The sequence below is a fragment of the Hibiscus syriacus genome, unplaced genomic scaffold, assembly GCF_006381635.1.
Source record: "Hibiscus syriacus cultivar Baekdansim isolate YM2019G1 unplaced genomic scaffold, ASM638163v2 tig00002511_pilon, whole genome shotgun sequence".
Lineage (NCBI taxonomy): Eukaryota > Viridiplantae > Streptophyta > Magnoliopsida > Malvales > Malvaceae > Hibiscus > Hibiscus syriacus.
Genome location: NW_024061932.1, coordinates 6084815 through 6228993, shown reverse-complemented (window position 1 = coordinate 6228993; position 144179 = coordinate 6084815). Strand labels below are relative to the sequence as shown.

Here is a 144179-nt window from a genome sequence, read left to right as displayed (position 1 = left end):
ACTCTTTATTATGATCCAACAACATCGACATTAACTTAAGCTCAGCAATTAAGGCACCATCATCTTTTATTGACATATGTACATCCAAGGCCCGTAAAGAGGCAAAAATCTTTCGGCTTAGTGCATCTACTACTACATTCACCTTTTCGGGATGATAATAGATAATCATATCGTAATCTTTTAGAAGCTCAATCCATCTTCTGTGCCTCAAGTTCAATTCTCTCTGAGTCAATAAATACTTTAGACTCTTGTGATCTGTGTAAATAAGGCACCGCTCACCATACATATAATGACGCCAAATTTTCAGTGCAAAAACAACGGTTGCCAATTCTAAATCATGCGTTGGATAATTTCTCTTATGATTCTTTAACTGTCTTGAAGCATAAGCCATCATCTTTCCATATTGCATCAGAACACACCCAGTCCATTATGGGATACATCACTAAACACAACATAGTCTTTTCTCGACTCAGATTGTACAAGTACAAGGGCCTCTGTTACTATTCTCTTGTGCCATTCAAATCTTTCTTGACATTTCTCCGACCAGAAACATGGCATATCCTTTCGTAACAATTTAGTTAATGGCAAAGCTAACATTGAGAATTTCTTCACAAACCACCTATAATCACCGGTAAGTCCCAAGAAACTCCGAACCTCAGAAACATTCTTTGGAGGTTGCCAATCCACTATAGCTTGTATCTTTCTTGGATCTACTCTTATGCCTTCTGTAGAGACTATGTGACCCAGGAAAACAACTTCGACTAACCAAAATTCGTACTTTGACAATTTGACATACAACTTATTTTCGCGGAGTGTATGAAGAACTACTTGAAGACGAGCATCATGTTCTTCTCTTGATTTGGAATATACCAAGATATCATCTATAAATATCACCACGAATTAATCTAGATACAGTTGGAATACTCGGTTCATCAAGTTCATAAATACCGCCAGTGCATTAGTCAAACCAAATGGCATCAATACAAATTCATAGTGCCCATACCGAGTTCGAAAAGCTGTCTTTGAGATATCATCCTCTTTAATCTTTAGTTGATGATACCCTGGCCTTAGATCTATCTTAGAAAACATCGCTGCTCCTTTCAATTGATCGAACAAATCATCAATCCTCGGAAGAAGGTACTTTTTCTTTATTGTGACTTTATTTAACTGACGGTAATCGATACATAGTCACTAGACTCATCCTTCTTTTTCACAAACAAAACAGGTGCTCCCCAAGGAGAAACACTAGGTCTTATAAATCCTTTATCGAGTAATTCTTGCAGTTGGACTTTTAATTCTCTCAATTCAGTCGGAGCCATCGAAATAGGTTCGGTACCCGGGTAAATCTCAATCTTGAAATCTACCTCACAATCTGGAGGCAATCATGGTAACTCCTAAGGAAAAACGTCCAAAAATTCTCTAACCGTGGGAATATCATTTACTTTAACTTCTAGAATTCGAGTATCTATCACATTGGATAGAAAAGCTATACATCCCTTCGACATCATCTTCCTAGCAATCATTGCTGATATCACATTTGATGGTAATTTCATTCTTTCGCCGATCACTACGACTTCTGAACCTTCAGCATCCTTTAAAAACAAACGTTTATTTCGACAATCAACCCATCCATAATGTGAAGACAACCAATCCATGCCTAAAATAATTTCAAATTCATCGAAGGGCAACTCCATCAAGTTTGTAGGAAATATAATCTCTTGGATCTTTATAGGGCATTTTCTACATATTCTAGTGACTCTCGCACGGTGACCCATGGGGTTTACCACTATCATCTCACTCACAATTGGTTCTAATGAGTGCGTAGAACCAAGATCAACTAAAACTAATACACACTCATTAAAAAATAGAAAATACATGTTATAATTTCAAGGTCATCCCGATCCTCATTAGTCTTAATATTGTAAATTCTAGCGACTCTCCGAGTCTCTTGTATCTGCACTAAATCCGTTTGTCCCATGGATTTACCCCTTCCTCTGCTTTTATTTGAGGTTGCTACTGACCTTTCAGATTGCACCGAATTATGCCCAGATTTCTTAGGACAATTTCGAGCGAAGTGACCAATCTCGTCACATTGGAAACAAGCTCCACTGAGTAGTCTGCATGCTCCACTGTGCAACTTGCCACATGTCTGACATAGAATTCTCTCCCTGGCTACTCTACCTGAGCTCACAGCAAAAGATTGAGATTGTCTATTTTTCTGTGAAGCTGCTACAAAACTATCTCTATATGAAAATCTAGAACTCGAGCCCTTGCCTCTTTTAACATGATGGGGAGTGGAAGGCATTCCCACTCTTTTCCCCATCTGAACACTCTGCTCTGTAGCTAACATCTCATCCTGAGCTCTTTCAATAGCTTTGGCTCTGTTTATGAATTATTTTAGACTCGACAAGTTCAAGCTCAACATCATCTCTTTCAACTTTGTCCTCAAATCCTCTATGAACCAATCACGTCTTGCCTTGTCATTTGGAATGACTTCAGTGGAAAATGGCTCAACTTGTTGTACTCAGCCTCGAATTCATGTACAGCTCAATCACCCTACTTCAGATTAAGGAACTTTAGCAACATTGCCCTTTTGAATTATTCACCCACGTATTTGTTCTTGAATTCCTCAAGGAAAAATTGCCAGGTCACTTGCTCTGGTGGTGCATACATCGTAGTATTTGACCACCATACTCGAGCTGATCCTCTAAGTAAAGATATAGCTCCTTGTAATTTTTCTAGATCAGTGCATTGAAGACTCTCGAGCATTAGTATAACATCATTTAACTACAAGTCGGCCTCCATGAGACCCTCCTTCTCTTCTCCCTGAAACTCTGGAGCTCCCAAGCTCTTCAACTCTTTTGGGATTAACATTCTAGGTGCTGGAGGAGCAGGGGGAGGTTGAAACCGAGTCAGTATGACATCAAGGGCTTGCATGAATGTTCCAAACTCAGTCACCGGAATCCCTTGAGATGCATGTGCACTAGCATTTTCAGAGGGGATAAGTTGTTCACTATTTGCCCCATAGCTCTCACTATCACTTCCCTCTTGCATCTCTTGTCCCCTAGCTCTTCGTGAATTCAAAGATTTCGACATCTATAATAACATACATAATAATAATAATTCAATTAATAAGGAGTGTCATCAATTTCGCTAAAATGACACCATACTAGTAACATTAACAATCTTTAAGGCATGTAATCTCCTTTTCTACTTTAAAATTAAAACTGGTTTCGACCAAGAATCGGCTAAACCTGTAGTTCTGATACCAATAAATGTAACACACATCTTCCGTATACCCTTCCATACACGAGCTATAGATGTCACATTATTCTTAAAATCGTTATTCCTTTGAAAATTCCAAAAATATTTTCTTTTTTTTCTTTTTTTTTCTTCTGAAAATATAACATTTTAATATAAAACAATCATTGAATAAAATAGTTATAAGTTCTACTTAATTAAAGTTGAAATCATTTCAATATTGTGATTACAATCCAACTCAATTTTTACATAATAAACTAGATTGTCTTGTGTCACGGATAAGCCCACCTTAGTTGATGATCAACACAGCTACATAAGCAATCCTTACTCAGTTAATCTTTTCTTTTACCTACGCGTGAGAAACAACACACATTAAACATTTATTTAGTGACATATAATATAGTAAAGAAAATTAAAAGATACATAAGTATCTCATAGTTATTTAACTTCAAACGAAGTTATATCATCCATAAGAATTTGTTAAGTCATTCGCATTATAACCACACCTTGGTCATATTATCCTCAGTATCATCTTTAGTATGTCCAACATACTTCTCTTTAGCTCATTAACTTCAATTATGTCTATTTTCACGTATTAACACATCCATTTATGCATTTTAACTTATGACATCCTTTCATGCCTTAATGCATCCTTTCATGCATTTTCAATTATGACATCCTTTCATGCCTTAATGCATCATTTCATGCATTTTAAATTATGGCATCATTTCATGTCGTAATGCACCCTTTCATGCATTTTAAATTATGACATCCTTTCATGCCTTTATGTATCCTTTCATGCATTTTCAATTATGACATCTTTTCATGCCTTAATGCATCCTTTCATGGATTTTCAATTATGGCATCCTTTCATGCATTTTCAATTATGACATCCTTTCATGCCTTAATGCATCCTTTCATGCATTTTAAATTATGAATTCGATTTAGAGCAGTTCATACTCTAAAACTCATTCATAATATTCTTTCGATACATATAAAAATATCATAATCAATATTATAAAACATATATAAAATTTAAGCATTCTAAATTGAATATTCTTCATCTCGCATACTTATAATAAAGTACTCACCTGGCTTGCCTAGATTTGGTATCCAATATGTAAATTTGATTACTCCGGAACTTAGCATTTGTCTTTTTCTTTACTTGATTCAGGAGATTGATTTCGATCTACACAAGTATCCATTAAGTATACATAACATACCAATGTTAGTATACTCCTTAACCTTGTACTTTAAGAATATTCAAAATATCATTATCTCAATTTCTATAACAATTTCAACATAATTGGTAGTTCCAATGTCAATGGTATTGATACTACTACCCTGATACCGATACTTCTATACTATGGTACCGATACCCCCTTCCGCTATCGATACTAATTTTAGATTCGATGTTTCCTGGTATCGATACCCTTACCATGGTATCGATACTACCATACTATGGTACTGATACCCTATCATGGTATCGATATCATTTTTACATTCTATCTTGGAATGGTATCGATACCTTTCCTTCAATATCGATAATCCCTCGTCAGTATCGATATTGGTTGAATCAGTATCGATACTACCCAACTAATTCATCACATTTTAGTCTATAATCAGTACAATACCCTTGCCTAGATTTTCTAGTTTTTCAACCCGATTATCACCCAAATGGGGTCAAATTTCGTTATACTTACACCATATAATACTATTAAACTCTTATTTAACTATCCATACTAATATTCCTTCATCTAACCTCTTAAAACATCTAAAATCTTTCAAGAACTTTGAATTCTAAGAATCACACCACTTTTCCTACTATGTTCTTAATCCTATTCAGCACTTCTAATCTCTTATTTACCTCTTTGACAGGTCAAATCTACCAGAAAACCTCAATAAACACTCATATTTTAACATATCATTTCAAATCTTATTTTCTAAAATCTCCATTATTTCCTCCATTTCATAGTTTTAATCTCATTTAATCCTTCCTTAAGTTTCTATAATACTCAAATCTTTAATAACCAACCTAAAACAAAAGGATAAATCATCAAATGAAATCTCACCTTTAGCTTAGAATGAAAGCTTCTCACGTGAAAGAGGAAGAAGGGAAGAGTTGACCTTGCTTTTACCCTTTTTCTCTTTACTTTAATATAATATATAGAATGAATTTTAAATTCATTTTATTCCAAATAACCAGAATGCCCTTTTTAATCCTTCATTACTACAATTTAGTCTAAAATACTATTCCCAACTCATTCTCATCATTATCAATTAATCAAAAGAGATTCTCAAATTGTAAATCCTTTCAATCAAGTCATAAATTATATTTTTGGGGCATTACACCTAAGCTGTTGAAAACACTCAAGGCTCATTCAAGTGTTAGCTTTTTCTTTCCCTTGCACTTGGAGCTTTCTCCAATCTCTCTCACTTGACAAGAATAAGCATATGGATTACTAACGTGTTTGAGAGCTTAGAAATAAGTTAAAAACACTTCTTAAGGTTGAGTTCCTAAAAAATGACCTGATTTACTATAAGTTTCTAAACCCCCACTAAACCCTTTCAAGGCTACCATGGCCAAAACTTGCAAATAAGGGCTTTAATGACAGCTTGGGGGAGGAAATTAAGGTTCTTACCATGATGTTGCTGGTAAGGTTTGAAATGAAGTAATGCTTCCACCTTTCTTGATATGTTAGGGAGCAAAGAGAGTTTTAAATGGTGATGAAGAAGACAAAAGAGTTGGGAAAAATGAGACATGAGCATTTTTCCCTCGTTGACATCATCCTTCATTAAAAGGATTCAATCTTTGGGAGAGTTTAGGGATAAATTGCTTCCTTGGTTCTTCTAACTTTTATCACCACTAAAAATACCCCTTTTTCATCAACTATTGGGCCCAAGCAAACCAAAACCCATTTTGGTCAAGCTTTCTTACAAGGCTAGAGAACTTGTCCAAAACACTTTTAGTTCAACCCGAAGCTACTAGCACGGGATTTAGGGCGTTACATAAGTATTATAAAAGTATATTATAAGACAATCTTTTTAACTTAATTTACTATATTTACAGTATAAATATTCAAAATTTTGAGCTTATTTAATGAATATATCATCTTATTTCACTAAGATAACTAATAATTAATAATTTATTCAAATGAATTAATAATAATTATTAATATAATATTAATTATTAAACATATTCAATGTTATGTCATTTTATATATTTATCGATGTCATTTATGTACTAAAATAAGATTAATTTTTATTAGTACGAGGTGATTACAAGATATTATATATTCAAAAGACTTTAAATTATTTGACAATAAACACTCAAACACTCTTGCAGATGTCGTGCTCGAACTCAAGACCTCTAAAGATAACAATCATCTATTTTCCATTAAGGCCCCGTTTGATAATGTTGTCTAAAAGCACATTTAGTTTAAAAAACTCATTTTGGCGCAAAACTAATGCCAAACAGATAAAAATAAAAAAACGGTGGAAACGGTAGTTTCAAACCAACCGAAAAGGCTAGAATTTCTATTTTTTTCATTCCAACTTTGCGTTTAGAAGTAAATTTATATTTTTTTACCCTTACTAATGTATGAGCTCTACTCAATTTATAATACATTTATATTAATAATTTAATACTAACATCTTTAAAAAATAATTTATTACTTTTAATAATTTACTTTAATTGATTTTTATCTGTATTTTTTATAATTTTATTATAATTTAAATTGATATAGTTTATATATAATAATAATTGTTTTTTAATTTTATTATAGTTTAAATTGATATAATTCATATATAAGTGTAAATATAATTTAAATGATATATTTTTAGTTTATAACATAATGTTTGTAATATATATTTTATCTTTTCAAATTCACTTTCCAACTGCAATCATAAATAGTTAAAGTTTAAAATGTATTTTTAAACAACACTTTTAAAAGTTTCTTACTATCGAACTTTTAAAAAACAATTTAAAAAACAATGCCAAACTGACCTTAAGGTCATTTTGTTCATGAAATAAAATATTAAATTAGAAATTAGAAACAAATATAATTAAAATGAAAAATAGCAAATTAAACTTAAGAAGATGAAGCCCATAGGGAGAGGGCCCAATATGACAGCTCATAAGGCAAAGCCCTTCTCTCTCTCTCTCATTGTCGCCTCCACCTTCTGACCATTTTAAATCTTTTCGTTTTGATTCCCTTTCTCTGGGGTTTCAAAAATGGAAAAACAGGGGAAAATCGATGCTAACATCGATGGAACCCTAATTGAACCTCTGAAACACCACCAAACCCACAACCAACAGCAACAGCAAGCGGAATCCACCCATCATATTCCCTCTGAGGAATTCCTCGACGAGTTCAAGTGTTGCGTTTGCCTGTCAGTTTTCTTCTTCCTTTTCTTTTTCGAAATTCCCCCAATAAACCCTAATTTACCCTCTTTATAATCGTCTGTACGTTATCTATTTCGATTTTTTCATGAAGATTCTAATCCGGAGGATTTTCTTTTAGCAACTTTTAGGGACTACTTCCAATTTCTGTTAGGCGTTGTAGGCGATTCCGTAGATTCGATATTACCGAATTGTTATTGAGATTTGAGACTCTAGACGTTTCCATTTTGGTATCTTTGAACTTTTATTAGGTTGCTTTTTGTCTCTTTTTGTTTCTATATAAATTTAGATGGATTAAGATATTTTTAGATGAAGCTTCTTTTTTTTCGACAAGCTTGGGTATAATTGGTGGCTGTAATTTTGACCTCAGCTCATTGTATTTGTCTGAGTAATTTGTTCTTTGGAAATTAGAAATGAGCTTATTCTTATTGAGGTTCATCTCAATATAGAGATAAACTTGGAAAAGGCTACCTCCGGAGTTCCGCGATCGACTGTTTTTGAACAGATTATAGGACCCTTTAAATTTGGTATTTAGCAGTAACTTCATGGTTGTCTAGTGGCTAGAAGAAAGTGTACTTTTTTCAGAACTTTTGCAATTTGAATGAAAGTGTGGTATTATTAATTTCTTTAAAAACTTGTTTACTTTATTTCTGTGTTCATCTATTTACTGCCATGGTAACACATAGATCATACTTTTCATTATGCTTTCGTGTTTTTTTCAAACATTTTTTTGTGAATTATTATGGGAAAAAATCATATATCTATCAATGTGCAGAAGTGGATTGTTTAGTCACCAATCTTTTATAGTTTACTACTTACGAGTTATGACGATTTGAGTGTATTTGGTAGTAATTGGTTTATTAAAGCTCTTAGATTCATTTTAAAGGTCATTTTCTTGTGCAGGGAACTACTTTTCAAGCCTGTTGTATTAGGTAAGCGAGCAATGCTTAACTAAGTTTTTACATGTGAATTTACCTGTAAGTTGCCTTTATGTTCCATTTTTTGCAGCCTGTGGCCATATGTCATGCTTCTGGTGTGTCTACAGTGCAATGAATCATGTTCATGAGTCCCATTGCCCCATTTGTTGGTGCCCATACAATCATTTCCCAGGTGTCTGTCAGTTGCTTCACTTTTTGCTCCTGAAGTTGTATCCTATAGCCTATAATAGAAGGGAAAGACAAGTGAGAGGTATCTTTCTTCTTTCTCTCTTTTTTAAGTGCTAAGTATTTGTTAATAAATTATACGTTTTGGCTAGAAAAAATTATCATTTTTCTTAAAGCCCTACTGAAGTTTTTAAATAACAATAGCGGCACGTCGAAGTTCAACCTTACTTGTAAATACTGCAGATACTTGTATGCTTGGATGATGTGAATTACTAACTATTTGCCAGTACTAACCTGCTCCTGTAAAATCAGAGTTTCCTTTTTTTTTTATAAGAATAGGAGACCTCATTAAAAAACCCCTTCATGATTAATGGAGCTCGTAAAAAGCTCCTTAATCAGTGGAAGGAGGAAAAGAGTGCCTTAGATTTTCATTAAAATCATAATAAGTACATAGGAATTACAACACCTTGAAACTCCCTTAAGGAAATAGAGTACCAAAAAAACATCCCTAAACAACAACACATAAATCAACCAATACCAGCCTTAGCTAGGGCATCTGCCTCTAGATTAGTTATCCTATTAACCCATCTAATAACACCTTCAAAAACTCTAAGCTTTTCAACAATATCTTTAACAGTATAAGCATAAACATTTGGACATAATTCAACATCCTTAATCCAGTCTACTGCCACCCTGCTGTCACTCTCAATAATCAAACGATCCTTAATCATCTCGCAAAAAGAGATAAAGAACGATAAACCCTTTTGAATAGCTTTTAATTCCATCAAGGTAGGAGGCCCCAGACCAGCAGATTCCTTAAAAGAGCCTAAGATCGAACCAGAAACATCTTTTAAAACACCTCCTAACCCACTTCTCTTCCAATAACTGGTAGTAGCAGCATCAACATTTAATTTGATAAAGCCCTTGGGAGGAGGAGACCAAGGGAACTTAGATATAATCGGGTTAGAGTAGAAAGAACAAGAATCCCCTAAGGAAGGATCAAATATAAGTGAATCCTTAGAGATAGAAACCTCTTTATACTTTGCTAAAAACCATGAAGCAAGCCTAAACCTTGCTAAGAAGAAGAATTCAGCTTGATCTAACTTCCCCCATTCAAACACAATAGAGTTCTTGATTTCCAAGTGGTTCAAAGGACAACCCCTAGAATAAATGACCATATAATTGAATTAGTCTTCAAAGCATCCCTGGCTAGGAGAAAGCTTTTGGCATTAGCATAAAAAATAGAATTAATCTTCCAAAACTTCATAAATTTATTCCATAAAGACCAAACCACCGAACAAGTAAAAATAAACGAGAGGGAGACTCTTCCACCAACTTGCAAAGAGGACATAACACATCTTCAATACCCTGTACTCCTCTTTTAACTAGTTCTATCTTCACTGCTAGCTTCTGAAGAACCAATTGCCACAGAAATGACCACTCTTGGAGTCAACAAACCCCTCCAAATTAAATTCTTCCAGAAATGGACCTCCTCTGAACTCGAAGAACTCGAATAACAGAGATTAGCACAAGATTTAATAGAATACACCCCATCTCCAATGCCTTTCCAAACCAGCCCATCAGAATATTCAATAATATTAGGAGAGTTTTGAGGGTGTTTAGCTTAATATCAGGACTCCACCTTAATCTGTCTAAGAGTAAGCTGTTTGGAGTTAATTTGGAAGAGGACATTGTAAATGAATGGGCATCCGAAGCAGGTTGTGGGGTGGGTTCTCTTCCTATGACTTATCTCGGTTTACCGATAGACGTAATAAAAAATTCAGAGTTGTTGTGGGAGCCAGTTTTGCAGAAAGTTTACAACAGATTAGCAGGTTGGAAAGTTTCCTCTTTATCGATGGCTGGAAGATTGGTGTTGGTGAAATTGGTGCTGTCTTCCTTACCTATTTTCTACCTTTCTATTTTCAAATTACCGCTTAAGGTAAACCAGAAACTTAATTCTTTAATGGCTAAATTCCTTTGGGGTGAAGGAACAACCAAGAAACGGATTCATTGGGTAAATTGGATTCTGGTGTGTCAACCTTATGACGAGGGTGGCTTGGGAATCTTGGACTTGAGTTTGGTTAACAGAGTTTTGCTTGGGAAATGGGATTGGAAGTATGCAAATGAGAAAGAATCTCAGTGGAAAAAAATTACTGTGTTGTAAGCATAATGTCAGTAATTTATCTTTATCAATATGTAAAGTCGTTTCTCCTCTAGATTCATGGATATGGAGAGGTATTGTGAACAGTTATGAGAAAAACGACCAGATAGGGGAGTGCTTGAGGTCCAATTCGAAGATTCAAGTGGGGAATGGTAGATCAATTGAATTTTAGAATGGTGTTTGGGTCAATGGCTCTGCCGTAAAGAATCAGTTTCCTAGGATATTTGCTCTATCGACTAATAAAGGGGGAAAAGTGGCGGATTTCGGTTGCTTTGAAAATAATGGTTGGGTTTGGAATATTCAGTTAAGGAGGAACTTATGTGATTGGGAATTGGATCAATGAATTTCTTTAATGCTTTGGATTGATAATATAGGCATGGCTAAATCAGTGGATGATTTCCTTGGGTGGTCGGGGAAAGGTAACGGTTTGTTCTCGGTTAAGTCCTGCAGAATGACTCTTTCCTGTAGAAATGGAGATACTTTTTAGTGGAAGAAGTGGGTGTGGTTTGGCTTGGCTCCTCCTAGAGTGGAAACATTCATATGGCAGATTACTCATCGAAGATTGGCTGTTAGAGTGGAATTAAATAAAAGAGGGGTTAATCTGGAAGATGTTCTGTGTCCATTATGTAATAACTATGACGAAACAATTCAACATCTTTTATCTCTTGCTCGGCTGCGGTGGAGATGTGGAATAGATTCTTAAGGTTTTGGGATATTTCTTTAGTTATGCCCCAAGACCCTTCTTCCCTACTTTGTTCTTGGTCTTATCTTAGGGAGTATTCGACCATCTGGAAGTTTATCTCGGGAGTGGTTTTATGGTCTCTATGGAAAGCTAGGAATTCAGTGGTGTTTGAAAAATGGAAATTTGACAGTTCATCTCTGGTCTTCATTTCGAGATTTAGACTGGCTAAATGGTATTTAGCCAAATCCCCTCATGCTAATATTCATGCTGATATACTAATAGGGGATCCATCGCTTGTAGGCAGAATCTCTACTAATTTGTCTAAGAAAAAGAAGGTTAATTGTTAGTCTCCGCCCCCTCATGATTTTTTTAAATTCAATGTTGATGGAGCTGTGAGAGCTGATGGGCTGCAGGGTGGAATTGGAGGAGTTTTGAAAGGTTCAGATTGCTCTACTTTAACCACTTTCTCCACAGCTGTGGGACCTGATCCTCCTATGTTTGCTGAGCTAAAAGCTATTAAACAAGGAATAAATATATTTCTTTCATCGGATTGGGCTTTGAAGGGAAGTCTAATACTTGAGAGTGATTGTAAACAAGCAGTGGATTGGATTTTGATGCCTTTTTCTGCCTCGATGTTTTTTAGTTCTTTGGTTGAGGAAATTGGGGCCTTAGTATCTGCTAGGGGTATTATTGTTAATTGGATTCCTAGGAGCTGTAATTGGGAAGCAGACAAGCTAGCTAAGGAGGGGATTGGTTGATGTGTAGAGTTTTATTGTTGTATTGTTCTGTATTTTATTTCGAGATGTTTATTATGTAAGTTGTATCTTATGTAATTATGGTTTATCAATATGATGAGACACTCTTTTCCTCCGTCCGCTAGTTGCCTCTTTCACAAGAGTTAACTAAGAGGGAGGTTTTTAATGAGGCCTCCTATTCCTATCAAAAAAAATTTCGAAATGACAACCATCAAATTAGATCACTGCTCAAATTCCCAATCATTCAAATCCCTTCTCAATTGAACATCCCAAAACCAGCCCATTGAGCTATATTCGCCAAACACAAATAATTTACCAGTCTTGTTTAAGGAAATAGAAAACATTCTACGGAAAATGACCAATAGTGGATGATCCATAGCCCAAACATCTTGCCAAAACCGAATAATTTTACCATCACCAACTTGAAAACTGTACATGCTTCTAAACTTAGAACCAATAAAGTCTTCTTTGAAATGGTTATTCACCACGGATCTCCAAATCCAAGAAGCTTTAGGTGGAACCTTACTGTCAAACAATAATAAGGATGAATCCGTATTATATTTAGTTCAAATAATTTTCCTCCAAACAACATCCCTGTCATTGGCAAACCTCCAAGACCATTTCCCTAAAAGTGCTATGTTCATCATGTTGATATTCGGAACTCCTAAACCACCCTCGTTCTTTGGTTTGCACATAGTGGACCAACTCACCCAATGAATCTTATTTTTACCATTTCCCCCTCCCCATAAAAAATTAGATATAATTGAGTTGAGGGTTTTGTACACCGAGGTTGGAACCTTAAACAAGGACAAGAAATATGTAGGAAGCGAACATAGAACTAACTTAATCAATACCAATCTCCCTTCCAATGAAAGAGAGGATGCCTTCCAACCCGATAACTTTTGTTGAAATTATGAACCACTAGATCCCACAAAACTGAAGAATTTCTATTAGCTCCAAGTGGAAGTCCCAAGTAATCTGAAGGAAAGCAACCAACTAAACATCCAATAGCCTTTGCCCACTCCTGAACTTCCTCTTCATTCGAATTAACCCCAAACAATTTACACTTCTTTAGATTCAACTGTAGACCAGACATAACTTCAAACACTCGAAGTACCCTCTTGACTTTCAAAATCTGCGTCTTCGAAGCACCACAAAAGATGATAAGATCATCAACAAATTGTAAATGAGATAAATTAAAAGTCCCCTCCTCCCTACTAATAACCATACCAGAAAATAACCCCTCTGAAACAACCTTAAAGATCATAATTAAGTTCCCCTACTAAATTGAACAACAAAGGAGATAAAGAACAGCCCTGGCGAAGACCCTTTGCCATTGGGAATTCCTCTGAAGGAACCCTATTAACTAAAACTAAAACAGAGGTGTTGTGACACATTTCGTGATCCAACCACTCTTTCTGGAACCAAAACCCATTTTCTCCATTACTTTGAACAAAATAGGCCAGTCAACTGTATCATATGCCTTCTTAAAATTAACCTTGAAAACACAACCCTTTAGTCCATTTTTCCTCCAAAAATCTATCCCCTCATTAGCAATTAGGGAACAATCCAAAATTTGACGACCGGGGATGAATGCAAATTGAGTTGAACTAATGATGTCTGAAATACAGCTCCTTAACCTCCTCGAAAGACACTTAGACAGGATCTTATATAACCCACCTACTAAGCTTATAGGTCTATAGTCATCTAGGCCACCAATATTTGAGCTCTTTGGAATGAGAGTAATAAAAGTATGATTGATACCATGTTCCCATTCTTTCCCCAAGTAGAAATTGTGAAAGAAATTCATAATGTCTTCCTTAAGGACATACCAAAACCTTTTAAAAAAACCCAAATTTAAACCATATGGCCCCGGAGCTTTATTACTATCACAAGACTTCAAAGTTTCCCATATTTCCTTAGAAAATTCTTTTTCTAAAAACAGACTCTGCTCCAAAGAAATTCTGGAAAAATTCAACCTTATGTCATCAACTTCCAATGTAGACCGATCATTAAAAGTTTTAAAGAAATGATCCCTGACAGTGGCCTTAAAAATTCTTTTTCTAAAAACAGACTCTGCTCCAAAGAAATTCTGGAAAAATTCAACCTTATGTCATCAACTTCCAATGTAGACCGATCATTAAAAGTTTTAAAGAAATGATCCCTGACAGTAGCCTTAATTACAGACGGGTCTTGAATTATCTTTCCCCTAATATTTAGAGCATTCAAGGCATTCCTCTTTTTCCTTACTGTAGCAGAAGTATGGAAAAATCTAGTGTTATGATCCCCATCTTCTACCCTCTTCGATCTGGAGTACTGGAATCAAATCTGCTCCTCTATCTTGTAAAGTCTCCACAATTATGTTCTATTAGTGTTCAATTCTGCTGCTATTTCACTGTCAATTACACCTTGCTGCTGCTGAACATCAAACTACTTGTGAATCTTCTTTTCTAATTCGGTAATCAATGCTCCTGGAAATTGATCTCTCTTCCCAGCCCAATTTTTTATTGCAAATTTGGTTTTCTTCAAAAGACTGACAATTCCAGCTTTCCTTTGGTTTTTCTTACAATCTTGAATAGAAGACTTAACCAATTCCTCAAAACCATCCTCCTCCATCAAATAATTAAATAGTCTAAAAGGTTTTTTACCCCAATTAACTACTCCATTCTCAAGTGTTATAGCGTTGTGATCTGACACTGACCTTGGAAGAAGTGACTGAACGATATCCAGAAAAGCAGCCAGAAATTGACCATCAACAAAAAAACGATCCAATCTTACAAAAGTGGGATTATCTTGGTTATTACTCCAAGTAAACCTACCCCCATTCAAAGGTAGATCAATAAGACCGGATTGAAGAATAAACTAACTAAAGATTCCCATTGAATTCCTGTTCTGACCTCTGCCAACCTTCTCTTCTTCATATAAGTAAGCATTAAAATCCCCTCCTACACAAACAGGAAGATTCTGTCCACTTTAGTATATGCTTAGATCTTCAAAAAAAACCAGCTTTCTCCTCCTCCACTAAAGGACCATAAACATTGATAAATCCACATCTAAAATTATTAGCTCGAAATTTACCTAAAATAACTATAAATCTCCTGCTAACGTACTGAGTTTCCAGCTCAAAAATATTTTCATCCCAACAACACAATAAACCCCCTAATGATCCAACCGATGGAGATTCAATAACACCTTTAAGATTATTTAGCCCACTTCTTTTAAGAAAAGATCTCTGAATCTTCTCTGTTTTGGTTTCTTGCAGCCAAAGAAAAGAAGGATAGGTCTTAGAAACTAAATTCTAAACAACCCTCTGTTTTTCTTTTTTTCCCAAACCCCTAACATCCCATGAACAAATGATTAACTTTACCTTCATCATTATAAACAAAACAAACTAATCACCCCCTTCAAATTCACCTTGATTAACCACATTCGTTCTTTTCTCTAAATTAATGATTTTTTCTAAAAAGGCTGCTTTCCCCTGCTTAAAAGACACCCCATAAGCTTACTTACTTCCCAAGTAGCTAAATCTTCCTCCAAGAAATCCGAGAAGGCTGAAGAGGAAGTTGTTGCAATACTCTCTTGTTCAAGGGCTTTCCTTAACAGAATTCTTTTGGCTCTTCTGATAAAAAAACCAGATTTGAAACTTGAACATTCTCTTTCTGAAAACCAACCTTCAAACTCCCTATCCACATTCCTATCCTCTGAACATCTATCAATAGTAGGATCCTCACACCCATAAACATTCATATCTGCTGTTAAACAAATCTGTTGACTAGCACTTAGTCTTTTCCTTCCTGATTGGCTATGGCTTCCTCTGGTTCAGGCATGAACTTCAGTACATTCCCAAACCAATATTTCCTGTCCCTATACCTCTTATAAACCCTTTATAACTGCTCATACTTCTGCTTTCTACCGGATCACTCATTTGTTGAAGACGGTCTTTTAGATCGGTAAAGTTGTCTGCCCCTTGAATTATTTCCTGAATTACTAGTGATGGACTATACCAGTCTTAAATCAGCATCCTGGACCTCTATTCCAGCACTATTTGGCAGCTCTGCATTTGAACTCTTTTCCATAACTTCTTTCCCTTTACTACCAGTCACAACCGAATCAAGGTTCTGAATCATTTCCCCAAACTTGTTAATTTTAAATGATGGCCCAGAAGGAATTACCTTTAAACCTTTAAACCCAGACTACCCATAATCTTCAGATTGGGCCTGTGACCCATCAGTCGAAAATTTGAATTTCTAATTCCCAAACCGGCAAACTCCCCCACTTTTATACTCCCAACATTCTGACTTTCTGACAGCCCACATTTAATGCATTTCCTATCTATGGAAAGCCTTGGAAAGTGTTGTTCCCTACCAACTCCACCAGACCCAAGAGAAGCTTCCTGGTCAATCCATTTGTCAACTCTCAGCCGATTTTCTTCTGCTGAACATACTAAACCTTTCCACTTTCTGACAGCACTCTGTCTTCTTCCTCTACAGACATCATCTCTCCAAAATGTCCCCCACCGGAACCTTCACTGGAGGATCATTGGAAAAAGAACTTGAAGACTCGCACGCCGATCCAACCTTAATACACACTTTAAAGGATCTTCCTTATGATCCAAGAGTGATCACCTCCGGAACATCAAAAGGACTTGCCACCCTCTGTAGAATTCTCGTCGTTGTGAGATCTTTGTTTCTAGTGGCATCATGTATGTCAACTACCGTACCCCATCTCCCTGCTATCTGTTCGAAGAATGGATCATTCCAGCATAATGGAGGGACTCCAATTAATTCCACCAAACAGAAGGCCATTGGGACTCCCTCTTCATTCAATAATGGTGCCAATTGATCAAACCAGAGTTATAATTCTTCTTTCCTCTTCATCCATACATCCAACATCTCTTCGGATGATTTAAAACCTATTGTGCAAGAATTCCATACATAGCCCCATCTAGCAATTTGGACATCATAACCTTCATTAACTAAAGACTTCTGAACTAAATCTGAAATGAATGTTTAATAATCCCCATTAATGACCTTTTAACCCAGCTGGAGCTTTCAGAGGGAATATGCATTTCTAAAATTTTTCTTAACTTTCACCCTGTGAAGATCATCAGATGAAAACTCCCTGTTCCCCATTGCACTTCTGTTCGACATCAGAGCATCTTTATAAGTTTTATCGTCCCTTATGCTTCTGTTAAAGTCTTCTACCTCTTTTGAGTTTGATGTTTCTGCGATATTCTGACTAGAAACCTTCTTTGAAGAACTATTCTTCCCCACTATCCTTGAACAAACTTCCTTATATCTTGTAGCACCAACTGTAATCTTCCTCCCGTCTATCAGTGCACCATTTAATTTATCAACAACCCTCTTTAAACCTGCCTCACTCTTAAACTGAACAAAAGCAAAGGTGGAGAATTTTTATTTTGGATTTCTTGTTTCTTTGGGAATGAAAACTCTCTCAACAGGACCATGAACTAAGAATATTTCCCTTAAAGCACGTCGACACACCCTCCTAAGATTGTCCACGAACATGTCCAAATCTCATCGGAAATCGACTTTTCTTTCAGCTTTTCTCTCTCTACATTTTTCTCTCATTTTTCCTCCTTTTTCAATCAGAGTTTCCTTTGATAAATTAGTATGAAATAGTCTGCAAGGAAATGCTTAAGATGATGGAACTTTTAACCAAAGCCCTCTTTGGTCGTTTGGAAGAATAAAATACACAGTGAGATGATATAAGCTCACTGACTAAGATATTCTTCTTATCCGGCGGGGAAGATTTTTTGTTCCAATGACTCCCCCTCCCCCTGCCCTGCCACTTCAAGAGTTGGAAAATGATTTATTTTATTTTTTCCTTGTTCAGAGGAAGAGAAGGCAGCCAGCCGCTTCTCTCTTCAATTTGATCAAAATTTACTTGAACCAAAGCTTTGTGGGAAGTCATATATTTTGGGGAATAACAACATCCATTCTCATCTTCAAATGGATGAACATTCAAAAAGTGGTTATATGGATTCAGAATCATCCTCATTCATAGATGCACCAAAAACAATTATGCAGGCTGAAAATGGTGTACCAATTAAACCGATGCCATTTTCAGAGAGCCCTGATGCTGATGCTTCAAATCAAGAAAAGACTTCGCTAAGCTATGATTCCGAACATAAAGATCAAAAGGTGGTTTCTGTTCCAGATTTACTCTGTGCTGCATGCAATAGGCTTCTTGTCCGACCAGTTGTTCTCAATTGTGGTCATGGTAGTTGACATTTCGTTTAACCTGTTATGTCAAAAGTCAAAGGATTAGAAAATATTATTGTTGACTACATGCTTTGGTCTCTTCTTTGGTGCAGTATATTGTGAATCTTGTTTTGTTATTCCAAATGATGAAATGCCTAGGTGTCAAGTATGTAAAAGCTCGCAACCAAATGGATTTCCTGGTGTTTGTTTAATTCTACACCATTTCTTGGAGAATCAGTTTCCTGAGGAATATTCGGAAAGACTCGAGGAACAAAATTGTCGGTATCCTGTTTTCAGAATCATTTATGATTTTTATATCATTTATTTTCAATATCAGATACCTTAGGGTGCTCTGATCATTTTATTGTTCTGTCATGCCTTACAAAATGATTTCATTTGAGCTGTAAAAAGAAAATGGGAATTTTATAAATATCTATTAACTTACTAGAGGCTAAGGATTTTATTTGTATTTTAGCTTGTAGACTTCGTTTTTTTCCCCTTGAGGAAGACTTCTAACATAGTATAAGCATACTAAAACATATTTAAAATACAAATTTTCTGTATTCTATAACTTGTCCTGCTCATCAAACCAGATGTATGACATATCTTGTGCAGTCATTATATTCATCAACTTGACTCGGTTGTGTTCAACTTTTTCTTGATGCTAACGATAACTCTCCAAAACTGTTCTATAACTATTCCATTACTTTGTTTTTCTATTTTCCTTGTTCTTAATTGCAACCTCTTTAATGGGTTACAAAAGCCACCAGCACATACAGCCACATTTTTATATGCATGTCTTAATGAGAACATCATTGATCTTATGGTCAATCCACGGTGCATCTCCCAAAACTGCAGCTAAGCGTATTATGCCACACAAATGCAATAATCATACAGGAGTGGAAGAGCAAAACAGTTACTTAACACCTTCAGGCTGTAGCTTTTTGTGCTGGTCTTGACTCTGTTTCTCAAATACACGTGCAAATTTGCATGCACGAAAATTTCTTTTTTAGTTTGACTTTTTCTTAGGAAGGAAATCTAGATGTTTGTCTTTCTTTGTTTTTTGTAGTTAGTATAACTCATTTCTGCTGTTTGAGCTTAGGTTCAACACTAGCTCAGCGACATACAAACCGGGGTACATCAGTTTCTAGTGATGTCTACTCATCGTTGTTTTTTGGAAATGGGCCAAAAGTTCATGTTGCAGTGGGTTGTGATTACTGTGGGGTAAGTTCGAATTAAAATTCAGTAATTTACAGCATGGTGGATTAACTTAATAGGTTTCCGGAAGAAACATTAATTAGACTTATAATATTCCTTTAATTTATTTAATTGGTTGTATGAAAAGAGCAACTCTGTTATGAGACATGATAATTTCGTTTTGTTATCAGAAGATTTGAAACAACCATTTGATGTCATCTACTATCAGCTGATTTTTTGAAAGGAAAAAAATGTCTCAACCCCAATAAGTACGTTTTCGATAATTTAACTACTCGTATCACTTAGATTGAGATCTACAATTATTCATTTTTTATCATTCTAGATATGTGTCATGTTTACCAATTTAAACATAAAAGTTATTCTAGGTTTAGTTTTCATTTACTTGTATCCTTGCACTTTTAGGACACTAGTGTTGTTATATGCCTTTACTGAAAGAAAGTAGATCAACTTGTTTATCATAGACTGATTCTCTTGTTACTAAGAAGCTCAATTCCTTACATTGATAATCTTCTTGTTATTTATATTTCTCAACATGAATTTGGACTAGGATTACAAGAATTTGTAAGAGTAAGCGATTACTGATGTCCAGAAATTGAGGAAATTTTACTAGTTTCTAAAACACTTAGTAATATATTAAATGAACCTAAAGAACTGAGGGTATAGGCTGAAAGAGGATTTCCTGAATTTAGGGATATAAGAAAGATGTATTGGAACAATATGCTCACGGATCGAAAAGTGTTAAAACACTAGTCTGTATTAGTACATACACCGGGTTCCAAATAACATAGGTTGTAACATGCCAAGTCTCGTTACGTTCGAAGCATTTCAGAAAATCTCTCATATTTGATGCCACCCTAGAATAGATATGGGTTGGTATGCCGTTTTGCTATTGCAAGCTTTATGGTTGTTTATTGATATAGTGAGAAAAACCCATTTGACGAATGCCTATATTGTATTTTTCTGTTTCAGATGTCTCCGATAATCGGGGAGAGATACAAATGCAAAGACTGTGTGGAGAAAATAGGATTTGACCTTTGCGAATCATGCTACAAATGTCCGGCTAAGATACCGGGCCGATTTAATCAGCAGCATAAACCAGACCATCAATTTGAAGTTATGCAGCCATTAAGCATACACGACCTTATGCTAAAATTGAACTCGGAGCAATCCGATGATGATGACGATGGGGCCTCAGATGCTACGGAACATATGGATGGTGCTTTGACATTGTTGGCTGGTGTTCGACTGGACGAAGGTAATGATGGTTCAGAAGAGCCTGAAGATATTTCTCCATTGATATTTTCAGTTGATGTGTCATTGGATCAGGAGGGTGAGGCTGATGATCCAAGTGGTAATATATCTTCAGGTTTGACTTAAAAACTAGAGACAAAATTGTGAAGGTTTTAATGGATATTTCCATTATGATAATAAATTATCATAACCTTAAATGCCTTTCACCTCAATCCTACCGATTGCTTTAGGCTCAGTTATGGTTTTAGATATTAATGGAATATAGGCTTCATTTGGTCAGTTTACAAGTAAAATTGAATGTGGTTATTTGAATTTTCTATTTATTCTTAATTATTTTTTAAAAGATTTTATAATATAAAATTAAAGATTTTATTTTTTTTTAAATTATTGGGAAACAACACTAGAAGTACTATATGAGAGAACTTTTTCAAAATTAAAAAAAATCGATGTATTAATTAATTTCAAGTTTGATTTTTATAATATTTGGTCTGGCTTTTAAAAGGAAATCAGTTCATTAATGCAACCAAAAAAAAAATCGCCTTATAGAGGCATGTAAGATGCCACCCTAATTTAGTCGTAAAAATTATGTTTTTCTGAATTATAACACGATATAGCTAACTTTATTGGACTTTTATTTTTATTAATTATAGTATTAAATTGTAGTTTTATATTTAATTATGTGATTTCGTTGTTAAATGTCACACCTCAAATTATGAATTAATTTTTTCTTAATTTTAGTCTCAATGATTAAAATGAATTTCAATTAAATTAGACGATTAAAATGAATTTTAATTAAATTTGAGTCCAAATTAGGAAGTTTTAAAACTTGGAGGACTTATGGTGCAATTACACTAATTTTTTTTGCTATAAAACCCTTTTTCATGAAAGTTTCTATTTCTCGAAATCCAAAATCATCTCTTCCTCTCTCCTTCCCTTTTTAGCAAGTTTTAGCCAAAAACTTCAACCATCGATTCATCGTCGATCACTGCTCCATCTTTGACACCATCCCCACCTTTGTGTTCATTGTGTTGTCCTGAGTCCAACGGTAGTCGTTGTGCTGTCATCGTTGTTGGCGTGTGGAGGGGTGAGCGATAGTAAGTTTTCGATGAAGCGTAATTGGGCTCTTCACCGTTCATCTTTGTGAATCGAGGTATGTAAGTGCTTTAAAACACTTAAAATTAGTTTTAGAACTTTTTTTTGAGATTTTCCCGACCAAACACGCAACCGCACGAGCCACCACGCGCCATCGCTAGCGTGGGGATCGTCCACCGCCTGGTGGACCGCCTTGAAGCTTGTAAACCTGACCCGCTGACCCGATTTGATCCGTACTCGTATCCGACTCGACTTGTACACTCGTATGGCCCAAACCCAAAGCCAATCGAATCGACCCCACCAGACTAGTCTATTTTTGAATCGGACCGAACCAATCAAACCGAATTGAACTAAATCGAGTTGAGCTGAGCAGCGTCGAGTTGAGTCGAGTCAAACCGTCGTTAATTGTTGATCGGTGTTGACTTTGACTGTTGACCAACGTTGATCTTTTTGAAAAACCTCCCTCTTGGCATTTTTCGACGTCCGAGTTTGATTTTGCAGTCCGTTTTGCCAAATTCTGACACGAAAGTCCTGAATCAAGCCCGTTAAACTGAAAATGTTTAGTATTTTTAGCATTTCTGCTTATTTATATGGGATTTGATTATAGAATTGATTCGGTTTTATATTTTCATGAAGTTTCTCGTGAGTCCCCTGTTTGAGGGTAGACTAGGTCTGGTGATTTCCGTTCGATAGATCAGTATGGTCCACGTACTTCGAGAGCTGCTCGTATGTTTTCGTAAATTTGTTCGAATAAAGTTTGTTACTTATTTTTTAGGATTCTGGTTTTCGTTATTCCAATTCGTAGGATCTAGCATCGCCGCTGACCGTGATAGGAAGACCTGAGAGTAGGCTACTGTCCTAGACTTCTCAGATCGGTATAGGTGTGTTACTATTGGTGTTATTGTACTGTTTTGAACTATCCATTGTTTAAAAAATTATGATTTTATATTTCGACCGCATGATTTTTGAATTATCGAATGCTTCTAGCATGATCTTTGGTTACCATATTTCTGTATCTGATTATGATATATGTCATGTTTTGATATTTAATAAATTAAATTATTGTTTTTACTTAAATACATGCACATTTACTATTATTAGGGGGTATGATTGGGAAGTATCTCAGGGTTAGTTTATGACTTATAAGACCTTACCGCAGGCTCCTCTTGCTTTGTGTACATAGTAAGTCCTTATCGCAGGCCCTTATACTATCAGTATAAGGTCCTTACCGGGTGTACGGTTCATGGGAACCTACACATTCTAGTGTTCAAATTGGGGTAGTGTTCATGTTTTCAAAACCTATTTTATACGTAACTTTTATCGAAGTATTTTATTTGTATGCTTTTATACATCGTAAGGAGCACATTGGGCTTTTAGCTCATTCTTCAGTTCTTTTAACTTTTCAGATACTACTCGACAGTAGCCTAGCAGACTTGGCATTAAGAGGATTGACTATTCTCCGTTTTGTATTATTGTATATTTCTATACGCCCTTTCTGTTATATTTTGGTGACATATTTTTTACTACCACTTATGTATATGTACTATCGACATTTTGTTTTCCGATGTTTATATCGCTGTATATTTACCGCATGATTTTTCTTATCGTTATATCATATTTTACCATTACTTAGATTTTATTTATTGAAATGGATTTGGATTGCGTTTTAAATATGAAAAGGACTTCTGTATACGACATGTGATCTTCTAGATTCGATCGAAACTCTCAGGCCCGGTCTAGGGGTTACATTAAATCAATAATGAGATGATGACATGATTAACGGATGTTAATGTAGCCTGCTACACCAAAATATCTCATTTTGGTGATGACTATTAATGTATAAGATGATGTTATTTTTTAGCACTAAACTTCAGGAGTGTATCAATTTTGTCATTAAACTTTTATAACAATTTACTTTTTTGGCATTGTCCATCATCAATCATCTTTTGCAACAAGGTTGGTACCAAAACATTCACATTTAACTATTTTTCTTAAGATTGGTTTTTCAAGAAACATACTCAAAATCGATAAAAGTCTATTTAAAAGTTTGACGTATTAATATTTCAATCTCTTTTATGACCGTTTGATGAGACTAGTTTTAATTGTTCATCTTCTTGAAATAGTGCTTCTCACCATTCGAATTTTCAAACAAACACCCTTAATCTATCTTGTAAATCTAAGGAAGTCTTTAAACATATAAAAAATGATAGTTTTTTAGTTTTTTTTTCTTTCTAATTTTGAGTATGAAAAACTAATCCTATGAGATAGAAGAGGAGTGAAATGTGAACATTGGTACCAATTTTGTCATGAAAGATAATCGATGATTAGTAGTGATTGGTTATCGGCAACGGTCAAAAAGTACAATGTCAAAAGTTAAATTGTTTAAAAGTTTAGTGGTAAAGTTAATACATTCCTAAAGTTTAATTTCTAAAATGATGTCGTTTTAAGCATCAAAACAATCACACCAAAACAAAATCGTTTTGGAGTGACAAACCACATCAGTAACCGTTATTTGTTTTGGAGTGACAAACCACATCAGTAACCGTTATCCATGCCACCGTTCTTTATTGACTTAACGACGATGTTGCATAATTGGATATAAAATTAAAATTTAATGCTTAATTAATTGAAAATTTAATGGTATAAATGAGTTATCAGACAAAGTTAAGTGATATCTAATGTAATTCACCCTAAAATGAAATAGGTATACGGTGGAGCCATCAAGTTCTCTAGGTTTCGTTACTCCTATGCATTTTATTATATATATATATATATATGATCCTAGAGTCATTCGAGAGAACAAATTATATTTATAGAATGTTTCAAAGTTACAAAGTGCCTCGAATCATTAAGTATGACACAAAATTAAGTGACTAATTATGTTACACGTATTATATGTATTAAAGTGTCATGGAATCTAAGTATAAACACCATAAGTTGTATTTATAATTTGATGAGGGCAGAATTATAAATACTTAAAATATTGACCTAATATTCAATCTATATAAAGAGGTAACGGTCCACGAGAAATAGGTTAACTTGTATTACTCTTATTCCCGTTAAGAGTTTTTACGACAAGAGTAAACCTATATTCTTGGAAGATCACAACCAAAGAAAGACTCAAAGATTTCCACCTATCAATTAATTCAGGTACGCTTCCGCAAATATAGTATTTTATTCTTGATGATTTGACATGATTAGATCCTGGTTAAAATTTATGTTTATTATGATTTGGTTCTAACAACCTATGCTTCAAAATTTCTATTTTCTTTAATTAAAGAAATGGTTAAAAATTAGCATTTGAGGACACATGGATGATGAATTATCTCAAGTTTGGGAAAAATTAAAGTCTTAGTCCTTAGGTTTCTACATGCATTTAAAAGAGCCACAAAATTTTGCTTGCACTCCAAGGTATCTAATTCACAATTCTTGCTTTAGCCTTTGATCAAAAAGCTTCAAATTAGACCTTAAATATTTGGAATTATTTCAACCTTAGACTTAATGATCTGAAAACTTAATCCAAATATTGATCGACGAAATTAAAAATATATATTAAATTGATTTTAAGGATGTTACTTCTTCTTAGCATGTCTCTCGATACCAAATTTACCCTAATGAACAAATAAATAAACACATACATGACCGTTCAGTGTAAGCCACTAACACCTACTTAAAAACCTCCCTCATGTATAACCTATTCATACATAATATTCCTTAACATGACCATACTTACCTTATACATGATATACATGCCAAGTTCATCACAATCACACACATATACATCATCAAGTTAGGATCCAATTACATAGTTTAAAACTAAAAAAGTTTTACACCTTTTTAGATCGTTAGATGAGAGGAAATCAAATGTTAAGATTAACAATAAAAAATAAGAAGATATTCACTCGAAAAAAAACATAGAATTAATTTCAACCTTCGATTTTTCTTCATTCAATGATACTAAAAGGGGTAAAACTAAAGATATTTACAAAAAAGTAAAGTCATAAATAACTTATGACCTACTAAATTTAATCCATATTAAATCTAACACAATCAAATTCATGCAAAGATAATGACAAATGAAGTGAACTTCATAATGCCCAGTGAAATAGTTGAGATATAATCAAAACATATCATACGAAGCTTACATAGTCACAATGCAAATTAACACAACATAGTATATCATTTCATATAATCTCTTATATGAAAAGTTTCAAAATTATAACATAGAATTTGTATGCATTTTATTTAATTTAGCTAGATGGTATATTAGTAGATTACGAATCCTAGTATCTTACCTCATCGCTAAGTATTGATATGATACAATAATAATCATCCATTTTTCTTGTCAAGACATATAGTCTTAATAATCAACATCTATCCTCATTGCACATACCTAAGTCTTGAAAAATAACTAATGCACAAATTTTATAGACTCTATGATATGCCAATTGTATCCATAACTAAATTAATAACTAAAGACTTATTTTATTTCATTATTAAGCAGTGGCCTAAGAATAAATGATACCAAATGATAATTCTTAACTTAGTTTATGCTAATAGTTAAGAAATTTCCAAATAATAGAATTTTATCACTTGAATGATTAAACCTTCAACAATGGCTAATAACATAATAAATAGAATAGACTATGTATTTGGTCATCATTTAAAAATGTAGTCTGAAAAATCAGAGATGCTTCATAGATATTGTAGACACGTAATTTCGTCCGACCCGAACCGACCCAGAATCCAGCCCTAACCGGTCAACAACCTCCAACCTCGATTTTTCCGGTGCACCAACAAGTCATCCGAATTCCCCGGCGTCATGAACACAAAGACAAACAACCACAACACTTTTAGTCTTAGTAGGAGTCTAAAACACTAAAAATAGAGTGATCGTTAGACTATAAATAAGGCATGTAACACAAGAAATTGGATATGAAATACGGGGGAAGGAAGTACAGTAGAAAGATACGGGGGAAGGATTCAGGAACAAAAACACCGAACAAAAACGAAGAGGAAACAGAGGGATCCGGAGGAAAAAATAGAGAGATTCGGTGGGGACTGGGCAATAAAAATACAGAGAATTTTTTTTCAGCATTCCAAATCCAAAACCGAAAGCAAATATTTCAAGAGAGGGATCGAAACTTAGCTTGTTGCCGATGGGTTCGTCGGGGAATAGAGGCATCGGTCGGGGTGTGTGTTGGCCACCAAACCGATGGCTGGCGTTGACAACCTTGGATCTTTGGGAGCAGGCCGCTGCTCGAGGGAAGAGAAAGGGAAAGTGCATTTTGTTTTTGATTAATCGAGCTACTGGAAATGATAAGGGTGGTGGTTATGTGTTTAATTTTTGGGTAAATTTGGCATTAGGTCCTTAGTTTCCAGGATGCTTCATGCTTTTGTCACCCATAATTAAAGGTAAATCACACCCTCAGTCCCTATAAGTTGTACTCTTTATATTTTAGCCCCTGAATTTATTTTTCGGTATTTTAAATTGGATCCCGAATTTATTATTTTTCAAATTTTGATCCCTTTTATTTATTTATTTATTTATTTATTTTCGTAACATTTTCCATTTTTTATTCTTCAATATTTAACCCTTTTTCATTTTTTATTTTATTTTATTTTTTATTTTCATTATTATTATTATTATTTTACTAAATTTTATTTATCTCTATTTATCTATTTTATTTATTTTAATATTATTATTTTATTTTTTATTTTTTTGTTATTTGTCTTTAATTTGTGTTCAATTTTGTTTCCTTTTGACTTTTTTATTTATTTATTTATTTTTATTTTTATTTATTTTCTCTTTTTTCCTTTGGTTTATTATTTTATTTATTTAGTTATTTTTTATTTTGTTCTTAGATTTATTTAATATTTATTTTTAACATTTTGACTTTTTTTAATAATTTCAACCAATCAAAGGTAAGTAATTTGAATCGGGTTTTTAAATTTTAATTTTAATTTTTAATTTTCGCAATTAAAGGCAACTGACAAATTAATTGGTACCGAAAGGGCAGTACAAGGGTGCTAATCCTTCCTTGACTGTAACCGACTTCTGAACCCGACACATTTCTGGTAAAACGCAGATCAAGTAAGATGATATCTGATCCACCTAAATATTTTTAAAATGATCGGTGGCGACTCTAACCCAATTATTCAAGTCGAAGCCCAATTACGGGTCCACCCGAAAGACGGTCGCGACAACTTGGTGACTCTACTGGGGACAGGTAAGTGAGTCAGGCCGAAATAATCTCCGGTTGTCTTTTTGAGCAAAAATTGTAAGCTTAAATTCTAATGTATTTATTCGATTCTAATTATTTATCTTTGATTATTTTTCAAATAAATAGTTTTACTATGTTTCTTTCGATTATTTCAGTTTTTTGAAAAAAAATCATCTTTGGCTCTATACCCGAGCTCCAAACCCTTTTAAGTGGGGGTGAAAGTGATGCCTTCGTGGGAATTTATTCTCCGTATGGGCCTAGCAAGTAACCTTCGGGATTTATATACCTTATGTCTTCGTGTGAATTTATTCTCTGTATGAGCATAAGGGAATGTATCATTTCGAGTTTAGCTTAGTCCACATAAGCTTGTAATGGGCTTAGGACTAAGGGTCTGGCAAGCCCAAGGGGGCACTAGCAAGGAGAACGCGGGTACCTTTTTTAGAATCTAAACTGGGAGACTATAGGGAATTAGAGCCCACCCCAAAACCTCATTTCAAACCCTAGGCTACTTGAATTATCTCCTACTTTACCTTCTGTCCAAAGCATGCGAACTAGACAAATATGAGGTTAGGATTAATTTCTTGAAAAATCATTTTGGGTAGATAACATGTCTGGGTAGGAATGTTATTTAATTAAAGCATGTTCGGGTAGATATCATATGGGATATGACTTTTTATTATCATTTTTATTATTTTTATTTCACTAACTTTTTTCCCTTTCATTTTTGTCTTTTTTTTTATCATTTACATCATTCAAAAGAGGTGTTGATCCAACAAAAATGTATTCATTAACCATAAATAATTTGCATTAATGGATAAAGGGGTTGTAATACAAGAGGCAGAAAATGCAGAGGTCATGCTATGGTCAGAAAAGACTCAGAAGGAAAAGGGAGACACTCTGCAAGGCAATTATCTATCACGTTCAATCAAGAAGACGTTGTGCCCACAATCAAAGAGTATACCACTCTGCTGCATTGTGAATGACTCAGAATGGACCGAGATTTACACCAAGCACATCAAAAGTCCACTTTTCGAAAACGGTTTGGAAAAGATTGCAGGGGTAAGACGAGAAAAAGGTTGAGACCTGGAGATTCCCTTCAAAGACAACAAGAACAATATTACAAAGCGATAGCTGAAATTGGAGGTCATTATTGACGAACTCAAGAAACAAGCAAATGAACTTCAGATAGTCTCTTTGATGGAGGATTCCAATGGCATTTTTGTTGGGAACATGTTCAACAAAGGATGAAAGCTAGAGATGTAGTCATTCGAGACTTCGTGAAGCAAGTATAATAAGCAGCTTGTCACTTGCACGGTTTAGCCAGAGAAACCAGAGTGATTCAACAAGGTATTCAATCGGTGATAGACGAAGGCAGAAGACTAGTCAACATGTTTCGGGTCTAGGAGACTTAGTCAGAATGTACCTTTAGGATGTTTTTGTCCCTTAAGAAATAACACTTTTGTCCCAATAAAGATTATTTATGATAACAGACATATTTTCGGATTAATGCCTCAAACATTTCATGCATTTTTGCATTTTGCATCTACATTTCATTTTTAAGCATTTTCATAAACATGATATTTCTTCATGGATGATTCGATGAAGTGGTCTTAATCACATGACACCACATGGAAGCAAGATTTTAGCAATTAAAGAAAAAACTGAAATCAGTACAGTGGGAGACTGATTAGTTGATTATAAGACTAAGCTTGCCAGGATGATTTGAGAAAAGAGTCCCCATATCCTAAGGGCTACGATGTTGAAGCTGTGTGCAGTTACCACATAGGAAGCTCTAGACATTCCTCTGATAATTGTAAGGTACTGAAGCGTAAAATCCAAAACCTGATGGATTCAGGGTCATGGGCAATCGAAGAAGGGGGTATTGCATCTACCATTTGCATTGAGAGCATTGTTTTGTTTGAACACATTTTGATCTTTCATATTTGCTTAATCTTTTAAACGACTGAATTTATGCCACCTTCTAAGGTGGAATAATTGAACAAGTTTTAATCTTTAGTTCTTTGAATATCGAATGAATTAAAGATTCTTTTACTTCTTCATGAATCATGGATTTTTGACATATGACAAGATTAGAATTTTCTTATCCTTTCTAAAACCCTAAAATAAAATACCTTGATTTTTTACCCAAAATAACTCATGGTCATTACCAAAAGACCAGATTTTGACGTTACCACCCTTTGAAACTTTTGAACCTTTCTTTGAGTCAATAAAGTCACACCATTGTCGTTTTAGACTCAAAATTAACTTTTTTATACCATTAAAACCTAAGGCATTGAGTCAATAAAGTCACACCATTCGAGTCAAACCTGAACATTGAGACATGTTGGGAGCAAAAAGTAGAAAGAAAAATTCATTCGAAATAATTTTATCATGCATTAATTATATTGTTTTCATGTGAATAAAATTAATCCTGAAAAAGGTATCCCCTGGGGATACCTTTTCTGCGAGGACTTTTGTGTATGAGATGATGAACAAATTTGTTTCATTTATATATATATATATATATATCTTGTTGTCCCCTTTTGAGCCTATAGTATTTTTCTTCTGATTCAACCTTAACCAAAGATTACCCTCCACACTGGGGGGCAAGGTGGAAGAAATTTGCTCATATTAGTGAAGACATCAATCCAGAGGAGATATCAAAAGGTGAAACAAATGCCAAATACGAAGATCCAATCAGAACAAAAAGAGAAAAAAAGAAAAAAAGAAAAAAAACAAAGAAAAAGAAAAGAGAAAATAAAAAAGATAAACAAAAATAAAGGAAAAAGCGAAGAAAAAAGTGCATATGCAAAGATTCTCTCGATTCAAATGACGCATCGGGATTCAAATTATGAGATTGATCAAGCACAATCATTCCAGAATCACTTCACTCAAAGATCATGGAGCATCTAGAGAAAATCAAGAGAGACACATATGTGCATATTCAAATTGAGCAAGACAAGATTTAAGACATCAGAATGAATTGATCATTGGTTCAATACCCTGAAATACTTGTTTGGGCCTATTTATCCTTTTCTTTCATAACCATGAACCATGGCCTATGTTACGTGCCTTAAAAGTCCCTTCTAATCATACATGGATTTCTAAACAGAAGAGACTATCTTCAGATTTCATCCCACCCATCAGGATTAATCTTTATTTGCAAAAATTTTTCTAAAATCTTTAATGCATGATGGAGAAAAATAACAAAGGGGGTTTCAAGACGTAAATTCTGATTACGCCTTAAAACCAAAGGAGGATTCTAGTTTAAAACCTGAAAAGGCCCCTCGAATATACAATTTCCTTGATAAGGCATCACATAATCTGAGTGTGACCATGAAGCTGGGAGTCAGAGAACACTTCCAGTAGAGGAGCGTACAAGCTACCCCATCAAACCATTGAGCATCAAATAAACAAAAATGCCAAACCTTTGACCAAACACAATAACCTAAGACTTTTTATCCTTTCCTTACTTAACCATTTTCCAAAGATAGCTTTGATATTGACACTTGTCAAATAGCCATAATTTATTGAAGAATTAACAGTGTAATTAATTCTTTGATATCCAATGAACTCTTGTTTTATGATTCGTCAATTGTAAAACCTAAAAATGGGCAATATTTTCTCGAAATCTTTGATTAAACACTTTTTTCAAAACTATTTTAATTGATATTTTCAGACTTTTGAAAATAAAAGAAGAGGAAAAACGTTTTTCAAACAAGACTATCTCTTTGGAGTGGATTTTGGTAGATGACATGTGGCTCTCAGACATAAAGCTCATGCTCAGAAGCAGTGTTGAAGCAAGAAATGATGAGTGATGGGAATCTTTGGAGATTCAACATCAAATGTTGGGGTATCTTTGGGGATTTAACGTACTGATGTGAACAATCAGATCTTCAGAAAGCCTTTCCTCCACATGCATGAACATGCAGACAAAGAAAGAGGCTCCATCTAAGAGATAAAACAAGAACTAATTCATTTTGCATACATCTTAGACATACTAAAGAGCATCACATTTATCATTTTTTGCATACATAATTTTTTAGAACTTTTAGAGTCAAATTTCAACTTCAAAAAGAAAGATACTCGATTCAAAAACACCTTCAGAAATTAATGGGATTTCTTAACTCAACAGCGAGGAGCTACACCTCAACCAATTTAACCTGTTGAAAGACTACTAGATCTTATAATCAAATTCAGATGGGTTCGAGAGCCAATTCAGAACGGATCCAGTGCTTAACTCAACGATGAGTGGCTAGTTTTTCAGTTAACGTTTTCAAGCCAAATTTCAACTCCATGATAGATGATATCCGGCTGACAGTGTTTATCACTTGGCTTTCCCATGAAGGGGAGTCATCTAAAGATTTACGATCGGCTTAGGCCCGCGAAAGGGAAGCCATCCTTCATTTAGAGGAAATTTCCAGCACAACTTAAGTCGAGAAAAACTGTCTGTCAACAAACAATGTTCCAGTTTCATTCAGAGTCAATATTAACTTCACAGCGAAGGATATTGGACTCGAAAAAATGCAACTTACACAAGATTGGATTTCAACTTCCTTCACAACGAATGAGCGTCTGTCAACAAACAACTTTCCAGTTTCATTCAGAGTCAATTTCAACTTCACAGCAAAGGATATTGGACTCAAAATAACGCAACTTACACAAGATTGGATTTCAACTTCACAACGAATGATATCTAACTCAAAGCCAATTTGGTGAAACTTACTCAAGATCGGATTTCAAATCACAACGAATGATATCCAACTCAAAGCCAATTTGGTGAAACTTACTCAAGATTGGATTTTAACTTCACGATGAAGGATATCCAACTCAAAACCAATTTGGTGAAACAATCCTTGGATTTCAACTTCACAGCGAAGGATATCCAACTCAAAGCTCAACTTCACGATGAATGAGTCATCCACGATTTCAACTTCACGACGAATGATATCGTGCCCAGCGGATCAACTTGATTTCACAGTAAATAAGTCATCTGCAACAACATGGGTTTATTCCCCAACCAAGTACAACATAGCTCAAGGCGAGAAGGGCTATCTGTCAACCAAAACCTTTGAGTTCGATTACATTCAGTTCAAAGGCATATCAAATTTACAACATAGCTCAAGGCAAGAAGGGTTATCTATCAACCAAGACCTTCGAGTTCGATTACATTCAGCTCAAAGGCATATCAAATTTACAGCATAACTCAAGGCGAGAAGGGTTATATGTCAATAAATACCTACGAGTTCGATTACATTCAGCTCAAGGACATGTCAAATTTATAGCATAGCTTAAGTCGAGAAAAGCTATCTGTCAACAAACACTATCGAGTTCGATTCCATTCAGGTCGACGACACATCAACCACATGGTAGCATCAAGAAACTACTTTTGGTTGAAGATGAGGTCTTTAAGTCAAGAAGAAGATCTAGGGCAATCTCTCAGCTTAGTACAACATAACTCAAGGCGAGAAGGTTTATCTGTCAATGAAACTTTCGAGTTCAATTCCATTCAGCTCGATGAAATATCAACTACTTTCATGTTAAAGTTTAAATCGAGGTCTTTAAATCAAGAAGAAGACATGGGTTAGCTGTGCTTTAGTGACAAGAAACCATTTTCCAGCAGCATAGCTTAAGTCGAGAAAAGTTATACGTCAACAAAAACTTTTGAGTTCAATTCCGTTCAGCTCGAGGGCCTATTAACCACATGGTGAAGTCAATGAACTACTTTTCAGTCGAATTTTTAAACTGAGGTCTTTAAATCGAGGAAAAAACCAAAGTTGACTACGATTGGCAACAAAGAGCCACTTTTCGATTCACCTACGATTTCGAATTCACAACTAATGATATCGTACCCAAAACATTGACCCAACTTCACGATAAATGAGTCATCTGTGACACATCAATGAAAAACTTGTTTCATTCAGGTCAAATTTCAGCTTCACAACAAAGTATATTGGGCTAAAAGATAATTCAGGAGCTACTTCCAAATGCTTTGAGCTCGATTTTAACTTCACGAAGAATGATATCGTGCTCAAAATTTTCCAGTTCAACTCGACCTCACTGTAAGAGAGTCGTTCAGACCGAATTGACAAGCAAATTATAGCATCAGATTTCAACTCTATGACGGATGATATTCAATATGATGGGAATCAATTCCCATAACAGAGGACGTTAAACTTAATGAGACATTTATGGCAGACAAAATTTTTGTTTTTAATCTTTGTCCTATTTTTGTTACACAAAAATGTGCAAAGAGAGGCAGCTGTATACATATAATTTCGTCCGACCCGAAATGACCCAGAATCCAGCCCCAACCGGTCAATAACCTCCAACCCTAATTTTTCTGATGCACCAACAAGTCATCTGAATTCCCCGACGTCATGAACACAAAGACAAACAACCACAACACTTTTAGTCTTAGAAGAAGTCTAAAACACTAAAAATAGAGTGTTCGTTAGACTATAAATAAGGCATGTAACACATGAAATTGGATATGAAATATGGGGTAAGGAAGTACAGTAGAAAGATAAGGGGGAAAGATTCGGGAACAAAAATGGAGAGGAAACTGAGGGATCCGAAGGAAAAATAGAGAGATTCGGTGGGGGACTGGGCAATAAAAATACAGAGAAATTTTCTTTCAGCAATCCAAATCCAAAACCGAAAATAAATATTTCAAGAGAGGGATCGAAACTTGGCTTGATGTTGGTGGGTTCGTCGGGGAATAGAGGGACCGATCAGGGTGTGTGTTGGCCACCAAACCGGTGGCTGGCATTGACAGCCTTGGATCTTTGGGAGCAGGCGCTGCTCGTGGGAAGAGAAAGGGAAAATGCATTTTTTTTGTTCATCGGGCTACTGGAAATGATAAGGATAGTGGTTATATGTTTTTAATTTTTGGGTAAATTTGGCACTAGATCCCTAGTTTCCTGGATGCTTCATGCAATTGTCACCCAGAATTATGGGTAAATCATACCCTCAATCCCTGTAAGTTGTACTCTTTATATTTTAGCCCCTGAAATTAATTTTTAGTATTTTAATTTGTATCCTGAATTTATTATTTTTCACATTTTGATCCCTTTTTATTTATTTATTTATTTATTTTATTATTTTCGTAACATTTTTTCATTTTTTTATTCTTGAATATTTAACCATTTTTATTTTTTATTTTAGTTTATTTTATTTTTTATTTTCATTATTATTATTATTATTATTTTACTAAATTTTATTTATCTCTATTTATCTATTTTATTAATATTATTTTATTTTTTATTTTTTATTATTTTTTCTTTAATTTTGTATTAATTTTTTTCCTTTTGACTTTTTTATTTATTTATTTATTTATTTTTATTTTTTTTGGTTTATTATTTTATTTATTTTTTTTTTTTATATTTTATTTTTTTGTTCTTGGATTTATTTAATATTTATTTAGTTTCTTTTTTCTAACATTTTTGCCTTTTTTTTAAGAATTTCAACCAATCAAAGGTAAGTAATTTGAATCGTATTTTTAAATTTCAATTTAAATTTTTAATTTTCGCAATTAAAGGCAACCGACAAATTAATTGGTACCGAAAAGGCAGTACAAGGGTGTTAATCATTCTTTAACTGTAACCGACTATCGAACCCGACACATTTCTGGTAAAACGCAGATCATGTAAGATGGTGTTCGATCCACCTAAATATTTTTAAAATGATCTGTGGCGACTCTAACCCAATTATTCAAATCGACACCCAATTCCGGTGTAGACACCCATTTTTGTCCGGGTCAAAAAAATTATTATTAAATTATTATTATTATTATTAATTTACAACTTTTGTAGGCTAATATATATCCCAACACCCGAAGCCCACAAAGATTTCACCTACCCCAATTCAACAACTCCATCACCAACTACAAGCAAAAGTCAACGAGGCAAAGAGAAATGGGAGTTATTCGATAGAGAGGATTAGAAAAAAAAAATAAAAGAAACCCACTACATCAATATCTCACCAAAAAGTAAGAAAAAACAATGAGATTAGGTGAGTGAAAAAAACATAAAAGGGAGTATTCGATGTGTATAAAGAAAAACAAGGGGAGATATCAAAGATTAATCGAATCAAAAAAAAAGAAAGAGGGGCTCTCGGTTTTGTAAGGTGTTTCTTATTTTTCTAAAAGCAATGTAATCAACCAATGATCATCAATAAAAAAATACAGTTAAAGAAAAAAATATACATTTTCTTTTTATTCGAAATATATATATATATATACATAGTTTAAAAAATAAAAGAAATACAAGAAAAAATATGAATTCTTACATTCTGCTGGAATTTCGCCGGCGATAGGGATCTCCAGTTGACTATTCGAACGGTGAAAAGTTGCATAAGGCCAACTAGAACAACATACTAAAAAATTAGGATGATCAGACGGCGGCAATTGGAGAAAAGAAAGTCGAACAATTTTCGGCCTTTTTACGATAAAAACGGGTCCGATTCATGAAAACCGACCCCAGATCCAAGATGGGGAGGCTGAGACGGACATCCCGGTGTAATTTGTTGACCATCGACCACCGGTGGTGGTGTCAACACGACGGCGCGGAGTTAGACGGCGGTGCATGGTGTTGGACGCGACGGTGGCCGACAGAGGTAACCCACCGGCCACCCATCGATTTTCTAGAGAGAAGGGAGACTCTCTCTAAAATCTAATTAAACTAAAAAAAAGATGATATTTAAAGAAACTTTATGGGAAATTGCACTTTAAATCTCCTAAGTTTGGCTTGTTTTGAAAAATAGTCACTTGCATGGATTGTTTTCGTGGTTTACCCATTTTGATGCATGTTATGCAAAGACTTCCGTGTATGAGACGATGAACGTCTTTGCATCATTTATCCATATATGTATATATATATATATATTCTTGTTGTCCCCTTTTGAGCCTATAGTATTTTTCTTCTGATTCAACCCTAACCAAGAATCACCCTCCACACTGGGGGGCAAGGTAGAAGAAATATGTTCACATAAATGAAGACATCAATCCAGAGGCGATACTGAAAGGTGAACCAAATGCCAAGTGCGAAGATCCAATCAAAACGAAGAGAAAAAAAAACAACGAAAGAGTAAAAAGAAAAGAAGCAAAAAGAGAAAATAAATAATGAAAAAGGGACAAGAAGATCATTGAATCGTTGAATCATTCCCTCAAGTCAAATGGTGCATCAAACTTCAAAGTATGAGATTGATCTAGCACAATCATTCCAGAATCATTGAATCACTTCACTCAAAGATCATGGAGCATCCAGATAAAGCATCAAGAGAAAAACATACGAGCATATTCAAATTGAGCTAGACAGAATTGAAAGCATCAGAAGGAATTGATCCTTGGTTTAATGACCCTTAAACACTTGTTTGGGCCTTTTATTCTTTTCTTTCATAACCGTAAACCATGGCCTACATTACGTGCCTTAAAAGTCTCTTCTAATCATACATGGATTTCTAAACATAAGAGACTATCTTCAGATTTCATCACGCACATCAGGATTAATCATTATTTGCAAAAGGTTTCCTAAAATCTTTAATGCATGATAGAGGAAAATAACAAATAAGGGTTTAAGACGTAAATTATGAATGACATTTTAAAACCAAAGGAGGATTCGAGTTGAAAACCTGAAAATGCGACTCGAATATAAAATTGTGCAGCTGAGATGATTGCACAAATTCCTTGATAAGGCATTCACACAACCCGATTGTGACCATGAGAGCTTGGAGTCAGAAAACACTTCTAGTAATGGAGCATACACGCTATTCTATCATATCAGTGAACATCAAATAAATAAGAATGTCAAACCATTGACAAAAATAACAACCTGAGACATTTTATCCTCTCCTTACCTAACCATTTCCCAAAGATAGCTTTGATCCTGACACTTGTCAAATAGCTATAATTTATTGAAGGATTAACAGTGTAATTAATTATTTGATATCCAATGAACTCTAGTTTTATGATTTGTCACAATTGTAAAACCTAGAAAGGGGCAATATTTTCAAAATAATTGATTAAACATTTTTCAAAACTCTTCTAATTGATATTTTCATATCTTGAAAATAAAAAGAGAATAAAAACACTTTTCAAACAAGACAATCTCTCTAGAGTGGATCTTGGTATTTGACATGTGGCTCTCAGACACAAAATTCATGCTTAGAATCAGTGCTGAAACAATAGATGAGGAACAATGAAGGCATCTTTGAAAATTCAACATTAAATGTTGGGGTATCTTTGGACATTCAACATCAAATATTGGGGCATCTTTGGGGATTCAACATTCTGATGCAAACTATCAAATCTTCTGAAGGCATTTCCTCCACCAACAGGAACAAGCAGACCATCAGTATCTTTGATGTTGTTTCTCTCGAAACAAATTATTTTCTCGCTTGAGACAATTTTCTCTCAAAATAAATTTTGTCTCATTTGAGACATAAAAGAATCTTTGAGTTTGTTTCTTAGGAAACAAATTTTGTCTCTTTGGAGAAAGCTTCTTTTGAAGCATCACCTCTGAATCGGTTTCTTTTGAAACCAAAATTCCCTGACCAAGACTCATCGCAAATGAGTAGTGTCACCCTAGATAACTAGACGTCCCCAGTAGAGTGGAACCGTGTTATCACCCTTAGATGGCCAAGACTCATGAACAGATGAGTAGTGTCATCACCTGACCAGATCTCCTCATCACGTAGGAGCTGTGTCACCCTCAGATAACCAGTCGTCCCCATCAGAGTGGAACCGTGTTATCACCATTAGATGGCCAAGACTCATGAACAGATGAGCAATGTCATCACCCGACCTGATGTCTTCATCACGTAGGAGCCGTGTCAACTTCAGATAACCAGTCGTCCCCATCAGAGTAGAACCGTGTTATCACCCTTAGATGGCCAAGACTCATGAACAGATGAGCAATGTCATCACCCGACCAGATCTCCTCATCACATAGGAGCCGTTTCAACATTTGATAACCAACCGTCCTTATCACGTAGGAACCGTGTTATCACCCTTAGATGGCCAAGACTCATTAACAAATGAGCAGTGTCATCCCCTGACTAGATCTCCTCATTACGTAGGAGTCTTGTCACCCTTAGACGACCCAAACTCTTCATCACATATGAGTAATGTCGTCTCTCAAATCAAACATATAAAATTTTCAAAACCCAAAAAAAGAAAAATCAGACAAAAACTGGTTGTCCTTTTCATCTTTGCCCTATTCTTGTTAACACAAGAATGTGCAAAGAGGGGCAGCTGTAGACATCCATTTTTGTCCTGGTCGAAAAAGTATTATTAAATTATTATTATTATTATTATTATTATTAATTTACCACTTTCGCAGGCCAATATATATCCCAACACCAAGAGCCCACAAAGATTTCACCTACCCCAATTCAACAACTTCATCACCAAGTACAAACAAAAGTCAAGGAGGCAAAGAGAAATGGGAGTTATTCGGTAGAGGGAATTAGAAAAAAATAATAAAAGAAACCCACTATATCAATATCTCACCAAAAAGTAAGAAAAAGAAAGAAAAAAACCAGGAGATTAGGTGAGTGAAAAAAACATAAAAGGGGGTATTCGATTGAAGAAAAAAGGGGGAGATATCAGAGATTAATCGAATCAAAAAAAAGAGGGAGGGGTCTCAGTTTTGTAAGGCGTTTCTTATTTTTTGAAAAGCAATGTAATCAACCAATGATCATCAATAAAAAAATATAGTTGAAGAAAAAAAATACATTTTCTTTATATTCGAAATATATATATATATACATATTTAAAAAAAATAAAAGAAATACAAGAAAAAATTAGTTCTTACATTCTGCCAGAATTTTTCCTGGGATAAGGATCGCCAATCCAAACGGTGAAAAGCTGCACAAGGCCAACACGAACAACATACTAAAAAATCAGGACGATCGAACTGCGAACGGCGACGTCGGAGAAAAGAAAGTCGAATAATTTTCGACCTTTTTACGACGAACGGAGCCGATTCATGCAAAACCGACCCCAGATCCAAGATGGGGAGGTTGATACGGACATTCCGATGTAATTTGGTGACCATCGACCACCGGCGATCGTGGCGACACGACGGCGCTGGACGCGACGGTGGCCGGCGGAGGTAACCCACTGGCCACCCACCAGTTTTCTAGAGAGAATGGACACACTCTCTCTCTCTAAAATCTAATTAAACTAAAAAATTAAAAAAATATAAAAAAAGATGATATTTATAGAAAATTTTAGGGGAAAATTACACTTTAAATCTCCTAAGTTTGTCTTGTTTTGAAAAATGGTCACTTGAATGGATCGTTTTCGTGGTTTACCTATTTCTAATGCATGTTATGGATGTTTGGTTTAAATTTTGTTTAGTTCCTGTACCTTTAAGCATGTTTTTCATTCCAGTACCTGAATCTCTGCGTTTTTATTTATTTCGGTTTTGGCACTTAGGATTAATTATTTTTAATTTAGTCACTGATGTCATATCTTATGTTTTATTTATTTCTGATTTTGACACTTTACTTTATGTTATTTTATTTTAGTCACTTAAATTTCTGTTATTTTATTTTAGTCATTTAAGTTTCTATTTTTGTCATTTTAGTCCTTTAACTTTTTGTTATTACTTATTTTCTTAAATTTTTGTTTTAGCTATTTTAGTCTTTCAGGTTTGGTTAAATATCATTTTGATCCCTGAAATTATTCTATGTGCTTATTTGGTCTGTATTTTGGTTTATAATGTTAACTTAGTTTTATTTTAGTCATTTATTTTGTTTCCATGGTTTAATTTATTTGTTAAATTATTCGAATAGTTTCAAGAACGATATTTGTAGAACGGGCGTGGAAAACCTCACTTGATCGAAGTGATGTAATCCAATATGACATTCGAACCAAATATGAACTTGAAATAAATTAATCTTAATCAATTTTTTTCTTATTTCACTTTGAACAATGTAATGTATGTTTCTAAATAGAGATTTATTTTATTTTATGCCAAATGTCAATATTCAATTTATATTTGATTCGCATTTTATCAAAGAATAAATATTCTTTATGGATAAGGAATAGTCGAAATAGCTTTCCCGATGGAGGATTGTTAATTTTGAGGTTTCTTTTCGAGTTGAAGAATTTTCTCTAATTAATTAATTCGAAGCAAATTAATCTATGTTCGATAAACGGATCATAAATTAACTTTATGTTCGATTTATAAGTTCCACCATTTACGATGATATGTAAGCAACACAATACCAATTTTGGGCGATGTGGGGTGCTAATCCTTCCCTACACGTAACCGACTCCCGAATCCTTTTAAATTGAATCTTTGGTAAACGCATACCACTTTTGTCTTAAAATGATTTTTTAAATTGTTTTAAAAAGACGTTTTTAGGTATTCGACCTACCTAACCTAAAGGTTGATGGCGACACCTTTTCAATTTTATACAAATCAATTCCAAATCACCGAATTTTCTAAATTAAAATCATAACTATTTTTTTAAACAATAAATAATTGTTCCACTGTAAAAATGATTAATACACCGGGTCCACCTGAAAGACGGTCGCGACAAATATATATTGATTTCATGGATTACTTGGGGAGAGAACTTGACACAAAAAATGTGAAATGATTGGACTAGTTCTAGAAATCAATAGTAATTTGTGTATTCATATGCTTAATATGTTATTTCAAATAATATTACCTACAAGGTGTATATGGATTTTATCCGAGGCTAATAACATAATAAATAGGATAGACTATGCATTTAGTAATTCACTTATTTTTTGTTGTTTTGTTTTGGTCACCTAATTATTTTTCAAAAACATATTTAACGTTACATTTCGATCATTTGGCATTAAAAATTAACGGGATGTTCATTCGTCACCAACGTAATACCATGTCATCATTGAAAAAAATACAAATTGCAACATCAATAGTTTTATTTATTTTTTAACGATTGATGACCAAAATGGAATCAAGAAAATAAGTGGATGACTAATTACGTAGTTTACCCTAACAAATATTACATTTTTTTTATTAATTTGAGGTAAGCCCAAGGCATTATCTGTTCAAAGATAACTCTCAACCATTTGACATTGAATGCTCATACTAGGGTTGTTCATGGACGGTTAAGAGATTTTTCTAACCGTAACATAACCATTAAGAAACGATTAACGGCTAATGGTTAACAGTTATTAACGGTTCGGTTACAGGTTAACATAGGGTTAACCTATTACAATTATTTTTTAATTTTTTTTCATAATTCATACTACAAAAAAAGATAGCACTTAACACATACTTACACCAGTGTAAGTGAATAAAATAAACAAGTGTAACACTTAATACATACTTACACCAGTGTAAGTGAATAAAACAAAAAATATATAGCACTTAACACATACTACACCACTGTACGTGAATAAAATAAATAAGTGCTAAAAGTATAACACTTAACACATACTTACAATGGTGTAAGTAAATAAAATAAAAAAGTGTATTACTTAACACATACATACACCGGTGCAAGTATGTACATCTCCTAATATCTTAGTATCTAACAATAAACATATAATTATATTGTTGTAAGTATGTTTCTATATTTTTAAAGAAATAAAAAATAATAAAAAACATATATTAAGTTATTTGTATACAAATTTTATTAAAAATATGTATAAATTATAAATAATAGAAACTTATATTAAGTTATTTATGTAAAAATATAATAAATTAGAAATTTAATTTTAAATTTAATTTATTAACGGTTAACCGTATCAAAATTCGTAAAGGTAACCTTAACCGTTAACCATTATTTTTAACGATTTAATATATTCAAAATAATTAAATTTATATGAACTAAAAATTTACGTAATCTGTTTGTCAGTTTTTTTTATAAATACATTACTATTAAATATATTACTATTTATATTAATAACAATAATATTTAATATTTTGATTTTAATAGGAATAAACGTTTTGGTGATAAAGAAATTATTATTATTCTTTGAGGTTCTGGATTCGAGAAATATGAATGCTAAGGATGTGAGCGTTCAATGTGAAATGCTAGAAAGTTATCTTTGAATATATATTATCTTACACTTAACCCAAATTAATAAAAAAATATTTCAATTTCAATTTCTCCCTAAATAACAAAACGACCCTCTAGATCGTAGTTCAAGCGGGGAGGGGGCAAAATGAGGGTGACACAACTTTGGTGATAAATGAATTGATTGTTCTTTGAGGTTCTGGATTAGAGCATAATGAATGTTAAAGGTGTGAATGTTCAATGTCAAATGCTTAAAAATTATATTTGAACAGACACTGTCTTATAATTACCTCGGATTAATAAAAAATATTTCAATTTAAATTTCTCCCTAAGTACCAAAATGACCCTCTATGTTAATGAGGGTGACACGATTTATTGATAAAAGAATTGTTATTGTTCTTTGAGGTATCGGATTTGAGTATCATGAATGGCAAAAGTGTGAGCGTTCAATGTTAAATGTTTGAAAGTTATCTTTAAACATTTATTGTCTTAAACAAATATTTCAATTTCTCCCCAAGTACCAAAACAACCCTCTAGAGCATAGTTCAATCGCCCGGGGGGCAAAGGAGGGTGTATTTCGTCTTTCAACATGTATTCCGATTATTCTTATCATAAATAAATATATTGTTAAAAATTTATGAATATTTATATTAATGAAAGTAATTATTCAATATTCAGTTTTGAATTTCCCCCTAAAATACGTACCAAAACTACCCTTTAGGGAAATAGCTCAAGTGGGGGGGTAAAGTGAGGGTGTATTTCGTCTTTCAACATGCAGGCTAGGGTTAATTTTGTTGTTGTCTTCGGATTACCACCACCATTCAAAAAAAATTACCAAAAAAGATAATAAAAAATATTTATTATTCCAAAATTAAAATATAATAACAATTTAGAAAAATGAAACGATAATTATAAGTACTAATAATTACCCTAATTTTTGGGTTATAGTTTTTAAGCTTCTTCTTTAATTTCATTTCATTTTCCCATTCTTTCTCTCATTTCTAGGGTAAGTTTTTTTTTTATTTTTTAAATTATTTTGCTTTTTGTTTCATTTCTTCATCTGGGATTTGTTTGTCTATTCTTTATGCTTTATTTTATTAATTTTATTTACAGACCTTAATATTAATAAAATAAAGAATATAAATACATTAACAAACATCATTAGAAAATGAAAAAAAAAACAAATAGAGTAATGAAACAGTGGTTTTCATTTTTTTATTAGTAGGTTCTGTGATTTCTTAAGCAATGGTGAGATTTTGCTTCTCTTGGAGTTATATAACTTAATTCCTTTTTAATCTTTTTCTCTTTGTTTTGAGATGGATGCCATTGAAGGGGATTATAATTTTATGAGTATCCATAACCTTATGTTTTGTAAAAAGATTTCATCTTTTGATCTGAAACACTGTCAGATTAAAGAAATAGGCCAAAACAAGTTGACATTGTTAAATGGGTATATATATCCATTGGTAAAGTATCTTTAGAATGCCAGGAAAATAAAATAAAATTTTGGGTTTTGTTTGGTTTATTGATGTGGTTGTATATAAGAAAAAAGATTGGAACTTTTGTTGATTCTTTTACTGTACTGTTTCATTCAAATCCTAATTTATGTATGTTAAAGATATGATATACAGCTTGATTTTGTTCAACTTTGTATCTCTTGTTACGGTGAGTTATTGCATCAACTGGGGTTGTTCATATTCTCATTTGCTGGTTATGGTCTCATAGTTTTGGAAGAAATAGAGTATTTCATTGTTATGTTTTATTTATTGATTCTTTTTTTATTCTGTCACTCTTCACCCTTTTGTTTTTCTTAGTTTTTTGGCTTTTGGCTCGAATTTACGAGACGATTAATGGTTTCTTTGTTGGTGGTTGAGCAGTGAAGGATTGGTCAAGGTTGGTATATTGGCAATGTCATCAACTTCTTTTGTCAAGCAGACTGTTGTGCCTATGAAAGAACCATCATCTAATTACAATCCATATCCCCCACCACTTGCAAGATATGAAGATGTTGCAGTTTGTCCGAAACTTTTCCTCTCTACGTTGGAGAAGCTCCATGCTACCATGGGAACCAAGTTTATGTAAGTTCTTTCGGTTCTCGTCACAACAAAACACTAGGCTTCTATTTTTCCATTTCGGTTCTTCTTGTTGTTGATACTGTAATCATGGTGAATGTTATGTAAACAAAACACCTTAAATATGTCATTCAATGGTTTAGTTTCCTAAGTCTACCTGTAGTATGAATAAGTTACTATGTTGGTGTAGGTTTAGAGACCAGAGAGTGATTTACGGTGTTAATTTGTCGGTATTCAGCACAATTAACAGCTATATACGTTATGTTTATAGTCATGATAAACACGGGACATCCGAATGTTATATCTCGTCTCTTGATTATTTTCCTTCCTAAGTTTATTTATAGTATGAAATAGCATTCATACACCATATACATTTATTTTCTGTTATCTACAACAGTATATATATATGTATGCTATGATCATCATTCATGAATAAGTTACTATGTTGGTGGAGTAAGGTTAGAGGCCAACAAATGCTTTACAGAATCAATCTGTCGAATCGACCACGATTAAGCTTTATACTACCTGTTATGTTCGTAATTGGGATAAACACAACATGGCTGAAAAAGTGTTAATTCCTGTTTCTTAATGCTTTTGTTTTCTAAGTTTGCATAAAGTACGAAATAGCATTTATATGTCCATATCTGTCTATATGCAAATCTAATACTTACATCTGATGCTACTATCCCGATGGCGGTACATTTGTTTCCTTCTATGTACAGCATTCATGAATAAGTTACTAGCAGAAAATGTTTTACAGTATTATGCGGTTTATAATTGTAGCATAGTCTTTTTTTCTTTCTTTAGCAAAAGACTATCTTCTATTTACATTGGACGTAAATGTGGCATGATTTTACTCAGACTTGGGTGTACTTGTTGGATATGAGTATATAATTTATTTCCAAGTTTTTCTATGTATTTGGAGGGTCATATTCTCAAACTTATTTCCAAATATATGTCAGACACGAGTTCTGTGCATGGACACATTAAGATAAATGAAAAGTCACTTGAGCAAAAAATATAGCTATAAATATGGTCTGTTCAAGTACATCTATATCTGGGATTTGATCTAGATTCATCCTTTTTTGGATGTTCCTCTAGAACCTGAACTCATGATGCCATGATTTTAATTTTATTATGCTTATATGTCCATTCGAAAACTATCTACTTTTCATTCTTTTTGATTTGATTCTGTAAAGATGTGTTCATTCTTTGAATAGCAGTTCAAATTTCTACTGTTGTCATGAATCATGCACAAAATTGTGCTTGGACCCTTAATGTGTTCCTCTCTTTTCAGACCCGGGTTTGGTTTTCTTTTCAGGTTTTCCAAAGTGTTAGATGGAATTGATTTTAGTTGTAGTTCCTTGTTTTTAAGATTTGAGTGCATACAGAGTGGAGTATGCTTATTGGTAGTTTTAAGCTGGATGTTTATCGTTGTGATTTCATGCTGGCATGATCGACTCGAACTGTGCATGTCGTTGATGTACTTTTGGTAGAATTATCGTAATTTTTTACAATATGTTCTTAGCCATACTTCTCAACCAAAATTTTGATGATTTCTTTCGTCTCTAATCTGATATAGGATACCTATCATAGGAGGAAAGGAGTTAGATTTGCACAAACTTTTTGTGGAGGTAACATCTCGTGGTGGTATCGAAAAGGTAAGTTGATAATCATGTAATTATCCTGAGCTTATTTCCCTCTCAAGAAGTGTTGTTGGAATCCTCAAATGGTTTATGAATTCAATTCTATCTATCTTTAATAATGCCATGTATGCTATGCATATTTCTATTCATACATCATACATGAGAGACTCTTTGGACGAGTCAGACTGGTGCAATCGTCGTTGAAAATCTCTCAGCAGGAGGAAGGGACTAGGAATTCGAGTTGAGTTTTTGCTCGATAACTGTCTGGATTTCACATCAGTTCTGATTTCGATAATTATTATCGAAACATGTTTCGGTTTATAATTTGTTTCATCTATATATTCACATCTAGTCCATTACCCCGAGTTAAGATGGTTGAAGTTACATGTGGAAAACATTTGCTGAATCAAGAATCTGAGATGATTTATAAACTGCAATGGACGGTAATCATGTGTCGAACCCAAACTTGCAGATTATAAAAGAGCGAAGATGGAAGGAAGTGACTGCGATTTTTAACTTCCCTTCAACCGCTACGAATGCATCATTTGTGCTGCGAAAATACTATCTTTCTCTGCTTCATCACTATGAACAAATGTACTTCTTTAAAGCCCGTGGTTGGGTTCCTGTTTCTTCAGGTATGCAAATTGAAAACTCAGCTCTTCTTGAATAAATGTCGGTGTACCCTCTCAATATTATATATTGATTCTTTTATGCAGATCAGTCCGTCACACAGATTCCTACTCAAGGGGTAGTACGACCAGTCATCGATGTTCATGCAGCCGGTGTCCAGCAACCAAGAGTAAATGTTTCCGATTCACGTACAGGTCGGATTTCTTTCATGTTGAATGATATTGTTTATATTTTATTCGAGTTTATGTTATCGGCCTTGAGTACAAATGTTCGACACAATTATGTGCAATTTTTTTTCAAGTTTTTGCATGTATTTGGCTAGACGTTGGAAGATCATATCCCCATACTCAAGTCCAGATACGTGTCGGACGAGGGTATTTTAAGAAAAACGGAGAGTCACAGCAGATAGTTCAAGTCCGAATATGCTTTTGTCAATTATTCAAGATCCATTCTTCTAGTCATGATATCTCTACAATTGTAGAATGTGCTTTAGTTTATTTACAGCAGCAATGCAATCGACAATTGCAGGGTCTCCAGTGATTGGGGTCATCGACGGAAAATTCGAGAGTGGCTATCTTGTTACCGTCACGATTGGCTCAGAGAAGCTAAAAGGCGTCCTTTATCAGACTTTAGAGGATGCAGCACCCGAAGCACAACACAACTATGGTTTGTTTGCGAGCCAGAGTGCAAATCCACATGCTACATTGGGTATGCAACGTCGTAGACGTCGGAGAAAATCTGAGCTAAAACGGAGGGATCCTGCACATCCAAAACCGAACAGGAGTGGATATAACTTCTTTTTCGCCGAGCAACATGCTAGATTGAAACCACTTCACCCCGGTCAAGACCGAGAAATTAGTAGAATGATCGGTGAAAAATGGAACAAGTTGACCGAATCAGAAAAATCTGTAAGAGCCATATTAGATTCTGCAATAGAGCAGTATTTTCTCTTTTGTGATGTGTTTCTTAACGTGTAACGTTTTCTTATGCTTGTATCATACATTCAGATTTATCAGGAAAAAGCTCTCGAAGATAAAGAGCGATATCGAATTGAGATGGAGGATTACAGAGAAAAATTAAGAACAGGTCAAGCTACAAGCAATTCAGTGCCCCTAGAGCAACGACTTCCCGGAGAAGACGTAGAAATGGCCGAAGCGGATATGAAACTAGAAGATGCTGAAGGCTGTGAGTCCGCTGGAACCCCGGAAAACGATAGCAGTTCTGATGGAAGTGACTTTGAAGATGATAAAACAGCTGACAAAGATTTAGATATGGAAGAACCTGGAGTTGCAGGTGTAGGTGGTAATGTCGATGCAGCGGGTATTTCGGTTGAGCAAGCGACCGAGTTACCGAAGGTGGATGATAATGCCGGACATGATAGCCAGGTTGACAAGTTCAGTGTTTGAAGATGAAAGAGAGAACCAATGCCTTGTGAAGAACACTAAAACCTGCTAGTGATTAATTTGGAACTTTCTTGCAAATGAAGCAATAGACTTTGTTTGAAAATGTTTTGAACAAGTTATGTTGTCGGAATTCATCTTTTTTGTCGATGTTTTAGTATTTAATACATGTTTAAAAAAATTCATCTTTAGAAAAAAAATGATTTTTTTTTAAAGAAATTATGGTGTAGGTTCTTCATTTTAATAAAATTTTAGCGTGGATACATATTTAAATGTCGATATTTAAGAAATTATTATGTTTCGGTTATGCAATTAATTTAAAAAAAAATCATCATTAATGTTATGTTTTGGTTTTATATTGGTCACCCATTATTAAAAAATTAATATAACTAATGATATGATATTTAAAAAAATCAATGATAAAATGATATTATCTTATAATAATACGTCAGTATCATTGTTAAAAAATTATTAAATTATTAAATAATTACAAGTCTTTAAATAATTTAATTTAAATAATTTAATCTCTTTAATAATTGATTTTAATTTATTTTTATCAGCTAATTAAGATTCAGTTCTATGTTGGGAGGTGACTCATTCAAAAATCTTTTGTAATCACAAACAATCGATCAGTCTAATAGGATAAATATTATATCCCTAAGTAAGATTACATATTTAAAGTTTGATGTTGTTAATAGAATAAATTAGATTAGAAAGACGCCCTAAATTTCAATAGTATTTTATTCAAATTAATTTGTTAAACAACTATTAATGTCTCCTTAGTTCCCAATAAATCTATTCATTTACTTAATTAGATGATGACTTAAATAAAAATTAAATATTGAAATTACTATCCGAGTAGAGAAATTACTACACATGCTTAAGTTACATATGCAAGATAAAGAATACTAAAACATTGCTTTGAAATCAAGAGGTTGATTGCAATAAAAACTGTATATAATTGAATATATATTTTTGGTTGCCCACCCGATTTCAAGGTTTTGCCTTAACTAATATGGCTCGATCCGCATCGCACACTAGTTTTGGTGGATGAGTCTTCCAGATGGGATTTTCTACATACACAAGGACTCGAACCTGAGACCTTAAACGAAATCAAACTATTTACCACTTGAACCAACTTCGGTCGGTATATAATTGAATATTTTAAAACAATAAAACATCTAATAATAACAACAATAATAATAATAATAAAATGCCGTGGTATATTAACTTAATTATTGTTAGGATAAACTATAAAAATAGTCACTAAACTTTTAGGACATTTATATTTTGGTCGTCATATATTTTAAACATGTATTAAGATATTAGAATTTTAGTTATTTTCATTATTATTAAAAGTTAAAATTTTTAGGTATGTCATTTTCAACTAACAGTTCAACTTGAAAATGAACTATATTAATCTTTTGATTAAATAGAGCCTTACAATTATTAGGATCAACCGATAAATCCTTCGTTCGTAAAAAACTTTAAGAAAGTTGGATGATTTTTTTTTTTCGTTTTCCTTTCTCTTTAATCCTTTCTTACTATTGTTGTTTACTATCTATTGCTATTGGTTGTTTTGATTTTGGAGAGTGATCAAATGAGATTATTAATCGTGGCTTAGGGTTGATCTATTCATGGATAATGATTTTGGTGTTTAGGACTTGAATAAAGTGATGATGATGAATGTTTCAATGATTGTGAGAATTTGATGAAGCACTTGAGTATGGTGGATGACATGTTTAGTGACGACAACGACCGAAAGAACATGAGATTGTGATAATACAAATAGAAGGAGGTCATTGGTTGCTAAATTTTGAAAAAAAAAATTGGATATTGTTTTTGGAAGAAGAAGAATTTAACGTGTCATATTAACATTTCTTAACATCACCCGATGATAATTATTGTAACGAAAGCGAATTAAAAGTTTAATGATATAATTGGAAGTTTTAAATGTTAGAAGATTAAAATGCAAGTAGTCTAAAAGGTTGGTGACCAATTATATAGTTTACCACATGGTAAACTACCTTTTAGTACTACACTTTAGTCACTTATTCTTTTTTAGTCATCTAATCATTTTTTATATCATATCATTATTTAAAAAATAAAAATACTAAATCAATATTTATGTTATTTTTATAACGATGAGAGACCAATGAAATTAAAATAAAATTGGATATGATTTAAAAAAAGAATAATTGAGTAATTAAAACAAAACAAAACAAAACACTCATGATAATTAGGGTATTAAAAGTGTAGTGTACCCTTATTTTTATGTTATTTGGAAAATGATCACATGCGACAGTCTTAATCTACGGTTAAAAAAAGGCGCTATCGATTTTATTATTATTTAAATAAAAAAATTATCGAAAATATTATTATTTCTACTAGTTTTATTATTATAGGGCATTATATCGATTTTGTTAACAAAATCGATATATCGCTTCAAGTTTTGTTATTGTTAAATATTTTACCAAAAATATTAAAAAATATTAATATTTTAATAAAAATAATAATTTTTTATATAACTTTTTATCAATTTTATTATTTAAATAATAACAAAACCTATAATTTTTTTAGTTATACATTAAGAGTACCCGCGGTAGAACTTCCCATATTATTTCGCCTTCATCGTCTCTTTATTTTATCCGATGCCTTTGAGAGATAAAATGGGTGATGCTAGAAAAGGAGTAAACTTGGAGCCCAACTTGTGAAAAACCCTTACTTCTCCCTTATTTCCATTGCTTAGCTTAGATCCTAAATCTCCAAACCAAAATAACCCTAATCTATTTCCATGTAATCTAACCTTTTATTGTTCCTCTTCCGCCATATTTCAAGGTATTTCCCCCTTTTTATTTTTGAATCCTTGATTTTCACAACTTTAACCACTCTTTTTGTTCGGGTTTCTTTTATTCTCTTGCTTTGTTTATTACACTGTTATGGAAGCTTATTCTCGCATTCATCAATCCAAATCAGCATCTGGGTCATCTTCTAAATTTGCATTCTTCTTTTTATTTTGGTTCGATTCTCTGCTTATGCTTACTTGATAGTTTTTTGAGAAAATAACCTCAATGACTAAAATTCACAGATAATATATGATTTTGATCAATTTTTTTGGATTTGTAAAAATGATCAACAAAATCGTAATGGGATCTCTAATTCGCATTGCGATCTCCACTATCGTAAATTCGCGTTGCGATAGTTGAAAATCGCGTTGCGATTTTCCATTTCGCGTTACGATAGTCTACAGTTGTCGTTGCGAATTTCTAAATTCGTTGCGATTTTTCAAATTCGTTGCGATAGTCTACAGTTATTGTTGCGATAGTCTACAGTTGTCATTGTGATAGTTAAAAAAAAAGATTTTGTTTCTTAAGAATTTTCTCTAAAAAGATAGTATCCGCGCGGACGTGTCGAAGACACGTATTACCACGACCCGACCTGAGACGAGACGGCGGCGGCGCGCGAGAGTCCCCTTTGTTCTCTATCACTCAACAAGGAAGTGGGAAAGTCAAGCCTTAAATACCATTTCCAATAGTGTTTCCAATACTATGTGGGATTTGAGCATTACCAACACTTGTTCTCAATACTATGTGGGATTGAGCCTTAAATAATGATATTATTTTTGAATATTTTGCTTAAAATTGCAATAATCGCGATTGGTTGTAGATTGACTTTTAATTATGACATATTTAATCGTATAATACTAATGCAATTGGTTGCTGATTCAGTTGTTTTAAGGTGTATGATTGTTAATTGTTTCCTGAATAATCACATTGTATTGGAAACAAGTGTTGGTAATGCTCAATCACACATAGTATTGGAAACACTATTGGGAATGGTATTTAAGGCTTGGCTTTCCCACTTTCTTGTTGAGTGATAGAGAACAAGGGGGACTCTCGCGCGCCGCCGTCCGTCTCGTCTCGTCTTGAGTCGTGTCATGGTAATACGTGTCTTCGACACGTCCGCTCGGATACTATCTTTTTAGAGAAAATTCTTAAGAAACAAAATCTTTTTTTTAACTATCACAACGAATTTAGAAAATCGCAACGACAACTGTAGACTATCGCAACGCGAACTGAAAAATCGCAACGCGATTTTCAACTATCGCAACGCGATTTTCAACTATCGCAACGCGAATTTGCGATAGTGGAGATCTCAATGCGAATTAGAGATCGCATTGTGATTTTGTTGGTCATTTTCGCAAATCCAAAAAAAAGTTGGTCAAAATCGTATATTATTTGAGATTTTTGGTCACTGAGGTTATTTTCTCTAGTTTTTTTTATGGACGTTCTTCATAAATTTTAATCCTCACCAGATATGTACATGAGCACTATAGTGTAGATTGTTTTTCTTTCTTCTTTTCCCTGCTTATTTGATTGTTTCAGTGATTGGGGATTTAAGGTGTTCATGGTCACTAGGATATGGATTTTTAGGAACTCATGATGGGGAAAAGAGTTAAGAAGATGTTTGGATAAGGCCAATATGCACCATCTATGAACCATCTAGTTTAGATAAGGAACTCCAATGTCCTAATGAAGTTAGAACCGTTAGTAATGGCAATATCAATAGTTCTGGTGATAGTTTGGTTTTACAGAATGAGAGTCAAAATGGTATAAAAGTTGAAATTGGTCAAACAAGCGAGCTAAATTCTCTTGTATTAGAAGATGCTAATCTGTTGAAATCAAACTCTTCAGTCTGCTCAAAATCTAATGCTCAAGAACAATCTGGGGGTATCCGACCTATTGAACATTGCAATGTTGAAAATTGTAGTAGTAATGTGAACTTCCAGCAGAGAAATTCATATATGACCGAAAACTGTCAATCTGGGGAAAGTGATGATGAAGAGATAGACTCCGAAGATGTGAAGGTTAAGAGAAATTCTACGAAGAGGGTCCTCGTAAATAAGGCACCGCCTATTCTGACTATTCACTTGAAGAGATTTTGTCAAGATGTTCGTGGTCGCTTAAGTAAATTGAATGGTCATGTCAATTTCAGAGAAACAATCAATCTTAGACCATATGTTGATCCCAGGTACCTCTCACAATATGTCTAGCTTAGGCTTATTCTAATTTTTTAATGATCTCTTTTATTCCTTTTGTTTTTAGTTGCCTCATTCTGTTTAGATATGTGGGTTACATTAAACCACCACTCGATCAATGTGTTTCCTGTTTGTTAACATCGTTTTCTGGAAATTACATATAGCAGCCCTGTGTAGAAATGGTGCAACTTATTCTTATGTTTAAGATGCTGGAACACAATTTTAATAGTATCTTAGGAATCAGACCAAAAGTTGGTTAAAAGAGGGAGTTCTGGTAATACAATAGGATAGTTTGACCAAGAGAAGGATAAAGAATGTAATATCCTATTTTGACATCAATTCCTGAATGGATTTTTTTTTTTATTTCATTAAAGCTCTATCCTTTTACCATTGAACATTGTTTGTTATAATTGCGCTTTCACCTGTATCGTGGATGCAAGACATAATGATTTAGCTTCTAATTATGTCTCTGAGATGATCTAAACTCTTTTAGAACATTGAGAGCTTTTGTTTTTAGATGAAGTTCTAAAAGAAAGAAATCAGGGGACCTACACCAAGTAGGGTGATTTTTCCGGAAGTCTTCCATATTTAAATTCTTTGGGGAAACATGTACAGAATGCTTCTTCTTCTTTTCGTCTTCTACGTGTTTGTCACATGATATACTGTGTGCTTCTCTCTCCCTACACACACAGAGGCATATATAGACACAAACATACAAAGCTATTTCTGGGTATGAATCTCTCAGTCACCCTTCTTTTTGTTGTTTCGATTTCTTCCTGTTTGTATGATAGCACTTTCACGTGTGTATATGCTGTGTACATGTTTTCTGGAGATTTAGGTCTTCTTTTCAGACATAGATATGACTTATGAGGATATGATTCTTCTAATAAATGATTTAAACAAATTGAGGATCTCCATACCGGATATGTAAGCTTAATACACTCTTAGCCTCGAGTCGGAGTAGACAAGTCAAATGCAACATTACTACATGATATCCTATCATCGTTTTTCTTTCTATGAAAGAGTGCAAATTTCAAGCAACCTCTCTGCTCTTTTTCCGAATACTTTTTACTTTAGACAATCGCCATTCATAATCTAAGTTAATTACACAAGTTCAACTTTGAAGATATGGATAGGCTCATTCTTTTTCTTTTTTTTTTTGAAGGAAGGATAGGCTTATTCGGGTGCTTGCAAATGCATCCTTTTGAAATTAGCTTGTTTTAGGGCAAGAAGTCAAACAATGTGGAAGGCATGATGTCTTTATTGAGCCAGGGATCACTTTCAACGTGCATGGTATACCAAGTTTTGTTGGAGATTTTACACGATATCCTTGTACCTTTCACTTGATTTTGCATATATGCATCCAAGTTTTGTTCTAGATTTTACATCATATATGCATCCAGTTCTTTAATTCTATTTATGCTCAGACTGCGAGGGGTCAGTGCTTTTTTGAAGTATTTCCATGTATTTGGAGGATCGTCATTGGACATGGGTGTCGTACATGAATAGTCTAGGGAAAATAAAGACTCAGAGTAACATAATTCCACTGTCTTTCAAATGCCATGAAATCGTTGAACTCTAATGATGATCTTTTGAAATGATCATTTTGGCTGTAGTTTATTTCAGTTTTTACAGCAGATTGTGAAATGATCTGAACACATTGTCAGTTAAATTCGAGGCTATGCGAACGATACACTTTACCAAGAACAAGAGAAAGAATAACTTCATGTTTAAAATGTGCAGGTGCAAAGATGCAGATGATTGCATTTACAGTCTGGTCGGGGTCGTGGAGCATTAGGGAACAATGAGAGGGGGTCACTACATTGCATATGTGAGAGGGGGAGAGAAGAGGAAAGGGACCGATACCGAGCCTGTCAGTTCTCAATGGTACTACGCGAGTGACCAACATGTTCGCCAAGAATCAATCGAAGAAGTTCTTCTCTGTGAGGCATACATTTTATTCTATGAAAAAAATTGAGTGACGATGTTCCGATTCTTAGCGACACGCAGGGGTGCCCCGGGGGGTTAAAGTCTGCACGGCAACTCCGGTGAATGGAGACAGAAAATACATGAAAGCAATAGGTGAGTGTAAAACAACAAATTTACCCCATATACCATGAAATTATATTTTCCCAGGGAAAAATTATTTCTTTATTCTTTTCTCAATTGATTGTTCTTACTGGTTTGAGTACTTAGATTCTGGATAATTGAGGTTATTTTTGAAGGAATTTACTTGCCAAAGGTATTAAATTGATTGTTGCCCAAGTGAATATTTTGTAAACTATTCACAATATAAATTATATGTTAACAAGGGTTATGTATATTATCAAATATTATTCATTAAAACTATATTATATATGAAAAATTCACGGCATTTGACAACAAAACCACAAAAAGATTACAGCATGAAAAATAATTGAAGATGTGGAGCTTGTTTACCGCAGACTTTAACAATTTCAGAATATGCCTTCCCATCTCCTTAGTGAGTTTCTTACTCTCTTTCAAAGCTGTTTTGAATTACGGAGTTTCCGTATCGATCTTTCGCCACGTGCCCACGAAAACAAACTGATTGCTTTTAAGTAACTCGTTAATACTCATCCCCGAGAGTTGCAAGCATTGCTCGACGATATGACTCCTTGCTTTCACCATTGATAATTTGACGTACAACCCTTCCAGTATGCTGAAGATTTTGGTTCTTGATTGCAGTGTTTTGGAGCCCTATGACACATTGGACAGCATTGTCTTCGGTAAGATCTTATGCTAGGAGTCTTACATCGTCAAATATCAAATTCAGTTGTTGATCTCGTCGCGGACTTTTGGTTCGGGCGATGAGTGTGTTCATCGATACCGTTCTTTTCTCGTGCATAGCGAGTTTCAAACATTCCTCTATCGCTCGAACGTATAACAAGTTTAAGTATTCATCTTTTAGTTATATTTTTGGAACATAATTTTAGGATATATGTTTATGACAACACTTGGTTTCTTTATTTTGCCATGAATTTCATCTAGGTTAAATAAAAATTTCATTTTTTTAAGTATTCATTTGTGGTAGACCCAATTAAAGATATAGCTCAATGTCTCATTCAAATGTCGACATTGTAGACACTCATTTTCATCCGGGTCTTTTTACATTATATGGTATATATGAATATAATAATTTCAAATATATAATATATATAGTTTTTGAAAATATAGTATAGTTTTAAAAAACATGTTTTTAAACACATAATATATAGTTTTAAAAATGGTTTTTGAAAACATATTTTGGAAAACATATAATATGTAGTTAACAAAAAGATTTTGAAAACATATATATGGTTTTAAAAAACGGTTTTTGAAAACGTATAAAATATATGATGTTTGAAAATATATTATATTGTTTGTGAAATATATTATATATTATATAGTTTTAATACATATATTTTATTTTCTATTTTTATTTTTATTTTCTATTTTTATCTTTATTTATTTATTTTATTTTATTTAATTATTTTTCAGGTCCAAGTGAGGAGTCCAACAAAGGTCTGGCAAGGAGCCCAACCGAGTAGGCAGGCCTAACCCAACCCAAACCGACTAGGGTTTCGTCTTTAGCATTGGTGCCGCACACATTACAACCGTTAGATCAGGACAAGGATCGATGGCCCAGATCGAAGGCAACTAGGGTTTGAACCCTAACATTGGCACCGCACGAGAGGGCGCGTGAGAACTACACGCTAGAAGCCTTAACCCGAGATTCCCGTGCCAGTTTCCGGTGACCAACCGGCCGAGATTTTTGGGATCTCAAAACACCCAAATCCCAGCAAAATAAAGCCCGATTCGGGACTAAACCATCCCAAATCCTTCGTCCGACAACAACCTCCACTAGCCCGAGTAAATCGAGAACGGGGAGAACGACCCCCAAAGCAATCAAAAATAGCCCTAATGGGGGCTCTATAAATACCTGCACAATCGATATGAAAAACACAGGAGAGAAACCATGAAGAACATCGAACAACAAGAAGCCACAAAAAACACATCAAGCAAGAGAAATCAAAAAGCGTCGAAACATCGAAAACACAAAAAAATGAAACATTCAAGCCAAAAAACCATTCGGTTTATCGCAATAAAATTATAAAAAAATGCTTCATCTTCGGTCATGCTAGGAGACGGAAAGAAAGTCGGGAAAACGAAAAGCCACCGACGAACAAATGTAAAGCCGAGATATTTTTTAGATCTACGTCGATTAAGGTTTATTGGAGGTTTGGGGATCAATTTTGGCCTTGGGGTGTTGAAAGGGTTCGAAAGGGTGTAGGTTTTAAATTTTAGGCCACCGGCGGTGGCTGGAGCGGCGACGGTTGATCACCGGGAGGGGGTAATTAATCATTGGCCAGATGGTTTAAAAGAGGAGAGAGGGGAGAGTGTTTTTAAAAGGGGAGTGTTTTTTAAAGAATTGTTAAAATGAATTTTTTTTCCTGATTTTTTGGGCTATTTATAGGGAGACCATCTTGTAATTATGAAATAGTCTAATTACTTCTGCAGTCCCTGATATTTTGATGCATAATTCATTTTGGTCACCTATTGTAAATTTTCCTAAAATTTTGAATTAATTCAATTTAGTCCATGTTTATCTTTTTATATTTATGCAATTAACTCCCTCTAACTTTTATTTTTCCCTTGCAACTTTCATTAAATTCAATTTGATCCTTTATTTTTAATTATTCCCAATTTAATCCTTTTAATTTAAATTTTCGTTTATTTATTTAATTTTAAATTTTTTATTTGCTTTTTTCTAACCCTAACATTAACTCTTTGCAATTTTCTTTATCTTATTTTATTTTTTAACATTTTTTGACTCTTTTAGGAATGATTTTAATCGATCAAATGTAAGTAATTCGAATTGAATTTTAAATTTTAATTTAACTTTTAATTTTCGCGATTAAGACGATCGAGAAATTAAATTGGTACCGAAAGGGCAGTACAAGGGTGTTAATCCTTCCTTGACTGTAATCGACTCCCGGATCCGATTAATTTTTGGTAAAACGCAGATAAGGTAAATGATAAATTAAGATTTCCGATCAACCTAATTTTACATGATCGGTGGAGGCTCTAACACATCAAAATTAAGTCAAAACCCGATTTCGGGCCCACTCGAATGACGGTTACGACAGACATGATTTGTGAAATATTCATGTACTAGAAAGAGAATTTTGAAATATCAAACAATTACCTTAGTCCTTCAACCCAATGAGGTTATTGCTCTCAAAGTTTGATTTTGGCTAGCAGGGATCCGATAATAAGGTACAGGCCTAATTTGGTCTTACTCCCTCTATTATGTTATGTTTAAGATTTAATCTTTCAAATTTAATTGAAAAAAGTAATGTCTAATTCTGTAACATTGTCAGTAAGTTTATGTCAATACCATCTTTATTTATTATTGTTGTCAATTTGGATCTGTGCTTACTAATAATATAGTAGAAAGAGGGGAATTAAATTGTTTCAAACATCAGTAAAATATAGGGACTAAAACAGAGTTAAACCCTAAAAATTAAAACGGTAGCATAATAACTGGAAAAATCAAACACCGTTGCCGGGGATCAAACCTAGGTCACCCCCAAGACAAACGGGTATATTTACTACTGCACTACAACGACTTGATGCTTATGTTAATAAAATTTAATATTAAAATAGTGGCAAAATATAATTAACAATAAGAAATGGATGAAAAAAATAAAAATAAATCAAGATTTAAAGGTTTAAATAAATATTTATCTCCTTATATTTTTTAATGATAAAAATATTGGAGGCAGACAACCCCTTAAGACTATACATAGCTCTGGCCCTGCAAGCTTCCAATATACAATGTATATAAAGTGATGCTGACCTACTCCACAATTCTAATTTTATGGCAATTCTTTTTAGGGTAAATTATATATTTGATACCTAAACTATCAGTTTTGGTCTATTTCAATATATAAACTTTTAATTTTTTTTCAAAACCATACCTAATGCTTAGTTTTCATTTCATTTTAGTACACTGCTGTTGAAAACTTAACGCATTTAGTACCTAAACTTTCAATATTTGTAAAACATAACGCTGAAGTTTGAATGTGGATACTAAAATGAAACAAAAACTAATGGTTTTTAACGGCAAGATACTAAAACGAAACAAAAACTTAACTTTAGGTATGATTTTGAAAATATTAAAAGTTTAGGTACTAAAACAACCCGAAATTAATAGGTTAGGTACTAAACGCATAATTTACTCTTTTTTATTATTGATGATTTACCAACTATTATTGTCTTGAATTTTTTTATTGGTGGCAATGTTTGGAGTGTTTGGTTCAAAATATTTAAAATTTGTTAAGGTCATCCAATATAGTTTAGTGTTAAGTGTGATTCAGGAAATCTCAATTTTAGCAATCAATTCTCATACACCTATCCTAAGATAGTTCATCTAGTTCCCTATCTCATTTCAATAAGATTACAAAGATACATCATACATGCTCATCATCAAACATCCTAAGGACTAATGTCGTGGCGAAACCTGTAAGAGATTAGTGGGGCCATGTCCCTCCTAATATTTTAAAAAAATAACACTACAGCAAAACTGTTACGGAATTTTTAGTGATGTTTTGAGAGTAAACACCACTAATTTTAAACATATAACGTCGTTTACATTCTAAACGCCACAAAATGGTAACTTTAGCTGCGTTTTTCAACAAACGCCGCAATATAGTAGTATTTTAGTGGTGTTTTTATACAAATGCCCCAATATGGTTCATCTATAGTGACGTTTTTCAACAAACACCACAATAAAGTAGTACTATAGCGGCGTTTTATACCCTTCATTTCCTCTTTTTGCTCGCTTCCTTCTCTATGTTTCCGTCGCTTCAATTCTTCGCTTCCCTCGGCCGTTTCCAGAAGCCTTTTTATCTCGTTCCCCTCTCAAAATTGCTCTTTGTTTGACTTCCATGGCCGGAGGTGATTTCGACTCGCCCCTAACCTCTCCTTCCTTAGAGAAGCAGTTTGAGAAGTTTCAGATCCAACAGGTTTGTAGCGACGGTTTTAGCGGTAGAAGCTCCAATTTTTTAATATTTCGACCTTGGTAGAAGCTATTGGTTAAATCTAGGGTTTCTAAACAATGTTGTTTAGTGCCACATTTCCAAGAGAGATGGTGTGCCAAATGATGATGGTTCTGCATATAATGATTAAACCTCAAAGGTGAAAAGCGTACGCGATGCAGTCACCCCACTTGCTCAGATGCCTTATATTGACCAGTTGGAGCAGAAGAAGAATTTTGTCATGCAAATGCTAAAAAAACTTGTTAGAAACACTTTTTCCTTTGTTCTGTTTTTAGCTATGATGATTTTCATTATTAATTATATTTGACTCAGTGTTATTTATTCTTTGGCAGACTAGAAATGCACGCAAAGCTTGACCTAGCGGTGTTTCACTTTTGAGGTTTACTTTCACTTTTAACACGAAAACTAATCCTCTCATTGAATTTGTATTTAAAGTATAGTAATTTGAATTTGCAATTAGATGGTACTTCGTAATTTCTTGAAATGATTATTTTTTAAAATCTCCATTTGTATAGGTGGTCTTCCATGTGAACTTGAAGGTATAATTGAATCTCCAGCTGTACATGGATACGGCAACAAGTTTGAGTTTTCTGTTGGATATTCTCGACAGGGTAAACTGACTGTGGGGTTCATGATGGGAAATTTTAGGTAAAGACTTTTAACCTGCTTGGGAACTTCTTTTGAACTGGATTGTGATTTTAAAGACGAGAATCCTTTCAGGGAGGGTGTGAAAGCTGTTGAAGAACCTACGGACTGCCCAAATGTTTCAAAAATTGCTTGCACATATACTTCAATCTTGCAGGAATTTTTGCAGCATTCAAGCTTACCAATTTGGAACAGATTTAAAAATCCAGGATTTTGGCGTCAGTTAACTGTATCTTCTTTTATGCAATGGCTTTGAGCATATCATGTCCACTGATCTATTGTTGATACTAGCATTATTATTGTCTTTTGTTCCAATACACTAAATCAAATTGCTGGTAAAGTCTTGTTTAATCTTATGTTCAAATTATATTCAATCTACAAGGTCAGAGAAGGAAGATCGGTTGGGAAGGTTGCAGACAAAAATTTTGAGGCCGATATTTCAGAGGTCATGCTCATTGTTCAGGTTTGTGTCTATTCTGATAGTTCTATTCTCATCTTTCAAGTTATATTTTTAGCATAATATTTTTATAAAGTTAAATAAGCATGGAAATGTTGATTAAGATTGAAGAATTTTCCCCTTAAGCTGCCATTATCTTTTCAGTTGTTTGGCTAGACTAAGTTTCTTTCATGGATGGGTTTAAAATGAACAATATACTAAGTATCTGCTAACTTATTTGTCATATACTGATTGCATAGATTTGTTCAGTTGGGATTGACAATGCACAAGTAACCAATGAGTTTGAGAGACTTGCTCAAGCATTTGCAGCAGGTGCTGCCACAAATTCTCCTCCTCTGCCTCTTAACAATTTTTGTTGTTCAGGTACTTGTTCTGTCATTATTCTTTTCTCCACCCTTGCAAAATTGCAGTTTCTTGAGAAAGACTTACGATATGGTGGATGATCCCGCCACCGATGCCGTCGTTTCTTGGAGCTCAACCAACAATAGCTTCGTAATTTAGAACCCGCCAGAGTTCTCTCTGGATTTTTTGCCCAAGTATTTTAAGCACAACAACTTCTCGAGCTTTATCAGACAACTAAACACCTATGTACGCAACTTTTCTTGTTTGTTATTTCGCTTACCTCTGCTCTATTATTTTAGCTTTTACGAACTTACCTTGGTCAGAAAAAGAGGTAAATTATAATTGTTGTCTGTTTTAGTTTGACTTGTGAAATATTTTATTTCCTTGTTGATCATAACGTTTGATTGCAGATTTGAAATTGTACCCAACAAGGTTAAACGCATTGGAAGTGTTTGGCTCCATTAAAGTCATTGTTGAGAAGGCTTAAGAAAACAATGATCATATGGGATAAGTTTTAGAAGTATTTTATATCAAATTAAATTTAGGCTTATAAGATTGCATTGTAGCAGACAATAATTTACTGTTCTAACTTGGGCTCTAGGTGAGGCACTTGGACTGCTAGGATTTTGAAGTAATCGGTTCAAGTCATTGCTGAGAAAGCTTCTTCCTGGATTTTCTCAGCAACTACATGGAGCACAAAGGTGAAATTGGGAAAAGAAAGCATATCCATGTTGTTCATGATGTGGTTACAAGGTCGTCAAAGGATAGTTACTTCTATTTCTCTTTGTTTGTTGATACTAGTTTAAATGACTCTAACTAAATGAAATGTAGTAATATTCTTTAAAGCTATGAAAGTTTAGTTTTTTAGATTTGAACGTAATATTCTTTAAAGATATCATGCACGATGGATGGTGATAAATTGTTTCCTTTAATAAACTACTCACCTTCATATTCTCTAGCTTCGAAAAGAATGTTTCTTGAGAGAACTAGGCTTCTGGTTACTGCAGAATAACAACTGCCATTACCAGCTCTTTAAATAATGCCATAAGGCCCAAGGTTTAAACTCATCCGTAAAACCAAGAGAATAACAGTTTCCATTAGCGGCGTTTGAGGCAAAAAACACCACTAAAGACGTGCATTAGCGGCGTTTGTCGACCAAAACGCCACTATAAATCACAACATATAACGGTGTTTGTTCTCACAAAAACCACTAAATAACTAGACATTTTGTATAGTTTTAGGTTCACAAATGCTGCTAACTTTTGCGGCATTCATTTTAGCGGCGCTCTTACTAGCGCCGGTAGAATTTTTAGTGGCGTTTAAAAACGCCGCTATAGGACTAAAAAAGGGCCACTTAAAACCTATTTTGTTGTAGTTATAACACACACACACACACACACATATATATATATATATATATATATATATATATATATATATATATATATATTAAATTATAATTTTTTTAATATATATACATTTTTTGAAATAGCCTCCAAATAATAATATAAAGTTCCACTATTGAATGTCGTCTATTGTCTAATCTAGTATTAAGTGTGCTTCTTATGATGCTTCGTATTTCTTTTTACTAGTGTCGATGATTTCTCTAAGGGTGTATGATATGTTTGTTGACAAAAAATCGAAGTGAATCAATTCATGCATAATTTATTTTGCCACGACTAAAAGATAATTTTATAAAGATGCGAAAGTTGTTAGAAGTGATAATGTGATTAAATTTGTGTGTTCGACAAATTATTTTTCTGAGGACGAATTTCTGTATTAAACTTCACGTTTATGAAGTTAGGAAGTATCGCTATATTTTAAATGTGGTTAGAGAAATCTATTAAGCCGTATTAGTGATATAAACAAATGTTACTTAGGGTTTTAGGTTCAAGCAACTAATATAAATGTGGTTAGAGAAATCTATCAAGTTGTCTTAGTAATAAAAATAAATGTTACTCAGGGTTTTATGTTCAAACAACTACATTTATCGGATGTATAAACAATTATGTATGTTATTGTTTAAAAAAAATTGTATTATTTTAATTTAATTGGTATCCAATATGCATAAACATTATACTCTTATTATAAACAAAAATAATTTGTGTTATAAAATTTTTATCAACTTTATTGTTTTATATTTGCATAACTCACATATTACATTTATGTAATGGTTTTTTAATAATAATTTTTTAATAATAATTATCTAATAACTATTTGCTCTTCTCTATTTTAAAAAATAGATACCAAAATTTTCTAACTATTTTTTATGAATTTAAGTTTTCATTTATATTGATCAAACACATTTTCTAATTTTCAAAAAATTAAAAATGAAAATTGTTTTATGAAAATAAAAATAGAAAATATTTTTTAGAACCAAACGAACATTTTCCTTGATCATTTAAACAACCCAGTTGTTCTCTTCGTTTTTCCTCGTTCAAATGTTACCGAACACCAATCCTGTAAGGTATGGCTCATAAATATACCGGTAAAGTACAGGGTTAATTTTGGAATTATGTACCAGGGTTTTCTATTATAAATAGAGATGTAACCTAAACCTATTATCATTGAATAAAAATTTTCTAGCGCCGCCTAGGCACCGAGGACGTAAGCACATTGCCGAACCTCGTTAAAATTATTGTGTTCTTTCGTTTACTTTGCCCGATTTATCAACAAATCCATTTATGATTTATTGTTAGTAAATGTAAGCGTATAAATTATTATTTTGACAGGAACAATAATAATAAAAAGTAGTATAGTGTTGTAGTAATGAGACAATACAATGTTGTAGAATAACAATTTCCATTAGCGGCGTTTGTGGCATAAAAAGCCACTAAAGATAAGAGAATCAAGAGCATTAGCGGCGTTTATAGACCAAAACGCCACTATAAATCACAACATATAGCAGTGTTGTAGTGACGAGACAATACAATGTCGTAATAATAATAGGAACAATACGATGATAAAATACCAAACTGAAAAAAAAATAGAACATAACATGTAACCGGACAAAGTTTAAATTTAGAAGAGTTTTATTGTGGCTTGTAAGGATAGGTTTTTTTTAGACAAATTCAATCTCTCGATGTTTGAGCAACTTAATACGCCTATCTCCTAAGTTATAAAAACAAATAGTTATAGTAGTAACATTACTAAAATGATAAATCAAACATAATTTCATTTCGAAACAACCATAGAGACCATGATATTTCAAAAAAATAAAAAAATAAAACTAAACGTCAACTCGGTTTCGATGAACGTTAACATGTTCATGAAGAAAAAAAAGAAACTATCGAAGCATGGTTTTCTTTCGTTTAAGATAAAAGAATTTAACATTTTTACGGATAAATTACATCAGATATTACAGAAATTTAGATGATGTATCATTTATATTATTAAATATTTAAGTTCTCCGATTACAACAACGTACTTTCATTTTAACGTCACTTATGCCACTTAACTGTTAAAATTTAAATAATGTGATAATATGAGAAAAACAAACATCATTTTGGTGCAACAATTGATGTCTAAAAATACATCATTTTAGGTTATAGGCTTTAGGGATGTATTTATTTTGTGATTAAACTTTTAAATATTTTACTTTTTAGTATTATACCTTTTTCAGCAGTCACTGACACCCAATTTCTTCCTTTCATTAATCGTATTTCCTCATAAAATCAATATCAAAATGTTCACATTTCACTTCTCTTTATTCTTCTATGATTAGTTTCCCCATGAAACTCACTTGAAATCGATAAAATTAAATAAAAAGAAATCTATCTTTTTAGGGGTTTAGACACATTCTTAAATTTGAGGAATTTAGGGTATTTGTTCGAAAATTCATATGGTGAGAAGAATTATTTCGAAAAGAAAAATAACATACCTCAAAACTAACCTCATCGACGATCATATAAAGAGATCATAATATTAACACGTCGATATTTTAAGATGATTTTTGTCGATTTTCAGTGGATTTCTTGGAAAATCAACCCTATGAGAAAAAAAGAAACGGAATGCGAACGTTTTAATATCAATCTTATTATGAAAGACAATCGATGATAGACAATGGTTGATTGTTGATGACGATGAAAAAGTATATTGTCAACAAAAAAAATTATTTAAACGTTTAGTGACAAAATCAATACACTTTTAAATTTTAGTGCTTAAAACATCATCGTTATAGACATTGACAATCATTGTTAAAACAATATCGTTTTATTCATATTATCATGTCGTTAAAATTTAATGATTCAATCACATAATAGAAGTCAAATAATAAAAATAATGATATTAATGATATAACCAATAATATATATATATACACACACACGTCCATTGTACCGGTATCACAATATAAACGCGGAGCTGACACTGCTAAACGCTCCCAAAACCTACTTCCGTTCTTACCTTTCAATATGCGCGGCCACCGTCCCTTCCGCCCCCATGGCGGCTATCCTCCGTCTCAGCCCTCATTCGGACCTCAAAATCCGAATTTCCCTCTCCAACACCCCAACGTCCTCCAATTCCTCCAAACCCAGCCAAACTTTGCTCTGCAACAAAACCCCAACAATTTCTTCTTCCAAAACCCTTTTCCTTATTCCCTTCCGCAAAACCCTAACATCACTACCCAACAACCGCCACAACAGTTGTTCAATAATCCCAGAAGCAGCCAAAGCCAGCTTCACAACCAGAGAGGCAGCGCCACCTCTGGCCAAGTACCTAGGGAGGTTCAGGAAAGAATTAATCAGGCCGTGAACCAGGCGTGGCAAGGGCTTATGGCTTCTAGAAACAGTGTTACGGCATGGAAAGTTTCACAGGCAGCCTTGGTGGAACTGCAGGCCGACTCTTGGAGCTCGCTGGGATTGGATATGCAGGGGGTTCCGTCTCTTCAAAAGCTTATGACCATTGAAGGAAGGGTATTTACAATACATAGATTATATATGTCTTTTATGTGCAAACTCTTTTTTGTTCAATGCAAATTTAGTGGCTATATGAATTTGAAATCCTTTGATAGAATAGGGACAATTGGATACTTTGTGTATTGTTGCAGATAATGTTTTTAAAAGATGAGGGTTCAAATCATACTTCTCAAAGAGAGAGAGAGAGAGAAAGTATGTTTGAACCAGAAAGAAAATAGTACTTCTGAAGAACCAAAAGATTTTCTTTGTATTTTCATAAAAAAAAAGATTTTCTTTGTATAATAACAGTTATGCTAGGTCCTGGGTTCAATTCCAGGCAACCTCTCCCCCTTCTCCTAAAAAAAAGGAACAGTCATGCTAGAACGGTATTACAATTTACTTTTTTGGTCATTTCCCCCATTTTAAGATTTATTTTTTAACTTCTGCGGGTTGATATTTCACTATAGAAAGTTGGAATTGCATGGAATTACAAGCTTCGTTAACCCAAGTGTTTCTTAGTCTCCCCTTTCAAGGGGACAGACAGGGCATACATCTCTATCCACATTAAAAGGAGCTTTTCATGTTTAGCAGACAGATTAAAATTTTCTACTGCCCCCTTTTTTATTGATGCATGATGCCAAATAAGGCCAAATTATTGTTTGAAATGTGATGAGCATTTCCCTCATTTTTTTTTAAATTTCTCGCTTTTTTCTGTCCATTTTTAGGTAAATGCATTTATCCAATGTTTTGTTGGAGTACGAAAGATTACTACATTGTATGAGCTGGAGATGGAAATATGTAAGAACGAGGGTGTTAGGACGTATGAGAAGCTAGAGCTGGGCCCTTTTCTTTGTCATCCGCTGGTTCTGCATTACTTTTCTCTGAACTCTAATTGTAAAAAAGTGTTTAAAATAACAAGTGAAGACGTAATTGCTCACCTCCATGAATACATGGACAGTCATAATAATCAAGAAATTCTTATTGATGAATTTCTTGGTTTTGTTGCTGACAAGCAAGCTGCCACAAGTAAGGAAGAGCTTGGTGTGCGTATTCAGAGCTTGGCGTATGTATTCCATATCTTTTTACTAACTTCAAGTAGGAAAATTCTGATGCACCATCAGAAACCAATGCCTTGAGAACTTCATAGTACAGTTTCTGAAAATTGTGGCTTATTCTGTCTTTGTATTTTCTTTTAGGGATGTATCGTTTTTTTTTTCACAAACCAGTATATGCTTTTTATAGATTACAATGTCCAGCAACTTTGTTTTTTCTTATATGCACATTTTCGATAATCACTGATAAAGTTTTCATTAATATAGTATAAAATAATTTATCTTTTAGTCCTTAACTTGAATAGAGTTGGTCTATCTTCATAGCCTAGGAAGCTATTACACTTTCCAAAGTTTATTCTTGTGAAGTTAAAAGCTTATATGTTACTTTCATCATTTATTTTCATTGTGCTCTCTATCAGACATCTTATAATTTTGTTACACCTTACATGGTTAACTTTATGGTACTTTCTGTAAGATATCCTTATTTGTTACATGGTTTGTTTCTCTGCACTTTCCAAGTTTCTATCTAATATCCTATAATTTTGTTTCAAGGCTTAATTGAGTATTAACTATTAAAGCCATGCATCTGAACATATTACCTTTTGAGTAGACTTTTGACTGCCTATTGCATCTTCTTAAAGTCATATTCATAAACCAATTAAAAGAATAAATACAGTCAGTGATCACATCCTAATTTGATAAAAAAATCTGATATTATAGCATACTGAAATTGTTACTGTTTTGATCATAGGATGTATACTAGTTTTATCAAGATGGCTGAGAGAAGGAAAGATTTTGAGGTAAAGAAATGCCCAAAGGGGCCAAAGGTAAAAAAACATTGCAAGGGGCTGAAGCTAAAAGAACGATATATGAGCATTTCACAACAAGTTGAATCATTTATGTCAGTCCACAAGGATTCTTGTGGCAAGCATATACGATTCGATTCATCAAGCTCAGAGGAGGAAGATGCCAATGACCGTGCTCATAAAAATGAAAGGAATAGCAATGGTGAAGGCAGTGACTCTGAGTTGCCATCAGAAGTTATTAATAGCTCTGATCGAGTTAGTCGTTGTCCTTATCCCTCTGCAACAGAAGAGTTGATAAGGTTGGGCTTGAAAGAGAGAATTAATAAACCATCTCCCACTACTGTCAGCTCAAAGCATAATGACTGCACTGGACCATACAAACGCAAAAGAAAAATTGATAGTCCCAGTCCTTCCGTCTCTAGACCACCTAAGCTAAGCAGAAGAGATGGGCTCAAGCAAGCTGCTATTCCAAAAGAAAATGGAAATCAGGCCGAAGAGCTTAGTAATTTGGATGAAGCTGATATTTTGCTTTCTGATAACTTGATGAAGACATTCATTACAACTTGGAAGGAGGCATGTAGGGAGCACACAATGGAAGAGGTTAGTTCACTCTACAAAGTTTAATGGTTTATTTTTGCCCCTTCCCAATACAATTAGCTTTCTCATCATGAGGAATCTGCAGTCTCTCAAAAGGATCTGCAGTCTCTCAAAAGGATCTGCCTAGATGTATTGTGTGCTAGGATTGAACACGGATTATAGGTTTAGGGACATGGAAGGAGCTAGGTAGGATTAAAACTTAAATAGTGTCTATTCACTAGAGGGAGGATAAGGAGGGCTAAAATAATTTGTACTTTAACATGCACCACTGTGTGATGTTAAAGACTGAGTGGTGTGATTGTTTGAAGGAAGAGGGCCTCTAGCTCACGGATGACATGTCTATCGTGTTTCCTTGACTTGTGTTGTACTGGTCCTTTTATCCAGGACTTTTAATTAGAGATCTCACCCAGTTCTGTTTAATCTCTTTCAGTTCGATAACTATTCTGAACTACCACTCCTTGCATAAATTGGACTTGTTATCAACCTTGAAATATTGCTGGAGATCATCTAAATTGATCTTCTGGCTCTAGCTATAGAACTTGCCATGTCTGTTCTTAAATTGTCATGTTTCTCTGCTGCAAAGATTTGAATTGCAAGTGGTGCTGATTGTAATTAGCCATGTCAGTTTTCACGTCTTCTCAATGTAATTCGCTTGCTGATATTCTCTTTTCATGAAACTTTAGATGCTCTGTATTAGTTTTGCCTCTTAAAATTAGAAAAATTTCCCACCACTCAAGTTATATCTCAGAAATCATCAAAAAATAAGTTATACCTGTTGTAGAATATTTATATACCTTGCACTTCAATCCTCTGAATTTTCTAATTGCATGTATGAGGACTGTTGCTATCCATTTCAACTTTGTCACTTATTTGCAGTTCCTCACTTATTTCACTTTATAATATTAGGATTTCAACTATATATTTAAATACATGAATTCAGGATCAAGAGTTTTAATAATTTTGATTTATAATCTTAGAATTTCAACAGTTGCACTGTGCTCCAAGCTTTGTCAATTCTCATGAGTACTTGTGTATCTTGTTTTGAATGTTAACTGTATGATTTGGAGATTGAGTTTTTTCTTCTTTATTTTTAATCACACTTGAATATGACATTCATTTTCAATTCGGATTTATTTATAGGTTCTACAAAGAATGCTTTGCTTTTACCACTCAACAGCTCGGAAGAGGAACAAAATGAAATCAATGCTTTCTTCTTTTCCATTTATCGGATTACTAAATGTTGCTGTAAGTCTAATGTGCTTAGCTGATTGCAATAATTTGTTTGTGACAAATTGCTGCAGAATCTAGTAAAGGCTGCTCTCATTCTCATTGTTATCCTTTTTTGGTTAACTTTTTACTTGGTAACTTGTAGAGCATGCTCATATTGCATAATATTGTTTATTTCAATTGTAAAATAAATCTGATTCCTTGCTTACCTTTTACTGGGAAAAATCTATTTTTGTACAGTTGATACATTTACCTTGGTGCTAAGTTGCATCCCTACTTAGTAAAGGCTTCTTCAACCCTTTCAATTGAGGCACCTTTAGTGAGGCAGTTACCTTTAATACCTATGGTGTACACCTTGAAAGTAGTTTGCACAAGCAAGCTCAAGTGATAGGGTTCTTGGTAGAAATATTAGTTTGAGCTGTAATAATCTTCATTTTACCAAAAAAGTTATCAAGTGTGCCTCAGTTAAGTGGCCCATTTTTCTAATTGTATGAGCTGTAGGCAAAAGAGGTCAGTATATGTGTTTTGCAAGAGTAAGAGAATGATTGTCCACATGTAACTTCTTGCTGGTGGTGGAAGTGTGGGGTCCTCGTTGCTAGATTTTAACTGGGTGGGGACTTTTAGTTATGACAATGTTTTAGCTTTACGATACATTCTGCAGACTGTCAATTTTCTAAATACTTTAGTTTTTTCATATATAAATCAGTTTCTTGGGTGCCTTGATTTTACTATGGCTTGTATCTATGAAATATTTAGCTTTGGTATCACTTTAAGATCACCATGGTAATCTAGTTACCTTGTTTATTTGATCACTAGTGAATAAAGAATAAGATTATTTAGAAGGAAGCTAAATTGGCTATTTTTATTGGACAGTTTGAAAACTAAGAATTCATTGTTATATGAGAAATTATAAGGTATTAACCAGTTCTAATGAGTACAATTTTTAGTTAATGTCATGTTCATGGTGGATGGTTGCATAATTTTTCTTGTATAAAACAACTAAAAAGAGGAGATTTGCTTATAAAAAAAAGGAGAGAACTGACTTTTTCTGGGCACCACCTTGATAGTAAATTGGCCCTAAAATGATTTTGAAGATCACTTTTCATCATGATAAAACATCTCCACCCTCTTGGATGGAATTTAAAGCACCTTGCAAGGTAGTGACCTAATCATTCTAGGTGATATAAGATTAAATGTTGTTTAGGGTTCCCTGTTTATTACTAGACATACTTATCTAATAATGGTGATTAGACTATTCTCTATGTTAGATCACCCTATATCAAATGCCAAGTATGAGTCTCTTCTCTGTGCCTTGCTTCTTAGTTGGCACAATAGTCCTGGCGTCTTCAGTGTGCCAGGACTGTTCCAGTCTATTAATGGATTGCCATCTGTTAGGTGTGCTTATTTTGACAAATTATTTTGAGATCTAAGATTCTGTTTGACTCATTTTTTTTCCAATATTACAGGTGACGTCTATCAAAAAAGGGATGTGGGATAGTATCTATGATACTATTCAAGCTGTCGGCAAATTTGAATTAACCGGCACATCTGATACTTGTTCTGAACATAAAAGCATTGATGTTGAACCGAGTAAGGAGGGTGCACTGGTCCCCACAAGCGTAGACTGTAAGTAGTCTGTGCTTTATTGATTTGATTTCCCAAAAAAGGACAAAAGTTATTGTATGATTTCATCCTTTTTGTTTCTCCTTGTTTATTATTAATTCAGTACCTTTTGACCTGTTAAGGCTTAGATTTTTGTGTCTGAGACTCTGAGTGGTAATTCACTGATGCAGGAACCATATGGTAGTCACTTTTTATAAGTCTGTTTTATATAAAAATAGTTTGTTGCTTTCATCAGTCCTTTGATTCTTCTCTTCAGACATTTATCACTCCTTATTTGATATAGTTGACGCAGTTTACTGTATTTGCAGGTGTCACAGTGGAAGATGTTCTTGAGAAAATTAATGCTTATTTTAAGCTTAATCATGAAATTGGTAAATCACTTAAAGAACAAAAGATTGTTTTGTTGAGGAAGCTGTTTAACTGTCAGTCATGGTTGGCGGAGCAATTTTATGTTAAGAACTTCAAGTCCCTTGGTCTTGGAGAGTTTTTTATGTTTCTTGAACGACATGCTTCTTTATTTCCTATTGAATTGCAGAAACTCTTGGCTGACGAAACATGTGAAAAATCTCCTTTAGAGGTTTGCTTTCTCCAGCATCTGTTGATTGTTTTCATGGCACAAGCTTCATATAATTTACAGGACAATCAAATTATTTCCAAGGAGGTTGTTAAGGCACTTCTCATGAAGCAATATCCGTTAATTGATTTCAAAGTTAAGGAAAATGATTCTATGGAATATTTTCTTGAAGTTGTTGAGAAGTCTAAGAATGATGCAAGTTCCAAATGTGTTATATTTTCAGCATCATTGTTGGGAATGTGCCATAATGGAGATTCATTGGCCTATGGCGAGAACTATTCATCTGAAACTTCTTTCCAAAATGTTAGGAAGATTAAATCAGCTGCTTGCAGGGATGCAATGGCTGTTTTGCTTAGGGCCCCAATGCTGTCAGATTTGTATTCATGGTCACACTGGGATGTCTTGTTTGCTCCCTCTCTTGGTTCTCTTATAGTGTGGTTGTTGAACGAAGTGAATGAAAAAGAGTTATTGTGCTTGGTGACTAAAGATGGGAAAGTTGTTCGCATTAATCATTCGGCCACTATTGATTCATTTTTGGAAGCTGCTCTTAAGGGGTCTGCCTTTGAAACAGCTTTGATGCTGCTGTCTTTGTGTTCCCTAACTGGAGGAATAAAGCACCTTCCCTTAGCCCTTCTTAAACACCATGCACAGATGGCTTTTGAAGTCCTTTTGAAGAACCATATTGAGAACATTGAAGTAGATGGTTATCAGAATTCTACTATGAATGGAAAAACATCATTTAGGCCAAAGTTTCTGGAAGATGTTTCTATTGGCAATTTGGGTAATGGATTACAGATGAACTCAATCAAAATGAATAAAGCCACATCTCATGTTTCAAGGTTTTTCCTTGATTGTCTATGTTATCTACCTTCAGAATTTCGTGGTTGTGCGGCTGATATATTACTTCATGGGATGCGAGCAGTAATTAAAGATTGGCCCTCAGCTATTTCGAGTGAATGCAACGATCTGAGTCAGCGCTTTATGCTACATGAATTAGGCTTTTCACTTGGTATAGTGGAGTGGATACAGGATTACCACGTATTTTGCTCCACTGATACAAGTAACAGGTTTCCTTCGTATGAGGTATTAGAAATGACAACTGGCATGTCTGACTCAAAAACAAGATCAAAATCTTTGCAAAATGCGATAGATAAGCGTTCCTATGCTGAGAAAGAATCAATAGCATCTAATAGGACAGACAAGGAACCTGAAGTTTCTGACATGGTTAGTGGTGAAGAAGTTTCTGCTGAGAAAAGAGCCAATAAGAACCGAGAACAATCATCTGAAGTCGATGAACAGACAGATGCAGCCCTGATTATTGAGTCAATCAGGCGAGATGAGTTTGGCCTGGATCCAAGTCTTTCAGGTGTGGAGAGTAGCATGTTGAAGAAGCAACATGCTCGCTTGGGGAGAGCACTCCATTGTCTTTCTCAGGAGTTGTATTCTCAGGACTCGCATTTTATTCTTGAGCTTGTAAGTTTGATTTTTGTTTTTCAATTTTGCAAAGCATGACTGCTCAAATGGATTAATAGTTGATTATTGGACTTAATTTCTATATTAAAAAGAATGAAAAGTTCTACTCTATATATGCTTAGAAATGAGAGAAAATCTATATTAAGATATTCCATCTGGTGTATTTGTATTCTTAAAGGTCCTGATTATTTTCCATGAGGCCAACCGATTGGGTTGTTTTCTTGCTGTAGATGGAAATAATATGTTGCTTTTCTTGGCTAACCTTTGCATGTTCTCCTGTGATCTTCCTTGTTACTCTGGAACATATTTTTGTGTTTTTCCAGTTTTAATGTCTTCAATACTTTCAGTTGTTGAATTTGCAAAATTTGCTTCTTTATCCTTCTTACCTTTTTAGTTCTTACAACACGTTTCCTTCTTTCTATCATTTTTTTTGTGGGGGGGGGGGGTCATGTGATGTATGGTATACTTCTAAGTGCAATTTCTATATGCTTGATTGTACTCCATCCCAAATACCTGTCTACTTTGAAAAAAATTATCAAGCATTATAACCTTGCTAATTATAAGAGAGTGAGTTTTGGTTTTCTTTGCTCCAAGTAAAAAGAATTGAAGGATTTAGTTTCTTTGCTCCAAGTAGTGGAAACTAATTTTGGAACATCTGGAAATAGAAATGGGGATCCTCATTTTCCGTAGAGGAAGTATTGAATTTTACTGAACAGATTCTTTTTAATGGTTAACTGTTAATCGCATCGCGTTTTGTTGCTTTTGAAATTGGGATTCTTTCTATGAGAAAGTGGGACTATTAACTTTCTGCTGAAGCACTGCTTCTAAACGGTAAACTATTTAACTGCATCTAACTAATTACATATTGCTTCAGGTTCAAAATGCGGATGACAATGTTTACTCTGAAAGTGAGGAACCGACTCTAACTTTTATTCTTCAAGAGTCTGGTATTTTCGTTTTAAATAACGAACTAGGCTTTTCTGCTGAGAACGTCAGAGCACTTTGTGATGTTGGAAGCTCGACGAAAAAAGGACGTTCTGGCTACATAGGGAAGAAAGGCATTGGCTTCAAATCTGTTTTTCGGGTACAGTAACTTATTTTTCAGTTCTATTTCATTTACATCTTATTTGCTTATATGTTCTGTTCAAGTAATGCCTAATGGCACCTTGTTTCAATATCTAGACTAAAGCATATCTAAAGGTGCATGAATAAGAGCTAAATGATTAGAATAAAAGTTGGTTGAAATGGATAGATAGCAATAGGAGTTAAACAAGACAAGTATTGTGGTTCCTATCCTTCTGTTCAAATCAGTGTATAGAAGCTAGCTTATTTAGACAAAAAACCTTTATTCTTCTTTCAGAATTAAGCTTGTCCATATTTGTCTTTCATACCCAAACATAGTATGAAAATTCCTTTGTAGCCCAAATTTCAGCTGTTCTATTCTCGAGAATCTAAAAATAGTCTCTAGATTGTAAGCCCAACAGTCACATGCTTAATGTTTTTCTTTTCATTAGGGTTGAACGTACCATTCATTCAACTGATTCATTATTTACCGGTGCTGCATTTCTAAGCATGGTAGGAAACCCCTTTCCACTGCATTTCCAAATAATCCTTGTATAATTGCATTTTCTTAAGAGAAAGAGTTCCATGTTAAAAAAATATCTCATTGTTGGCTCTAGGATGAAATAATTCATGTAACATCCTTCAAACAATGATAAAGGCACCTGGTCTGAATTTTCATGTATATTTGTTCAAGCCACATATTTTCTTGCATTTTTGCTATAGGATTATTGGATTTCAATTGCATTTTCTTCTTCCATTAATTCATTCTGCTGTTTAGCAAGCCAATCTACAACTCTCTTGAAACCTTTTTCCTGCAATCTTTTAATCTGAAAGGTATTTGTTAGATGTATTATTTTAATTATGGCTTCTGTAAGTTATTTTCTGGTAATTTTGCAGGTTACAGATGCTCCTGAGATTCATTCCAATGGGTTTCATGTCAAGTTTGATATAAGTGATGGTCAGATAGGTTTTGTTTTGCCAACTCTGGTACCTCCTTGTAATGTTGAATCTTTTAAAATGCTGTTTGGTGGAGACACTAGTTACCTGGATAATAAGTATTGGAACACTTGCATTATACTTCCTTTTAGATCGGTTACATCTGAAGGAAATGATAGGAACAATATTGTCTCCATGTTTTCAGATCTTCATCCTTCTTTATTACTCTTTCTCCACAGGATTCGGTGTATTATGTTTCGGAACATGCTCAATAATTCATTTGTTGTTATGAGAAAAGAAATTGTGGGAAATGGTATTGTGAAGGTTTCATGTGGGGGAGAAAACATGACATGGTTTGTAGCATCCCAAAATTTGCAGGCTGATATTATTCACCGTGATGTGCAAGTAACAGAAATTTCAATAGCATTGACTCTGCAGGAGACTGATTGTGGGTGTTACAGACCATTTCTGGACCCACAACCTGTTTTTGCTTTTCTTCCTTTAAGGACATATGGTCTAAAATTTATTCTTCAAGGCGATTTTGTTCTTCCTTCATCTAGAGAAGAAGTTGATGTAGATAGTCCGTGGAATCAGTGGTTACTGTCACAGTATCCCAGTTTGTTTGTTTCTGTAGTGAGATTGTTTTGTTCTCTCCCATGTTTCCAGGAAAATCCGGGAAAAGCTGTTTCAGTTTATATGAGCTTTGTTCCACTTGTTGGGGAAGTGCATGGATTTTTTTCCTCGCTTCCTCGGATGATCATTTCTATGTTACGAATGTCAAACTGCTTAATTTTGGAAGGAGACAAAAGCAAATGGGTACCCTCCTGCAAGGTTCTAAGAGGCTGGACTGAATCGGCTCGTAAGCTTTTTCCTGATCCCTTGCTCCATGAACACCTTGGTCTTGGTTATTTGGACAAGGACATAATTCTATCTGATGCGTTGGCAAGGGCATTAGGTATCCAGGACTATGGTCCTGAAGTTCTGGTCCAAATTATATCATCTTTGTGTCAAAGAGAAAATGACCTTAAACATATGGGCCTAACTTGGATATCCTCTTGGCTGAATGAGTTCTATACAATCTCATTCCACTCTTCTGGACAGAAGTCAATGAATTGTGAAATAGAAACTGTTCTTGTAGAAAATCTTAGAAAAATTCCATTTATTCCTCTTTCAGATGGTACCTTTAGCTCTGTTGATGAAGGGACAATTTGGCTACATTCTGATGCCATAAACACTGGTTTTGAAGGTGAGCTTGGACTTGAAACTTTTCCTACATTGTATGCTAAACTTCGGTTTGTCAGTCCCGCCCTTTTTTCTAAATCAGCTGTCAGTATCTCATCCGTAGGAAACATTACTAGTGTGCTTCATAATATTGGTGTCCAACAGCTCTCTGCACATGAAATCATAAAGGTACATATTTTGCCAGATATATATGATGAAAGAATCAAAACTAGAGACAAAAATTTGATGATAGATTACCTCTGCTTTGTGATGATTCACTTACGATCTAGCTGTCCCAGTTGTCATGTTGAGAGGGAGCACATTATCTTGGATTTGCGAAATAAAGCTTTTATATTAACAAATTATGGCTTTAAAAGACCTGTTGACGTGTCGGTTCATTTCAGCAAGGAATTTGAGAACCCTGTGAACATAAATAGGTTGACTAACGGTATGAATCTAAAATGGCATGAGGTTGACAAGACATATTTGAAACATCCAGCTTCCAGATTGCTGTCTTCTGGGCTGAAGAAGTGGAGGGAATTTTTCCTGGAAATTGGTGTCACTGATTTTGTGCAGGTGGTTCAACATGATAAAAGTTTTATGGATATGGCTCATACTGTTCTTCAGAGCTTGTCATCAGATTGGGACTTAATATCTCCTGGATCAGTTGTGAAGGATTGGGAATCTTATGAGTTAATTCAGTTGTTATCCCTATTGTCCACTAGTGGCAATCTTGAAGGCTGTAAATACATGCTGGAGATTCTTGATGAATTTTGGGATGGTCATTTTAGTGATAAAGCTATTGTTCACTGCAATTTTAAATCTGGCAGTGAAATTAAACCCTTCAGATCTTCATTTTTGTGCAAGATCTGTGATATCCCATGGGTGGTTTCTTGCATGGATAATGAGCTTCACCATCCTAAAGAGTTGTTCCATGACTGTGATCCAGTCCGTGCCATCCTAGGTGCATGTGCTCCATATGCTGTTCCAAAGGTTTGTTTGATACTGATTTGATAGCCATGAATTGTTTCTCTCATTGAACTGTTTTCTTATTTATAGAGAATAAATGTTCAAAACAGTGAGAATTTAAGCTGGCAGTTCAAAATCTGATATCTACTTTTTTTCGAATTGATATTTAATCTGAATCTTTAAATAAAGCAAGCTAAGAGAATAAAGAGACAACTCACTGTTTTTTTCTTTAGATAATAAGAAAAATGCGATCTCTTCATAAATGTAATCAGATGATCCAAATTTTAAAATTATTCAAATTAATGCTTAGAGTTATAACAGTTCAAGATTTTATTTCTTCCCTCCGACATAATAATTTTGCTAACATTAAATATACTTTTTTCCGTTTCTTTTTAGGTGAGGAATGGAAAGTTAGTAAAGGATATTGGTTTAAAAACTGAAGTTACCCTTGACGATGTCCTCAAGATTCTTAAATTTTGGAGATCCGAGATCTCTTTCAAGGCCAGGTATTAGTGCCATTCTGCTATGTTTTAGTATTTGGCATGAATGCATACTGTTTGATGAAATAGATTTTGGCTAGTTTCAAGACTTCTGAAGTGTCGTGGAGTTCCATAAGTGTTTAATTTTATATACAGTTTGTGATTGGATGGTGGATGATGTTTCACCCTGCGCATCTAACCAGTTGGTTGTATTACAGAGCTGAATGTTAGAATACAATTAATAATTGGGAACATAGTCTGTCTTCTCTTAACTCTAGCATAATTGGAAGATAGCCATCGGTTTTCTTTTAGTTGAACTACTACTTTTATCAGTACGATAATCCCTGATTTTGAGAATACCTGTGTAGCTTAAAATGGGAGGAAAACCTTGACTAGAACTTCTGCCTTTAAAATTGAGTACTTAATCTTGGGAAAGGATAAGAATTTTTCATTTGCAAACTTCCTGCCATTTGTTATGGTACTTAGGTGGGTAGTTCTGCAATTGTTTCTAAATAAATATGTTGTGTATATTTGTGTTTCTTTCTGAAAAGAAACTGATTTTTGTTTCTCTTTGGGTTCAGAAATTTGTTGCAGACTGTTTCGACATGATATACTATAGTGAAGGGTTTCTTTATAGTAACATAAACCACTTTTCTCACACTATTAGTTGAGGCTTTAAAAAAATAAAAATAAACATGTAGGGCTCTGAACAATTTAATGTATTTGCATTTACCTTTTGTTCTTCTTTGTCTCCAACTGTTTGATTTTTTATATTCCACCTCATTTGAATTAAATTTCCTTATCTGCATGCAGCATAGCACAAATGTCCAGATTATACACATTTATTTGGAATGAAGCACGTAATTCAAGGCAGAAAATTTATGAGGAGTTCCATGCATCTTCTTTTATATTTGTTCCAAACAGCACGACTTCAAGGCCTGATGATGTAGTACCTGGCTTATTCTTGTCTTCTAAAGAAGTGTTTTGGCATGATTCAACTGGAACAATGGAGCAAATGTATAATCACTCTCAGACTGGCTCATCGGTTGAGAACCAATGCCCCTTAAACAGAACATTGTCCAACATTTATCCAGGTCTACGTGACTTTCTTGTTAGTGAATGCAAAGTGCCTGAGCAACCTTCTTTCTGTGGTTACCTGGATATTTTGCTACAGTTATCAGCACTTACTTTACCTTCACAAGCTGCTAATACCGTAAGTGATTAAACTCAATTGAGTTCATATTGTCCCACATTAGAGCCAGGCTAATATTTTTTTTCCATTATTAGGTTTTCCAAGTCTTTCTGAAGTGGGCTGATGCACTGAGATCAGGTTTACTGAGTACTGAAGATATCCATCAAATGAAAGAATGTCTTAATAAATCAGAGTATACTGTGCTGCCCACCATATTAGATAAGTGGGTTTCCCTGCACCCTTCTTTTGGTTTAGTGTGCTGGTGTGACAATGAGAAACTAAAGAAGAGATTTAAGCACTTGGATAACATTGATTTTCTCTACTTTGGCACTCTTAATGATGGTGAGAAAGAGTTACTTCAGACTAAAGTGTCTATTCTAATCCGTACCTTTGGGATTCCTGTTCTTTCTGAGGTAAGATATGCTTGAGTGCGTGTGATTGAAAGCAAGTAGTTTAATTAAATTTTTACCATTTAACTGTCTCAAACCTAGATCATTTGGCTTAAGCAATTTGTCTGTTTTACTTTTATGTTTTATAACAAGTCATCTGAATTTTTTTCCTTGGATGTCTTGCAATTTTTATGTTTATTGATTATGATGATCTTCAATTTGTATTACATGCATACCATATGCACAGTTGCCATATTTGTTTCTTATGTTTTTAAAGGTTAACACTTACGTCTTTAACTTATTCAGTTTCTACTATGGTTTTTGTTTTTTTCTCTCTTTTCTCCAAGTTGTTCTTATTATACAGAGGATTCTTCACAGTTACTTGTGAACCTTTAGATTTCTAAATCCGCTTCAGTAGACCAACACATGGCTACGGGTACATTTAGTTAGTTGAAGATATTGTTAATTGGAAAAAAGGGGTTATCTCTGGTTAATACCACAAAGAAGTTGGTATTCAGTTTGATCATGTGTATGCTGAGAATTAATCTACTGTATGTTCAATGCCTTTGTTTGCTTCTCATGCTTTTACTTTTACATAGGTTGTTACCCGTGAAGCAATTTTTGATGGGAAAGCAGATGGTAGATTCGGAACTTCCCTTGTGAACTGGGTTCTTCCTTTTGCACAACGCTACCTATACAGTGTCCATCCCGATAAATATTTTCAACTCAAGCAATCTGGATTTGATAATATAAGTAATTTACAAGTTGTCGTCGTTGATAAGCTGTACTACAGGAATGTTATAAGGAGCAGCGGAATTGTGTCCAAGAAGAAATACGAATGCACCTGTCTTCTGCAGGTATGAATGGATTTTTTATTAATGTGATCAGTAGAGCCCACTGAAATCAAATTCCATGTAGTATTAATTGAACTTTGTCTATGGGATATCTGCACCCTCCATGGTAGTTTATGTTTTATTCTTAGACCCTTTTATTTGGTAAATTATCTTCTTTTGTAAAATTTATAAAAATGTGAAAATCGGAACTGGGTGCTGAGCATAGAAGCTTAGTTTAAAAAAGCGCCGCTTAAGCGCGATTAAAGCGCTAAGCGATGCGAGCGAGGCCCCTGGCGCTTCAGCATAGCAAAAGCACTACGAATTCATTAAGCGGTAGTAATCGGCGCTTTTGCAGCGCTTTTAGCAAAGCGCTAATCGGCGCTTAATCGCGAGTTTAGAAGATACGATTCTGGGCTTTAGTAGATACGATTTTTGGGCTTATTTAGGGTTTAGTGGGCTATTAAATTATCAGTTTTAGTTTTTTTTTTTCTTGTAGCTTCACACTAAGAAACGAAATAGATTGGCACAATCTAGATTGAATGACATGGTGTTTGTGAAATTCAATCATGCCTTGGAGCGCCGAGCTAAAAGTAAGGAGACCGATCCCATTCTTTTGCAAGATATTGATGAGAGCAATGAGTGGTTGATGGGAAGAATGGAAGAAGATGAAGATGATGATGAGGCGGTGTTTGTTGGTGAGGATTTGACATAGAGTGATGTTGCTAACGCTTCCGGTGCATATGAGCCTAGTTATCTAACTAGAGCATCAAAAGTAGTGAATGATGGAGCCGGACCATCGAGAAATGATAAAGGAAAATCTCCTTCTCATAATCCTATCTCTAGTAGACCATCTCGTAGATGCTTAGTTGATGAAGATGAGATGGAAGAAGATATTGGAGTGTCTAGTGATGAAGGAGATGATGTTGTCCGAGTTGATGACGATGACGATTTAGAGGATTTTTAGTTATAAGGAATTGAGGGTTTAGAAAAATACTTTTGTTCATCTCACTTTAAACTACTTTTAGTGTAGACCATCTTTTGAGATTAGTATGCTCGTATAGTCGTATGGTTAATCGTATATAAGTATTTAAGTGTTTATAACTTATAAGTTACAAGTAAATTGAGAATTATATTTTAGTGTTTAAGTACTTATAAGTTTTGAATATATGTATTGACACTTTGATATTTAAGTATTTATAAGATAATTTATAAATATTTTGTATTTTTTTGTGAATTTCGACCTTTCTGGCGCTTCTTGTACATAAAGCGAGCGCTTTCGCTTAGCGCTTAGCTCTTCGGCGTCTAGGACCCTAGGCGCTTTAGGGCGCTTTACGCTTTTTAAAACCAAGCATAGAAGTAGCATTGACACTAGCTGTAATGCTCAAGTATAGAAGGATAAACCTTTTGTGCTTGAACGGGATTGATACATATATGCTGATCTGACTCGTTTTCTTGTAGTACCTGTGTCTGACACATCTTTGGACATGTATATGGAGATATGACCCTACAAGAGCCCTCCATATACAATGCAAAACCTAAGAAAAAAATTCAACATATCCGTGCTGGACATGTGCACTTTCGATATTCACACCCAAATCCAAGTAACATATGGCATTTGTTAACATGCAGTATGAAAAAATGCGCATCACGGTGTTGTGCCCTCACTCTCCCTAGTTAGAAAATTGCTTATCCACTCTGTAGTTCTTTTATGAGATAAGTTTTAGTCTGAAATATATGATTTATCCGTTCATTCATGTCATTTAATTCGATTATAAAATACATCTCTAAATATCAGTGCCAAACTATTGTGGGAATTTTTTTTAGATTAGGATACAAATGTCTTCATTTTTATGTAGCAAATATTAAAATTTTTTATTTGGTTTTACAGGAGAATATTTTGTACACCACTCCTGAGTCGGATTCTCATGCCGTATATATGGAGTTTTCTCGTTTTTTATTTGACGGAACTCCGGATTTGCACTTGGCAAATTTCCTTCACATGGTCACAACTATGGCCAAATCTGGTTCTAATGAAGAACAGACTGAGTTTTTCATCTTGAACAGCCAAAAGGTGCGGAAACTTCCTGATGAGGAACCTGTTTGGTCCCTTTCTTCTGTGTCTTATGGGACGGAGAACAATGAATTTGAGAGTTCTACTACAACAGTGGAAAACGAGCAATCTGCTTCCAAGTCCAAGAAAAAGAAGGGGACATACTCAAACTGGCCACCCGTGGATTGGAAAACGGTGCCTGGTCTCAGTAAGAGACCTGCACCTATTTCTCAGCCTATTGATGGCTCAAAAACTACATATAATGGTTCTGATCACATTGATTTACACATTAGCAGCGATGGTCCAGTGGCAACAGACACTGATATCTCCCGGGAAGACAATACAGAAACAACTTCATCAATTCCAATTTTTCCAGACTCTGAAAGTTTGGATGGTCAGTATGGCAACACATTTAACCCAGCTGATTCCGGTGTGAGAATTGCATTTGGCAACACCTGCAATCCGATTGATTCTGGTGTGAGAATAGCATTCGATCCTGTTGATTTAAGCCTAATGTCAGATAGCCCTCAGCTGGTTTCACTTGATTTTAACAAGAGAATTCAGCATAATGCCGGATTTGTTTCATCTGAATTTAGCCAGAGAGATCAGCTTCTTACTGGCACACCCAGTTCAGCACAAGCTTTGCTAACTGGGAAATTGGGTGAGCTTGCGGCTTTCAACTACTTTGCCAGCACCTCGGGTAAGACAGTGAAGTGGGTCAACAAAGATATCGAAACCGGGTTACCGTATGATCTAGTGGTGGAAGATGGAGGAGGTCATATAGAATACGTTGAAGTTAAAGCTACCAAATCGGCAAGGAAAGACTGGTTCAATATATCAACAAGAGAGTGGCAATTTGCAGCCGAACAAGGTGAATCTTTCAGCATTGCTCATGTTTTCTTATTAAGCGATAAGGAGGCTAAGATTTCTGTACATACGAATCCAATTAAACTTTGCCAGCAGGGCAAGCTGCAATTGGTTGTTTTGATGCCAAGGCAGCGGCAAGATTCAATAATCGTATCATAACTGGCGCTGTGTATTTCATGTGATTCTGTGGACTAAATTAACAATTTTGATATTTGGAAATTACCCACTGGAATGACCCTCGGTTGGCTATTTTTGATGTGGATCGGCTTGTATTCAGCTGGGATCGGACAAGCCTTCCATGAAAGAATCAGGTCGAGATGGGTTTGTAATTCAAAGATACAATTTTGCTGGTGCTGAGTAAGATTTTAAAGAGAATATGGTATAAATACACCATTTACAGAATCTGATACTTTATAGGACATTGATGTACTTGATAAGGTTTGTACCATATGATACATAGGTGGTGTATACATGTGCTTAACATTAATAGAATAGCATCATTGGTAAATGGTAACCTATTCTCCCGTATTGTTTTCTTCCTATAATGAGCTCGACTGGGTTGGAACTTTTCTGAGCTCTTGTACTGGTTTTGTATTTTTTAAAATTTCAATTTTGATCTAAATAGAAGTTGATAAATTCGTCGACTCTTGCTATTAACCATTGTAATAATATATAAGTTGTAAAATCTTATGCATGCACAAGATTATAGGATGCTTTGTATTTGTATTTAGGGATGGATCGCGGCAGTTGACGGGACGATGGTCCTCTGAAAATTTGAAGTAAAACTTTGGGGTATCCTTGAAAATTGATCGTAAATTTTTACGATAAAGATTAGTTTATCGAATTCAAGAAAATTTATTGAAAATCGAATGCAGCAACAAATTTCAACGAAAAAACAGATGCTCCTTCATATGGCTCTCCGATAGTATTTGATTCTTTTTGTGTTAACTTCAGACTCTTGTACGTAGAAATATCTATGGTCCTCTTACCTTCATATAAGACACTAATGCAATAACTTTACACATCTTTTATTAAAAAAATACATATATTTATTCGTGTTGTACCAGTAAAAACTTACATCAACATATTTTAATTGGAAGATTAATTAATGATTATTGTAAAATTAAAGAAGCTAAATATATACAATTAACTATAAAAACATAAAACATAATAAAAACGAAATTCATAATTTAATCTATTAGAGGTCAATAGAAAAGAGTAACAATAGATTTACTATAACTATTATTAGTAAAAAGCAAATGAAATTTAGTCATCTCTTCTTGGAAATTAGTGTCGGAGCTGTACCTTTTCACGGATGTGCCTACCTTGAAATTTAAAATTAGTTTACTAAATAATCAATTTTTATGTATGTGTCCATCTTAAAATTAATGTGTCTATCTTAAAAAAATTTGTATTCATCCTAGATTTATTTATACCCAAAAGATAACTAAAAATGCCTATTATAAACATTATTTTTGTTTGGGTTTAAAAATCTATTCATCAAGCCCGAATCAAAATAAAACTAAAAATATATCTAGTTAAAACTCAAATTCAATATGCAACTCATATTTAGTATACAATCCATATCCAATACACTTAACCCCGATAGCAATCGGTATCTGATTAACCCAATCCCCTCCAAATTCACTTTGCACCCAATACTGAAAAACGACAAAATCATTACTTTTCCCTAGAATTCAGCGTACTTAATCTAGAAAAAACCAATAACTTGATAAGACTATAATCTGTAAAAAAATTGTAACGCAACCTAAATATCTGTAAAAAAAAAGAGTCTACAGACCTGCAAAAAAGTAGGCAATAACTAACATAAGAAACTAAAATAAATAGAACAAATTTAAAGGAAATGTCAAACCTTTATTGAGATTTTTCGGTGACAACGAACATATTTGACTGTAAATTCGTATGGTAAGCAACTTCACGACAGCTAGCGGACAAAGATTCTCTGGGACCACTTGAATCAAATGACAATGAGTAGCTTTTCAAAAATCAAAATATTATATTTAAATTACTTAATATATATCACACATAATATCAAAAAAATATATATATATATATATATATATTAAATCCAATAATTTTTTATGCATATGTATACTAAATCAAAGAATTAAAATTTACAAATACTAAATCAACATATAATCAAATCACTAAATCATATCTATATTTCATAATATTAATTAATAAATACATTTCAAAAATTAAAATAATATAAACAATCAAAGGATTAAAATCTATAAATACTTTTGAATAATTAATAAAAATATTAATATTACAGATCTCAACATATTTCTTAGTGAACCATGACATTTTTGGCGAAACCTAAAATGTTTATAGTATTTATAACATTTACCAATTATAACTCATTTTCTTATCTTCTATAACGTTTTAGTGCAATATGTTATGTTACTCCTATTGATAACTTTTTCGGTTCTGATCTTTAATATTTTGTGCTCCACTTTTAACCTATTACTTTTTTTATCGATCACGCCGTTTATTAACTTTATTTTAAGTGTCTCACAGCAGAACTTTCCGTTATAGGCTACTTGTTTTGTACGAGGCATTTTCAGCTAGTTTTGAATATATTACATGGTCGACATTGTTGTCTCATCCAAGTGGGAAAGCATGAGAAGAAACTCAAGCTAAGATAGAGATACTACACTAGGATATACTATTAAGTCATATCGGATATCTAACAAATACGAAAACAAAAACTTTATCGACTAGCGGTTGCATGTAACGATGAAGAAGAGTTAACAGTATCAAATTAACCTGACTTGAACCGTTAATATCTTAACTAAAAAACTTTACCTAATCAAACCAACTTTAGAAAAACAATAGCATAGCCTTTAAACCAATCTAATACAACAACAACAACAACAAATCCCTATTTCCATATGCAATGGGGTAAAGGGGAAGTAGGGTAGTAGACTACCCCCAACGCCAGGCTGAGAGCAACTTCCGTAGAAGACCTCCGACAGTCAAAAAATTAAAAATAAAGATAAAATGCAATGCATGTATAAATAAATAAATAAATACATATTTGAACAGATTTCATATGCAGTCTTCATATGCGCGTCTGTAATGGGAATATATCCCTGCAAATAAATCCATGCCTAAAAATCTCTTCATATAGACAGAAACGTAAGACCCAGATAAAATTAAAAGAGGAAACATGAAGAAAAGGATACACAGAAGTCAATGATAGCAAGCTACGAGAAGGAATAAAGTCAAATATGTTAAAACCTAAACTAAGGCAACACTAATCCTCTACCCTAGTTCTAAGCCTTCATAAATTCCAATGACAGAACGTATAAAAAGTAGAAGTCATGGAAATTACAACAAAAGCATTAAAAGAAGACAAAGATGATACACCTTATGGATGTTACCCGCACTACTCGACTACCCTGGTCTTAAGTCTCCAAACTTTCCTATCAGAGATCATGTTCTCGGTAAGGGCTAAATCCTTAAAATAAGATCTCAAGCAGTCTTCCCACTTCCGCCTTGGTCGTCATCTCCTTCTGGCACCGTCGACTGTAATCGACTCTACCCTCCTGACCGCATCCGACGGTTGTCGCCTAAGGACATACCCAAACCACCATAGTCTTCCCTCCCTCAATTTTTCGGATACAAAAACCACCCCAAGGATATCCTAATAGTAGAGTTTGGTGTCATGTCCCACAGAGTCCTACCACATGCCCATCGAAGCATTCTCATTTCTACGGCCTCCATCCTCCTTACGTGATCCTTCTTGATAGCCCAACATTCTGATCCATACAGCAGCGCTGGTCTTATTGCCATTCTATAAAATTTTCCCTTAATTTTTAGAGGCACATTCTTATCACACAAAACTCCAGTAGCAGCCTTCCACTTTAGCCATCCCGCCTTTATACGGTGTGTAACGTCATCATCTACACCCTCATCTTTATGTATCATAGACCCTAGGTACGTGAAACAATCATTTGAGGGGAGAACATGTCCTTCTATGCATACTTCTACATCTTTATCGTGTTTTGATTCCCACTGAAGTTTGAACATAAATACTCTGTCTTTTCAATATTGATCCTTAGACGTTTTTCTTCCAAAGCAGTCTTCCAAGTAGCCAGTCTACTATCTAGCTCAGTTTTTGTTTCAGCAACTAGGATAATGTCGTCAGCGAAAAGCATACACCATGGAAGACGGTCTGATGTCGCACAATAGATGTCGTCCATAATCAAGGCAAAGATGTAAGGGCTAAGAGCCGACCCCTGGTGGAGTCCGATTTCCACTGGGAATGCCTCGGTGTCGCCAATACAAGATAATATTTGTTTAAAAGATAATTCTCAATCATTTGACATTGAATGCTCACACTCTTGGAATTTCTAATACTCGAACTCATTACCTAAAGGAATAACAACTCCTTTAACACATAAGTAACTTAATTCGTGCTTTCAAATCATAATTAAATAGGTATAAATTATTAATTTTTTTGTGCACTTCCCACCGACCATATAGCTATCTTGTCTTATAAGGTTAAACAATATATCACTAACTTTTTATTTTTCAAAAAAAAAAAAAATTCCCAATCATGTTTATGCCTATATAAAGAAACTACCAAACTATTTAACAAACATTTTATTTTTTATAAAATAATTAATGTAAATCTTTTAAATATATTCGTTTGATTGATTAATTTATTTTTATTGTTTAAAAATCATATTGAGTCCATGTTATCAATTAATCGGAAAACAATTCAATTAAAAAATATTAAAAAATATTTAAATGTTAATAAAGATATTAATATAATGGCATTTTTTTTCTTTTTATATTTTCATACAATCTTTAAATAAAATAATTAAAAATTATATATTTAAGAATTACATCATATATAATATAATATAATATAAATATTAATTATTATTATTACTCAGTCAAGAGGATAATTTTTTATATAAAATAATTTTTACTCATCGTATGAATATAAGATACTTTTTTTTACCGATGTCAATTTACCATTGTTGACACCGTTTTTCGCCCAGCGGGAAAAGACTGATACCAACTCGGAGGTTTTCTCTTTGAAAAGAAATTTTCGAAATGTGAGGAGTTGCCACCAATCATTTAAGGTGCGATTGGGACACCATAAAAACCGGGTGATTTTAATAAAACATTTTATTTTTATAAAAATACCAAGTGTTAAGGACTGCGAAAATTCAGGGGTTCAAGAGTCGGTTACGCGTGGGGAAGGATTAGCACCCCTACAAGCGCCTAAAATTTGGAACATAGTTGATTACCCTATATTTAAAATCGAAAGTTTTGAGTTCGAACGTTACTTAATTTAAAAATTATTACAGATGCAAAGTTGATAAGAGTATTCGTTAATTAGAGCCGATAGTATTCGCTCCCTAGCATAAACACGGGAGATCAACTATTGTGCTCGATAACCGAATATTGCCTCGTTTTTTAGAAAATCATGATGCGGTTTTTGAAAAGGATGTCGACCTATTTCGGGAATCACCCGTAGTCACCCCCTGAGCATATTTGCGGGAGATATACCGTTAATTCCCTAATAAGTGAACATTGCCTTAGGTTTAAAAAAAAATGCAATCAAACAAATTTTTTATTAATCCTAATTAACTAAGGGTAAATTAAGGCATTTTCTATCTTAAAGTGTCGAATTATGAAAATTAAAGGACCTAGAGGCATAAACCTAAAAGCGTAGGCTCTAATATTAACCCTATTGGATTTTAATCAATTATCATATCGAATAACTAAGATGGTCCCTTGAGCATTTAGGCAAGGGTCAACTCGAATTATTCCCTAAATTAAAAGACTGGTTTGAAATCTAGCTAAAAATAGAGGCTCTATTTAACCTATTTGATTATGTCAATATTAAAGTTCTAATTGAAGTTCGGGGACTAAAGGTCAAAGATCTAAAATATCTATTTTTAAAAGACTAAAAGTTTATGGACCTAAATCAATGATTTCTGAAGTTGAGGACTAATTAATAAACCAAAATTCTAAGTATTGTCTAAATTAACCTATTAAAAAGAACTAACCCTTAAATGTCTCTTTTTGTATTAAAAATATTAATTATTGATAAATTTTAAAATTCGAGCAATCGATTCGAGTAATCGGACATATTATGTGAAAATTTGACTCGAATCGCTCCCTAATTAATAACTAATGTGTCATCCTAATTTCTAAGCTTGATTCGAAAGTTAATTTAATTTAAAGCTAAATCTAAGAATTTAAACTGTGAAATATTAAAACATTTAACAAACCTAGTTTAAAAAAATAAAAATAAAAACAATAAAAATAATAAACATAAATATGAGGACCTACTTGCATGAATATCTAATTTCAAGCTAAAACAAATAAATGAAACATAGAAGGACTAAATTAAAACAAATTAAAATGTAAGGGCTAAATCTAAACAAAATAAAAAAATAGTAAAGGGACTAAAAAACAAATACACATGAAAATTAAAGGGACCTAATGGAAATTTTCCAATTTATTTAAACCGAAAAAATAATATGTTAAATAAAAAGATAAATTACATAATCAATCCATACAAATTAAAAAAAAGGTCACTATACATGACCAAAGTGTAAAATCACACCTAATTTACAAGGACTTAAAAATAATTTTCTCTAAAAAATATATATCATGCGTAAAAATGGATAAATCAAAAAATCATTCACTACAAATGAGTAACATGCAAAAACATTTGTGAATTTGAGGGACTAAACAATAAATATACCAAAAAATGCATAGTATATAGAAGTGAGAAAATTATAAAAACGGTCCCTACCAGGTGACCATTTTGAAAAAATGTGAGTAACTTAAGGGGACCTAAGTGCAATTTCCCATAACTTATCTTATAAACACAATATCTTCCCTTTTTTCATTTCAAACCAAAACACCAAAAAAAATGAGAGCTCTCTCCCAATTCCCTTTGGTCGGCCCATTGTCGGCCATCATAACTCACCTTCGACCGCCGTCCGGCCGTCGCACACAATGGTTAGAAACCCAAAACACGCTAAAACGAACATCTCACTCCCTAAGGTTAGATCTAGGGTTTAAACTACCTAAAGAGCCCTAAATAACCCTAAAAGAAACCTCCAAATCGCTCGACTTTTGGGTATCTTTGGCCGCCGCGAAGACTCCAAGGTAACTCTGATCTATTTCATTTTTATTTTTTTTCGTATTTTTACTGCAAAGATTGTTGGTTGTTGTTATTAGGCTAAAAAAGTATATTTTTATTTCGAAACAAAAACTTCATGCATGTTGTTACCCCTGTTTTTTATAACCGAAATTAAACACTTTTTTGTAAACTAAAAGGCCCTTTTTTGTTATCTATTGTTGTTCGAAAAACAAAAAAAGGTTTTTTATTATTACTCTTTGAAAACTGAAAAAAAGAAAAAAATGGGTTTTTTACAGATACTCGAAACTAACACAAATGAAACAAATTAATACTCAAAATAAAAAAGGAGAATAACCTTAAAAACCAGTTTATTGCTTCTGGATCTCTCAAAATCCGATATTTTTATAGTGTTTTCATTTGGGTTTTATACCCATTACAAAGGAAAATAGAAATGATAAGTCTTTTGTTTACTTGCTTCATCTTATGCAGATAGCATGGAGTGGAGCTTGGCGTGGCGTTCTAGAGTCGCTACCCTTCAGTTGAGGCAGAGAGTGGCAACAGGTGATAGGGGCTGGGGGCGGCTACTCTAGGATTTAGGTTAGATCAGGTTGTGTTCTGTTTTTTTGGGCTCCAGGTCGGGTTTTTAACTTTTGGGTATGGTTTGGGTTTCGGGTCTGGGCTTTAGTTGGGTCTATTTCGGTTTTGGTTTTGGTTTGGGTTTGGTTGGGTCTATTTCGGGGTTTGGTTGGGTCTATTTCGGGTTTTGGTTTGGGTTTTATTTGGTTTTTTTAGTTGGGGTTGAAAAATGGTGATCACAGCTGCCCCTCTTTGCTCATTGCAGTGAAACAGGAATAGACCAAAGACATACAAAGAACCATTTTTCAAAGTGATCTCTGCTTGTCAAGCTGCGAACCCTTCGTTGGGAATGTCAATTCATCTCTTTCTGTGAACTCTTCGGGTCTTTGCTGCAAATGATGTCATCTTTGCTTCGTTCTCTGGCTAATTCTCCATCTTTAGTTCTTCAAGCTACGTGTTCTTCTCATCATGATCTTTCTACTGGAAAATTTGAGCCATCGAGTGATGCGTTGCTAATTCGAAGTGGTGTGAATCGAGCAAAGGAAATGTTAACCCCCCTGGTCGGGCATTGCTGATTCGAAGTGTTGTGAATCGAGCAAAGGAAAGGTTGAAAACATCCTGCCCGAAAGTCTTATGGATGGCCCGAAGGACTTATCATCTTGCTCAAAAGACTTATAGATGACCCGAAGGATTTAAGCATCATGCTTGAAAGACGTACTGATGGCCCGAACAACGTACTTATCAAGAAACCCTTAAAAATCAAGCTTAGTTTCTTAATATCTTTCATTTTCAATTATCATCAAGAAACCCCTAAAAATTAGTCTTAGGTTCTTTAAAAATTCTTTGGAAATAATCATAAAGAAACCCCTGAAAATCAGGCTTAGTTTCTAAAAACTCATTTGAAAACATAAAAAACCCTAAAAATTAGACTTAACTTCTTTTAAAAATTCATTGGAAATCATCATAAAAAACCCCCAAAAAATCAGGCTTAGTTTCTAAAAACTCATTTGAAAACATCAAGAAACCCCTAAAAATTAGGCTTAGCTTCTTTTAAACATTCATTGGAAATCATCATAAAAAACCCCTGAAAATCAGACTTAGTTTCTAAAAACTCATTTAAAAACATCAAGAAACCCCTAAAAATTAGGCTTAGCTTCTTTTAAACATTCATTGGAAATCATCATCAAGAAACCCTTGAAAATTAGGTTTAGTTTTTTTAAAAATTCTTTTGAAAACATTATGTCGTTTGTGTAACGTACTCCCACATCAAAGTAATGATTCTTCTTGGATTGTGTTCCTCAATTCTTGATGTTCTGCCACTCGGGATATAATTCCCTTCATTCAAGGCATGAATTATGTCTTTTCCTTTTATTAATTTCTTGAAAAATCTGTAAAAATATGCTTTGATGCATGAAATGTGAATGCAATAGACATGTATCTAAATATAATGCATGATTTTCTTATATGCAGAAATGTTTATCAGTAATCCTCTTTTGATTTCAAAATAGAGATCTAGGTCCTCCTTCACTTGATCACTCTTGTATGGAGTTTGCCACCAATATCAACATGGTCAAACTAATGATCTAGAACAATCATGTCCCTCCAATCTTCTATCTTTCATATTGCTTCTTCAACATAATTCTAGAAGAAGTGTTTTCTCTCTTGATTTATTGTTTCGATCTGGTAGACGACTGGGCACCTTACATGTCCCTGACTTAACTTTTCAATCAGAATTATCTCTCGAGAGTCCTTTGCTAACTGAAGTGCGAATGGTTCAATTCAAGGTGAGCTCTTTTTGTTTTTCATCTTCGGCCCTGGCACTCTAAGTGGTGATACTCTCCTTCAGGGTCCTTCTGATTTCTATTGTTATCTCTATATAATTGATATTCTCTGGGAATGCCCCAATGTTGGACCATTAAGAGTCAATATATTATTTTGAAAAATTTGATCCTCGTACTATTCGTTAACGACCACAAGCCGTCATCTTGGGCACACAGAAGAGCTGCCACGTGTCTTACTTGTTCGTGTCAAAGTTTAGGGGCCTTCCCTTTCTGTGAGATCTTAAAAACCTAGGGACATTTTAAGTTTTCCTTTGATATGGATTGGGATACCGAGAAATCTCAAGGTAAGTCATGGCCCTTCTTGTTCAGTCCGTTACCTCATTATTTCCTCATCACTCATCTATTTGGTTTTTTGTTTATGAGCCTCATCGAGTTTAAAGACCTCTTTTTCGAGGAATCGTTTTATTTGAAAATGTTTTCCCCCTTTCTCTTATTTTAAAAATCAAAGAACAAAAGATTTCTGTAAAGGATTACCCCTTAATTTAGACTCACAATTGAAGCAAATCATAAACATGAGTTCACAGAATATCAAAAGAATCAACAACCCTTTTAATATTTTTAAAGTTATAGCTCTTTGACAAGTGTCAAAGTTGATGGGTTGGCTTTAGGCTGGCTCCCTATTTTATGAGGTTTCGGTCATCCAAGATGTCTTTTACTTTCTCGGTTTTCTTAAACATTATAACATGCCCCTTCTTTCTTTGGCTTGGTATTTTAATCGGATGCATACAAAATGATGCAACTAGAATAATCAATTACTAGACTTTCTGAAACACTTTCATTTTGGTTATCTGAAATCTGCCATTTGTTCAAGCTTCATAGACTTCCTTAGCAAAGGCAGTGCAGGGACGTCAATATAAATATAAAATTCCTGTATGCTTATGTGAGGTTGACTATAACAGGTGTTCCTCAACTCCACTAGTCCATTTTACTGAAACTCGTTATTAGATAAATTTGATTTAATTTTCCATTGTTTGGCTAGCTGAATTCAACTTTATTATAATCAACTTTATTGGGCTAACTGAAGGGTTCGTCTCATCACCAAGTCTTCGACTTGACAATCAAAGTGGAGCAAACACCGAACTATCGAGTATCCGAGCAATGTCATGGTGTGAATGCAATCTATTCATAAATCCAATCCTTTTGAGTTTCTTCTATAACCAATTGCTTTAGTGGAATAACTCAACTTTATTGTATAATATATAGTAATAATTTATTAACCTTTCGAGTATTCAAATTTAGAATTTCTTAATCTCATCAAGAAGAACCTGTTATAGTCTATATATCCTTGATGGTCAAAAAATCCCATATTTAGAGTTCAGTTCCCAAAAAAGCTAACCTATACTAAATTTATCCACTCCACCATTCCATTTGTAAAGATTAGGATCATCACTGAATGTCCTCAATAGAAGTGTAGTATAGTCAGTTTTGCAATGTCGCACACAAGAGATGCCCCATATTGTCCGCTCATATGCGTACCTAGATACCAAGCCTCTTGATCATTTTCCTCATGAGAAGGGAATGCTATATTAATCATTGCAAAAGAGGGGTATGGTATTCGAGTGTATCTTCTGGGGTAAGGTCAAGGGTCTTTGTTTTGTCTAGGTTCAGCCTTTTCACTTTATCAAAGATCCATAACTTTAATCATTTAAAGATTTTTTAATTCAGTTGACATTCAGAGAGATGCAAGATCACAAATTTGATTTAATGATCACCATTTTTAAAACAACATATGTTCATTTAAATATCCTTACAAAAAGCTAAGAAATGAAAAAAACAAGTTCAAACAAGGTGTTGCAAATGGAATAAAGCTTCATGATGGATGAAATGATCTCTGCATAATTGGGATGTCCCATTACTCATTTGATACAGTTGTGTTTAACTCGATCGGATGCTACCTATTATGCTTTGATGCCATATTCGCGTCATCCATTGTTCAAATAAATCTTGAGTTAACGTTCCATTACTGACGAGCATATCTATTTCTTTTATCAATGGACTGAAACTCCCTGTAGAATGCCCAGGTACCCCATGTGGAAATCACATACATTATCTTCATTATAACTATGACCAAAAGGGTTTGGCATTGCTTTCGTCGGTCTCGGAGTGACATGCTGACCTTTAAAAAGATGCGGGAGTAATTCTGATATGGGTGTTTGGAACACCTCCAAAGCTTTTCTAACTCAAGGAAACTTCTTTGGTTGATCTGAGTGACTAGTTGGCCTCCCTCTTTTGCGGCTGTGGGGGTTCTTAACGTGACATCCATTCACCTCATCATCTTTTGATCTTTCGGAGGAAATATTCAAATTCCCCCTAGTGATCACATACTTTACTTATTCCCCACTTGACACAAGATCTTCAAAATCATTTGTTGAATCTGTAAGCAATAACTCAAAGAAAGGGTTCGGAAGGATGCTATGAAACATACGTGACATTTCCTTTTTTAGCATCAGAGGCTGAACTTGCTTGAGCTGCCATACTTATCCATCTCAATGCGTATTCTCTAAATATTTCAATAGTTTTCATCTTTAATTTTTGGATATCTTGACGATTTGGAGCCAATTTTGTAACACCCCTAACCCAAATCTGACCTGGATCCGAGTCTGATGTGTCACATTGATTTTTTAAAACATTTACTTGTATAAAATAATGAGTAATTTAAAATTTTTTATAACATATGACTTATTCAAAACGTTTACAGAACTATTCAGAGCTTATACAATTCAAATCTTTTAAATACATGCCAACTAGACTTTTATACCATAAAATACATTTAAATCATCTATTTTCTATCTGAAACTTTGTAAGGAAAAATGCTGACCTGACTTGCACCTCAACAATCCATAAGCTTGTAAGAACCTACGTGTGAAACACTCACACGCTAAGTTTATGACTTAGTGAGGCAAATAAATATATAATGTAAACTCTAACTTATAATCATGCAGGAACAACTATTGTTATCATATCATACACATCATATCAAATCATCTCACTCATATGCTTTTCATATAACAATTACATACATATCATTATTTATGTTATTATCTTGCTCCTATACTATTATACTTCATATCTCTTATTTCTTATTCATATGATCTCGTACATTCATATTCTATAACTTATAACAAATTCTTATATTATCATATATAAGTCATTTATACTCACTCACATATACATCAACATATATTCATGTAACATATACAATAACCCATATCACACATATATCATATCATGCAATTCATATACATATATCACATACATTGATTTCATAATTATCTCTTTATTAGCCCATGTACGCATGTGAGAACTGTAGATATGTGAGTCTATTGAGGTTATGCACTATGCTGTCACCACAGCTCGTATAATTCCCACTAGGGGCGCGAAGAATTTATCTCGAAGGACCACGTAGATGTCCCAAAGGACTACATATAACACATATGTCCCGAAGGACCACTATGTCCCAAAGGACCACTATGTCCCGAAGGACCGCGTAAACCCTCGACTCTTGGCATGCCAACTATACCTCTAGCTCTCCTAACACTTACATGGGCATTCTCTTTTATATCGTTTCACATAGTCATATCTCATATGCTCATAGCTTTTATCATATCATTTCTCATATTCATATGATTCACTTTCAAGTATCACATATACACATTCATATCACATGTTATTATAAACTCATAACTTCTTTCACATGTACCTGTAATCAGGTAGCTTCTTTTCACGTAGTTCATGTCACTTTTCATATCATTTATTTATCACATACATAATCTCTATCATATATACATTTCTTCACTTATCTCATAGTTATGTATCATATTACATAATTTAACTTATATCATATTATCATGTGTGCATATATCATGGACAATTAACATTTATCATATAAACATTTATTCACTCATATCATTAACATATGTAACAATCAATAACACACACATAACATGTCAAACATATGCACATATTAATGAATTCATGCATTCTACTATAGGAAATAGACTTGTCACAAGTCTTATTTCCATTAATGCATAATACACTATCTAATGTGCACTCACCTTGGCCTCACTACGTTCCAATACACTTTATGATTTTTCTCTCTTTCGATCGAATCTTAACTTGCCAATCGACCCAGACTTATTTGTGCTCGATATCAATATAATCATACATTGATACATATCATTATCCAATTGATATACACTAATCTATCATTTCTTAGACCAAAAGAAATGTCTATTTTAATTTCTCCTTGAAGTGCATCGATGCATTCTACAGTGCATCGATGCATTCTTTAACATGTGCATCGATGCACTACCCATGCATCGATACACAAATTACCTTCGATGTTTTCATTTTAAAAGGGATGCATCGATGCACCAATTGCATTCGATGTTTCTTCTTTAAAGAGTGCATCGATGCACATTCAATGTGCATCGATACACCATGCCCAAAATTTATATTTTAAGCCCGAAAATCCATTTAATTCAACTCAAATGCTTCATATTTCATCCCCTTTCATATTCCTAACTTACATATACATATTTGCACTCATTTCTACTCAATAATCACTTCTTTAACCTCCATATCCTATTCTCCTTAAGAAATTCAAGAATCATACCCAAATTTTAACATGTTAATAATCCAATTCTAACACTTCATACATGTTAATTAGATTGATGACAAGTCAAATTCACTCTAAAACCTCATTAAAGAACCCTTTCAAGATTTCACTTATTCTTCTCTTTTCTTTAATTCACTCTATTCTCTTCATCTTATTGTTTCAGTATAATTTAAGTTCTTCTTATGCTTAATCATCACCTAATAATCAAAACTCAACCTTAAATTTCAGCTAATAATCAACAACAAGAAATCTTACCTTTGCTTGAGCTCTCACGTGGAGGAGGAAGAAGAAGGGAGAAGAGTTTTCCAGATAACTCTCCCCACAAGCTTATCTATTAATAAAGAGATAAGATAATTATCTTTAGATAACAAAGACCATTTTGCCCTTAATCTCCTTTAATAATTACTAATAACTTTCAGGAAATATCTCCACATAAATCATTGAACTATTCAACTTTTCTACTTTTATCCCCAAATTCTAAAATTTTACAATTTAGTCACAACCCGGTATTGAGGATGTTACAAATTCTTTGACATATTTGTATTGTTCTAAGAATGTATTGGTCAAATCGATCCATGACTTAATTTGCTCTTTGCTCAAGCGGTTATACCACACCATAGCCAGTCCAAAAAGACTGTCGTGGAAGCAATGAATCAATAAATCGTCATCATTCAAGTACCCTTCCAGCTTTATGTTGAACATCTTCAAATGGATTAAAGGGCAACTGGTACCATTATATTTATCAAACTCAGGTACCCTAAACTCGTAGCAAATGACCAAGGTGGGGACTAAGCTTAGCTCTCTCGCACTTAAGTTTTCATGGGATATCTCACCAGCCTTTATTGCCTCAATCGACCCTTCTAACTGCTTAATTTTTTCTTTGAAATACCTGGTGACCGCGAGATTCCTCATTTTATCCAAATAGGATGCCCCAAGGTGGTCAACTAACCTTGATGTGTCAATTTGTTGACGTCTTTCAGCAAACGCCTTATCTCGGTTAATGGCTATTGTAGCCAAAATCCTAGTCATCTGACCCAACACTTCTTCTTGAGAGACTAATGTTTGACTTCTCATTTTCTATTGCAGCATGGCCATCTGATCTCATATTTGATCCCGTAACTCTCCTTTGGACTACTCTATTGCTTCAACCTCTTATCCATCGAGAGTGAAAGAGAAATGTAGATGGGTGATCTTAGTATTACTGTTTGTAACCTTCCAAAAATTAATATGATGATTTTTTATTATCAATGCATAAAAATTAAATTAAAATAAATGTAATGCATGCAAAAAGAGGTTTCAATCTAGAGTAATCATCTTTAATGATTTTCATTGATCACAAAATGTTTCAGAACATAGAATAACCAACTACAGATATTGAACTGTTTTTGCTCCTAGTTTTTCTATCTCATTTAGGAGCCAGGTTATCTTCCTGGCATGGTCTGGTACTGAGCCATCAATCTGCTTCAAATCTCTTACAAAGGAAGCTAAGTCGACCAACTTGTTAGCCACTTTGCTTGCTTGAGTAATCGCTTTATTCATCGTGTCATCTTTTTTCTCCAGTTTACATTTCAACTTTTAAAGTTGTAAGTGATATTGATCATTTTATTTCGTAAAAGACTCGGCATGGTCATAAAGTTCTCTTGCAAGATTCCTACAGTCATACATCAGCTCTATCAATGTTTTATTGTCAGCTTTACTGGTTTCTAGCTCGCCGTCTGAGTCGATAAAAGTTGTTCTCCATAATTCATTCCTCGCTTACCAAAGCCCCAATTCTTGTAAGGTTGTTCGACGTTCACCTTCTGCAATATGCATATCTCGAGAGCACTTCTTAACTCGTCATTCGTGCATTTTTCAATTCTTTTTCCATTGTTTGACATCACTCTTCAATTTAGAGTCCTCTTTTGCCCACTCTTCCGGGGTATTGCCTAAACCCACACTTTGGAAGGCTTGACTGATTATTTGAAAACCATCTTGCATGGCTTTCAATTCTTGGTTAAGAATATCCTTTTCGCTCTATAACTGACGTACTTGAGCTTCGTATTTAAGAAAACTCTCTTCATTTTGGATATTCTCATTGATGCTTTTTTCCTTGGATTCTCTCAGTTTCACCTCGACTAGATGTTCGACTACTGAACCAGGTTGACCCTCATTCTCAAATTCTAGTATTCCATGTTCTATCAGGCAAAAGATCTGACGCTTAAAGGCGACACATATATTGATATAATGCCCTTGAGTTCCTGCGTGATATCTCCATATGTGATAGGAGCAAAATCAAAGTCAGGTTCATTTCCTCTTAACTTTCGGCTATTCATGAGGTGCGTCTCTGTTGAGCGAACAAAATTTTTCGAAGATGACGTCAAACGTTAAGCGAACAAAAGTTTTCGAAGCTGGCGTCAAACGTTGAGTCACTGTAGTTGGACTCATGTTCCCCCTTATCGTTAAATTCTCAGGTACCATTACCGCATCTAGACGTTTCAAGAATACGAATTTATCCCATTTGAAAAAATCATATGGCTTCTCTTAAGCTATCTTTACTTGAAATTTTATAGTTGTCATTGTTTACTTTGTACTTCCTGATAACTTGTTGATGTGGGTAATGATTACACGAGGCTCCTTAAGTTTGCTTGGGTCACCTTGTTCACAAGTTACAACTTTATTTTTGTCGAGTTATTTCTTCCTTTGCACAGAAGCCTCATTTCCTTTGGCCAGTATAGTTATTATATCCATCATCTTGGATATTTTCTCCCTTATTTGATGCAATTCTCTTTTTTCTTCATCAGACATACAATCTTTAGACGTACAACTCCCTGCTCTTCTTGGAACTTATTTCAAATGCCATTTCTTAGTTGTATTGCGGTCTACCTGATTATGAAACCCCTTGTCTATGGTGAAAACCTTTTAATTGGTGACTACTCGAAATCGACACCCTTTTGTGTAGGTTATGACCATATGATGCAAGAAAAAGAAAGGTAAAAAGAAAACAAGTTAGGACATATAACAATGTGTAAAGGTAAATACAAAGGTAAAATACAAATGTGAATGCAAATGCAATGAAAAGACTGATCCCAAAATAAATGTTTATTAAAAAATTCTTGAAAAACTGGCAATGTCTCGGTACAATGGGGAAGTGCAAATCTTGTCCATCTTCCAACTCCTGCAAGCATCTAGGTATCGTATAATCATTCGTCAGATGTAGGCATATTGAAAATCTTCTACTTCGTCTCATACTTTTAGAAGTTTTTTTGAGCTGGATCGTGATGTTCAATCGTTGGTTTCAACATCGTATCTTCTTAAGTCCAACTTGTTACCTCAGCTGGCCGATGTCAGGCTTGTCTCTTTAGTAGGTAGACTCTCTCTTGATGCTACTCGATATACGTATAGCATCTTCGAAATTCTACCTAACCCAACGAAAGACATTACTGTGGCATTGTTTTTCAAGAACCTTCTAAAAGATAAGTTATGTAAGGGATCAATACCTTTGAATGATATGTCATGTTCATGCAAAGTGCAACAAGACCAGCCAAAAGGAAGTCAATGTTAGTAGAAACAAGACAAAAATAATCAAGTTAGTTGAAATGAATAGTCAAAGAAGTGTAATTTTAGAAACAATAATTAAATACGACTCAAAGTTGAGACTGGATAATAAAGCATATAAAGGAAATTAATAGTCCTAACCGCATGCGTTCTAATTCTTCTAGGCTATCCACATGACTCTAGCGGGTAGGTTTACTATATTCCCTACGTGTGGTCGGTTCTGACAAAGGTTCCCTAGCCATCTTTACAACCTGCTAAGGTTAACTCTAATTCTAGCCCATCACAGACTTGTAAATCAGATTCGGCTAAAGGGATCACACCACTAAAAGTGTATCTCAGAATTGATATACGGACATGCAACTTAAGATGCTTTCCAGAGACATTTTATCAGACCCACACAAGGAATCCCGATGCTCCTCATGAGGTGTGATGTTTCTCCCTACTTAGGTAAATCGGGTTTGAGCTATGATATGCAATAATCCTAAATATACATAGAAATGTAAGCATTAATCAGAGAGAAAGTTTTTTTTTCTATAGAAAAATCATAATGAACTATAAATTAAAATAAGATCGAACTCTTAATTTCTAAAATCCTAAATATAGGGTAACCAACTCGTGGTTCGACTCTCAAGTTATTTTAAAATCAAAACATCCCCAACGGAGTCGCCAAACTATCTACACCATTTTTTGCCCAGACGGGGAAAGATCGATATCGACTCGGGGGTTTTCTCTTTGAAAAGAAATTTTTAAAATGTGAGGAGTCACCACCAATCATTTAAGGTGTGATTGGGACACCATAAAAATCGGGTGATTTTAATAAAACATTTTTTTATATAAAATTACCAAGCTTTAAGGTCTGCAAAAATCCAGAAATCGGGTTCGAGAGTCGATTACACGTGGGGAAGGATTAGAACCCCTACAAACGCCCAAAAATTGGTACCTAGTTGATTACCCTATATTTAAAATCAAAAAATTTTGAGTTCAAACGTTACTTAATTTAAAAATTATTACGGATGCAAAGTTGAAAATGGTATTCATTTATTAAAGTCGATATCATTCTCCTCTTAACATAAACATGGGAGAACAACTATTGTGGTCGATAACTGAATATTGCCTCGTTTTTAGAAAATCATGATGAGGTTTTTGAAAAGGATGTCTACCTATTTCGAGGATCACCAGTAGTCACCCCCTGAGCATACTTGCGGGAGATATACTGTTAATTCCCTAATAAGTGAACATTGCCTTAGGTTTAAAAATAAAATGCAATCAAACAAATTTATATTAATCCTAATTAACTAAGGATAAATTAAGGGTTTTTCTATATTAAAGTGTCAAATTATGAAAATTAAAGGACCTAGAGGCATAAATCTAAAAGCGTAGGCTCTAATATTAACCCTATTGGATTTTAATCAATTATCGGATCGAATAACTGAGATGGTCCCTCGAGCATTTAGGCGAGGGCCAACTTGAATTATTCCTTAAATTAAAAGACTAGTTTGAAATCTTGCTAAAAATGGAGGCCCTGTTTAACTTATTTGATTATGTCGATATTAAAGTTCTAATTGAAGTTCGGGGACTAAATGTCAAAGATCTAAAATATCGAGTTCTAAAAGACTAAAAGTTTAAGGACCTAAATCAATAATTTCTAAAGTTGAGGACTAATTAATAAACCAAAATTTCTAAGTATTGTCAAAATTAAGCTATTAAAAAGAAATAAGCCTAAAATGTATCTTTTTGTATTGAAAATATTAATTATTAATAAATTTTAAAATTCGAGCAATCAATTCGAGTAATCGGACATCTTATGCAAAAACTCAACTCGAATTGCTCCCTAATTAATAACTAATGTGTCATCCTAATTTCTAAGCTTGATTCGAATGTTAATCTAATTTAAAGCTAAATTTAAGAATTTTAACTACGAAATAATGAAACATTTAATAAACTTAATTTTAAAAAATAAAAATAATAAAAAAACAACATAAAATAAATTAAATAAACATAAATATAAGGACCTAATTGCATGAATATCTAATTACAAGCTCAAACAAAATAAATGAAACATAGAATAAGTGACTAAATTAAAACAAATTAAAATGTAAGGGCTATATCTAAACAAAATAAAAAAAATAGTAAAGGGACTAAAAAACAAAAACACCTAATGGAAATTTTCCAATTTATTTAAGCCTAAAAAATAATTTTTTAAATAAAAAGGACAAATTACATAATCAATCCACACAAATTTAAAAAAAATTAAAAGGTCACTACGCATGACCAAAGTGTAAAATCACGACTAATTTATAGGGACTAAAAAATAATTTTACAAAAAAAAAATATCATGCGTAAAAATGGATAAATCACAAAATTAGTCCCTACAAGTGACTAACATGCAAAACCACACATGAATTTGGGGGACTAAACAGGAAATATACCAAAAAATACATAGCAAATAGAAGTGGGAAAATTATAAAAATAGTCCCTACCAAGTGACTATTTTTGCAAAAATGCGCATAAGTTAGGGTGACCTAAGTGCAATTTCCCCCTAACTTGTCTTATAAATACAATATTTTCTTTTTTTCATTTCAAACAAAACTCCAAAAAAAGTGAGATCTCTCTCCTAATTCACTTTAGTCAGCCACCGCAACTCATCGTCGGTCGTCGCTGTGCACAGTGACTGGAAACCCAAAATTCACCCAAAATGCCCTAAAACGAACATCTCACCCCTTAAGGCTAAATCTAGGGTTTAAACTACCTAAAGAGCCCTAAATAACCCCAAAAGAAACCCACAAACCACTCAACTTTTGGACTTCCACGGTCGCCGTAAAGACTCTCAGGTATCTCTGATCTATATTTTTTTTTCGTATTTTTACTAAAAAGATTGTTGGTTGTTGTTATTAGGCTAAAAAGTATCTTTTTATTTTGAAACAAAAGCTTCATGCATGTTGTTATCCCCATTTTTTAAAACCGAAACTAAACGTTGTTTTTTAAGCTAAAAGGCCCCTTTATATTTGTTATCTATTGTTGTTCGAAAAACAAAAAAAGGGTTATTATTATTATTCTTCAAAAACTAGAAAAAAAAAGAAAAAAAGTTTTTTTTTATCAATATTCGAAACTAACACAAAGGAAACATATTAATACTCAAAATAAAAAAAGAGAATAACCTTAAAAATCGGTTTATTGCTTCTGGATCTCTCAAAATCCAAGAGTTTTACAGTGTTTTCATTCGGGTTTTATACCCATTACAAATGAAAAGAGAAATGATAACTCTTTTGTTTGCTTGCTTTGTTTGATGCAGATAATGTGGAGTGGAGCTTGGCGTGGCGTGATGGCGTGGCATGCTAGAGTGGCTATCCTTCGGTTGGGGCAGAGAGTGATAGCAACTGATAGGGGCTAGGGGGCGGCTACTCTAGGGTTTTGGTTGGATCAGGTCGGGTTTTGTTTTGTTTTGGACTCCAGGTCGGGTTTTTAGCTTTTGGGTTTGGTTTGAGTTTCGGGTCTGGGTTTTGATTGGGTCCATTTCGGGTTTGGGTTTTATTTGGTTTTTTGAGTTGGGGTTGAAAAATGGTGATCACAACCATTATGTTAATCTGTTTATGAAAACTTTCAATAAATAATATACTTTTTTTTACATCTAATCATAAGAATAAAATAAAATAAGAATAAAAAGGAATAAAAAGGGTAAAAGTTAGTGGGATTATAACTTTAAGGAAAATATGGCATCTTCCACTTTTCTCGCATTTATTAGTCAACTCATCACCATCCAATCATAATAAAAATAAATAATAAAGTATATTTCAACATATATTAATAATAATGTCCAATGATTTTTTCAATTTTTGATTTTTTTATAAATATTTTAAAATGGTCCATTAACTCAAAGTAGATGCCTAGTTCAGTATGAGCTTGGATAACTTATTTTGTCTTATGTTACCAAACGATAGAAATACTATGAACTTAATGATATTATATATTTGAACATTTTGATTGAGAGGATTAAAAACTTTAAAGTCTCGTAAGTCAGTTTATAGTAATAGATAATATCTATAAAAGATGTTCCTTATAGATTTAGTGAGATATTTTCTTAGTTCACTTAATAAATTTTTCATTTAAAGAATTTGATCAGATTCTTAGTAGAATTGGTTGTCAGAGCATCTGGTTGGTTTGAATTGTGAAACTAAGAGAGTTACTCTGAAGACTTTTGATGATAGGAGACTAAAATGATCGAGTTCAAAACCAATGTTGTATTTGTTATGATAGATAAGAAGATGACCATGAATGAATTTAAAGTGTTTTTTCTTCTATTATAGACATTATAATTTTTAAATATGATATAGAGAGAATCTGAATTATTAAGGAAATTCCAGATGTTATTTTAGAAGAGTTACTTCGATTTCCTCCAAACTGTGGTGTTTTGTAACGATCTAAAATCTTGATTCCATAATTGAAGTTTATTCGAGTCAATTAATAATGAGTTTAGGGTTATTAGGTTTGTAGAGTATTGTTTGAACTTGGTAAAGGATTACACCCAATAAGTTGTGCCAAAAAAATAACCTTACATAAAAGAGAAAAATTGAGGAACTAAAGGTGTTACTATCCCTTATTGATATAAAAATATGAAACTTTTTACTATTTTAGGAGGCTTACTGTGGGGTAAGGAAAAAAGGGTGGTCATTTGGTGACTTCAACCCTTTACCCTCATACTTGTCATCATTTGTTCCTTCATTTTCTCATTTCATAATTATTTTAGAGCAAGGTTATTCTTGAAGCAGGATTTTGAAGTAAGGACTATCATCTTCATCTCCTAAGCTTCAATTAGATGTGGATTATAATACATATGAATTGATAAAAATCCAGGGTTCTACGACAATTTAGACCTTAGAAGAGATTTATTGAGATTTGAGGGTTGTGAAAGACCTTTTGTCATTTATACATTCCCTGTGATGATTTGAAACTCATATTGATTGTTGTATGATTAGTAAAAGAAGTGGAAAAACCTTTCAAGATAGAGGTAAAGAGAACTAGAAGAGAATCAAGTAGCAACCTTTAAGTGTTTTTATGGAAGATAATATACTCTTATACCTTGTATGGATAGTATAGATCATAAATGCATAGCCTTATGTGTTAGTGTTTTGAGGTGTGTAATGGCATGATACTTGAATTGATGCTCTTGAGAAGAAATTGACATTATAATTGTTTTTATTGATGCTAATCAATGCATAGATAATGATTTTGGCCTTAGGAATGGTTTTAGAGGTTCATAAGAGTTGTTTAGATCGTAATGTCTTGATTTTCCAATCAACATGTGAGGGTTGACCCGAAAGATATATAGACTTTGAGAAGTTATGATGCTACAAATATTAATATGACATTTATTGCAAATATATGTATCATATTCAAGTAGTAAAAGTGGATGCAAATGAATACGTTGGATGTCGAACCAACATAACAAATGTTTACAAATTAAAATTGTTTAACTAAGTATGAAAAGATGTTAAAATATTTTTGAAGTGTTGTGGTAATAAAGCTATAACAAGAGCAATAAAAATCAGAATAATAAAGAAGGGATTGTGACAATCATCGATGATGAAGCATGTTGTTGGTACCAAGAATCATGAAGTGTTAAACAACATATGCAAATCAATAATGTTATGACAATAGAATAGTGCTTCAGCATCTAAATTAATGTCATACAAGGTAGATTGCATTTCTATATCTCAATCTAAATATATCACTCAAAATGTCACAACATTTAGGGAATACAAATCTTCAAATAAATTACATAATGCTCTCACAGTACTGGTGCTATAGAAAATGTAACTTGTATCTCAACGCATCATTGGGTAGTTTGATACTCCTATAAAATAAGCCAAATATTAAGTTCAATAAACAATACACCATTAACAAAGAAAAATAGAAAAACATATATTTTATAAAATATAAAACATATTAAAATTCAAGTTTAAACACATCATCCACATAATAGCATCCAAATAAGCTAATAACATTCCCCCTATTAGGTTCAAAAGAAAATGCAATGAAGAAACCCAAAAAATGTCGGCCACTGCCTTCACGGTGCTGCCATGGTTACTACGGTGGTAAAGGAAATAAATACGGAGGCTAGAAAAATAAAAATGGAAGAAAGAAGGTGTGAAAAGTTTGAAGGATAACCCTTTATATAAGCACCAAAAGTCAATGCTTCATCCAATAGGAAAATTCCTATTTTTCTACATTTTCCAGCCTTGATTTTATCAAAATGTGACATCTAGTTGTTCAGAAGATTCCTTCTAACTGTCTGGTGAGTCAGCAGTTGCTGCAACAATCTAGTCCAACATCAGCTTATAGTAATACCTACAACATTAACATTGTCAGAACACCAGATAGCAATTTGTAGCAAAAATATCAAATTCAGCCTAAGAGCCTATAATGTACTCCCAATATGAAAATGGTGTAAAATATGCTAAAATAAACCTAAATGTGCTCTTAAAATGCTAAAGTTTGAGCTTAATCCAAGTAAAAAAGTCCTAAATGATTATTTTTTGGAGATTTATCACACCCTAAAACTTAAGTGTTTACTTGTGCTCAAACAACTACATGCATGAAATACAACTAAGCTAAACAAAAATGCTACAAAGCCAAGTCAAATTTTAATTTCCCTTTTCAGTTTTCAGAAATTTCCATTGCTTCTACAGAAGTGATAGCATTAAATGATCTCTAATTAGAGAATATAATGTCAACTCATCAAGGTTAGAATTCATAAAATACAATAGTGTGCAAGCAAGGTGTATCCAACCAATACTTAACTAAATAAGAAAAAAATTGATGTTACTCACTTATTTGTTTTCAATGTTGTAGCACATATAATAACTCTATTGCTTTACTGGAGTTAATGTCGAGCCTCTCTAGTTTATTCCTTTTTACTTCCATTTATATTACTAAAGCCAATTTGTGGCACTTTTAGCAGATTGGAAAAATAATGTCAATTGTTTTCTTTCTTCTTCTTTTTTCACTAAAGCTAGTTTAAGACATCTTTAGTATCCCTTATGTAATACTGGAGCTACTCTTGGGCACCTCCAAGATCTGATTTCAAATATAGATGTTATCTAGAGTATTTACTAGAGCTGTGAGATTTATAGAATTCAAAAATTTATAAGGTATCTAAGTATTGAGAACATAAACCTATTATGTAAAAGAGTTTCTATGAATCCTAACTCGAAGAAGATCATAAAACATTCACATAGCATTTCATAATTCAAATGTTTCATTATCGAGCGTCATAAAAAAGATTATTAAAAACTTCATTAACATAGAAGCATTCTAAATAGCATCTTAAATGCAACATCCTAAATGCTCTGTTGAATCAATCGATCAAGGAAAAGGGCCAAGAGAGGGTGAATTGAAAATTTAAAAAATCGTGGGAAGCTTTTTCAAGAAGTAAAAAGAAAGACACAAGAATTTTAGAGTGATTCAATTTCCTTAATGAAGTCTACATCTACTACCTTAGCTTCCTAACTAAGGATTTCAACAAATTCACTAATATGTTCCAAACTTTTAGGACAAGGTGTAACCTTACACAACACTAAGACTTATAGCCCAAAGTCTTAAGTGTTCAACTCTTCCCAAGAAGTATTTACAAATGAGAAAACTTTGAATATCCTTACAAAGATATAATATTTGCAAATTGAAGCTCTCATACACACCCAAGAATACTAGAATGAAAAATACAATGAATGAAATAATGTTCTATTAAAGAAAGACTCAAAGGAATACAAATTTGGCTCTATTTTCTCTTTGATTGTTGGAATAGATTTCTTGTTGTTTCTTGGCTATTTGAAGACCCCTCTTATGTGTTCTCATTGATTCTAATCATTTGAGGTTGTTTAAGGGAGTTTGGAGCCGTTTGAAGCATTAAATTAGTGCATTAAGGCTACTTGTACACAAAGTTTCGAAACTATTTAAGAGAGGAATTATAAATATGGTCGTTGGAGCCCAAAGTATCGAAACTTTTGTGAAGTTTCAAAACTTCAAAGCCTATTGTTTTGGAAAGTTTCAAAACTCTTATAGAAGTTTCAAAACTTCTGGTCAATGCTTGTTTTGAAAAGATTGTTGAAAACATTTTGATATTTCGATATAACAAATTAAGTTAAATGAATTTTAAGATTTTCTAAAAAAGATTTTCTAAGTATATTCGATATAATTATTCAAATATCAAAATATTACTCCAAATCTTTCAAATGTCATTTTTAATCCTTACTCAAGTGTAAAATTAAGTTTTAATCTTAAAATAATTTCAAAACAATTTTAAAAAATATTTCGAACCATTTCAAAGACAAAAATTCCAGATTGCTCAGAGGGAACCGATTCCCCCCAAGGGGGTACCGATCCCCCCTGAATGGTTTGGCTCCGAGAATTCCAGATTGCTCGGAGGGAACCGATTCCCCCCAAGGGGGTACCGATTCCCCCTGTTTAACGGTCGAAATATTTAAATTTTACACTTAGGGAACCGATTCCTTATGAGGGGGAACCGATTCCCCCCACGCTCTAAGTAGAAATATTAATTGTTTTCACACTTAAACGGCTCCAATAACTTCATTAAAGATCTCCAACGTTAAGAAGTGATTCAAGTTGTATTTAAACAAGCTTAGAAGCCATTGATCAACAACAAGAAACATCAAGCAACTAGAATCAAGAGAGAATCAAAGAGAAAGCATCAAACCTCAAGTTTGAGTATTTTAAGCCTATTTTTCATTCAATATTCATTTTTCTTTCAAGAACACTTATTGTGCTCAATTATATTTATTCTTGAGTGTTCTTTCTTTGTTCTAGAATTGTGCAAACATCTTACCTTGTGAGGTTTTCTTGCAAGTTTGCAAAATTTGTAATCTTCTCTTTGGGAAAGAGTGTTCTCAAGAATTGAGGTATAATTATTGAGGGAGTTGTAAGGTTATCTCTTTGGCCTCAAAAGAAATAACAAATTAGTGAATTTATTGGAAAGTCCTTAGTGTGGATAGCTAAGGTAGTGGACGTAGACTTTGTTGAGAAAGTCAAACCACTATAAATCGCTGTGCAATTACTTTCAATTTTCTGCAAAAGCTTCAACAAAAATTTTAATTGCCAATTCACCCCCTCTTGGTCGATTCCATCGATCGATTAACTCAACAATTGGCATCAGAGCCTAACTCATTTGAAGGTTTAATCGCCTCTTGATTCGATTCGGGAAGAGTTACATCGATAATCAAAGTCATCAATGGCCTCCTCTTCAAACTTCGACTCCGGTCTCGATTCGATGCCCGTCAACAAGCCTCATTTCTTCAATGGAGCTAATTATGCCTATTGGAAGAATATGATGATGTACTTCATTCAAGCAAGTGACATGGGAGCATGGAATGCCGTAGAATAAGGATACATGAAGCCTCTCACTCATCCAAGATTGTGGAGTGAAGGATAGACAAGAATGTTCCAGCTCAACTCCAAAGCCATCCATATCATATTTTTTTCTCTTGGACCAGATGAATACGAAAGAGTTTCATCTTGTACAACCGCCAAAGAAATATGAGACAAACTTCAAGTCACTTATGAAGGTACCGATGAGGTAAAGAAATCTAAAATTAGTATTATAACGCATATCTATGAAAATTTTAGGATGAAACCAAATGAAGATATCAAAGCTATGACGGATAGATTTTCAACGATTTTCAATGGTCTCAAATTATATAGAGAGATCATTTCAAATGAAAAGCTTGTGAGGAAGTTAGTCTACTCCATTCCAAAATCGTGGCAATCAAAGAAGACGACAATCATTGAGTCTAAGGACCTAACGTCCTTAACTCTTGAAGAACTAATCGGTTCCCTTCTCACTCATGAAATGATGCTTGAAGATGAAGTGGACCTTAATAAGATTGACGAGACACCAAAGGAGAAGGAGAAGAAGAAAAACATTGGAGTTGCTCTCAAATCCACAAAAGATGAGAGTGATTCGAATGACGATGATGATGACGAGGAAATAACATTATTTGCCAAACGATTCAGAAAGTTGATGATGCCCAACCGAGGAAGAAAATTCGAACGTCATGAAGGCTTCAAAACTGAATCGAAGGAGAAAAACCCTATCATTTGATATGAATGCAAAAAGCCGGGGTATGTCAAATATGATTGCCCATAATTGAAGAAAAAGGGTCAATCCAAAAAGAAGCACAAGGCTCATGTAGCTACATGGAGCGATGAAGAAGGTTTCGATGAAGAGGAACAAGAAGTTGAAAACTTGTGCTTGATGGTTATCAGGGAAGATTCTAAGGTAACCTCTAACTCATTCGATTTGGATGAATTATCTTATGATGAGTTATTAGAGGATTATAATGGGTTGGCTTCAGATTATAAGACTCTATTTTCAAAATACAAAAATGATATTTCAAAATTGAAAAACGAAAATAGTCTTATATCCAAGACTAACAATGAGCTTGAAAGTAAGATCAAAGAATTGCAAATCAAAATTAACAATTTTGAAAAGAAAAATACTGATTTGCATAACTTACTTTCAAAAGTTCATGATGATCATCAAAAGAAGATTGATGATCTTAAAACTTCTTTTTATAAGGTTAGAATAAAAAGTTTTGAAAAATGTGAGAATTCAAAATCCAACTTTGTTAATAAAAGTTTTAGAAGCTACAATCATAGAAGTCCTCAACGAACCTTGAATGGTAAAATTGTTAGGAGTATATGGGTTCCTAAAGAATTCATTACTACTAATGATAAGGATGTCCTTCATAAATGGATACCAAAGGGGATAAGGATTTTAAAAACTAATGAATATGGACCTAACAGAATTTGGGTACCAAAAATTAGAAATTAATCTATGTTTGTAGGAAAAGGAGCATTGCTACAAGGCACGGGAAACAAATCCAAATTCATGGTATGTTGATAGTGGATGCTCGAGACACATGACCAGAGACAAAAGCCGGTTCATAGAGCTTAACGCCAAAAATGGAGGATAAGTGACTTTTGGTGATAATTCAAAAGGTTACATTGAAGGTATTGGTACTATAGGTAATACCTCTTCCATACAAATTAAAAATATGTTATATGTGAATGGATTAAAGCATAATATATTGAGTATTAGTCAATTATGCGATAAGGGATTCAATGTCATGTTTGAAATAAATGGTTGTAAAGTCATTGACATTGCATCTAATCAGATTATGCTTGTTGGTCACAGAATAGGAAACATATACATGGTGCATTTAGATTCTCTTGATATGACTAATTTGTGCCTAGTTGCTAAGGATGAACATGATAGTTGGTTATGGCATAGGAGACTAGGACATACTAGTATGAGTGTTTTGCAACGGCTAATTCAAGGAGACTTAGTAAGAGGGTTGCCTAAGCTTAAATTTGATAATGATAAAATCTGTGATGCTTGTGCTAAAGGAAAACAAAAGTGAATTTCTTTTAAATCCATTAATGACGTATCAACTAGTAGAGTATTACAATTGATCCATATAGATATTTTTGGGCCAACTAGGACTACTAGCTTGGGTGAAAAACAATATGCATTTGTCTTGGTAAATGACTATTCTAGATATACTTGGGTTCTATTCTTAAGTACTAAAGATGAAGCATTAAAAAATTTCATCACATTTTCAAAAGTAATCCAAAACGAAAAAGGTTACTCTATCACTAGTGTTAGAAGTGATCATGGCACTGAATTTGAAAATCTTGGATTTAATGAGTTTTGTAATTCTAATGGTATTAGCCATAATTTTTAAGCACCTAGAACCCCTCAACAAAATGGAGTTGTTGAGAGGAAAAATCAAACTTTAGAAGAAATGGCTAGAACCATGCTTTGTGAAAATAATTTGCCAAAATATTTTTGTGCGGAAGCCACAAATACCGTTTGTTATGTTGTAAATCGAGTAATGATTAGGCCAATTTTAAAGAAAACTCCATATGAAATTTTCAAAAATAAAAAGCCTAACATTAGCTATTTTCATCATTTTGGATGTAAATGTTTTGTTGTAAACAACGGTAAAGAAAACCTTGGCAAATTTGATGCTAAAAGTGATGAAGGAATTTTTCTGGGTTATTCCTTAAATTCTAAAGCTCATCGAGTATTTAATAAAAGAACTTTAGTTGTAGAAGAGTCTATACATGTTGTTTTCGATGATAATCTCCTTCCGAGGAAGGATTCTTGTGTTAATGATGTAGGTATTATACAAGCAAATGACGTTAGACATGACGTTGGAGAATCATCATCAAAGGAAGAAACGAAAGATAAGGAAACTCATGATCCTCTCGAGAATCCAACCATTGAAGAAAGAGAAGTATCTTATCCAAGAGAGTTCAACTATGTCAAGGATGGTGAGATTATAGGTGATCCATCCAAAGGGGTAACAACTAGATCCTCTCTTAGAAATATTTGTAATTATATTGCATTTATTTCATGCATAGAGCCTAAGAACATCAAAGAAGCATTAAAAGATGAACATTGGATTATGGCTATGCAAGAAGAATTAAATCAATTTGAGAGAAGTAAAGTATGTACATTAGTTGAAAGGCCTAGTAATAAATCTACTGTAGGTACTAGATGTGTATTTAGGAATAAGGTTGATGAAAGTGGTAATATAGTGAGAAACAAGGCTAGACTTGTTGCTCAAGGGTATACTCAAAAAGAGGGCATAGACTATGATGAAACATACGCTCTCGTAGCTAGGATGGAAGCAATTAGAATGTTATTAGCATTTGCATGTTTTCATGAATTTAAATTATATCAAATGGATGTTAAAAGTGCATTTTTAAATGGTTTTATAAAAGAAGAAGTGTATGTGGAACAACCTCCAGGTTTTGAAGATTCAAAATTTTCGGATCATGTTCTTAAATTGACAAAAGCGCTTTATGGTTTAAAACAAGCTCCTAGAGCTTGGTATGAAAGATTGTTAAACTTTTTAATTGAAAAAGGTTTTTCAAAAGGAAAGGTTGACACTACATTGTTTTTAAAGAGAAAAGGTAAAGATTTATTAGTAGTTCAAATTTATGTTGATGATATAATATTTGGTTCTACTAATGATGTTCTTTGCCAAGAATTTTCTAAGCTAATACAAAGTGAATTCGAGATGAGCATGATGGGGGAGCTCTCATATTTCTTGGGACTCCAAATCAAGCAAAGAAAAGATGTCATCTTCATTAATCAAGCTAAGTACATCAAGGATATGCTCAAGAAATTTGGATTGGAAAATGGGAAACCTTATGCCACTCCAATGAGTTCTTCTACAAAGCTTGACTTGGATGAAGGAGGTAAATATGTGGATGTTAAATTATATAGATCCATGATTGGTTCATTGCTTTATCTAACCTCAAGTAGACCCGACATTATGTTTAGTGTTTGCTTATGTGCTAGATTTCAGTCATGTCCTAAAGAATGACATTTACTAGCTGTTAAGAGGATCTTTAGATACCTTAAGGACACTCCTAGTATAGGACTTTGGTATCCTAGAGACTCTAGCTTTAGCTTTCATGCCTTCTTTGATGCGGATTATGGAGGATGCATATTAGATAGGAAAATCACCTCCGACACTTGCCAATTCCTTGGAAATATGCCGATTTCTTGGTTTTCAAAGAAACAAAATTGTGTTGCATTATCTACCACTGAAGCTGAATATATTTCAGCCGGTAGTTGTTGTGCACAAGTTTTATGGATGAAACAACAACTTTTTGATTATGGAATTGATGTAAGTACTATTCCTATCAAGTTTGACAATACTAGTGCTATTTGTCTCACTAAAAATCCCATCCAACACTCTAGAACTAAGAACATTGAAATTAGACATCACTTCATTAGAGACCATGTCAGTAAGAAAGATGTAGTTCTAGAATTTGTTGATACTTTGCACCAATTAGAGGATATCTTTACAAAACCTTTAGACAAAGAAAGATTTTGGACACTTAGGAGAGAATTAGGTTTAACTGACCTATCTTCACTTAGTGTTTAAATCAATTAAAGCACTTTTAGAATAAATGGAAAATGCTTATAATAATAATAATTTTTGATTGCATTCTTTGCTATTAGTTAGGGAGAGTTTATGATTCTTAGTTAAAATTATTTTTATGTTCAAATGTAGTATAAGGATAAATTGTTTGATTGAACATAATTAATTTTTCTATATATGAGATGCCAATACCACTAGAGCAAATTAATTTAGCATTTGTGAAGGTTTAAAAAACATATTTTTGAATTATAGGGCAGAGGGAATCGATACCCCCATGAAGGGGAACCAATTCCCCCTTTGAATGGGAACCGATTCCCCCTTAGGGGAATCGATACCCCCCAAGGGTTCTGGATATAATCGGCCAGAATCCTTTTTTTTCTCTTTTATCTCTCTTTCTCTTCTTTGCCGCCTCTCACTCTCTCCATCACTCAAAATCTCCACTTTGCTTCAAACATCGATTTTTATTCGAAATCTCTTCATCTTTCAATTCCTAAAGCTGTTGGAATCATCAAACTAGTGCAAAAATCATCACATTCTTACAAAATCCGAATATATTCAAGGTATTTTTCTAAAACTTCTATTTTGTCAATTTTTGAACATAGGACTAGATTTACTTAGTTCTAGATTGAAATAATGATTAGGCATTGATTGTTTAGTATTTAGAAACTATATTTTACAACCAATTTCATCAAAATCTCACAACTTTTCAAATAATTTTTGAATTTTCGAAATATTTAAAAAAAATTATTTTTAAATTGTTGTGTTTTGAATTAATTGTGTTATTTACATGTTAACTATACATACTATAGTTTTTCAAACATTATTTTCAATATTTTTCAAAACTTTGCCCATTAGATTTGTTTTAGAGAACCTTGAAATATTGATGACTCAATTGAGTTTTGGGATTGATTGAATTGCATACATGTGTTTTTTCTAAATTGCAGGTTATCCATTCTATTCCGATTTCTTAAACCATGTCAAAACGAGCTAGGTCTAGTCGTTCAAACCGTCAATCCATCAATCAAATCCTCATCCAAATCCTTCTCCTATCCCACCAAATCCTATTCCTAATCTCATTGATCCTAATTTAACTATCCAAAACTCGTGCTTCATTCAACCTGGTCTTAGAAATCATAGTTTTTGGTATTATCAGTAATTTGACTCGTATAAAATTAGAGAAGAACGTATCCCATCTCTTCAAGCTATGATTGATATCAATTTTAAATATCTCCCTATCTTACGAGAATAGAAATTTGATAAACTCTGATCTTGAACCTAAGGTTTACCATCAACTTGTTCGTATATTTTATTCTAATGTTGTTTGTATTAAAAACCGAAATCAATCTGAAACCATAGGAATTCGTTCTTACCTTCTAGGACAATACTTCTATCTTGACTCAGCTTACATAGCCAATGCATTAGGATTAGATAATGATGGTTTATCTAATGAAAAACAATTATTAGGTTCTCGATATAAAAGAAGGGATAGTGCAAGTGTCTTAGATCTTTATGAGCGTTTTCTTCATCTAATGATCACTTGGTGGTTTCGACCATCTGAAGGTCGTTACTCTACTCTTAGAGCTTTGGATCTTTGGTGGTTACATTATTTTGAAAACAATATTAAAATAAATCTTCCTGAGATTATTTTTGCTGAAATTGTTGAAACCGTAAACTTAGTTCCAAATAAGAAACTTTGTTCTTCTCTAGTTTATGGTTGTATTCTGAGTAATCTTTTTCTAAAGCCGAGCTTCGAGTTGGTCTAGATGCCTCCTTTCCTCTTAAAAAACAAATCAATCTTCTTTCCTTAACTAGATCGGGATGGACCAAGGATACAAAAATCGGTGTATGGGTTCGATCTGCTGAACTTACTCCGGGAGCTAGTTCTCCACAAGCACCACCAGCAGTTGATGATGATTCTGACGATGAAGACGAACCAGATCAACCCGCGGAGCAAGCACAACAAGCGGATCAAATGCCGCCCTATTTTCAATATTTTATGGAGACATTTAACTTACATTCTGCATCCATGGAATCACGCTTTTCTTTCATTGAGTCCCAGCTCACTTCCTTGGGAGCTCAACAACGGGAGATGAACGATCGTTTGGATGGACTCTCTCTTGAGATGAGAGCTCGATATCCTCCTCCTCCTCCCAATCCTTCTATGGATGAATAGATCTTGCTTTGTTTTAGTTGTGTTTGGTTTGAATTTAAAACTTAAAATTGTTAAAACATTTTGAATGCTTTTGAATTGTTTATTTTTGGTTGTTCGAACTTATGTTTAATACATTTGATTTGGATTTCGTGTTTATTTTGCATCTTTAGACATATATGACCAATTATCCATTACATGTTTATGAATATTGATTATGAAACTAATGGCTAACGTTACTCTTGATTGTAATCTTAGCACCTTAAGCTATTTATCTATATATAATCAGTTGGCTGAATGATTTCAAAACCTTGTTTAAAATCTTTTAAAAGTCTTCTTGATTTAACAAAAAGGGGGAGAAATGTTAAAAGTGTTTTAAAGAGGAGAAGTGCTAGAGTAAGGGAGAGTAATTTCAAACTTGATTTCAAAATAAAATCTTAAAATTAATAAAATGTTTTGTTATATCAAAAGGGGGGAGATTGTTGAAAACATTTTGATATTTCGATATAACAAATTAAGTTAAATGAATTTTAAGATTTTCCAAAAAAGATTTTCTAAGTATATTCGAATATCAAAATATTACTCCAAATCTTTCAAATGTCATTTTTAATCCTTACTCAAGTGTAAAATTAAGTTTTAATCTTAAAATAATTTCAAAACAATTTTACAAAATATTTCGAACCATTTCAAAGCCAAAAATTCCAGATTGCTCAGAGGGAACTGATTCCCCCTGAATGGTTTGGCTCCAAGAATTCCAGATTGCTCAAAGGGAACCGATTCCCCCTGTTTAACGGTCGAAATATTTGAATTTTACACTTAGAGAACTGATTCCCTATGAGGGGGAACCGATTCCCCCTACGCTCCAAGTAGAAATATGTTCGTTGGAGCCCAAAGTATCGAAACTTTTGTGAAGTTTTAGGACAAATTCACAAAATAAGGATTTCAACAAATTCACTAATATGTTCCAAATTTTTAGGACAAGGTGTAACCTTACACAACACTAAGACTTATAGCCCAAAGTCTTAAGTGTTCAACTCTTCCCAAGAAGTAATTACAAATGAGCAAACTTTGAATATCCTTACAAAGATATAATGTTTGCAAATTGAAGCTCTCATACACACCCAAGAATACTAGAATGAAAAATACAATGAATGAAATAATGTTCTATTAAAGAAAGACTCAAAGGAATACAAATTTGGCTCTATTTTCTCTTTGATTGTTGGAATAGATTTCTTGTTGTTTCTTGGGTATTTGAAGACCCATCTTATGTGTTCTCATTGATTCTAACCATTTGAGGTTGTTTAAGGGAGTTTGGAGCCTTTTGAAGCATTAAATTAGTGCATTAAGGCTACTTGTACACAAAGTTTCGAAACTCTTTAAGAGAGGAAATATAAATATGGTCGTTGGAGCCCAAAGTATCGAAACTTTTGTGAAGTTTCAAAACTCCAAAGCCTACTGTTTTGGAAAGTTTCGAAACTCTTATAGAAGTTTCAAAACTTCTGGTCAATGCTTGTTTTGAAAAGATTGTTGAAAACATTTTGATATTTCAATATAACAAATTAAGTTAAATGAATTTTAAGATTTTCCAAAAAAGATTTTCTAAGTATATTCGATATAATTATTCGAATATCAAAATATTACTCCAAATCTTTCAAATGTCATTTTTAATCCTTACTCAAGTGTAAAATTAAGTTTTAATCTTAAAATAATTTCAAAACAATTTTACAAAATATTTCGAACCATTTCAAAGCAAAAAATTCCAGATTGCTCAGAGGGAACCGATTCCCCCCCCAAGGGGGTACCGATCCCCCCTGAATGGTTTGGCTCCGAGAATTCTAGATTGCTCGGAGGGAACCGATTCCCCCCAAGGGGGTACCGATTCCCCCTGTTTAACGGTCGAAATATTTGAATTTTACACTTAGGGAACCGATTCCCTATGAGGAGGAACCGATTCCCCCCACGCTCTAAGTAGAAATATTAATTGTTTTCACACTTAAACGGCTCCAATAACTTCATTAATGATCCCCAACGTTCAGAAGTGATTCAAGATGTATTTAAACAAGCATAGAAGCCATTGATCAACAACAAGAAACATCAAGCAACTAGAATCAAGAGAGAATCAAAGAGAAAGCATCAAACCTCAAGTTTGAGCATTTCAAGCCTATTTTTCATTCAATATTCATTTTACTTTCAAGAACACTTATTGTGCTCAATTATATTTATTCTTGAGTGTTCTTTCTTTGTTCTAGAATTGTGCAAACATCTTTCCTTATAAGGTTTTCTTGTAAGTTTGCAAAATTTGTAATATTCTCTTTGAGAAAGAGTGTTCTCAAGAATTGGGGTATAATTCTTGAGGGAGTTGTAAGGTTATCTCTTTGGCCTTAAAAGAAAGAACAAATTAGTGAATTTGTTAGAAAATCCTTAGTGTGGATAGCTAAGGTAGTGGACATAGACTTTGTTGAGAAAGTTGAACCACTGTAAATCGCTGTGCAATTACTTTCAATTTTCTGTAAAAGCTTCCACCAAAATTTTAATTGCCAATTCACCCCCTCTTGGACGATTCCATCGATCGATTAACTCAACAAAGATAATTTTTGATATTTTGAGAAAGATAAGACTTTAAAAATTGTCTAAAGCATTTGAAAGATATTTTTAACATAATTTGAACTTAAAAGACTTAATTTAAAGATTGGACAAATTTTAAGGACTTAAAATTAATTTTACAAATATATATATATATATATTATGTTATATCAAAATCATTTATGTATATAAATCTCTCCATTTTTGATATAATATTTTATAAAACATTTCTTAATTCAAAATTTGTCAGAAATTTGTCAAATTAATATATCATAAATGAATTTTATTTTAACTCCTCATTAGAAATTTTTTTTAAGGCTATAAAAAAAATGAGAAAATAACCTCAGTGACCAAAAATGCCTTATAATATACGATTTTAACCAACCTTTTTTGGATTTGCCAAAATGACCAACTAAATCGCAATGCGATCGATAATTCGCAACGCGATCTCCGGTATCGCAAATCAGTTTCTAGATTCGCAACGCGATTTTGACTATCGCATTGCGATTTTCCAAATTCGCGTTACGTAAATCGCAATGCGAATACATAAATCGCAATGCGAATACGTTAATCGCAACGCGAATCTGACTATCGCAATGCGATATACATAGCGCCATTCTTATCGCAACGCGTATTTTTTTTCCAAATTCCAAACACGAATATATTAATATATCGGAACGTTGAACCATCCACAGTATTTCCCGTAATCGTAACTCATAACCTAAAACCCTAAATCACAACTCACTCTCATCTCAATCTCTCACTCTCTAAGGCGACATCCGTCCCCATGTCCGACGAAATCAGTCCCCATCTCCGACGATATCAGTCTCCATCTCCGGCAAAATCATTCACGGTCAGAAATGGAAAATCAACCACCGAGGGTTAGTTTTTTTTAATTATTTTTATTTTAAAATTTTTGCATTATTATTAGGTTTTTCATATTGAAATTGATGATAAGTTTACTGGTGTTTTCAATAATAGATTAACTATTTCACTTAGATTGCTTATTAAATTCATTCGATTGCTGCCAATACTGCTAAACTGTTTAGTCTTTAACCTTGTGAAGTTAGTATTTGTCTTTGTTTTGTCTTTTGGTTGAAGTAATGCAATCCATTCAAGTTTCTTTCAATTTTAGTATTTGAAACCGAGAATGACTATCGTAATGCGATTCTGTCGTTGCGATTTTCATTTCGTGTTGCGATTCTTGCGTTGCGATAGTCAAATTCGCATTGCGATAGTCATTTTCGTGTTGCGATTTTCATTTCGCGTTGCGATTCTTGCGTTACGATAGTCAAATTCGTGTTGCGATAGTCATTTTCGTGTTGCGATTTTCATTTTCGTGTTGCGATTTTAAGTTTCAGAAACTATTCTTCTTCTGCAAATTGAAACTTGAATGAATTGCATTACTTCAACCAAAAAACAAAGACAAATACTAAATTCACAGTGTTGCAAATTTAAGTTTGAAGAATAAACTACTACTCTTTATGTTTATTGTTCTTGTTATATCTTCATAGTGTAGTTTTTGGTATATCTAACTTGGTATGTTTATTGTTTTTGCAGAAGTTTTATTCAGCTCAATTGACCTTAAGAAATAAAGTAAGCCTGGCCAAAACAATTGCGTCGAAGCTTTCACCTGCACAAAGAAAAATATTTGAGGATACTTGCTTCGGGCCATGGTTGAAAGTACAAAATCCGGGTGGAGATGCTATGTTGACCCATATGTTTCTTCAAACCATGACTAGCGATCTACCAGAGACTATACAACGTCGCGATGAAGAGATATGGTTTGATTTTCCACCGGCGTATACGTGTTTTGGGCGGGAGGAGTTTTGCTTAATCACCGGTCTACGCTTCGAACACGATGATGTAGATCGATACACTACACATATTACCCGCCTATCATGGTTTTCCCGGGTTTTTCCTGAGCTGTCAACGGAGAAGCCGAATTTACACGTGGAAGACTTGATGAGATTATTGAATAAGAAAGATGGTTTTACTCGGATGGATGACGTCGATGTTGTCCGAGTATGCCTTCTAATACTTTTGCAAGTCGGCTTTTTAGGCAGAGAGGCCATGCAACCTATTCCTAATGATCTAATTAAATTGTTAGAGGACCTAAATGCATGGAACCTGTTTCCGTAGGGTTCGTATCTATGGAAAGCTACATGGAATAAACTGTCGTCTGTCTTTGATGATCGAAAAAGTTTGCGTGGCGATGGTTCCAAATACACTTTGTCAGGCTTTATTTGGGCCTTTAAGGTAATAATTTTTATATAATGTTTCCAAAATTATAATTAATTCTTTAACAATTACTAATGTTTGTTATTATATTGTTTGTAGATTTGGATATTTGAGGCATTTCCCGCCATGCAGACATATGCATTAAAAACTTCTAATGATATTCCTAGGGCTATTTCCTGGAAGAGGAAACGGTCCTTGCAGCAATGGGAAGATTTACTACTGTATAGTACAATAAATAATGTAAGTTAACACAAATACTACCATTTGTTTATAAACAAGTTATTACTAGTGCACGTTTAACTTTGTTTGAGCTTTTATATTGTTAGGAGGCCAACACTTCATTACAGAGGCTGACACTCAAGGAAGCTGAGCTTGCCACTGATTGGTGGCAAGCTAGTAAGCGTTTTTTTGATAGCACGGATGATGAGCAGCCACCACTTCGAGAGCCATCACCTCACCCAGAGCCATCACCTGATCGACTCTAATATACACCTCCACAACGAGAGTCATCACCTATTCTGTCACATCATCGAGCCTCTTCTCCACCATCACCTCATGATAGGCGACTGACAAAGATGCCACTACGTTTATCTCCCTGTTCTCCACCTCCACGGGATGAGTTAGGGGAGTTACGTAATGAGGTCAATGCCTTGCGTGAGGAGGTTGGTACTTTACGCGATGACAATGGTGCATGGCGTGTTGAGGTGTCTACTTTACGTGGTGAGGTAGCAGCTCTACGTGAGATTGCATCATTGTTGCAGAACGAGGTTCATACTCTACGCAACGAGGTAAGTTTAATATTTTTCATATTTAACTTGATGATAAATTTACTCGTAATTTCTCTTAGATTGCTTAGTAAATTCATTCGGTTGCTACCAATACTGTTTAACTGTTTATTCTTTAACCCTTTGAAGTTAGTATTTGTTTTTGGTTGTCTTTTGGTTGAAGTAATGCAATCCATTCAAGTTTCTATTTGCAGAAGAAGAATAGTTTACTATCGCAATGCGAAAATGACTATCGCAATGAGAGAATCGCAATGCGAAATGAAAATCACAACAACAAAATCGCAACGCGAAAATGACTATCGCAATGCGAAAATGACTATCGCATTGCGATTCTCTCGTTGTGATAGTCAAATTTGCATTGCGATAGTCATTTTCGCGTTGCGATAGTCATTTTCGCGTTGCAATAGTCATTTTCGCGTTGTGATTTTAAGTTTCAGATTCTATTCTTCTTCTGCAAATTGAAACTTGAATGAATTGCATTACTTCAACCAAAAGATAAATACTAACTTCACAGTGTTGAAAATTTAAGTTTCAAGAATAAACTACTACTCTTTATGTTGTCATTGAACCTGCACTAAACCTATATGTTGTCCTTTTAAATGTTTATGTAAGTGCTTACTTCTGGAATGTTATCTGATGTATTTTGTGAACAATGATATAATAATGACTTGGGTGAATACCGTGCAAGTTTGAAATATATTTGTCTTTGTTTTCACTGTTTAATATCATGTATGTTTATTTACTGATTTATCTATTAATTTATTTTTAGTGGCCCACTAAGGTGGATGCTCTATGTCGGGTCTTTGTTGCAAGACGGAGTTCACGCATCAGACGGCGTGCACGTGCCATTATGTCTCCGTTCACCCCAATAGTGCGAAAAATCCGTAAGAAAAAGCCCGAATCACCTGTCATCGTTCAAGAGGCATTCCCTATCGTTCAAGAGGCCCCTGTCATCCCTCAAGAGTCCCCTCCCACCGTTCAAGAGGCCACTGTCATCGTTGAAGAGGTCCCTCCCAACATTCTAGAGCTCGATTCACACGGCGTAATATATCGAATTATTGAGAAGCCCCCTCACGTGCCGGACATGATGGATGACTGTTGGCTTTCGTATAAGTTACCGGCCAGTACCATTCTGGCAGATGAAGTGGAGAGGAAACAACTACCGGAAACATTTCTGGATAATACCCTTTGGGCTAAGACCGCAGTTGATTTTTATCTACATGAGCGGAGTAAAGGGTGTTACGCTGACATATTCAAACTTAATGATGATATGCATTTGTTGATTGAACGGTCTTGGTGGGGTGTATTCTTAGGGGTTGAAGACAATGGTTATTTCGATGGGGGGTAAGTCTTAAATTTCTTCTTATATTTCAGTTTGATTAATTTTTTTAAAATTTATGTAATTCACTAATATATGTCATTTTTTGTAAAACAACATATTGATGCATGGGTGACACGTCTTCTAATTGTAAGGAAATTGAAGAAAAATATAAAAAAACGCGATATACAATTATGCCGACGTCTTTTCACGTAGTTCACTTGAAGAATCAACGACAGGAATCATATGTGTTGGCTAATGGACAAGCTAAACTTTATCCTGCATGGTGGGAGGTCGATAAGGTTAATATTTATTTGTTTAAATATTTTAATGGTGTTCATAAATAAGTGCGCAATTTGAATTATTACATTTCGATGCAGGTGTTTATCCCTGTTTTGGAACGTACTCAGTAGCTTCTCGTCGAGCTTCAGCTCCCATCCCTAAAGACAATAGTATATGACAGCATGATAAATTACATATCATTGTCTGATTTGAGAGATATTATTAAGGGATAGAGCTCTCATTTGGCTAAATTCTTGGATGCAATTAATTATTGGACTAATTATGGAAACAAGAAGCCAAAGAAGTTCAATGTTACAGTTATCAGAGACGAGACCGTGCCACAACAAATGAAGGAAGCCAGAGGGGATTGTGGTCCTCTCGTATGCATGTGCTTGGAGCGTTTGACGACAGGAAGTACATAGTTTCTACCTCCCACCGATAGAGATAGGGGTGCAGTAGGCTTGTGGTTTCGGTATTTTATGGCTAGAACAATATATGCGAGACGCTGCCTACCTGCATCCGCGTTATGAAAGTGTCCATAAACAATTTGTAAGTCAAATACAAGTGTTGTTAAACATATATACTCTTTTTGGTTTGAAAATGTTTGGTTAAGTAGCTAGAATTCAATAATTTGCTGTTTGTAGGTTTTAGATGTGTAGAAAATGTTGTTGATTCAATATTTGGTTTCTGCAGGTTAATCCTGAAGTGAGCTGCGTGAAATGGATGTATGGGTGCAAAAGTTGATTCAATAATTGATGAGGAAATATTTCTTATTATTATTTTTTGATTGTTTAATTGATTTGTAAAAGATGATTTGTAAATGTTGATTTGTTTAATTGATGTGTACATAATTATTATTTGTGCTTGTTTAATTGATTGAAATGTAATAGTTGATTTGTTGATTTCAATCTGTATTATGTTGAATGCAAAACAGACTATCGCAACGCGGAAATGACTATCGCAACGAGAGAATCGTAATGCGAAATGAAAATCGCAACGAGAGAATACGAAAATGAAAATCGCAACGCGAAACTAAATTTGCGTTGCGATTTTCATTTTCGCATTGCGATTCTCTCGTTGCGATTTTCATTTCGCATTGCGATTCTCTCGTTGTGATAGTCATTTCCGCGTTGCGATAGTCATTTTCGCGTTGCGATAGTCATATTCACGTTGCGATTTTCGCGTTACGATAGTCAAATGAATGTCTAATAAGTGATAACAACTGAACATATCATAGCAATGTTCAAACTCAAGTTACTAATACATGCCTAACTGAAAATGTTAAAAGTTCACACATAATACAACGTTTGCATTTAAAAATCACCTAAGTTAACATTCCCAAAAGGTGAAGCCGGTTGTGATTGGGATTTTGATGAGGATCCATATTTTGGTAGAGGAAAAGATGATTGTGATGGCACTAGTGATCCACATGTCAACCTTGTATGACCACTTTCCTTACACCGACTACATGTCGATCTCTTATTCTCTTCACCCTTAGACGGTATACGATCGTGAATTTTTGGTCGGCCAGGTAGCCTTCTGTCCATGGCTGGTGGCAAAACTGTTTGTAAGTCATCTGGTATGTCCCATTCAGAAGGATGTGGAATAGGGTAGACAATCTCGACATAAGTCTGTCGATATACTTCTGTAGTGTAGCAATCCATAGCGTATGCGCTTGAATCATCTTGGTTTAGATGAAGAGCAACTTTTATAACATGGCCACATGGATAACCAGATGTTTGCCATTTCATACAACTACACGTCTTTGCATTTAGATCGACAAGCCCATTTAAGTTATTATCCAGTACTTCAAACAAAGTGTTTGAACATGGTTCAACTCTCCATGACGTTGACTTCACAACACGTTTCGTTATCTTTTTTTCAGTCCATGGTGTAACACGATGTTCCAATGTTCCTGTAAATTTAAATAAATAATACTTAGTAAAATATATGATAAGTTACGAATTTAAAGAAATAATACCTGCATGGTTTCTTTTCTTGTAGTACCACTTTTGAATAGAGGCTCGAAAAAACTCCATTAACATAGTAATGGGTAATTTCCGGGAATGATGACTTAGAGCGTTGATTGATTCTGCACTATTAGACGTCATGAAACCATATCTTACTCCAAGTTAATGTACTCTTGACCATCTTTCAAACCTGACATCTTCTAGTGTTTGAGCACACTGAGGCAAAACACGTCTTAAACAGTTTATATGCTTATTAAAATCCACTTCCTGATAAGCTTTTACAGCCTTCCAGTATGTCCATTTGTGATTTTTTATACCAGCAGACCTTGATTTTAAATTTCTATACAAATGAACACCACAAAGTCCATGAAAAGCATCTGGGAAACACCTTCTAACAACGTTGTCAATTGAGTTTGCCCTATCGGATATGATTGTCAGATTGCTAATAAGACCTATGCAATCCCTAAGATGCCCCATAAACCATGTCCATGAATCAGAGGTTTTAGATTTGCTAACCCCGTAAGTTATTGGCAGTATCCTATTGTTAGCATCCATGGCTACTGCTAATAAGTTTACTCCAAGGTATCGACCTTTTAAATGTGCTCCGTCAACTATAATAACTGGGCGCATGCAAGTAATAAATGAACGAATCTACAAAATCATATACACAAGAAATATAATCATTTAAATGTGAAATGCATGTAACTAAAAAAAATGAGTCAACAAAATTATATTGATTTACTTACCTCAGCACCAATGGCGATAAACATCAACTCAAAGCATCCATCTCTATCTGTTTTGATATGAGTTACCGACCCATGATTTTTCAGCTTTAAATTGTGACAATAAGCCGACAGTTGGGAAATGATGCTTCTGGCGACCCCTCAACAATTCCAAGGCATAACATTTGGCTCTCCAAGCTTGAGAATATGAGATACTAATCTTAAACCGAGTATTCATGTCAGTTATAATTTCATGTCCCCGATATACCCTGCCATTCAAAAACATTAACTCAGCCAGAAAACCACCCAACACCTTTTTGTTTGCCTGTCTATGGTGAGGAAAAACTTGGGTTCTTGAACATGTATGTTTATCAATAAAAGTCCTAACTTGAAACATTTCGCAATCTTTTATTCTCTTTGCAATCATACGCCACGTACAGTTTTTGTCAATCATACACCTTGTTTCGAAACGATCTTTGCTTGATTTGTTAACTTTTAGTTGATAACCATCTTCCACACATTTCGTATACAAAGCTATCTTCAAGTCTTCCTTTGTATCAAAACAATCATCTTTCTTGATACGAATAATTTTTGTGTAACAATCAACTGCTATCTTTACCAACTCTTCTTCCGGTATCTGAAGTAATTCTGGCATATTCTAGTTATACTCCCGTGGCATTTTCTTCGGGGACTTTTCTTTGGGGATTTCTTCTTCTTCTTTTTCTTCTTCAGGGTTATATGAATTACAGAATGGATGTTCAACATATTTATTTACAGTCGTAACTTCCTCCTCATTATCATCAACAACATCTTCCTTGGCAACGGCTGTTTCATCATCAAAATTCGGGTATTGACCAATATCAAAATCATTACACGCAGGGTCTATTTCTTCTTCTGAAAAATCATCAAAATCCGAGTATTGACCAAGATCAAAGTCCGGGTATTGACCAAGATCAAATTTCGAATACTGACTAGTACTCACAATTTTTTCTGTTGGCTCATCATCGTCTAACTGGTCAATACGAAAATCGACATTTGGTGCTGAAAGTTGATTGGGATTTGGATTAGGGAAAGGTTGTGGGTTTTGAGATTGTGTTTGGTATTGGAAATGTGGTGAAACAATATTTGCTTGGTGATGAAATTGTGGTAGAACCATTAAATTTTGAGCACCATAAACTGGGGTTGAAAAACTTAGTTGATTACTACCCGCTACTGACCCAACTTCACTACTTCTAGGTTCAACAACATACAATGTAACATCATCACTTGAAACACTAATGTAGGCAATGAATCGTTCAACATCTTCATTGTCGGTTAACAAATAAACTTTACCTTTTCTCTGAAAAGATAGCCTAAATCCACTTAGGGGCTCTAAATTCAATTTATTTGCAACACGTAACATTAGAGTTTCATAAGTTAACTTTTTTAATGACAGTTTTAGTTGAAGATTCATGGGTAAAGGCATATATTGTAAAACACCATGAACATTCTCCCATGACCCTCCAAAACACAAATCTATCCAAACATGATCAACATTAGATGATTTCATTATTGTAAATTAATTTACTAAACAAACGAGCTGTGAAACTAAAACCTGTTGCCCGATGGGGAAGGATGTCGTTGGATATAGGAACGGATGTCGCCAGAGAGAGTGATAGATGGAGATGGAATGAGTTACGATTTAGGGATTTAGGTTATGAGTTGCTGCTGCTGCGTAGTTATATACCCAAAACATTTGTGTTGCGAAACTAAAACCTGTTGCGAATTCAGAAATCGAGTTGCGAATTTGAAATTCAGTATTGCGATAGTCAGAATCGCGTTGCGATAGTCAGAATCGCGTTGCGATAGTCAGAATCGCGTTATGATAGTCAGAATCTCATTACGATAGTTAGAATCGTGTTGCGATAGTCAAATTCGCGTTGCGATTTACGTATTCGCATTGCGATTTACGTATTCGCATTGCGAATTAGGAAAATCGCATTGCGAATTAGGAAAATCGCAACGCGAATTTGGAAAATCGCAATGCGATAGTCAGAATCGCGTTGCGAATCTGGAAACTGATTTGCGATACCGGACATCACGTTGCGAATTATCGATTGCATTGCGATTTAGTTGGTCATTTTGGCAAATCCAAAAAAAGTTGGTTAAAATCGTATATTATAAGGCATTTTTGGTCACTGAGGTTATTTTCTCTAAAAAAATTTCATCAAAAAATAATATCAAAAACGAAAAATATAATCAAAAGTGTTTTTGATATTTTTCTCACCCTTTTTGTTAGATCAAAATAATTTAACTACAAAATAGAATAGATGAATAAATCATAATAAGCCAAGATAAGAATAATCCAACATATGATAGGCCAAAATATATCCATTATAAATATCCAAAATATCCAACATAAATTTTCATAATAATGGCACAAGAAAAGCATAAGCATAAATGACCAAAATATGCGAAATAACAAAATCAACCCAAATATGAAATCCTAAAATTCAAAAATAACCAAAACATTTAAATGTAATAATATAAAAAATCCTAAGATCCTAAATGTATCATGATATGCTAAATGAAAGGAGGATAAATCCTCATCATCACCACCCATATGAGAAGGACCAGGAGGAGGATAAGGATCTGGGAAACGAGCCTCCAAGGTGCCAAGATGAGAATCCATGATATCGAATTAGTGGAAGACATCATCGAATCAACTGGCCATGTAGTCGTAAAGTGACTCCAAAGTGACAAGAGGACGCAGAAAATGAGCAACAATCCCATGCGTGGCATAAAATCTAGGAGCTTATCCCATTTGATCAAGACGAATATGAATATATTCACCACCGATGAAGTCATACTCAATTTTGTGAGTTGAGGTAAGGTCAGTGGAGCTCGAGAGAGGAACGACGGTGTCATAGGAAAGATTAACCCGACGCTTGGTGAAGATTTAACTAAGAACACAAGTGAAAAGTAAGGAATATTTAGACCCTATACCCTTGGAGAAGATATTGACAAGCTTGGTAAAGATAATATGAGCTACTTGAGGACGAGTTTGAGATCGGAAATAAAAAATCAACCAATAGTCTAAGTCTCTCATACGAGTTGATTTTCTACCCAAAGGGAATAGAAACCAAGTGATAACAAGGTGCAAGAGACGCTCTTCAACATATAAAAGAGTTGGATTATGACCTTGAAGAGGACCAATGGCAATAGGAGCATCCTTATTGAAGGGACTGTCACAAGGAATCCCTAAGTTAGTTGCAATAGATTAAATGGAAATCTCGATTATGTTTCCCACGAGATAAGATTGAATAGCAATGACTTTTTGGGTTTTACGCTGACGAGGAATTTTGGGATTAGTCATGAAAGACATTGCAAAAGAAAGCTCAAACAATATTCAGATAAATGACATTTGGAATGCACATTAGATCGAGCCACTCCCAAGTGGTAAAAAACTAAAGAAAACTGAAGTTATAAATAATGGAGAAAAGGATGTCTTCATCAAATTTATGTTCCGGTCGAATGGGTTTATGACGATAGAATTAATGGAACCTACGACGATCTTTTTTTGATTCAAAACAAAGCGACTCAAAGGAATTGAATGATATAAATGCTTGGTTGACTCTAGGACGTTTATTGGAAGTTCTGTGAGTCATTTCGGTGACAAAAACAATGGCTTAGAATTAGGAAAATTCGTTGGGTAATTTAATTGAACACTTGGTGGGTGAACATAAAAACAATGGTTTTAAGAAAATTTGACAAATGGGTAACCTTCATTTGAAATAAAATAAGTGGAAGTAAGAAAGATGATGGGTGATAACCAGAGGGAACAATGGCGGCCGACAAACAAAAATATAGCGTGACGGAGTGGCAGACAGATGGTAGGGTGATGGGTATTTGAGAGAGGGACAAATGGATTTGAGAGATATAAGAATGGTTTTGGGAAAAATAGGTTTAATACCTATTTTAAAAATTGGGTCGCACGACAAGTTTCGAAACTTGTCTAGTAGTTTTGAAACGTTGGAATAGTTTCAAAACTTTAAAGCACATTATTTTGGTTAGTTTCAAAAAATTATAAAGAGTATTGATACTTTACTCAGAGTTTCGAAACTTTAAAGGTAGTTTCGAAATTGATGATATAGTAAATGCACTTTCACTAATTTTAAGCCCTCAAATCACCCAAAATATAATTCTACCATGAATGAAAGTGTTGTAAGTTATAAAACATATAAAAACAAATTCGAAGCTATATGACATAGACTTGAGCATATTTTTTTATATGTATGAACACACTAAGTTATATTATGCATACTTAGACAATCAAAGAGTGCAAAAACAACTCTAAATATTCATGAAATGACATACATATCTCCCCCTTAATTTTTGTGTTTGATAACCATATAAAATTACTCAAACATGTATAAAACCAATTTTAAGCCAAATATTCATTTAAAAGCATAAAAATTCTATGGATTAGGGAATGCTAGAAAATCCTAACTCTCTCCTAAGTGTCCAAAATCTTTCTTTATCTAAAGGCTTGATAAAAAATATCAGCTTTTGATGCGAAGTATCGACATATTCTATAACTACATCTTCCTTAAGGACATGATAATATTGTCACACTTAATTCGAATGGCACTAACATCAATTCCATAGTCTAAAAGTTGTTGTTTCATCCATAAAACTTGTGCACAACAACTACCGATCGAAATGTATTCTACCTTGGTGGTTGATAATTCAACACTATTTTGTTTCATAGAAAACCATGAAATTAACATATTTCCTAGGAATTGACATTACTAGAGGTGTTTTTTCTATCCAATTTGCAACCTCCAAAATTCGCATCCAAGAAGGCATGCAAGCTAAAGTTTGAGTTTCTAGAATACCAAAGTCCTAAACTAGGAGTGACTATAAGGTATCTAAAGATTATCTTAATGGATTATAAATGAGATTCCTTGGGACATAATTGATATCTAGCACACAAGAAAACACTAAACATAATATATGGTCCACTTGCGGTAAGATAAAGTAAAGAACCAATCATTGACCTTATAATTTAACATCTACACATTTACTTTTCTAATCTTTGTCAAGGTTTGTTGAAGTGCTGATGGGAGTGGCTTGAGGTTTAATATTCTCCAAGCCAAACTTCTTGAGCACATCCCTTATGTATTTAGCTTGATTGATGAAAATTCCATCCTTCATTTGCTTAATTTGGAGTCCCAGGAAAAATAAGAGCTCTCCCATCATGTTCATTTCAAATTCACCTTGTATCAACCCTTTGGATTGATCACCCAAAATTTCACCATCTTTGACATGTTGTACTCCCTTGGGAATGAGATCTTCCTTTCCTCTAGAGTTAGATTCTTGAGGGCATCTTGAGTTTCCTCATTCTTTATTTTTTTCAATGATGATTCACTAACTTTATTTGGATTTAAGATACCTACATCATTATCAACACAAGAATCCTTCCTCAAAAGAGGATTATCATTGAAAACAACATGTATGAACTCTTTTATAACTAGAATTCCTTTATTAAAGACTGAATAAGCTTTAGAATTTGAAAAATAACCAAGAATAATTCCATCATCACTTTTTGCATCAAATTTGTCAAGATTATTTTTTCATTATTTAAAACAAAACACTTGCATCCAAAAGGATGAAAATAACTAATGTTAGACTTTTTATTTTTTAAAAATTTCATATGGAGTTTTCTTTAAAATATATCTAATCATTACTCTATTAATCACATAACAAGCGGTATTTATGGCTTCTTTAGCAAATTATTTTCACAAAGCATGGTCCTAGCCATTTCTTCTAAAGTTCTATTTTTTTCTCTCAACAACTCAATTTTATTTATGGGGTCATAGGGGCTAAATATTATGGCTAATTCCATTAGAGTTACAAAATTTGTCAAAACCAAGATTTTGAAATTCGGTTCATGGTCACTTCTAACACTTGAAATTGAGTAACCTTTTTCATTTTAGTTTATTTTAGAGAAAGTGATGAGATTTTCTAAAGCTTCATCTTTTGTAGTTAAGAAAAGAACACAAGTAAATCTAGAATAGTCATATACCAAAACAAAAATGCATATTGTTTTCCACCAAGCTAGTAGTTCTAACAAGCTCAAAAAGATCTATATGAATCAATTGTAATACTCTATTAGATGATACATCATTAATAGGTTTAAAAGAAGTTATTTTGTTTTTACCCTTAGCACATGCATCCCAAATCTTATCAAGATAAAATTTTATTGTAACCCCCTAGACCCGGCCTGGATGTTAGGCCCAAATCTAAGCGGTCACATATCGCATTCAGAATTTTTTTCATATATCAGAAAACTGTATAAAACATATACGTATCAAAATACCGTAGAAAAACATATAAAACATTTATGGAACAAAATACCAGTAATACGTAGCAAAACATATGTCACCAAAATATAACAGAAAGATATATAGAAATATATAGTGGTACAAATTTAGGAGAAGTCGGTCTTCTTGATGCCAAGTCTGCTAGCCTAGTATGCTATTATCATAAAATGTTAAAATTTATGGGATGAGCTAGAAAGCTCAGTGTGCTCCTTACGGTGTATAAAAACATACAAATAAAATATTTCAGTAAAATTGGTTTATCAAACATGTTTTAAAAACATGAACACCACCCACGTTTGATCAACAAAATGTGTAAATTCCCTAAAACCATACACCCACATGTACACCAGTAAGGGCTTACCCTGTGTACAAACCAAAAGAGTATGCAGTAAGGTCTTATAATGTGCACAAAGTAGAAAAACCTGCAATAAGGACTTTCCCTAAGCATAAAACAGATGAGCATGCGTTAAGGACTTACCCTGAGCACAAAGCCAAGGAGCCTGTGGAAAGCGGTAAGGTCGTACAGGTCATAGATTAGGCCTGAGATACTTCCTCCAATAAAACCCCTAATGACATAAATAACATGTATGTAGTCGAATGAAAATGGTAGTTTAATCCATTAAAATTTTTCATTTTCATAAATCAGATACGAAAATACGGTAATCCAGAGATCGTATCAGAAATATACAATAAATCAAATATTAGATAAATTGTTTTCAGAAAATAAAGTATTGTGTCATAAAAATATTCAATATTATCTGAAATCTCAAACAGTTCATAAAAATAGTTGAAAACCGTAATGTAACACCAACAGGAAACATACATGTATCGATCTGAGTAGTCTGATAGGGAAGCCTACTACTGAGTATGTCTACCACTGAGTATGTCTACCACAATCAACGGTAGCGCTAGATCCTACAAATCAGAAAATCCATATCAGAATCCTAATATGAATAATATTAACCTTTATTTAAATAATTTACGGAAACCTATAGATAACTCTCATAGAACGCGGATCGAGTGGGTCTGACGGACGGGAAACACCGGATATAATCGACCCTCGGTCAAGTGAAACATGAGTACCTTCATAAAAATAACTTCTTGGATCAATTCCATAACCAAATCTCAAATAAATAAGCAAAAATGCTAAAAATAGTAAGCATTTTGAATTAACGAGCTTGATTCGGAGCTTTCAGGTCAGAATTTGGAAAAAAGAATTTCGGAATCAGACTTAGGACGTCGAAAAACATAAAATATGACTTTTCAAAAAATTTAACTTTTTAGTTAAAGTCAACGGGTCAATGGCCAACGATCAACCGTCGGTCAATGACCAATGTTGGGCAGGGTTAGGTCTGGTCGGGCAGGCGGGTCGGAATAGCGGGTTGGGTCAGCCCATTTCCAAGCAGTCCACGAGGTGGTGGACTTTCTCTTTGCGTAGGGGCAGGGTGTTGGGGCACGTGTGGGGCTATAGAGTGTCGGAAAAATTATAAAAAAATTTGTAAGTGTGTTTTAAGGGGTTTTGGCACACTTACAAAATTCGGTTCACAACGGTAACCGGCGGAGAGCTCGATTTCGAAACGTCGAAAACTTGATATTCCTCACCCCTAACACGTTGACGACAACGAAGATAAGATGAACATCGGTGGACTCGAGACAAAGCAAGGCACGATGGTGCAGGAGGTGTCTAAAACGGAGCAACGGTCGGCGACGAAACGACGATCAAAGATTAGTTTTTAAAAGAGAAAAATATTAAATAGAGAGAAAAATAAATTAACTCTTTTTTCCTGATTTACGGGTTATATAAACCCTAAAAAATGGAAAAAACATGTCATATGTCCTCCATCTTTAATTTTTTTGAATTTGAATATGAATTTAATCAAAATTTCAATTTGGTCCCAGAATTAAATCAAAATTCAATTTAGTCCTTGAAAATTTTTAAGAGAATTTTAGGCCCTATTTTGGGATGTGACATTTATCTTAGGAAAGCCTCTTACTAGATTACCTTAAACAAGTTTTATAAAACACTCATGCTAGCATTTCCAAGTTTCTTATGCCAAAACAAACAATCATGATCATCCTTAGAAACTGAGCATAAATTAGAAATGTCAATATTATTTAAATGCACCATGTAGATTTTTATATCCTATGACCAACAAGTATAGTCATATTAGATGCAATGTTAATAATTTTTGCAACCATTAGACTCAAATAAGACATTGTATATCTTATCACATAATTGACTAATACTAAGTAGATTATGCTTCAACCCATTCACATACAAAACATTTTCAATAAGAATGGAAGAGATGTTATCATTTGAACCAATTCCTTCAATGTAACATTTTGAGTTATCACAAAAGGTTAATACTACTCCACTTTTAGCTTTAAGCTCCAAGGACCGGCTCTTATCGCCAGTCATATGCCTTGAGCATCCATGTCAAGGTACCATAAATTTGAAATTTTGCTTTGTGCCTTGTAGCAATGCTCCACCTACAAACATAAATTAAGTTTTGATTTTTGGTATCCAAATCCTTTTGGGTCCATTAGCATTGGTTCCCAATAATCTTGTCCCCTTTGGTATCCATTTTTTAAGGATATACGTTGCTTCTAATAGCTTTTATATATGAGGTTCTTTGGTGATCTCTATGTTTGTAATGATTAAATTTATTTTTAACATAGTTGGGTTTTGAATGTTCACCTTTTTCAAATCTTTTTATCCCAAAATGGTTAAAATAAGCTTTACGATCATCAAGTTTATTTTGATGATCATCATGAACTTTTGAAAGTAAGTTATGCAAGTCTTGATTTTCTTTTCAAACTCTTCAAGTTTTACTTGCATATCTTTGACTTGACTTTTAAGTTCAAGATTAGTCTTATAAAGTAGAGCATTTTTATCTTTCAATTTTGAAATATTTTTCTCGTGCTTGGAAATCATTCTCTTACATTCTAAGGCTAATTAATCATAAGCCTTTAATAATTCATCAAAATAATAATCAATTGAAATAGATGAGTTAGAGGTTACCTTAGAATCATCTTCTATTACTATGAGACATAAGTTGACTACTTCTTCCTCCTCATCAGTGGTGGACTCATCATCACTCTATGTAGTTATATGTGTTTTATGTTTCCTCTTGTAGGATCCCTTCTTATTCAATTGTGGGCATTCAAACTTGACATGCCGACCTTTTTGCACTCATAGAAAATAATAGGATCCTTCTCCTTGGATTCATTTTTGAATCCCTTGTTTCTTTGGAATCTATTTCCTTTATTGGACCTCATGAAACTCTTGATTTTTTAGCAAACATTGTCATTTCTTCAACTTCATTTGAGTCACTTTCTTCTTTTGTAGACTTGAGAGCGACACTAACCTTTTTTTTCATTTCCTTTTTTTGCATCTTTCTTTTCTTGTCTTCTTCTTCTTCTTTCACCATCATCTCATGAGTGAGAAAAGACACAATTAGCTCATTTAGATTGAGAGTCTTTAGATTTTTTGCTTCAAAAATGGTGGTCTTCTTGGATTGCCATGACATGGGAAGACTATATATCATATTCCTAACAAGCTTCTCATTAGGAATGGCTTCTCCAAAGCCTTTGAGACCATTGACAATAAATGAAAATCGACCAATCATGCTTTTAATATCCTCATCCGGTCTAATCTTAAAGTTTTCATAATTATGATTGAGAATACTAATCTTTGTTTATATTACCTCATTATTTCTTTCATGAGTACTTTCAAGTTTGTCCCAAATAACTTTGGTATTGAAAAAAGATAAAACTCTCCCATATTTATCGGGGCTAAGTTCATAAAATAGAATGTGAATTGCCTTTGGATTGAGTTAGAACAATCTCCTTTCTTCTTCACTTCATTCCATCACAGCTCTAGTTGGAGTAGAATTTCCACTCATCATGTTGCTCCAAGATCCCAAATCACTAGCTTGGATGAAAGAACCATCATATTTTTCCAATAGGCATAGTTGGTTCCATAAAAGTAAATAGGTTTGTTGATAGGTTGGGAATCATTAACAACGTCGAAGCTTGATGTAGAGGCCATGGATGACTTGATTAATGACTTGACTCTTCTATAATCTTCTCAAGAGATGGTAAAACCTTCCAATAAATCTAGCTCTGATACCAATTGTTGTGTCAATCGATTAATGGAAATGGTCAAGAGGGAGTGAATTGGTAATTTAAAATTTGTTGGAAGCTTTTGCAAGAAGTAAAAAGAAAGACACAATGAGTTTAGAGTGGTTCAATTTCCTTAATGAAGTATACATCTACTACCTTAGCTTCCTAACTAAGGATTTCAACAAATTTACTAATTTGTTTTAACCTTTTATGATAAGGTGTAACCTTACATAACACTAAGACTAATACCCCAAATTCTTAAGTGTTCAACCCTTCCCAAGAATTAATTACAAATGAGCGAACTTTGAATATCCCCACAAAGATAGAATGTTTGCAAATTGAAGCTCTCACAAACCCAAGAACACTATAATGAAAAATACAATGAATGAAATAGTGTTCTACGAAAGAAATATACAAAGGAATACAGATTTGGCTCTATTTGCTCTTTGATTGTTGGAATAGCTTCCTTGTTCTTTTTTTGTCTATTTGAAGACCCCTTTTATATGTTCTCATTGATTTCTAATCATTTGGGGGTTGTTGGAGAGAGTTTGGAGCCGTTTGAATCATTAAATTTACGCATTTAAGGCTACATGCACATAAAGTTTTGAAACTATGGGTAAAGTTTCGAAACTCTTCAAGAGAGGAAATATAAAATATGATCGTTGGAGCCCAAAGTATCGAAAATATAAGGGAAGTTTCAAAAATCTTGTGAAAGTTTTAAAACTTTTATGAAGTTTCAAAACTCCAAAGCCTAATATTTGTGAAAGTTTTGAAACTCTTGAAGAAGTTTCGAAACTTCTGGTCAAAACTTGTTTTAAAAGATAATTTTTGATATTTTGAGAAAGATTAGACTTTGAAAATTGTTCTAAAGAGTTTAAGTGATATTTTTTTACATAATTTGAACTTAAAAGACTTATTTTAAAGATTGGACAAATTTTAAGGACCTAATATTAATTTTACAAAATTAATATATATATATATCAAAATCGTTTATGTTTATAATGCTCTAAATAATATGAACAACAATGCACACATAAACAAATGCATCACATGCAAATATGCCCAACATAAATGAATGACACAATATAAACAATAGAAATGGACGACACTCTTGTAAACCTAAAACGTATATTGTCCTTAATGCATGCAACAATAAGAAATAAAAATAAAACATAAAATTAAATGGGAAAGGGGAAACAATACTCTCCTAACGAGTCTTCCTCGTGCTCTTCCTTTGGCTAGCAGAACTTGGGCAGGTCTTCTCGACAGTGACATTCTCCTTTATCTTCAACTTCCTTTTTCTTGCTGGTAAGCGATGTGGTGGTAGTTCCCACAATAGTAGTAAGGGCTAGAGTCAGCGATGTCACTACATCAGCTTCTTCTTAGAAATTAACAGTTGGTGTTGGCTTAGTAGATTTCCCTAGCATCTCTTGTGTGTCGCCCAATGGTGCAGCAAGCCTTCACAATCCTCTAAGCAGCATCCTTGATAATGTTGGCAATAACAAGATCCTTTTCTTCCTCTGCAACTGCATCCCTAGTAGCTTTGTCGTCATTCAATTCAAAGGATTGATGCGCTTTCTTTTCCTGGCTTTGGTCCTCCTCATCCTTATCCATGAAGTCAACATCTTCAAATTCTTTTTCATCCTTCTCACCAACAACAATCTTTTCCTTGCTTTTTACATCCTCATCAATAGCAATCTTGTCAACAGTGTCGTCATCATTCTTTTTTGATGCTAGAGTAGTACGAGGAGGAGATGTTAGCATCATCACTCTCGATTTAGTATACTCCCAATAACAGACTTGGTCTCGGTGTATTTGAGACTGATTTTTGTAGCACGTGGCTCATCATAGACATAAGCCCTTCCTACTAGAGTTTCTTTTAGCTCTTGCAATATTGGGCCCCTTGGTTGTGTAGTAGAAGTGGCAGTATCAATAGCAGCACCAATACAATTATCGTCGTGGTCCTGTGATTGTTCTTCAGGAAACATCATTTTCCTAATTGTGTGGGTTGTGATGGTACACCGATTTACCAAAGCCTGCTTAGAAATATTTACAACCACTTGTTCCTCATAGCACAGTGCATTGATTAAGGATGGATAGAATAAATATTCAGTCAATTTTTAGGAACATGCATACATTTCCTCAAAAATAATTTTACCAAAATTAATATACCTTCCAAACATAATAGAATACAACAAGATACAATCTTTAGTAATAGTGGAAGAATGCATCGTGAGCATTAAATGGGTTCTAAGGATAGTAAATCAAACCCTTACTAACAGATTAAGTTACTTCCTCTGGATTGTGTAAGCATCAGTGGTGGACTTGTTTCACTCAGACCCTAGAAGATATAGGCCATCGCATATCATCTCCAAGTCTTTCTCGGTGAAGTTAGCAACGACCTTAGTGTGTTCGTCCACTACTTCAATAATATTGAACTATTTGTTTGACATTCTACCACCAATGAACCATCTTCTCCCTAACATAAAATAGGGGAAGCTCCTTGGATTTGAGGTGACTATAAAATTCCCAAACCAACTTTGGCATAATCTCACCAGAGTGGGCATAAAAGCTTTCCCATTTAAGCTTGGCATGGTGTTGATGACATAATCAAATGCATGTGATCCATCAACATTAAATAAATCAAAATCTTATTCTAAATAAAACTCATGATTGAAGAACTCATTGTTGTAATGATCTTCATGCTCCACCAAAAAGAAACGAATAAGATTTGTGCTTGTGGTCGACGATGGGTCGAATAATACTATCAGCTACGCTAGAGTGCGACAGACGAAATTAATGGTAACCTTCTTCTTTGGGGCCATGGATGAACGAGCTTTAAGGAGGTGTTTGGATGGGGGAATGTGGGATTCCCGGAAATGAAATCCACATTCCCCGTTTGGTTTGGCAGGGAATGTCATTCCCGGTAATGTTTTATTATCAATAGTGAATTTTTTGGAGTATATTACCGGGAATGTCATTACCTCCCTTCCCTTAGGTATGTAATATTACCGGCGTTTTGGACTAAAATGCCCTTAAATTTTTATTTTTTTTCAAAAATATCATTCTTCTGTAATTGAATAATAAAAATTCTACGAAGGTTAAATTACAAATTTATCCTTAAATTATTTTAGATTTACAAAAAAATCTATAATTAAAATTTTATATGAAGTTCAGGGTTGAATAAAATTTTACCCTTTCATTAAACATTTTTTATATTTTTAATTTTGTAAAAAAATTATATAAATATTATGAATTTAATTTTTTAAAGAAAATATATAAATTTTTTACAACTTGTAATATTATACAAATATATAATGACAGTTTGATCAAATATATATTCCAATAATCTTTTATTCCTTTAACCAAACACGATAATCTTACATTCCTATTAAACCAACCAAACACAAAATACAACATTCCCAGTAATCCTATTCCCTGGTAATCTTTTATTCCCACTGGTAATCTTACATTCCGTGAACCAAACGTACCCTAAGAGTTTGATGTTTAAAACAAGAGAGAAAAAAAAAATGGCATCTTTAGATTTATTAAGAAGAATCGGCGTAATAGGATATGAAGAGTAAAAAAAGGTAAAGTGATAATAAAGAGGGTATGTGGGTAATAAAGGCTAGGGTTGTTTTTCAAAAAAAAAAAGAATTTACCATAAGATGAGCAACTGAGATTACTTCCGTGAGACAGTGGGTGACAGCTCATAGTTATCTTTTAACCAGTTAATGAATTACTGCCTAAATGCTTTTCTAGAAGCATTGAGTAAACATCGACTATACATAAGTATGAAAAATGTTGTGCAACAGTAGATGGAAGCTTGAAGGATGAAGATTTACATACTTACCTTTAGAATTTCGGACTAGGAATGTAAACCAATAAAGTCCTCACCTTTGTTCAAGCCACCAAGGAGAAGGGAGAAAGTTTGAATGGTGAAAAAGAAAAAAGGTGGTGAAAAATATATATGAGAAGCCTCTTTTATTTCCTTCTATCGTATGACCTCACCAACAATTAAGGAATTCAGCCTTTGAAGAGTTCAATGGTTAAATTACTTTTTTAGTCTACCCTCCTTACAACCCATTTCAAAGATACCCTCTTTTGCACTAATTGGGATCAATCCAATACCAAATCAAGCCCAACTAAACCTAAGGTATCTTAATGGATGCTTGGCTTATCTAAAACCCACTCAAATAAATCCGAAACTACTAACCTAAAAATTGGGGTTTTACAATTTTATGTACATGTTTATTGTGATGCTCATGAATGATTTGTTAAAATATTCTTGGAATGAGGTAGAACAAGTTTAGAGAGCAACATTTTTGAGTTAGTATGAAAAGAGATATTATAGATTTCATGTCAAGGTGATAGAATTTTCAATGGGTTAAGGTTGAAAATTAGTATATTTCTCGTTTGTTATAGTCTATTCAAGTATCTGAGTGGAAATGGGAATGTGTGACTATGTATTTTGTCTGTGGGTTACCATTGAAGCATCATAAGATAGATTTTATATGAGACATTATGGATTGTCTCACCAAGTCAACTAATTTTATTCTTTTCATATTAATTATTCTATAGATAAGCCAGTTATATATATATTCTTGATTGAGATTCAAGGATTGCTTCTAGATTTTGGAGAGTTTTGCATATGGCGTTAGATACATATATGAGACATTATATGGATGTAAATATCATACTGATAGTCTGAACTTTTAAAAAGGAAAATTTTAAGTCCAATTTGACTAAAGATACTAAGGATACTTTCGAGTTATTTTGTAATTATTTGAGAGAGGCTTTGTAATACCCCGAATACCGGGTCAGTGACTAAATTGAAAGACTTTGAAATTTAGGGGATTAAATTGAATAAATGGTAAAATATAAGAAATGATTTATAATTTGTGTGTAAGACCAATTAGTAAGAATGGAAGAATGAAAGGGGCATTTTGGTCTTTTAGAGGAGAGATGGATTTAAAATTATTTTAAATAAGGTATTTAAAAAGAGAAAAAAGGGGAAAGTTGA

General features: G+C 33.9%; 4 protein-coding genes and 1 long non-coding RNA gene across 7 annotated transcripts; all 5 read left to right on the top strand.

The window, feature by feature from the left end:
• Window positions 1-7439: 7439 nt before the first annotated feature.
• On the top strand, window positions 7440-21254 carry LOC120147132 (E3 ubiquitin-protein ligase PRT1-like). Its single transcript, XM_039160578.1, has 7 exons — window positions 7440-7653; window positions 8567-8595; window positions 8672-8851; window positions 18221-18607; window positions 18702-18866; window positions 19691-19812; window positions 20776-21254. Exons 1-7 carry the CDS (start codon window positions 7496-7498, stop codon window positions 21181-21183), a joined length of 1449 nt encoding a protein of 482 aa, XP_039016509.1. The 5' UTR covers window positions 7440-7495; the 3' UTR covers window positions 21184-21254.
• Window positions 21255-45304: 24050 nt separating this feature from the next.
• On the top strand, window positions 45305-49187 carry LOC120147116 (high mobility group B protein 15-like). 2 transcript variants are annotated; one of them, XM_039160569.1, is made up of 6 exons: window positions 45305-45475; window positions 47052-47130; window positions 47588-47750; window positions 47832-47939; window positions 48274-48653; window positions 48753-49187. In XM_039160569.1, exons 1-6 carry the CDS (start codon window positions 45306-45308, stop codon window positions 49149-49151), a joined length of 1299 nt encoding a protein of 432 aa, XP_039016500.1. In that variant the 5' UTR covers window position 45305; the 3' UTR covers window positions 49152-49187. The 2 variants fall into 2 exon arrangements, with proteins under 2 accessions (XP_039016500.1, XP_039016493.1); XM_039160562.1 differs by having other exon boundaries at window positions 48253-48653.
• A 4441-nt stretch (window positions 49188-53628) lies between these two features.
• Window positions 53629-56026, top strand: LOC120145957 (ubiquitin carboxyl-terminal hydrolase 2-like; the record flags this gene model as incomplete). Its single annotated transcript, XM_039159647.1, has 2 exons — window positions 53629-54176; window positions 55927-56026. Coding segments are annotated over 2 exons (603 nt in total), but the record flags the coding sequence as incomplete, so codon positions are not given.
• A 5968-nt stretch (window positions 56027-61994) lies between these two features.
• Window positions 61995-62762, top strand: LOC120146414. Its single transcript, XR_005518219.1, has 3 exons — window positions 61995-62118; window positions 62272-62352; window positions 62586-62762. It is a non-coding gene; the product is annotated as an uncharacterized LOC120146414 (long non-coding RNA).
• A 4274-nt stretch (window positions 62763-67036) lies between these two features.
• LOC120147102 (protein NO VEIN-like) lies at window positions 67037-106673 on the top strand. Of its 2 annotated transcripts, XR_005518264.1 has the most exons (15): window positions 67037-67601; window positions 68309-68646; window positions 69387-70041; window positions 71179-71283; window positions 72732-72891; window positions 73197-74935; window positions 75810-76019; window positions 76895-79147; window positions 79520-79629; window positions 80416-80815; window positions 80890-81207; window positions 81783-82040; window positions 83905-85312; window positions 94766-94775; window positions 106662-106673. XR_005518264.1 is itself a non-coding variant. In XM_039160556.1 (13 exons), exons 1-13 carry the CDS (start codon window positions 67101-67103, stop codon window positions 85090-85092), a joined length of 8235 nt encoding a protein of 2744 aa, XP_039016487.1. In that variant the 5' UTR covers window positions 67037-67100; the 3' UTR covers window positions 85093-85426. The 2 variants fall into 2 exon arrangements, 1 of the variants encoding a protein (XP_039016487.1); XM_039160556.1 differs by lacking the exons at window positions 94766-94775; window positions 106662-106673 and having other exon boundaries at window positions 83905-85426.
• The last annotated feature ends 37506 nt before the right edge of the window (window positions 106674-144179 follow it).

Excerpts from the sequence above, each read along its gene's own strand:
- LOC120147116 (XM_039160562.1), top strand. The coding sequence starts at position 45,306 with ATGTCATCAACTTCTTTTGTCAAGCAGACTGTTGTGCCTATGAAAGAA. Across the intron at positions 47,751-47,831 it reads TTGGGTTCCTGTTTCTTCAG|ATCAGTCCGTCACACAGATT; the intron begins GTATGCAAATTG and ends TCTTTTATGCAG. Across the intron at positions 48,654-48,752 it reads TGACCGAATCAGAAAAATCT|ATTTATCAGGAAAAAGCTCT; the intron begins GTAAGAGCCATA and ends TCATACATTCAG.
- LOC120147102 (XM_039160556.1), top strand. The coding sequence starts at position 67,101 with ATGCGCGGCCACCGTCCCTTCCGCCCCCATGGCGGCTATCCTCCGTCT. Across the intron at positions 71,284-72,731 it reads TCGGATTACTAAATGTTGCT|GTGACGTCTATCAAAAAAGG; the intron begins GTAAGTCTAATG and ends CCAATATTACAG. Across the intron at positions 79,630-80,415 it reads GAGATCTCTTTCAAGGCCAG|CATAGCACAAATGTCCAGAT; the intron begins GTATTAGTGCCA and ends ATCTGCATGCAG.
- LOC120147132 (XM_039160578.1), top strand. The coding sequence starts at position 7,496 with ATGGAAAAACAGGGGAAAATCGATGCTAACATCGATGGAACCCTAATT. Across the intron at positions 18,608-18,701 it reads TGTTCTCAATTGTGGTCATG|TATATTGTGAATCTTGTTTT; the intron begins GTAGTTGACATT and ends TCTTTGGTGCAG. Across the intron at positions 18,867-19,690 it reads AAGACTCGAGGAACAAAATT|GTTCAACACTAGCTCAGCGA; the intron begins GTCGGTATCCTG and ends GTTTGAGCTTAG.